Source organism: Protomyctophum bolini (genome assembly GCF_963924005.1).
Source record: "Protomyctophum bolini genome assembly, chromosome: 5".
NCBI classification, from domain to species: domain Eukaryota; kingdom Metazoa; phylum Chordata; class Actinopteri; order Myctophiformes; family Myctophidae; genus Protomyctophum; species Protomyctophum bolini.
Window position 1 is genome coordinate 25,646,045 of NC_137866.1, and position 142,332 is coordinate 25,788,376.

Here is a 142,332-nt window from a genome sequence, read left to right on the forward strand (position 1 = left end):
AAGAAAGGGGACATAGCCAAACAGTGAGCTCAGTCTTCTCCCTCCAGTCCACACCCCAGCCCTCCCAGTTCGACCGCCCTATACTGTGTACACCTCCCATATACTGTGTACACCTCCCATACCTCTTTCCCCGTCACTGAATACCATCCACCTTATGTCCTTTGTACCAACCACACTGTAACACATACTGTACCAGAGGTCTCTATGGTTGCCACAAGAACATGGCTTTGGCTTTGAAAGTTCAACTAGCCTGAAATATAAACTGGTGCAACCAACAAGCTTCTCCTTCGAAGTCTCATCAATGATCATCGATGGACGCACCCCCCCCCCCCGGCCCCATTAACATTAGTAGTATCGGATTCAATGGACTATGTTAGCGAATTGAATAGATGTGTTCCATCCTTTTCTGTCCAAGACATGGGCTGAACCTGGATGTATGTGAATGATATGAAGGTGATTGTTAGTATCAGATATGGTAATGACACGTTTGATTTATAGTAATTTTTAGAAGCTAATCGATTGGAAGCTTGTAGCAGATGTACTGTTCTCGCATGCTTCTGGTATTATCAAAGTTGTCACTTTTGCCATTGGGAAAATGTAATTGCATTTACATTATTTTCCCTCACCAGCCACAGTTACCCATATACAGAGAATGGAAGTCTAAATCTACAAAACATATATATATATATTCAAAGGTGGCATATTGGTTGACATATTAAACAGCTTACCACTTGAATCAACTAAAGCATAGACAGCATCCCAATGTCCAGTAATAGAATTTACTTTAGTAATGAGGTATTTGTACTAAGCTTATAGCAGAAAATTCTACATTGTTTCATGTTATTGCCAGAAATGAAGACCATGTAAGAAAATACATCCTAATACTGTGTTATGAATTAATTTGTATATTTCTGGCCCATCTATTATATTTTTTTCATGTTGTTGAACACATCAATATCTTATTTGAAATCCTACACAGATCATGTAGTAATACAAGTTGAAATGTAGTCATTGTTTAATTATCAGTGGGCAAAAGACATCCACTGTTATAATTGCATATTTTTCTATGTATGTCCTAAATGTCCAACATTATATTATATTATATTATTATGACATTGCCATCTTGATTATTGTGAATGTTGTGAGCTTGTGCAACAGGTCTCATGGGTGTACTATTCACTTGGGGCCCTGAGAGAGGAATTACATAATACTATATGAACTCAATATGAACATGCAAGGTTTCTATTTTTAATAGTTGATTTTATTTAATGAAGCAAGTGTACAGAAAAACACCATGTAGTCGATGCTTCTCATCTGCATTCTGCACACTGAAGACTGTGTCAACTGTAAAGGTATAGAAACGACATCAGTTTGGACTGTGTCCTATTTCGGGCCTTGTCCTACTAACCTAGGGGCTAAATGTTTGATGAGCAGATTTCCTTACGGACTGAAAAGAGTGATATATAAATGATGATGATCACATATAAATGATGTGTGCATTTACAGCGGAGAGAGTTCCAGAATGAGATATTCACAATGACACAGACTGTACTTTAACAATATGTTGCTGTCCTGAAAACCATACACATTACTGTTTAAGAAGTGCTTTATCTAAGACTTTTGCTTTCCAAAACTCTCAAAATCATCTTTGTCTTTGGGATATTGACTGAAAATAAGTTCAGGTGGAAATATATATTACAAAATGGATAAACTGCATTTTATAATGAAACCAGAGTATCACACTTTGTAATTCATGAATGCAACATGGGTAGAGCTTTGGAAAAGAAAATGTGTTTGTGACAAAATCCACATATGCACTACTATAAAACAGATACTTTTATTAACCGTTTGGCTGTGTGATTTCCCTCCAAATGCAGATTTTCAACAATGCCTTCCTTGGTTTCAAACAAATCTTTAATTTTCATATAATCTCCATATAATCGCCGGGGATGTGTATGTATGGACATTATTTTTCACACACATTATGGTCTTTGTAGAGCATAAATTATAAATTATTATAGTCTATTATCTCTAGATTTATTAGAACTCAGGATTGTGCCGGATGTGTCTTTCTGAATGTATTTCAATGCATGTTGGAAGATAATTGTCAAAATGTACAATTATTTGTTTACTTCATTTATGTTGGAAGCAGTATAGGTATCTATATACACAGTAGCTGTGGTGTACACATCCTACTGTCATCTTGAAAACGACATGGCCCTTGTTGAGCAATCATTTGGAAATATTCTGATTAACTTTCATTGGATGCCATATTGATGTTTGAAATTTAGAACAATGTAAACATAATTTGCCATTTGATTTTCTATAAACTCTGTATATAGTAACCCTCAATACTTTGTTGTGTCATTGTTTAAAAACTTTTAACTGATTTCACTCTCGCTTAGATAGAATAAGAAATAAGAATGTTGGTTTATTAGCCTGCCTAATGTATAAAGCTATATTTTCAGGATGACAAAGGTTAAATAAATAAATCTTTAATCATGTCTGAACTGCTTTTAATTCGTACCTGGTATGTTAAATTACAATCCATATAAATGTATAGGGGCATGATTGTTGTGAACCAAATTGCAGTGTATGATTCTGGACACCAGAGGACGCCCTTGGGTTGTCAAAGGTAGTTAAATGACAACGTCTGGAGGTCAATCATAAAACTGATGGAGGAAACTCAGCTAACATTATATATAGTTATATGCTACGTATATAACCTTGATTGATGTATTTAGTAACAGTTTGCAGAATTACAGTACATTTCAAGCACAACTCAATACAATAAAACTGTTAACTGTGTGAGTGGACTAGTGGTCCACTACTACTAGTCCACTCACACAGTGAGTGTAGTGCTTTATTGTGTCGTCCGACCCAATAAAGCACTACACTTGTTCACAAGAGGGTCCACCTTGTTCAATTCATCACAATATAACATACAGTTACGGTATATATAGTCACCTGTAGTAAATAGTGGGCTACGTTTGACTTGTTGACTTGTCACCACTTTGACACACACTCACCAGTGCTGGAAAGTAGGCTAACTGCTAACTATTACTCAAGGACATTTACACAGGACTTTCACTTGTTGTAGGAAGGGTATTTCCAGTTCCACACCGACACTGCAGTGCAATAGATACTTTTACAAATGTAAATAGTTTTTCCACCACTGCTTGTTATTATGTTGATTGTCTCGCCTCACCTGTAGTGACGTAGCGCAGAGATTAGCCGGGGGGCCAGTGCAAAGTGAGGAGGAAGTGAGTGAGTAAGAAAATAATATGACACAGCGGAGAGTGCAGGAGTCCCTCAAACACAACAACTCGACCAAGATTTCAGGACAACCTCACTGACTTGGCATTTCAAGAAGCGTTTTTTCCCGGAACAACGTCGTGGACAGGTAAGAGAGACAGGCAGCTTGCTGTTATGTGTGTTGTGCACCCTGCACTGAACATACTTGTGAAAAGAAAAAGGGGAAAAAAGGGTGTCACTTCGTTGTTGTGAACCATGGGAATTCAAGGCAGACATTTTTCCCTTTCCTAATCCGTCTTGATCTGAGACAAATTGTTGAAAGACTTTAGGAGTGCTGCTGCGGCATAAATCTTATCAGGTATGAAGAACTTTATTAGCTGTTAATAATGAAATAGCCTATGTCACTATTATAGCCTAGTTAAAGAAAGGTGCGCGCTGTCGTGTAATGATTACTAGTACTGTGTGTATGTCACATGCATATGTCACATAATATGGGAGCTAGCCTGTAAATTGTACAGCATAGTTGTCATTTATGACAATAACAAGGTTGTCGTTGTCGCCCACTTTAGACTCAAAATGCCATGCATATTAAACAAGTGAGACAGACAATGTGTGGGTGTAGGATGGAAATGGGTACTTTGAATTAATTCTGTACAGCGCACAGGTTAGGGCTGGAACAGGTCTCTCTCTGGTGTGTTTGTGTGTGGGTACAGTGTGAATGTAGGACTGGAGTGTGTGGTGAGTCACGGGTTGATTGCCATGTTAAGCGTTTGGCAACTAACACGACTGACTGGTTCTGGTTGGACTCACTGCGTTGGAAACTTACACTTAAATCACGATATCACATGGCCCCTTTCCCATTTCCGTTTGTATTTGGGATGATGTATTTGGCATGTCATCCCAAATGGCAATTAATTTGGGAGGGATGTCATCCTAAATACATCCCAAATACAAAAGGCATAGGCTACATACAGGGTTCCGAAAAGGGCTAGAGATATCATATAGCCAAGTAAAAAGAAGATGAATGGTTCACATCATGCTGAGCCTGAGCCCACACGTTCCCCTCTGCTGTTTGATCCTTTATGTCATTCAAGATCGAGGATAGCCTTCTCTTGAGCCTTTGAAACATGAGGTTTAGATTATGACATGTTTCCTCTAAATGCCATAAGTGTTGCTTATGAGTGTCCATGCAGCTGCTGTTGAATGCCAGGCTCTTCATCCCTGTTATACATGTATATTTGCTCATTCTAGAAACGGCTACTAAATGTACAGAGATAACAAATATACTAGCCTATGTACAAATGTATATATATTATATACCTTCTGTCATGTACCATATATAGTATACCATGTATAAGTGCACTGACATTAAGAGATGATGACACAGATGATGATGATGATGACACAGTACAAATCTGATACTATTGTAGAAAGTGAGCCTTCCTATTGTATTTCTTGTATTTTCTGTTTGGATGAATGGACTGTCAATGGCTGGTGTTGCAACTCTAGATTCAACCCATTATTTAAAAAATCTAGTGATGCAAATTGCGGCTATAAGTGATCAGAAGATTCTTACAAAGAGTGTGTGTCTTCTCCCATTGCACACCTGCTAGCCATCACAGTACACACTAGCCATAGTAACCACCCATCTCTGACTGATTGACATGACATATCATCATTATTTAGCAAGCACTGACCATTCATTTAAACAAACAAAACAAAACAAAAATAAAACAGGAAAGCAATTTGGCTCCAACAAAGAGAAAGTAATGTGTACTGTACTCATTTTTACCCCTTCCCCCCCCATTCTACAGATGCTAAGGAGCTGAGTTGATCAGGCAGAGGAGATAGGTGGGCGGCAGCACCATGTCCCACACACGGTCCGAGTCGGACGGTTCCACAGGCGACCAGGAGCCTCTCATCCTGGAGCGCCGCTTCTGTTCTGAAGTCCAGATAACCGTCACAGACAATCACTGCAGCCCGTCAGAAGATTCGCCCGTGTCCCACACGGATACCTCACCGGCCCAGAAAGACGTGGAGGGCGAGATGATGTTAGCACCACCCGCACAGGTGTTGCTGAGCACCAAAAGCCCTGCAGCGCTGAAGATGGGCACTGAGCAGCTCATCCCCAGGAGCCTGGCGGCGGCGAGCAGACCCAGGACCACTAGGCACCACACTACAGTGGTGACCTTCCCCGTGGGACTGGAGGACTCTCGCAGCGGCTCCAGTAGCATCACCAGGAACCGTCACTCGACCCAGGGGCCCGACGTGTCCTGGGAGGATTATGACAGCGATGGGGACGGCTTTGCCTTGAGGAGGAACCGCAGGAACAAGTCCTACAGGGCTGCTGTGACCAGCCTCAACATAGAGGCTATGGTGGCGAGGGGGCAAGGTGGGGGTGAGAGAACTCAACTCAAGCCTGTCAGAGAGGACAGGGCGGTAAGCCCTGGACCAGCACGCAGCCCCGGACGTAAGGTAGGAGGGAAGGAAGTGCTGGGAAGTTACTATAAAAATGTTATGTTGCATAATATTACTAGGTACTTGTTACAATACAATATTACTTTATGTGCCAAGTAATGCGTTATATTATTTATGATGGAACCCTGAAAAACTATAAATAATAGTTTGACAAGTTACTTACTTACGCCTATAGCCCAACTTTGGGCATAGGCCACGAACAAGAGCTCTCCAGACATCACGGTCCTGGGCCCTAGTTTGACAAGTAATGCACCGAATTGTTTTATTAGTCTTATTTATTGCTCACTATGTACAATATATTAACGCCAACACTGCCCGCCCGGCCCTTGAGTACTTTCAGAATCGAAATTGGTTAATTCCCCAAGTAGACATACATTCACAGGACTTGTACTACATTTCCTGATGCAAGATCCTCTCTGGAAACAGGAAGGGTTCAAAGGAGTTCATTACAATTTAGGCATATTGCTCTTAATTCAGAGCGATTTGAGATAAGAGAACAAGGTAAATATGAGGTACATCAAATGCATAGAAATAGTAATCTAGGATGATAGGCAAACCAAGAACCTATCATTAGTAAAGTGGTAGGTACAGCACATAATAATTGAAAGGGGAGGGAGTCCATGAGACGCTGAAAATCAAGTGGTGAGGGGAACATATCGACGCTCAAATAGAGGCATGAGTGTGAGTACATACTGACACAGGACAACAGGACCTCACATTCATCCCGCAAATGGACAATGCAGCACACACAGACTCTTCATATCTGTTAACATTCTGCATTCCTTCAGAATCACAATGTGCAGTCAGACGGTGTAGCATTCAGACATACTACTGTTTTGAGGTTCGGTGGATGGACAACGCTAAAATATAATGGATTTATAACTTTACTCCCAAAAAGCTGTATTCAAGGAATGGATTTTTATTTATCTCTTAACGTTGTATCTATGGTAAGTCTTATTGTTATGCATTTTTTGGGGTGTGTGTGTATATATATATATATATATATCAATTTGTATTATTTGCTTTCTCAAGAAAGCAATGCCATGTATGTTAAGCGGGTATATGGACAGAAGCTAGTTATTATCTAAATATTTATTTTGGGGTTTTTATAATTAGGATCGTAGGCTGACAGGAAATGGGGAGAGAGGTGGGGAGTGACACTTGGCAAAGGCCGTCGGGACTCGAACCTGCAACGTCAGGCCTAGGTGCCAAGACTGCTACTCCAGCAGTCCGGGCATGCTAGTTATGATCTTCAAATGAAAACCCACTTCACACAAGCTGTGTAATATTTGTCTCTCACATAGTATAGTCATGGTGCTGTCCATAGCCAAATTATTCTTTGGTAATGGTGACAGTGGTATCCAAGATGCATTTCTATCTCACACACTGATGAGAGTTTAAAATAAAGACACCTGTCACAGATGTAAACCTGTGACATGCATAAAATCAATAAATACATTTAGCAGTTCTATTGCAACATCTATCTTGTACAGTAAAACATGCAATGACCAACTTAAGCAAAACTAATTGACTAAATGCACAAAAACACAAAAACGTGGGACAGATACACAGAGATTCAGGTCAATAGAAGTTGACTGATGGAGAGAAACGGAGCTAAAAGAGTGAGATCATATTAATGCCAGAGTATCTGTCCATAGAGGCCTATACATTCCTAACAGTTGGCCTCATGCTGTGCTCCTGTCTTCTTTACAGCGTACCCTGGGCAGAAAGAGGAACCAGAGACATGGGGGATCCTTCAAAGATGGTAGGCTATATATTCTCTATGAGTCGTTGCTTCCACTTCCCTGTTCAACATTGATTCCACAATTTAGATGTCCAACACAAAACATTATTCTAAAATGAAAATAAATTATGCTGTCCCTGTTGCCAGGGACGAGTCGTAGAAATGATGCCTTGAGGGTAGCATCAGAGGACATAACAGGAAATCATTCACTGAATTCTCTCAGCGGGTCCCATTACCGCATCCTGCATTCTGATGTATTGTCGTCTTGTATATTTACATGTCCATGTTATGTGTAGTGTGACACAAGCTTGTTTAACTGCTTGTCAGTGTCACTAATGATTTACAATCGCATCATTAGTCTGTATTAAGATCAACATTATTACTTCAGCAGGGCATGGGTGTTATGGACACATACACATGTGTTCACTTCTCAGTTATGGTGCACAGCATCTTTACTACTACACCACATGGATAATCATAATGCTTCAATGAGAGCCATACTTTTAAACCCAAGTGAATCTCAGCAACTGACTCTGTTTTGAATAATCTGATCTCCCACGCTTTAATTTCCAACACATGTGACCCAGTCCCGTACAAGGATTCTGACAGATTACACAATGCTTCTGTCCTGACATTGGTTATGCTAGCAACATGCCCATATGGGACCTTTCTCTCACCTTTAAGAAACTAGCCATGAAACTGATGAAAGAGCCTCACATTTTAAGAATAACAGAATTACTCATACGCCCTGTAGCAAAACATATGGCTCTGCGTATGAGTCCTGTATCATTCTGGAATCTGTACCCTGTGTGAATCCAAAAACTAAACAGAAGAAGATTTTAAGGGGGGAAAAAAACTCCCAGTAACACACATGCTTTTGTAACACATTTTCAAAAATCTTGTCAGCTGAAGATGTAGATATGTATACTTAATGTATTGATCAACGAAAAGGGTTGTAATGTACATGTATCTACCATATGTATAAATCAATCACATGTGTTATTGATGTTTGTCTACCGGTATGTCAATGTGTTCCAGCTACACCACTCCTCTATCAGGAGATCCGTGAGCGAGGGCTGCAAAACCAAGACGAACTGCTAGATGACTTTGTAGTGATACATCCCCCTGAGGAGGACCAGGGCATTGTGGTAAAGTACAGGCCAGCCCAGCTGACCTGGAGCCAGCTTCCACAGGTACGAGTGGAGTGACAGACAGTGTTGTTGTTCTTATGCATGTTTTTGAAGTACGTGGGACATGGAAGTTAAAGAACATTCAGACATTTTCAGCCTATTTTCGTATATTGGTCCTCACTATAATGCTTATGATTTATGATATATTTTTTTGTACAATGTCTTGCTGTATTAGCTGTCGCAGAATTTACTTTTTGATATAGCATGTGGATTAAGAAAGTGCTTTGACATGGTGGGATGGTGCACATCTGGTAGCAATCAATGCCTGATATGATTTTGTATTGGATGATGACCAAACAGTGACCAGAATGTGATAGGTGGACTGGAGCCATTAACATTCAATTGATAGTTTTACTCGACTCCCAAATTAGTTCTGTATCGAGAGCAAAATATTATTCGACAACCTGACTTTGATTTCCAATTTTACGTTTTTTTGCACAGGTAAAGGACACAGGCATTCTAAAACTGATCACACCTGAGGAAAGGAAGAGACAAGAGGTAAGTGTGTGTGTGTGTGTGTGTGTGTGTGTGTGCGTGTGTGAGAGAGAGAGAGACTGGGAAAGACAATCTGAAATGTCTTTACGAGCAGTCTGACAGGAGTTCCTGTGTAAATATCAAAGGTCTACTACTTTGTATGCTCTCTACAAGCCTGAATACAACCGCACCCTGCCCATTGTAATCAACCTCAGTCCCTCTCCTACAGTCTGAGCTTGTCTAACCCTTTGTGTCAAAAGCTGGATCATAGGTCTAATTCGCTAGTGTTCATTATGTATTGCTGTCTTTCAAGCATCAATTACTTTTTCTTTTAAAGGGCGGTCCATAGGAGTTAAAAGGACAGTAAAAACTATTTGTTCTCTCTATATATTTGTTGTAGGGCTAACAAATATTGTATATGTGTCTATACAACCCTTACTTCATGGTTTTAACTGCTACCCCTGTTTATGAGAGGAAAAATAGTGATCATCGTGACTTATCATAATCCGGTTGATGTAATGGTGGCCATATACCTTATGGGTGTGCCAGGCTGATGCTTGCCCGCATGCTTTTTGATTGATTGAATTATTTATTAACAGTTTGCATAATTACAGTACATTCAAGCATAAAAAACTGTTAGCTGTGAGTGAATGACCCCATAAAGCATTACACTTGTTTACAAGAGGGTCCACCGTTTTCAATTCACCATAACATTTAGAGACGTACAAATATACACTTCTATATAGACTGCATTATGAGAACTGTAGGAACACTGAGAATGGACATGAGAAGATAGACAGAAAGGGGGTTTAGGTCATTTAGATTTTAAGGTTATATCAGAAATATTGTTTCTGTGCACTGTAATAACCAGTAATGTAATGAAATACACAAAACAGCATGATAGTGTTGCTTTAAACTGAAACATATCGATCCTGTCATATGTAAGTTGGGTATTTGATATTCATCAGGCCATCTTTGAGATCATCACATCAGAACATTCGTACCTGCACAGTCTGCGCATCCTGGTGCATCACTTCAAGAACAGTGACGTTCTGAAGAGAACCATGACGACCACAGAACACCACCATCTCTTCTCCAACATTGCTGTCATCCACGATGTTAGTAAAAGGTAGTTCACCCTCATACCGCACTGACACTGCTTTCGTATGAATGAGCAATTCATGAGTTTCAAATGTAGTCCTACACCTGCCATGTTGGGGACCAACAGGTGGTAAGCAAACAAATGAATTAGTTCTGTGCCAATCAGACAAATTGAAACACCTGTGTAGTCACTTGAGTGGCAGCGATGCAACATGCCTTCAGCACTTCCGCTTGACTTCCTCCTCCCGCTGGAGACAGGTTGCTCCAACCAACTGCAGCATCTATATTTTTTAATATCTATGGGTGTAGGATTACATTTGAAACTCATGAATAGAGAGACGGCAAACACAGTTCCTAAAGTAGTTCAAAGGATGGTTTTGTACACAACTTCAACTCTATCAACTAGGAATCAATGTTGCGAGTGAAATTAGAAGGCAATACTCATGCCAGCATGGGGCAGAAATACCGTAATCTTATTTTGGCTAAATAAAAACATTGTTCATTCCTTTTGTGGCTATGGGAGAAGGGAAGGGAGTGGCCTAAAGTGGGAATGGGTTTCTAGGTTTCAGAGAGACCACACCGTACTATGTATGGGGTGTCTTGTCGGCTCCATGAACGTGTTAAAACATGCTGGCCAAACTGGTTCTACTGCCTTGTTGCTGTTAATGGAATCCACTACCTTTTGAAATGATAATACTCCTGAGAACTGCTGCTGTTTTGAATGCCATGTGCCAGCAATTGTAGAGGTGTCCACACATCTGGTGTCTGCATGTTTTACATTCATTTATAAAGCAATGACTTGATGTGTCAGAGTGTCATTTTACTGTTTTTTGGAAATTAAGAGGAGTTGTTAAACTTGTTTACAGTGACAAATATACTGTACATTTTAAAGGTTGAGAGATGTAACAAGTCTAGTAAAAATAGACCGGTCTATTGTGAAGTAAGTAAGTAACAGAAACAGCGCCCTCTCTCCCTGCCTAATGTACCTCCAGGTTTTTCGAAGACCTTGAGCGGCGTCACCAAGAGAACCCGGTGATCCGGGACATCAGTGACATTGTGCAGAACCATGCAGCCCACCACTTTGAACCCTACATCGTCTATTGCTCCAACGAGACTTTCCAGCAGAGGACACTACAGAAGCTGTTGTACGTTCCCTCTTGTTTGTGTTAATGTTTATTAATAATTGCAGTATTGTAATGCTACAATCTATGTTATACTAGTATTTGTTTGTTTCTTTCAGGGCCAGTAACACTGCCTTCAAGGAGGTTCTGAAGCAGATTGAAGGGAGCAGTGAATGTGGCGGCCTCCCCATGATATCATTCCTCATTCTTCCCATGCAGAGAGTCACCAGACTACCGCTGCTACTGGATGTTAGTATCAACTTCATTCTCTTGTATGTGTCAATGCCAACCTCTTCGGATTCGTGAGGTGTAGTTCAGCATTTGATCTCCAGAATGTCTCAATGCCACCAACTTCACCCATTCAATCATTAATTCAATCATTAATCATTAATCACGTTCAATCATTAATGAACAGTACGGGACACTACAGTTCAGTTTGTTTGGTCAATTCAGATGGAAGTTCTTTAAAGTTGACACCTGGGCAGGGAAATTATTCAAGTTAAAATAAATCGAAAGACTCATCCGTTTTTATTTTCTCCTCACAGACTATCAGCCAAAAGACACCAGATAAGACTGCTGAATACTTTGCTGCTGTCTGGTCGCTACATGCCATCAGCAAGGTAGGCATACATACCGGTACACAAGGAACACAACCCTCTGTGCTATTAGTTGGATCAAACACTCTCACTGACTCAGGCCTGATGTCAAGCCAAAATGAAAAGTTTGTTCTGATCTATGTGATAGCACACCAATACTGATGCTGTTATCAGATCCCAATCCAAAGTGGAGAGTTAGCCTATGTTTTAACAGCGGCAACTCTGGCGATAAAATAATCTAGTGGGTGTTCCTGCTGTCATTACCGTATGTAATGTAAATGTATCACCGTTCTGCGTGGAGGATAAACAAAGCAACATGTGAATTTGATTGGCTATTGCCGGACGATGTCATCCAAAAGTTTTTTAAATGTTTTTGAACGACGTTCCACTTTTCAACTATCGCCTCTTCATCTGCTATCGGCAGTAGTTGCCTGGTCCCATAGACAAATGACGCACTTCCGGAAAATACGCCAGGCTGTTGCCCGCTGTTAAAATGTACTGTCATGTTTGATAGATTGTAAGTGGTGGAAAAGCATAGTCCAGTGAATGTGTGTTGCCAGTGCCAGTGCCAAATCAACCCAGTGCTTAGCCTACTGCATGTAGTGTTATCTATTTAATCAGTACTCGTTGTACAGGTCCTCACCAATGCACTTGGCTGTAACACTTCAAAACTCCCTTAGCTTATCAGGGTCAGTATTGTGTGTGTGTGTGTGTGTGGGCCTCGCCTGTTTCGTAGCGTCTCTAACGCATACGTTCGTCTCCTTTGGCAGCGTATCTGACGCTCTGCTATCTTTGCTTTCAGTAGCAGTTTAGTTTATTGGTTGACAGTGGAAATGTGGACCAAAGTTGAACATTAATCCATGGAACAGGAGGAAAGGTCATAAAATCTGTGCTTTGTCATGGACCCATCCCAAACAGTCCTGCCTTCTCATCATCCTCTAAGCTTTTAATCCATCATTCTCATCTCGCCACTCGGGATAGCCCACTTTACTTGGTGGGTTAAAGTTTCACATTCACAAATCACTAAAGTAATGTCATGTGTTTTTGCGAACCTCATTGTTATTACTTCAATAGTTGGTGAATAGCTGCAACGATGGAGCGAGGCGAATGGAGAGGACAGAGCAGATGTACACCATTCAAAAGCAGATGGACTTTGGTAAAATCAAGGTAAGATGGTCACATCATTAAATTAGTCTTATTGGTATGAAACTCGCCGCTCCACGTTTGTTGTCAAAGCTTAGCCTTATCGGGTCCGCAGGAAACCGACACTCAACAATTAACTCCCTATAGTTCTAGGAGAAGAAAATAAATCCTATCACTGGTTGGCAGATGTTTTCTCGGGGACCACAACTGATGTACTGCATGTTTTGAGAATTTCATATAATCGCAAGGTTATACAGTATGTATCTGTGTTATGTAATGTTTATTCTATATTGTAACACATATTTTGACACCATTGTGTACCATTTCCTATTTTCTGTTATTTTCTGTTATATGACTATAATGGAAGGGTTCCAGGTACATCTCTGGACAGGAAGGTTTGTTGAGTTAGTTGATCTTGTATCGTATATCCTTAACAGCTGACAGTGGAGGTTTCCCATCATCTTCCAAATATAAAACAAGGTCGTGGAGTAGGGTACTGTATGTGATATTAGTTTGACTGCAAGCCTCCATTGCTAACACTCGTATGCCTTAGCCTTTCCCTTTGGTGTCCTCATCGCGGTGGCTGAGGAAGCGCGGAGAGCTGGCTGTATCCACTGAAGAGCTCAGTATCTGGAGGGCTTTCAGCACCAGGAGCTACTACCTCTTCCTCTTCAATGACGTCCTCATTGTCACCAAGAAAAAGAGGCAAGTGGCACTCTACTGAACTCTGTACTACTGCTATCACATAGCGAAAATACACAATGTAATATGCAATCTACAAACTCACAACAACGCACCAAGTCCCTATGTGGGGACTTGAGCAGGGCCAGGTGGTGACTGTCAGGGAACATGTGAACTGGAGGTGGGGAGGAAAGAGGGAGGTGGGAGAGGGGGAGTTGTATGGTGCATACTTGAGATTCTTCAATCTCTCATTCAACATGTCAACTCAGCAGAGTGGAGCTTGTGTGTGTGTTTGAATGTGGGTGCATGTTTTGTTTGAATTAGAGCAAAGGTAAGCTTTCATATTGTCCCCATGACCAAGCTGTCTTTGTGCAGTAACTGGTGGTAGGTTTTGACAGTTGGCATCGATTATATTTAGTATACGTTATATGAAGACTTTCTGACTGAACTGCAGTACCCTGTGTTGCTACAATTTAACAAGAATGTGTCACTCTGATTTGAGTCACTCATTTTCCGCATCACCATTTCTGCTGTTCTTGTTGTAAACAGAGACGATGCACTAGTGTGACCTTTGGTGGAGAAGTCTTGTTTGTTTGTTTGTTTGTCATGTTTATTTCGAATATGCCAATATACAGCAACAATTCCTTGCATTTTACCAGGAAAAACTAAAAATTAGTAACAAAAAACAAAAAATAGCAAGAAAAATTAATAAAAGGAAAATAAATAATAAATAAATAAATCTAAGCATATCCGAAAAGGAGTGAGAAGAAGTAAAAACTTATAAACTCCCACCCCTCTATAACTGAAATTACTCGCTGGATTCTGTGCCAGTTAACGACGCTATGGATATAACTTCTAGACCTGGTACCCCAATCAGCCTTAGGGCAATGTTTTAATTTGTGTCATATGAGGAAAATGGCTTTAGAAACTCCTTTTAAACCATTCTGGGCGGGAACCCAAGGTGTTTCAAGCATTGTGTTATACTTTAGCTATTGAAAAATAGCAGATCTCATCTCAAGCTTATACGAGCTTGTAGGTCTGCTATTTTTGAAAAATCGTGAAAATGTGGCACAAATCTTTGAATATATTCTTTCAGAGCGAGCATTTTTAACTAAAATCTTTGCTTCTGGGGAGTCCCTGGAACAACATATTTTCAGATGGGGGTTGGCGGCCAATTACATATCTTTGGGGGTCCTTGACAATTAAATAGTTTGAGAACCACTGACATAGAAACATAGGGTTTTTCAGAAAACTGTCAGGTTTTAGAAGGCATTTGTAGAATCGTCCTCAGGTCTTAATGTGTCTGTCTGTCTGTCTGTCCAGTGAGGAGAGCTTTGTGGTGATGGATTACGCCACTCTGGAGAATGTGGAGGTTGAGTTTGCAGAGGATGCAGAGGGAGGGGCGTCTCCGCCTTCCAAGGGCGGCTCCAGCAATCCCCTCTCTCTTAGACTGCTAATGAGCAAGAACAGTGATGGGAGAGCAGAACAGATATCCCTGGTGGCCGAGTCCAGGTACTGCACGTGTGTGACACTTTTACAAATACAAACCGGTTAATTTCACAAAATTACACAAACATGGGCTGACTTTGTTTAAGAGCTAGGTGTCCTTTACAGTGAATTTGGTGTCGGATTGCAGTGTTTGAATAAACGGATGAAATAAAGTGGGACAATACAAAAGTACTGAGCATAAAAGACAAACAAAAAATGGTTTCAGACAAAGCAAAGACATAATGCTACTACTAAATAAAAATGAAAATAGTAACTTTAGTAGAACTGTATTAAAGGAATTAATTCACCCCAAAATATGTTGTTCATGGACATCTGGGCGCATTCCTTTACAGTGAAGAAAGAAAACGGTGTCATTAATAATCTGTTAATAAACAAGATATATTAAAATAAAATAAGGATTAAAAAATAGTTTGACCCTCTATAAAACACTGTTTAAACACAATTTAAAACACTATTGTAAATGGTCTCATGCACGAACGAGGAATGTGCCTGGGCGTGCGCAATGTGCATGGAGTAGTTCAACATGAATCACGTTAACATGCATGTACTTGTTCAGCACACAGTGTGTTCATCCAGGAAGTGTTTTAAATGGTCAAGTTTGAGCAGAAATATTGTGTTTTGTAAGTTCTGAGGATATGCCTGAATACAGGAAATACAGGGAAAAAAACATATGTTTTAAAAAGACAAAAAAGTGTCCGCACACACTGATAGGCCAAAGTGCCCATTATTTATTAGGACGCAGAGTAAGAACCCAACGTTTCGGCAGATGCAACTGCCTTCTTCAGGGTATAACCTGAGGAACTAATAAATAATCGGCTCTTTGCTAGTATCAGTGTGTGCGGACACTTTTTTGTCTTTAAGACTTATCTTTTTAGATGTTTCTGGCGTGAGCTGGCACCACTAAGACTGGTGTGTATAGCATCCTTCTGCACAGTGAATACAGGACTCTTGCATAGCATTATGGGCTACTGTAAGAGTTGTGAGTTTATCTTTTTTTGTTTTTGGATTCTTCATCATAGAGGAGGGGTGAAGTAATTCTTTAACATGCAATTTGGTTTTAATTATGTCACAGATATACTGTATTATGTTCATGCATAGTAATTGTAGTGAGGATTTTTGACTTGCATAAAACAATAATCAAATTGAACACAACCCACTATAACAAATTTGATGTCTAGTGCCCCCTACTGACAATGTTTTTGCTTCATGCATCATGTAGTGCTGTAAGTCAATCTACCCAGGAGAAATTGCAATAGTATTGTGTCATCGTATTAACTGGTCCTAATACCCTCCTCCATAATATATTAAGTTAACCTTCATGGATTTAGTGGAACTACTTTTTGGTGCAGTCAGTGTAGTCCAGATAAAACACGTATGTTGAGACACGAAGGGCCCCAAATTTGTATAATAATAAACTTTTAATTATAGGGATCACATAAAATCTTGAATTATCACTATTGCTTGGGTCAAACCATATCTTGACTGGACTGTTGCATCCATAGCATTGTTTGGGACATAACTTGTGTTAGATTTGAGCCTGGGGTTTATGCACACATCTAAGTGTATTCTGTTAATTATCCAGGGTTGACCGTGCTCGTTGGGTAAGTGCTCTTAGAGAGCACAAGCGGACTGTCGACGCTAGTAAAGAAGGTAAGGAAACCTTTAAAACATTTATTCTCCCTTCATGTCAATTTGAAACATTTTTTCCAACATGAAGATGTAATATTGTAAATCTTCAACTAAAAGGTAGTTTCACACACACCTGACAAAGATCCTATTTATTAGAATTGTGACGAATTGATGAAAAATAAGGCTGAGCAGTGCATTTTGTGATTCTTTGGATTGTATTAACACCATCGTAAATCAAAGGTTATTGTGAAAACGTGTTTAAGGTCTACCACAATATGAGGCTACCAAATCTTACATGCCCAAGGAGACAGATGATTTGGGGCTTCAACAGGCAGAGGTTGTCCTTGTCATACAAAAAGAAGATGGTAAGCCTCCTTATGTGTGATTTTAATAATGTTGAGTGGCTGGCTGGGCCTTATCAGATCTTCAAAATAAAATGTATAAAAACCTGTAATTGATGACACCCATTTTATACACTTGCTATATAATGCTATATTCCTCTGAAATATGCAAAACGTTTGAAAATGAAATCTGTTCTCTCCCAAGACTGGTGCCATGGAGAAAGAATGCGTGATGGAGAGAGAGGTTGGTTCCCTGCCAGCTGTGCCACAGAGATCACCAACCCTACCACCATGGAAAACAATGTGCAACGCATGAAGCGTCTACGCAAAGAAACCAATGTTTGAGTAATATGGACATACGTTGGTTGATACATGTGCAATCACAAGTCAATCCCATGGATGTTGGTTGATACATGTGCAACAGTCAAAAAGGATTGTACTGTTGAAATCATAATGGTGACTCAATTGCACAGCTTTGTTCTGTTTGAAGAATGTGTATTAGCTATAATACAATGGAGGGTTTTACCCTCAAAGTGGTATTTATACACAATCCAAGTTTAGGACCATTGTCTATATTCAGTCCTCTCTTGAACTCATACTGAGGAACTATATCATTAGGGAAACAAGGTTGTGCGAGTAAGCTCACCATATTAACTCTCAATTGAATAGTATTTCAAATTGGCTAAGTCACATTTAAAGTTGGACATGTCTGCAACATGACATCAACCCTTCAGGGCAGGAACCCCCTTTGGTGTTTTAAGCATTTTGCAAGCGTTATGCTTTAGCTATTGAAAAATAGCAAATCTACAAGCTTACAGCGCGTCACCGAGTGCTGTACTACGAGCTTGTAGATCTATTTTTCAATATTGAAAATGTGGCGCAAATCTTTATGTATTTTCTTTCGGAACTCATCTTTGCTTCCGAGGAGTCCCTGGAACAACCTTTTCAGATGGGGGTCGGTGGCCATTTACATATTTGGGGGTCCTTGACATGAAAATGTTTGAGAACGACTGACATAGAAAAACAGGCTTTTCAGAAACGGTCAGGAATTAGAAGACATTTTTAAAGTCAGGCCTAAATGGTCCATTTAGATTGTAGGAGAAACCATCTGTAATGTTGCCATGTATATAGCAACATGATTTTTTTTTTCCTGGGAAGGATTTAGAAGGCATTTTTAAATGTCATTAGATTTCAACATGGTTAATAGCCAGCCATTTCTAGCTGTAACAGGGCACATTTGGAACCTGTACAGTCATACCTTGTAATATCTAGTTTCTCAGTTGCAACTAATTTTAAATATACTACTGCAATGGTCACATTTTAGTGATCTACTGGAAATAAAGTTAGAATACTTTTCCCCTTACAATGAGTTAGTACTGTAATGGACAACAAATCAACATTTCTATAAATATGTACATTTTACAGCAAAATAAAAGGAAACACTTGGGACAGTTCTCCTTTGACTTTTATTTGAGCTTGCATTTTGTTAAAATGTTTGAATACATAAAAAGTTATTTAAAAATGTCAAACTGACCAGATATCAAATTTCATTTCTTTAAAAACCATTTGGTGTAAAAACTTAGGACCGATTTAGAAAAACATCTGCTGTTTCCCCAAAACTTTTTGTAGCTGTCACATAAAAATAATGGAACAAAACAGGTCTGCATAGATTCTGCAGGCAATCGGTGGTAATCTGGTCAAATGCATGGTGCAAGCTTGTGACGATCGTCAAGTCAATTCTGTTTCTTATTGCTCAGATCTTTGATGTTTCTTGTTGACAAAAAAACTGAAAGACAAGAGTGAGGAGAAAAAAAAAAAGATGAATAAATGTAGCACAATCAGCTCAATGAATGACAGGGTTTAATTACAGTAATGTGACATACTGTACTGAATTGAGTGCATCTTAAGAGTGTCATAAGCGATATCTGAGAGTAGGCCTATCACCAACATCACATATGGTGGCGAAACGATCAATGGCTGCAGGCTGCCAGACAGTTTGCTTTATCAAATCCATTGCAATCCATTCAGCTCATGCTTTGGATTATCCATAATGGGGGGGGGGGGGGGGGGGGGGGGCTAAGCAGACACTTTTGCCCAAAGAATTTCCATTATAAAAGCCATGGTTGTTCCAATCAAATTACAGTCGTCAGCATCCAATACCAATGGCTGCCTTTAGATATGAATTTACAATAGATGTCAAGACAGTCCAGCTAAAGTGCTACATAATGTTAATAATTCACCCTACTCCAGGGTATTCTTTTTGAAATTGTACACTACATTTGCACATACTGTCCTCTACGCATTTAACCCACTTGGGAAGAAGTAGCTTAAATGTCTTGCTCAGCCAACACTTCTACAACTGTGATTACCAATAGGCTACGAGCACTCACCCGGACGATGGTAAAAGATGGTGGGTGCCGGTTGGCGGGTTCTTTCCTACTCAGCCCCGCCCTGCTGGGCCTCGGGAGCGGACGTTTTCTCAACGGATGGGCCGCCTCCTGTCTTGGCCTTGCCCTCCTGGCCCTCCTGGCCCTCCTGGCCAGGCTTGCCGCCAGCCTGTGGGCGTCTGCGGCGGTAGTTGAAGTTGCGGCGGTAGCGACGCTGGGGGCGTTCTTGGTTCGGGCCACCCTCGCCGCCCTGGTTCTCTTTGTCCTCCTCTCCGTCCCGCACCGGTCTGGGACGAGGTGGACCTCTGGGTCGACAGACCAAAAAGAATGGGGTTGTGACTTGCCATTTTTTTTTAAATCTAAAGGATCCCCGTTTAATAAGCCACATAATACATTATAATTGTCCTCTAACTAAACCTTAAATATTTTAGAAATAGTTGTCCAGCGGATCCTGAATCGAATAAATAGTAGAGTGAAAGACAAACAAAAATAAAAATGTGTTTTTAATTTGAGTTATATAGGGCAAGTATAATGTATTAAGAGCTATATAAATATTATTAGCCAGGGATCCTTCTAAGATTATCGCAAACACTTGACAAAACAGTAGTTTTCAAATGCCAACACACAGTGCAAAGTTATCTACACGGTCAACCTGAAGTGCATAGTCTTCATGTTGCATTTGATTAGGATACAGTGTATTGACGATATTCGGACTGCTGCCATCTTGCCAGCAAGGTGCTAACTAGGTGCAACTTCCCATAGACGGCACATTCATCCGATCAGATAAGTACAAATCTGATTGTATTAAACGTCAAACTCACCAACATTGCAGCTGTGCAAAAAGCTTGAATTTCATAAAAATCCACGTAGACTTGTTATGAGCTACTTCCTGTCAAGAAATTCCTTGCAGGTGTTTTTTTCCAAGTATTGGCGTTTGGAAGCACTAGTTTTTTGTAAAGCTGCCTCCTGCATTATTAAAAACGGGTGGTATGCAGGTCTGTTGAGTGATATCCAACGAGCACTCCCAAACTCTGACAGTTGGGAAAAAATAACCTGCACAGAATTTTTAAACAAAAACTTTACAGATTGAAAGAGGATAATTCAAGCTTTCTGTACAACTGCAATGTTGGTGAGTTTGACGTTGTTTAATATAATTAGAGGACTTTTCTGTTTGGATGAAGTGGCTGTCTGATTATTAAGCATAAACTGGGAAAGTAACAATTTATCCAAAGAAAATAAAAGGCCACCTTTAAATTGACTAGAATAGGAACTGTACTTCCAGTTTTTCAGAAGGTGACATACCATTTCCAGTTCATTTTCCCAGAGCTTTGTTTGGCTCAACATCAGATTTGAGTTGGAAACACATATAGACATCATCTGTGTTTCCAGTTCAAACCTATGGGAAAATTAACTGAACAGGATATGGGTATGCCATCTTCTGAAAACCTGGCAATGAACAGAGAATATTCTCAGGCTTAGAAATGACCCAACGACTAACAGCAGTCGCCCGGCGCACAGACACAGCACATGGCGCTGTGTCATGCATGTTGCACTGGACTTCTTCAGTTCTTACATCAAACAAACTAGACTAAAACTGCACAAACTTTATGGAATGTCATGATTTATAGAACATGACATGCTTCAGTGGAGACCATGATTTCCTGCCGGGTAGTAGTTAGTTTTACAACACTACTTCCAGGTACCACGGCAGAATTAATTTACATTTTCCAAATATTGAGCGACCTCCCTGAAAGGCATTATATTTGGAACCGTTTTTATATTATGAAAATCTTCATTGCCCAGGGGTGTGGTTTTAAAGTCAGACTTCGATACTCCATTGAGTAACTGCCGCCAAAGCGGCATGCATATAAACAGACAAACAACTCTTTACAAATTTCGCAATCACGTCACGGCTCAAATTATCTCAAGATTTCTTTTACCATAAGACCCAGTATTTACTCAGTTACTGGTTTATGGTCATGCAAATGATACACGGGTCATCCACTGGAACAAATTTCAAAGAGATTATTGACAGAGTGCCCACAGAATAACCACATACACGACAAAAAAAAACTGTTTTATAAGTTGCTGCCATTCCAGTTTAGGCTGCAATAAAAGGAGACTACAGCGTCCCTGAACAGGTTGAGCAATTTAAGATCAGTTTCAATATCACTTGACTATCCGGCAAATGTCCAATTAGTGCATACCGGTAGATAAGAATTCAGATTGCTTTCATGCTGTTCTCCAATTGTTGCAGCCTTACGTCAATGAAGCCAACATGCAAACCCTGGTCTGAACCTTGGTCGGAAGCCTCTGTAGTAGTTCTGCCTCATTGGTTTGTTGCCTTGGTCTGGACCGCCCTGATTCTCATCACCTTCACCTCCCTGAAAGCAAACAGACGAGTCAAACAACAACTGGCACGAGAGCTCCCTACATCATGTTCAGTAGGCAGAGTTTTTCCAATCAGGTTCTAAAGGAATCACATTTTTTATGATTTGAATGGACATAAGTTTGTCCATAACAAGATTTGTCTTGCTGTGCCATACTGAACATCTTTCATTGTAGGGGTTTGGTGTGAGCCTAAAAATGCCAGCACACCATGCTGCTCCCAAAAACAGGGGCAAAAAGCTGGGGTCAATTTGCAGTATATCAGCTAGGCCCCCGATACACCAAGATTTGTTTGTCCAAACCACGTTGATTGTTGTCAAAGGAGTGTTGAGAGTTGCGTATGACTTCACTGGAATGGGGGAGCCCAACTTTGATGTGGGCTACCCCCAGGTGCCTGCTTCAGAAGAGTTAGCCCTCTGACGGCATACCTCAGTCATCTCTCCTCGTGGTGCGTTGGTGTACGGGGGCCGGCGGCCATAGGGTCTACGTACAAAGTAAGGCGGGTAACGCCGTCTGCCGGGGTAGGTGGGCCTGCGTTGTTGTGGCTGCATCTCTCCCTCTGGGGCACTCTCTGCACCCTCACGGCTGCTCTTGTCACGACCTTCACGAGGTTCACGAGGTTCACGTCCTTCACGTGGTTCACGACCTCCACTGCCGGATTCGCCCTCACCGTCGCTCTGGTAGTTATCTGGATATTCTCCGCCGCGAGGTGGTCCCCTCCTGCGGGGGTAGCGTCTGTAGCGATTCCTATCAGCGGCGTATTTGCTGCCTTGGACTGGAACACCTCCTGGGCCGGTGACATTGGCCGCTTCTGCTCCCTGTGCAATTGACATTTTATTTTTTAGGATAGAACAACGTTGCTCATTAGCCTTTGTCCGAACTCACCAGACACCCATTATGATATTTGAATTAACGGAAACCTTTCCATTGTGGGTACATGATTAAATCACAACAACTTTTCTCAAGTTGAGCATCTCATTCTTAAATTGGGTGATGTTTATTGAAATCGGGTTGAAACAATCAGCAATCAAATTGGCGTATTAAAATTTAAGTCAAGTCGCTATCAAGAGCTTGAATGGCCCCTGCTGTTTCATGTGAAGCATGCAGACTGCATATGGCAGAAAACGTACTAAAACAGCCTGAAATTTTCTCCCCTGCAAAAATTCACCAGGATTAGATTTGTCCTTTGACAATTTAAATGCGATCAAAAGTCAAATCGAATAGACACCTGAATTCTTAAAGCACGTCTGTGGCTTACCTTCTCCCCTTCAACCACATCAAATTCCACAGTTTCTCCATCTCCAACACTGCGAAGGTATTTCCTTGGGTTGTTCTTTTTTATGGCAGTCTATAAAAAAAATATTACATTTCAAAACCAAGTTTTCACACAACTTCAATGTTTTAAGTACAAACTTCATGTGGACATTTCTTTTTACCTGGTGTACAAAAACGTCCTCTTTTGTGTCGTTCCTAGCAAAGGGGGGGAAAGGTATCAGTTGCAGTAAGAGTAGTATGAGTACAATCAGATTCCAAAACTATTTACAGACTCAACCAGCAAGTGTATGGATTAATGAAGCACTACAGCGCATAAGAGCATGGCAGCAGGCAGATAAATCGTCTGGCCAGCTTTGCAAGCAAATCAAAGCCATAATAGGATTGGGAATGTTCTCTCGCTGCAAAGGATCATATTAGTGTCTTTAAGAGACAGATAGGGTTTACTCACCTGTTGATGAAACCATATCCATTCCTGACATTAAACCATTTCACTGTACCCAAGACTTTTGTTGCTGTAATGAAAAAAAACAAAGAAAAAAGTATAAACCTCGGTCTACAGCTTCACACAACAAAAAACACAAACACCCCCTTTAATGAAACATAGAAAACATCTTAATGGTAGGACAGATGTAAAATAAAATAAATATTCGTAAACAGAAGTTATATTTAAGCTCCAACTGTCAATCTTTTTATAGATGCTGATGCCCATGAGTGTTCTCCACCAGCTGCACTAAGCGCCAAGCATGATCCAAATGAATTATTATTAGCTACTCATTACTACACTTGTCCTGTATAGTGTGTAAACAATATTAAGCCGGTCAGCTCCAATTCAGTTGGGTCAGATATAGAGGCAGCAATAATGTGGGGCTATTTAAGGGCAATAACAGACATAAATGCATGTCAACAACGTAACGTTATACACATGTGTAGATTGATACAAGTCCTAGAGACCCACTGTCCCATTTACCCCACACTACTTAAGCACACGAGCGTTTACACGTGGTGCTGCCTGTCGCGCCCTAAGATGCTAGCGAGGCGGAAGCTTTAGCCAGCCTATTAGCATAGCCAAGTGGCTAACTGGGTCTCTACCATGTGGTTGGATTAGAGCCAACGCGAGGAAACACGAATATGTGAAATACCAACACTTGAACCCAACAACAACATTCCGAAGTTGGATACTAAGGGGTACACCAGTAACCACAACGGTGCTCGGTTTCAACACAACGACGGTACAACAGAAATCCTTACATTATCCCGGCGGACATTTTGGGGGCCCCGTTAGCCACAGAAATGGCAAGCTACCGCTACACTACTATGGTTAGCTAGCCAACGGGCTAACATTGCTGCATAGTAAGTCAGCCATGGTAGCGGAAGAAGCTAGTTAGCCATTTGCAAGTTAAACAAAAATCGATTTGTTGACAGTCGGGTGTTTGTCATTCGGACGGCATAACGTGATCTTGTTGGTTTGGCAGAGGGCTCTAGCTGGTTCTATTACGGTTGATTTTTTACATCTAAAATTGTTGCAACTCTCAACCAAACACAATCCCATGAACAAAGAGATGTCTGGAGGCTAACAGCTAACGTTGGAATGCATTTAGTCGCGCGAGTCATTCGCTCGACAAAAATGTCATTTTTCAACCGAGAGGGTTGTTGGGTGCAGCTTTCATTTTAAATCACGACATAAATATATATATATATAAACATTATTTTTGTCGACAGAAAATCTCATGCGGATAATAATAAAATGTGCTTTTAATTATAGCTGGCTACCGAACGCGAATAACCAAAATGTTTTAATGTGTGCCAATATTATTTTAATTACGATGTAACCAATAGTAATAATCAATGTGAAACCAACATCGACACTGATGCGACAGTAGTGACTCTTTAACAAGCCGGCCGGCTGGAAGGCCCGCGATGAACCGGCTAAATAAAACAATAGATTGAGCAGTCACATTAGTGTCTTCAGAAATTAATCCCAATGCACATATTCATTGGGCTAGATCATAGTCACTGCACTCAACCGCTGACAAAAAGTGTATGTGGTGCTAACGTCTGCTGTCCATTTCCTGCGGGCATGTAAGACACATTTATGTGGCAAACCGGCTCAACGTGAATCAAGTTCAACGGCATTTCTACGGAAGACATTAATTTAACGTTGCCGTGGACTGCCGCCATTGCGAAAAATTTGGTCCAGAAAAAAATTAATAAATCTGTTATATAGTTGTAATATCATGTTTGCCAACCATATAGGTGGTCAGGTTTGTATTCCACCGGCACCTCGCGTGCGAGTTACCAAGGTTACCAGGGGAGATGTATGTTAACATTAGTTAGCATAACCGTCCCAACGATTAACATCAGCTAGTTCATGTTAGCCAACGAGCTACAGCCGCATCGCCTCGACCGGCGGTGTCTGCTGGAGCCTGCATTAGCTCAACGCTAGCCCATCTAGGCTAGTTGCGGCAATCTTACCGATGACCTTCTTATCCGACGCGGAAGCTTCGGCTGCCGGGCTGGATGGGCGCTCCGCATCCTCAGCGGGCTGCGGTGGTTGTTGCGTGTCGGCCTCGCTGCTCATGCTTACTGGTTGGTAATGGCTTGCCTTGTGCCGGCGGTGGCTCAGTCTCTAGTATGTTTCCCGGTGCTAGATGGTAACCTGGGCCGGCGGTGGTGGGGGCTGCTGCCTTCGGGCTCTCTGCTTTCCTCTATCCGCTCCCGTTGCCGATCGAACTGGGCAGAATTAGAAATTGTGCCAGAGACTATTCCCGACCACGCGCCCGCCCAGAACGGTTCTAATTGGCTCAAATCTTCAACGCAACTAATAACGGGTTGCTATTGGTCAATGAAGCGGCCATTTTTTGTGTATGGGGAATTAGCTAAAGATGATTGGCTAAAGCCAATACTGTACCTGCACACAGTCCACGCCCATAGAGATGCGAAATCCAGACGAGACAGATACAACCGCGACACTTTTTATGGGGCAGGGGCACTGGCACATATTACCTACATATTCATTTATGGGACTGTGGGACAGATACCGATGCTTGCATGCATGTTCTTTCATGGGTCCCATACCCATTTGACAATGACCTAGCCTACTACAAGCTTCAAAATAGACTTAATTGCGTTTTTTATGATATGAAATGTGATTTAAATGATTTTTATGGCGGAAGCTTTAAGTAAGCTAGGCTAATTACACTTTTACCTTTCACTTCTCAGTGCTCAGTAGTCCGTAAACACATTTAGAATGAGCAGATGCGATTATAATTAAGTTTTTCTTAGACACTGGAGCGCTATCGCTATTTTCCTTCAAAGTGCTAGACTGACTTTATCAGACACTCTACAGATTAGCCCTGCCCATCTGTTAAGTGTGAAACCATGCATGTGGATTGTGGAAATCTACAGCGGGATAAATGACCTATATTGAGAGGCGGTTAGTCAGCCACTGTCTTTCGTTTACACTAGTCGCACTATGTGGGCTGGGCCAGTGGGCCATACACTGTTGTAATGCCTCCAAAGATCGATTTGGAGTGTAGGCTAGTTGCTGTTGCTGACCCAGTCCACCCGCAACCTGGTTGAAGAAAACAAACAGCCTGGTCTGGTGGTCTACACATAAAGAATGTGGCGCTTTGTTCGTGAAATATGGAAAGACATTCGGAATTTCGGATGCATTTAATGCTGTCCTATACCGACAGTTTATGCACGAAGACTGCAACCCAAATCACTGGAACTCTACTGACAGTACAATTGTCAGTGTCCCACTGCCTATATACTGTATCAGCTTGTTCCTCATGTGATCCATATGGGAATTGAAGTAGCCTTCAAGACTAATACTGGCTGTCATTATCATTTGGCTTTTATTTAAACGATTGCATTTTTTTGTTTGACCCCACACACACACACACACAACCTCCCCAGACAGACAGAGGGGAGACCACCCCCACCCATTGTCATGTTAATGCCCCCACTGGCACTGTTTATGAGTGCTGGTTGATGTGTGAGGAGCTTGTTGTTTATGGACGAGCCCAGCTCTCTCTCACACACAAAGATGGGCTTTAGCATTGACCCCAGAAAGCCTTCAACACGAAGTAGGCCTAAAAAACAGCCCCCCCCCCCCACCAAACCTTCCTAAGAGAACTCTTCCTGCTTCCATAAGAGAGCCTCCATCTGAAAGGATTCTTTTGTGTCGGGGAACGGGGTCCAAGCAGACTAGAGAGGGAGAGTGCAAGCTGGGGGAGGGGGTTTTAGTAGGTTGGGGCTGTATGTGGGGCTGGGATAAGAGGTAGCTCATAAGTTCAACAGAGGACTTGCTTGGCAAAACTGCCTCTGCTCTGAGGAGTCTTGTGCCTTTCAACTACTCTCACACATAGACTTCTATGCTTTTTAATGACATCTAGGCCAAGTAAGTCACTGTAGTCAATTATTAAATGCAATCTTGCAGTTTGAAATTGGAAGACTTTGTCTGCATATTGAAAGCATCAAAATTCATTATTATACACAAGGTAGAATATAGTTTTCATTCTTTACACCCGTTTACATTTGTCACAGCATCATGAATGTATGAACTCCACAACCTCCATGTGGAGATTGTAGTCTGAGCAAGTACGGAAATAAGATACCGTAGACACATATGTGCCTTTTAACTTGATATCAATATTGCTACTGTGGTGTAGTTGGACAATTTGTATTATATAATATCGCAATATACTTTTAAAGGGTTAGTTCAGTTAGTTCAACTTAACTTTCTTTTGCAACCTGCCTGCTGGAGAATATGGCAGGTATTGTTAAAAGGTTAAATCACTATATTCTGATAGTACTCATTCCCATAGTGTTTGTTCAGTAAAATGAGTCTCCTCATCTCTCCAGCTCTTTAATAATCAGAAAATACATTTTGGTGACAAAATGTCAGCCTATCATTTTAACTTTAAAATTTATCATTTTAACTTTTTATTCCAGTTCCAATTTTGTCTGCTTATTTCTATATCATCACTTACAATCCCACAATTTGAATATGAAGAAATTAAATGTTCAAACATTCTTTTAAATTTAAAGTACCATGCCATCATACAATTCATTTTCAGAATCAAGTGAGAAATCATGTTGCTTTTTTTTAATTTTTTTATGTAAAATGTATTAGTCACAAAGTTGGTTCAAAGAATTAATTAATTAAATGTTTGAATTACAAATGGAGAAATGTTTACAATCCAACTCTCCTTCCAGCTTTAATTTCCCTTTTTCTCAATTGTATTTCTTGAGAGAACAAACAGGCTTAAATCTGGACATCGCTCATAGATTTGAACAGCTTCCATTACCTCTTTTACAACCCAGTAATAACTCCCTGACAACTGTCAATAGGCCAGACATAATCCACAAAATAGGCCTATGTGAATCATGTACTGATCTGTAATTCTGTACATTAGATTTTAGGTGCATCAAATCAGATTACGCTAATCTATCAATGCATGAAGCCTTTCAGTTCAAGATGTTCTTTATCCAGCCAACATGTCTTATTACTGGGTCTTATTACTGGCTGATGTATGAAAACAAAGAAGGTGGTTCATTGGTTCCCTGCAGAAAACGGATGGTCTTGTGGGTCTGCGCCTGCAGCTCTTGCAAGTAGAGCCATATCACATCTCTCCACATTGGGCAATGACGATAGGGAGCTTGGGTTTGTTGTTGGGACCAGTAGGAACATTCTGTTGGGATTTGTGAGAACATTTATGTTATTAAATGTCATTGCCAAGTTATCAAAACTTGGTTCCCTTCATTTGTCTGTTGCTGCCAATCAATTGTGACAGCACTTGGTACCGGTCATTTAAATTAGCTTCCTTTCAAAATTCCCAAGTGAAAGCGCAATGACACTTTGGTAGAGGTTTCAATTATATACAACTAGCTGTGATGCAACTCCAAATATTGGCAAGATATCTTCCTCAGTTGCTCCATTGATCCATAGAAATGGATAATCCTCAATGGCTTACATTGCACAGTGAAACAGGTGACCTGGAAACTCATTTGTATACAGAAGAAGATCCAGACAGACTAGACCCACAGATCTGGATCTTCAAAGAGTAAAATCATCAGCAAGTTGAATATTTTCTTTAAAATAAATGTCATATTGTATATTGAAATAATCAGTTTTGTTTGTTTATGTGTGAGTGACTTTAGAGCCATTTAATTGTGCAATGTAACTCAATGAGGACACCATTTTTAGAATATTAATTTCTAATTTCTCGTCAATATTTGAAGTTACATCATCATGGCAAGTTAACTAGTTAGTTAGTTAGTTAGTTTATTTTGTTAAAAACAATACAGTTGATAGGCATACAGTAGCCTACAACTTAGTCAACAAGGTGACTAGGTAACTACACAACAGAATCCTCTACAAAAGTATTATTGCACATTAACATGATCCCTGAAAGTAATAAACAATGACCATCCCTGCTTTCAATTCAAAGTAAAATGTGTTGTCCAATGTCCATGTATCATGATCGTTAATAGTTGTGGGGGGAGCATAATGCTGGAAAAACGTACATAGCGTTCTTGGCCAGCAGAGGGGAGACACAGGCAATGGAAAGCAGGTCATGTAGGGATACTGTCGCAGTGTGACCACAATTATTTTTACAGCAAAGTGTACACTATACTACCAGATAAATTACACATGTTTTTTTTTGTCCTTACATCAGAAACAGCTGCGTTTACATGAAAAATATTACTTCAACCAAATTGAAACGATTCTTGACTTCCAACATGTTTACATGGATGCTAAATGAAGTGATCAGCTGTACACGCCTTTAAGTATTTAATCAGATAGTAGTAAAATCGTGAAATAATAGGAATATTAGTGGAATATTAGAGTCCATGTTAAATTAGGTGTGAGCCCCAAAAGGGTAAAACAAAAGGAGGAGGGGGGGGGTAGCTATTAGAACACTGGAACATTTTGTACTCATCAAATATTCAGGTAATTTAATACATTAAAACTTCTAACTCAATATGACAATATTAGACTTTTTCATTACCTCAATTTTCCTCATGACCAGCAAGCCATCAACAATTTTTCCTAAAATCACATATAAGATGTTATGAAAAAAGACGGATTAGTCAACCAAAATTTAGCTCCAACATGAATAAATTCCAATAGATTGATAAAACACCATACCAAAAACGACATGCTTCCCATCTAACCAGTCACACTTTGTACATGTGATGAAAAACTGACATCCATTTGTTCCAGGACCACTATTTGCCTGAAGAAGAGAATATTAATGAGTGTGCAGAAGATCTGCAGTACAGTATATCATTATGAAGGACTAGAGCTCTGAAAATATATCTATATCAGGGATTATTTACCTTTTAATTTAACCAATGCAATATTTGAAATGCAACTACTATTGTTTTTATATATAATGGATGGGGAGTGTAATCTTTTACACACCATAGACAGAAGACCAGGGGCAGAATGCTTCATTCGGAAGTTTTCGTCTGCAAATGGACCTCTGTAGATGCTGCAAATGCCAGTTCCATCGCCCTGCACAAAAGGCACATCAGGATAGCTTAGGATGGCTCTAGGACACAAAAGCTAAAGTGTATTGCACAACATGTCCACTAGAGGGTGAGAGATGGCTAGCCTTTTTCACCTGTACCCATCATTGATTGTATATATTTTATATTGATAGACTATATTCATGACATTCAATGCTTAAATCAAGAGCAAGGACAAAGTCAATACAATGTTGTTGTAAATCACAACAAAAGGTTACACAGTACACATGGGCAATAAGGGGGGGTATGACTTGGATTTTCCTAACATCGAACCTGCTTCTGTGCTTTGATGCACTAGTGCAAACACAGTGCATCATGAGACATATCAATGTCTCAGAGAAATATACATAAATCATGTGCAATATCACATATAAGAACTCTGAAAAGAAAAAAAGGTTTAACTACTAGACAAGTATTAGTCTGAAACAGACTGATGTAGTGGAAAAACATCCCATATACTGATGGTGCTTGTAATGTGTCATCAGAGAACAATCATTAACTAAAATGCATTGAAGTGTGTGTACTCACATTTACAAAGTCTCCACCCTGGATCATGAAGTCTTTGATTACCCTACCAATAAGCAATAAAAAAAATGTTAGGGCAGTCAAACTGGCAAACTGGCACATGTCAATGGTTTCATTGACTTTGTATAAAAAACAAGAGGCATTTTTCCATTTGCATTATATCATTCTGTTTCTAAAGGCTTCACATTTAAATGTGCTTTATTACTGTACAAATAAATGAACAAAAAGCAACTCTCCGGGTTATATTATTTCTTTATTCCGCATTCAAAAATATGCTTTTCAGCACATACTAACAGTATTAGGGACATTTCTAATATCAGTAGCAATAGCGGTATGTGTGTCATCAATCATGTTTCCTTCCAGTACAAGTGCACTTACCTGTGGAATGTGCAGCCTTTAAACCCAATAGGGACTCCATCTTTTCTGAGGGTGAGAATTTTCAAAGAGGAGATGAAGACAAACACATGACTGCAAGTCTGCAAATTGTGCAAGACAGCACTGCACATATACAGACTGTAGATGCCAGACTGTTACATTAACAACTGTCTGTAACTACTGTTACGTGTGCCTACCTGTCATACTACTTTGGCAGGTAAACAACTTGAACTATTTAGAGGTTGTTCCGTTCTGGCAAATGAGTTAACACAGTAGGAATTACCAGTCATTGTGACCTCATTTTCCTACTTTATACTGTACCCTTACCAAACCTGTATAAATATCATGACACAAATGAGAGTACAATTACCACCCCCCAAGTAACAAATATTCCAGAGGCAAGGAAGCAACCAGGTGCTCAGGAGGTGTGCAGGTGTATAAAATGTAAAAATAGTAAAAAGGTGCTCCTGGGATCAATCGGGATAACACATCTGGGGCGGCGGTGGCTCAGGGGTAGAGTGCCTGGATGGGAACCGCAAGGTTGCCAGTTCGAACCCGGGCTCCCCCAGAGTTACTGTCGAAGTGTCCTTGAGCAAGACACTGAACCCCTAATTGCTCCCGATGTGCTAGCTGGTGCCTTGCATGGTTTCCGTTGCCATCGGTGTATGAATGGGTGAATGTAATGCACAATCTATGTAAAGCGCCTTGGATAAAGGCGCTATATAAATGCACCATTTACCATTTACCATTTTACATCTAAAAGTGGAGATCCGGGCACACTTAAAGGACAACTTTTTTTTCAACCAAGGTTCATGTTTTAGATTGTTATTACTTACTAATAGTCCTACTAGACCACAAGAAATTACATCTGGCCACAAAAGATCACAGGATCTACTGAATGTACCTTCACATTAAGTACTAGTGGGGGGAAGCCACACTGTGTGTCATCATAGGCTCAATATGTTAGTTTCACACATTCAGTAGATCCTGTGATCTTTTGTGGTCAAATATAGGTCTAGTAGGACTATAGTAAATAATAAAAAAAGAAATCGCTATAAAGATTTGTAAAAAAAATACATTTAGCCCCATGTTCGAATGCACTCATCTTTTACTTTCTCTAATAACAACCTAAAACATGAACCTTGGTTGAAAAAAACTGTCCTTTAATACCGTAGTTAAAAAGGAGGAAAACTTTATTCAACAAATATTCCAACTCTTCCATCCCCATTATTTTGCATCCTGGTGGAGGACACACTATAGCTGTTGTGCCATTTGATGGCAGGCAGATAGCTGGGCGGATAGAATTATGAACACTTTTGGACCGGCTTATGTTTGATATGTTTTGTTTCATAAATGGACAACTAAAGCAATAATGGTTGAAATATATAAAGGGAGATTAAACAAGCATAATGTAAAGAACATCAGCGTACGTTACATTTCGCTGGATAACGCAAAAAAAATCGACAGATGATGTACAAATATGAACAAAAATTGCCCCCGTAATTGTCCAAAGTAACACAGTAAACTCTCTCTCTCTCTCACACACACACACACACACACACACACACACACACACACCTTACATAAACAACTGTATACTGATATCAGTCACCACTCACCAGATGGTGACTCAATACTCACTGCTATGGTAACCATATCACTTTAACCAATTACTGTACCGTGCATATGAAGCCATGATTTCACACCTGCTTCTATTTTATATGATTTACCTGATGCTATATTTTTATCCATGTCACTTTAACCATGCACATGACACTGATTTTATATACCTGCTGCTTTTATATGGTGGATATGTTTTCCACCTGCCCAACAATTGCACCATGAGCACAGAGCACCGTAAAAGCATGATAAAATAAAATAAAAAATATATATTTTCCTAAGTCTCAGTCTAAGGAGTTTTACTTCTTTTTCTATACGGTGAGCGAGTCTTTTCCTGTCAAAGTTTCCCACCTGCACAAGAAGCATTTCTGCCTTCCATGGTGCCATCTATCCATTGCTAAAATTATTCATGCACCTTATGTACACTGGACTTTGACTGTGCTTTACTGCCTTCCTGTTATTCCTGTTCTACATTCTCTCTTCCCTATTGTAACTCTTCCCGTAACTGCAAATGTTGAGAGCTTGCACAAAAATAATTTCACCCACTATATTAGGATACAAAGTATTGTCATGAAGGGACATTTGTTATGGACAAATGCAGAATCTGCTGTTAAAAAAACAATATTACGATGATAATAAAGTTGATTATGTGATCCAGCAGTCCATATAAAAAAGGATAGAAAATTGACAAAATAATTATCCAGAGTAAAAGTAAGTGCAAAGGAATACATTTATATAAAATATTTATCTATGTCACTAAATGGGAAAATGCAAAGACCAATTTAGTGTAATAGAAGTGTAATAATCCATGAAGTGCTGCTTGGGCAAAATTATTGGCAATGTCTAATGCATGTTTTAGAAGAGGGGTTGGTGGGCAGAATCAATGCCTAATTTAGGACCTGGACCTTATAACACATCGCACATGTGATACCAGCATCACTTGCTTACCTGAACTCTCCAGTGCAAAACTGCCTGCAAAGAGAGGAACAAGACATCTTTCACATTCATAAATGATTCATAGTGTAAAATATAATTGTAGATCACCTTTCACAGACATTGATGGTCACGACACAAAGTGCTTCAAAAGTATATCAAAAGAATCGCCACATAACAATCAACCAAATCCCAAAATGTACATTGTGGTGTGTGGGTAGTGTCAAACTCTGGGCTGGGTGTGTGAGTACACAGCTGTTGTGCAACTTGGCCTGAGTCAAACTAATTAGACATTTCTGGGTGTGAATATTTAGTACTTAATCAGAATTTTTGAGGGTCCTTACTTTGATTGGATACCTCAAAAAATGCATTTTGCCTAGGTTTATTCCTAATTGTTATTGGGACCTGATTCCTCTCAAAACATATCTTAAAAACCTCGAAATGACATGATATTGCCACACTTACGTTGGTGTACTCACTTAGATTTCGTAATTTAGGTACATTGTGCCATAATCCATACTGTATGTAAATCCCATATGCATGTACATTACATGCATGGCAGGGATTAGCCTATGGCACAATGCAGAATGTATTACAAAAGCCAAGGCTTTGTTCAGATTGCAGGCAAATCCTGTTTGTTTCTCTCTTTAGGACTAACTGTCCATACTGTTGCAATAACAGTATTCAGACATTGTCAATGTCAACCCTTTTGCATTGGTTGCTGTGGTAACAACATAGGCGTAGGTAAGACTACAATACACACAGTACAGACAACAAAACAGCAACCAATCCAAGTATGGATGGAGATGGGTCATCCATCTACAGTAGCCACTATCTATCTAGTCGCATCGCAGAACTCCTCCGTCGGTTGTATTTTAACCGCTTACAGTTAGCTAAAAAAGAGACACATCTTGAGAAGTCTGAATTTTAATCACATTTCAAACTACTTAAGTGTGGTTTAAATCCAATTTTGCTGGTCAGATTTGTGTGTGCGATTAAATCTGGATATGCAAACAAATCGGATTTGGGCATCAAATGTTGATAAACTATGGTAACTTTGGGTCTCTCTAGGGGTGCAGGAGTCAGAAATGCTGCAAAAATGTTAATGTGTGGATAGATGTGATATCTTATGCTTATTGTCATGTGTGCTTGGGGGATGGTATGCTGTACTTTGTAGAATATATAATATCTGTATGTAATGTGCTACAGCACACATTCACTTTACATTACAGTGACAGTGCAGAGTATTCTGCAGGCCTGTTCCCTACCTGAAATTCTCTGCCGTCTTCGGAACCACATCAGCAAACAGCTCAACCTTCATACGTCCAACTTCCTGAAAAACAGTTGAGCACATTTTATCACAGCAGCTGACCACAAACAACCAGATAAAAACAACTGTTAGCAATATAGCTCAACTTGCTCTTTCGCCTTGGGCAAACGGGTTATGAATACATAAACATACCATTGTGTTCCTAAGGCAGTGATATACAAGATTGGCAGCATAACATAATCTTGACAGACCAGTTCCTAACTTCCTACCTGAATTTTGCTTAAGGATATACTATCAGTATCAGTATGTAACACTAAACTGTATAGAGTACCATTAATTAGTTTGTCCCAAGGCTTGTGATTTTTGTTTCTCTACTGATAACAGTATGTATCATGTAACTAATGGCAAATTATACACACAGATCAGATGCCTCTAATCTTAATTATGCCTTTTAGTTCCAAATTGAGGAGGCGGCCAAGTGAGCAAGTAAACTACTTTGCATCTACAGTACTCTGGGATGATGGGGAACGTCATTTCAGCCCATTCCTTGTAACGGCAATCGTCACTAGCATATTGGGTTGTAAATTAAGAGTTTTCCAATAAATGTATGCAATACATGAATGGGTTCCAAGCATCCTCTGTGTAGGCCCTGCTCATCTATTATTCCATGGATTCTGAGTGAGTGTGGTTCTGAGTGAGTGTAGCCACTGTGGGGGGATGCCGGAGCATCCGCCAACACAGGCCTCCCACAAACTACTGGGGAACTGGAGGACAGTAGAGGAGATTGAAGCACACACTGTGTGGTGTGTGGGCTAGTGTGCGCATAAGTGAAAAGAAACAATTTATGCGTATGAAAAGAGTAGTTTGTCCCCACCAACCACGAAGCTTTCCCCACACTGCTTGGCGACAGCCCGCAGTTAAAACAGACTGTCAGTGGAATCCTGTTATATTGTGCTGTATATTACATTCTCTAGGGTAGTAATAATAGGGTAAAATCAATGTCATGTTATCATGTCAATGTCATTGGAAAAGGAAACTGGTCACAAGAGCAAAGGACTAGTTTGCTATAAGCTTGTGTGGAACAGACAAGCTATGTTAATCTATTCTTGATACTAGGTAAGCTAAATTTACAGTATTAATCATGCTTGTCAACAGTTTGTGTGTTTTAAAAGCGTATTAATCCAGATCATATTTTGTTCAACAGGTCTACCCATTTCATACAATTCTATGTCATTTTTAACTTATTTCTTTCATTTTTATTACTAAGCTCTTAAAGCTGCACTTCATAACCCGTTTTATTTATCTTGGTTTTGAACAAGTGCTGAGATACCACAGAGATAATAGTCTGCCTGCTTGCTCTGGGAACGTTGGGAAGACATTTTATTTACCTTTGTGTCGGGTCCAACCTACTAGACACAGGATCTAAATGTCTCAATAGTAGATAAGAGCAGATACCAAAAACAATTGTTGTATACATTATATTGTATTATACTATAAATATACTTTACCATACAGATTGGACAAAATTAATTTTTATTCAGTAAAATAAATTATCATTTTGTATGTTAAACGCATCAGCTTCAAGTGACTTCAGACAACACAAAAATCAGAGTACCTGAAATTGGTTAGGAATGCAAATGTTCTGGTCTTGATTGATTGAATACTTTATTAGTCAGAAATGTACAGCACATAGTACAGTATCCTTTTAGCCTTATCTAAAAGGATAATACAAAAGTCCTTGGGGACTTGTTTCCATTGTGGCCATACAGTATGGCTCAGTCTGGCACCACCTCTGTGTCAGTCTTGACTCAGTCTCACCCCCTCTTTGGTCTCAGCTAGTGATGCACCGAATATTTGGCCGCGGAAAATATTCGGCAGAAAATGGCTAAAAATGCATTTTCGGCCTATTCGGTTTCGGCCTGAATAGGCAGAAAATATATCACCGAATAGTGTATGCTATTAATGCATTCAAAAGCGCTGAATAAATGTTTTATGGACCCATAATAGTGATTTAAAGTTTTGCCATAACCATTTATTTTGCCATAAATCAGGTAGCTTTAAGGTACGGCCATGACAGCAATGGTAGGAAAAAAGATATATAATATAATCATATTCGGATATTCGGCCAACTGTTTCCAATATTCGGTATTCGGTTTCGGCCAAGAATTTCCCTTTTGGTGCATCCCTACTCTCAGCACTACAAACTATCATTCTTCAGTAGAATGAGAGGAACTATAAATACAACTGAACTGAAACATAGCTGCATTCACCACACCTGCTCTTTGTGTCCCTTTTCAGACCACTACCTGGGGCCAAACTGGCCATGTCATAGAAACCGCAACATTTACACTGAATAAGCACTGTTGTAGGCATATCATCTAACAATATACTGCTCATATATTGTGTTATGGAAGAGTAGACCGGTGTACAAATAGTAAGAAGTAGGTTATAACAAGTGCTTCCACAATGTTTTACTAGGAAACAGTTTGGCAGAAAGATGGCTATATAGTTAAGCTTTAAACTATCAAAATGGGAGCACTGAATAAATGGCCAAGACGCCAAGTGGTCCAGGCGCATGCCACATATAGGCTTTGGCCTGACAGCGTGCTGCGTGTTCGAGTTCCGTTCATGACGAGCTTTGCTGCATGTCTCTCCCCTTCTTTCCTGTCAGTCATCACTTGATACTATCAATAAAGGCAGAAAAGAAAAAACTATCAAAATGGAGAATAAATTGGGCATGATGAAGCATTTTAATAAAAAAAACGTAAACTACGTTTACTATTGGTTGTCCCTGCCAGGGCAATCCGTGCCTGCCAACATCCTTGACACCTACCATTTTCATACTGGTTTCACTGGGTCTCTACAGTAAAATATCATATGGACAAAGCTTAGCTACATACATCTATTGTGAAAGGGTGGGTCCATCATCCAGCCAGTTTACCCAACATGCAAAACAGCATGAGAGTCATCTGTCACCTGTGGGGGAGGGTCAAAACAGACCGGTCTGTTTAAAGACTGTGTGTTTTTTCTACAAGTTGTTCTCAGCAGGGTGACGGAGGAGGAAGAAGCTGGATGTGGTTGAACTTGTACACTATCTCATATGTGGACCTTGACTGGAGAGTGAGCAGATTCTGCTTTTTTGCTAGCTTTTTCCACTCGGAAGAGGCCTTGATGCAGTCAGCCGCTGGCTCGACACGGAAACACACGCGACTTGGACAACAGGTAACAGGGCAGGCACACTTGTCATTCTCTGTGGAATGAACGGAATATACTATTCTTTCTTTACTCTGGCAAAAGATAACCTTTAACAATTTTGTGTTGACAGAATTGACAGTTAAAGGTTCCACAGTTCACTGCTCTTAATGATCATTCCTTTCCAAAGCTATTTAAATATAATAATACTGGTGTTACTAATATTTAATAGTTATACTTACATTTTTAAAGGTAAATAGCCATCAGTTTGGTTGGTTACTTGCACTTTTGTAAATGTAGTTGTTTTGTTGCAATTATTAAACCACTATTAAAAGTGGTGAGTGATGATTGAACGAAGAACAAGATGATAACAGGCAGTATCACATGACAACTGAAGTTTATGAAACACAGAGAATATATAGAATTATATTGTAGGTCACATTACATGACCAGAATATAATATGAGTCATCATAACAGATACAGAAAGGAGTATAATATGAATAAGACCTTCTACAATGAATGGAAAGGAGTTGTACTTCAACAGTTGCATCCTGTATTATTGGACATACAGTATCCAGATTAAGCACAATAAGCAGTGACCATGGCGTCCCAAGCATATCTAAATTCTTATGCAGATGAGACTGAATCAGTACCAGTCAATCAGATCTAGGTCAAACCGAAGGTCAAACATGCAATATTAACTATGACAAATTATCAGCAGGAATGGTGCTCTGCAATGCAGGGTTCCCTAAGAATCCCTATGGAAGTTAAATTTAGGTATTAGCACTAACAGTCACTCGAGCGACTTACAAAGTGCAAGATCGGAGTATGGACTCAATTAACAACATAAGCAGTAATTAGTTGAAAGTAAACAAGCAAGCTAAAGTGCTACAAAGTAACTGATAGCAGGTACAGTGGGCCAGTCAGACTTGAAATGCCTGCCTAGTACCTACACCACTGAAGAGATTAATAACATTGTTTTGACATCTAACTATCAGCACAGCTGAGCTGATACAGAACAAAGGCTCAGTCTTCTGTTTCCCAGATGACCTCAGACTAAGATCTAAGCATGAATAGGAGTTTCAACACGACTGGTCCTGCAGAGTATTAAAAAAACAAGAAAAACACTGTTTATTTTACTATTGTAAAATGCATTTGATTGCCATACCCTGGATAATATGTATTTTTGCTGTATTTAGTTAGGAAAACTTAAGGGCAGATATGGAGGTTGGTTGATTTCTGATTGTTAAAACAGGGGAAAAAACTGCTAATTCTGCTACTGCATGAGTTCGTTTCTAAGTAACTACCAACCCATGTTACTGTAGCTACTTCTAGCTACTTTTCAAGTCACTCAAATGCAAAATGCCCACATTTCCCCTGACAAAACAAATGTGACTGTGTGAGTGAGTGACTGTGTGTACTGTGTGTGTGTGTGTGTGTGTGTGTGTGTGTGTGTGTGTGTGTGTGTGTGTGTGTGTGTGTGTGTGTGTGTGTGTGTGTGTGTGTGTGTGTGTGTGTGCAGTGCACGCGCTTCCCCATCTCCCTGCTAAACATGTACCGGATGTCCTCCATCAACTGTCTGTTTGTCAGATCTGACGCGTAGATCGACAGATGGATCAGTTGGAGGGATCGTTCTGACTGGAACTACAGGAAGCACAGACTGTAGTCCAGGAAGAACTGAGATTATGAAGTCTGTATGTCACAGATTTGGAAATAATGTTAAAATTCAAAATAGATCAAAAGATTATTAAAAAAAAAGTCCCCCCCTAATAGCCTAGAACTTGGGGTCATGTGATTGCTGACATCACACCGGTGTACTCAGCAGGCCAAAGCGTACGCCAGCCAAAAAAGTAGTATGTGGTTGTGAATTCAATACCAGGAGGTGTGGGTTAGCCAGGAGTCTAATGACTAGAGATGGCTGCCGAGCTGGATGGCACAATGGGCTTTTCTGGCTGAGTTAGAATGTGAGAAAGCCTCCCTTGCCCCACTACTTCCTACAACTAGTAGTAGACAATGAGACATGAGAATAAACTTGACCTTGACCATCAGCTCCCACACTCTGCGAAAAAGGTAGTCCCAAAAAAGAAACAACACACACTCCAAATGTGTGCATATCAAATCTGTATAACAGAATGCTGAATCTGCTGTATTTTATTTATTGGTTTTGTGTGTGTTGTTCTAACCACTATTATTCTTGTCTTCAACAGCTTTTTCTGAAGCACCCAGCCTGGAGGGAACTGTGATAATGCCGACATTTCTGGGAAACAGCACTGTCAAAATGCTCGCAATTATAGAGTACTGGGAGCAGAAGGATCGTTGTCATTTAAACAACACCGGACAATACGTGTTCCTCTTGCTGTGCAAGTTGGGCCTGGGCATGGTTGTTTTGCACCTATGCCAGCATAAATGGCGTAACTCCTTTCTAAGCATATGTGCACTGTCCTTCATTGTGGCTGATGCCCTCCTGGCATTCTCCATGGTGACACTGTGGTTTCTTGGGCCCATAAGATCTCCTGTGTCCGTTTGCTTTATCTTGGGACATGCCTCTGCAGTATATGCAGCACTACCAGTTCCTACAATAGGCCTGGGCCTGCTGGACTATGCATTAGGGGATATGCTCACAAGCAGGTGGAGCTGTAAATCCCTTTGTAAATCCCTATGTAATGTGGTCTTGGTCTTACTGATGTGGACAAAGGCTGTGTTCTACAACACCGGATCAGTGACAACAGACATGATGGAAATCGAGGAGTTGGGAGGAACTACGGCACTGGTGTGTGAAGTACATGAGTCAAGAATAGTCAGCTACACTGTTTTATGTCTTTTCATCTACGTCCTTTTAACTTTGCTGCCTCAATACACCAGGCTATACAAGTGGTTTGAAGAAGCCGAAAAGTTTAATCAACAGAGGAATGCACCTCCCCAGAACCTGAGGAGCGATTTACAGTTCAGATCTGTGGCAATGAAAGACACCAAGAGTGGTGAGAATAATTTCCTGATAGAACCTCAAGTCATGCATCGTCCATCTCTGTGTGTCAGTTTAACTCTGGGCTTCGCTTCAGTATGGATGCCTTATCTGGTGATATCTGTGATGTGTTTGTGGTTGGGCTTTGGAATACCTGCTTATGTTATCGTCAACCTTCTTTGGCTGGAATGCATTAACAGTGTATTGACGGGTGTGGTGTTCTGGTTAAAGAGCGACATAGTAGGGCCATACAATAAACTGCCGGATGACATGTCTTTATGCCGTGGGTACTGGCACCTGAGCAAAGGAACCCATCAGCACAAACTTCCTACAACTGTCTGAATAGAATGAATGCCGTTTTCTATTACTGTATTGGTCCATGTGAAAGTAAATCAAGACATTGCTCGATAGATACAGTATTGACATCAGTAGCTGGAGAGCTACACTGACAATATAACAATTGCATCATCATTTTTCTTCTAGAAGACAGGATGATCACAAACGGCAAACACACAATTGTATGCTAGCATGAATAAAGGTTATTAAAAAATGAAATAAAGAAAAACAAAAAATCTTGTAAAAGTGGTTATGTGTTTAACAGCTTTTTATTTATACATTGAGATAGTGAATATAAAGTTTGTATATTGTTTATAAGCATTTGACTCTGCAACTCTGTTTTTCCAAAGTAATGTAAAGAAGGGAAGATATATCATAGTGGCGGCTGTGGCGCATTAGTGAATATGTAGTGCACCAGTTTAAAAAAAAACTGGGAATCTAAAATATACTAATATGTAATGCAACTTGCAAGTACAATGATTTAAATCATGCACCTCTGTTTTTCTGTCTCTGAAGTACTTTACTTTGAGAATGGTATGTAATATAATTACTGTAAATGGTCTGCATTTCTATAGCTGGTCTTAGGAAGAATCTGTGTTGCTCAATGTCATTTAATTTAATAAACTCCTGTAAATGGGAATTATATGTGCATTTCTTTCTGCTCTATTATGGTATGATTTTATTCAGCACTCAATGTATTACACATTGGGGTGCAGCAGTGTCATGTCTTTTTAGATTTTTTAGCAATTTCTATAGTGCCTTTATCCAAAGAACTTTAAAGTTGGTAGGTACTTACAATAAAACAAAAAAACTAAATCACACTAGTGTACTGTGAACTGAGGGGCGCAAGAAGATGCATTTAATTTGTATTGACTCACATGTCACAAGGCCCTTGAAAACAAACCAATATTCCATAGACTTGGCTGCCATATGAGGTGATTTCAAAAGCCAGATGTTGGACAAAAACAATACAGACTTGTTGCTCGTCAGAAACAGTAAGGGGGCCAGCATGATGCCAGCAACCAGGAACCTTCTTTTCCCCAGATGACATCCTCTACCTCCCAATTCAGTACTGCTGCAGCAGCAGTGCCCAGAAAATGGCATGTATGAAATAGTTTTCATTAAAAAACAAGAAATCAAGAAAAAACTTTTTTGTTCCAGCCATTAGACCCTCATCAGGTTATCTTGATCTAAATTAGATAACCTAACAACTGAAACGATTACAAAATAAAATGCATCTGGAGACAATGTGCAGGAGTATTTCCAAGCAAAAATTGTATGGTAAGTGGCAACTCCATCTAGTGGTCAAATTAAACTTCTCATGATTCCAAAGTTGTAAATTGATATACCTATTACCGGTAGCTATTTTTTTCTTCTATATGGGCATTCTGTGTTGTGTTCATAACAGACCGGGTCTGGTCTAAAACTGTACACCATTTACTTCTGCGTATTAATTAGTGTGGTTGCCCTAACGGGGCAACCAGACTATTGTTATTGTAAATGAGCGATACTTTGCCGCACTACTCCTCCCACAGTTTCTGCCGCACACACTCGAGCCATATGTCAAATTGACCGGCTTCATCGGGAATCGTGTGCTTGTATTTTGATTGATATAAATGAATTCGTTCTCCATAGACTTATAATGGGGAAATCGAAGACTAAATGTAAGTATTTTTTTCCATTGGAGAGTGGAGACTGTAAGCGCCATATTTACAAGACTTGGGAGGGGGGTTCATAATAATTATGAAAATTTATTGAAAAGGAATTACATCAGTCGGCCTCATGGTGGCGCTATAACAGCCCACTTTACGTTTTTCCCTATAACTCTTGAATCGTAAGTCGTACAATCAAATTTTCTTTTTCCATGGATTCCTTTGGTCATGATGCATTTCCACATATAGGCCACGGCCATTTTCGTCAGTAAAGAAATTCCTGCAAATTTGAATTTTCTCCAAATCACACTTTTGGCTCCTCCTCCTACAGATTTTGTAAATGTTTTGGAAATTGGAGTCAAGTAAAGTACAAATACCTCAAAATTGTACTTAAGTACAGTATTTGAGTAAATGTACTTATTTACTTTCCACCACTGGGTTAACGGCAGGAGGATGAGTCCGTCTGATGACAAAAAAAGATTACAAAAGAAAGGAGAGAGAAGTATGACTAAAGCCCATCGCACACCGTCTGCGGCGCGTTGCCGTGCGGCGCCGCCTGGAAAATAGAACTGTGTTCTATCGGCGCGCCGTGCGGCGCGGCGGACGCAGCCGGTGTGTGGTGGGCTTCAGACACAGAAGTGGTCAATGTTATCCTCAACTTCATATTGACATCTGTTGTCCAGATCATATCTCGTTGCAGGGCTGAATCATTCAGGCCGCGGTAGTCAAGTCATACACCCAGCCAGGCCACCCTATCCCTTTACCCACACACGTGTACGTTTGGATTACAACAGAGCCATAGAGTATAGACAGAGTCTGCTATTTTTGAAAAATCGTGAAAATGTGTTGCAAATCTTTGAATATATATTCTGTCAGAGCGATCGTTTTTAACTCAATCTTTGCTTCATGGGGGGTCCCTGGAACAACATATTTTCAGATGGGGGTCGGCGGCCAATTACATATATTTTTGGGGTCCTTGACATGAAAAACTTTAAGAATGACTGACATAGAAACATAGGGTTTTCAGAAAACTGACATTTGCAGAAATGTCTTCAGGTCTAAATGGGACTGGACCACATCTCCATGATATGATCTACTGCACCACGGATATGTCAACATGAAGTTGAAATAGTTCTCTCTTTTTGTATCTTTTTGTCATCAGTTTCCTCCTTTAAGTGAAAGAAAAGTAGTGTCAAAATATCTTTTGTATATTCGGTTTCAAAACAGGCCGTATAGTAGCTTTTCGTGCTGGGGCCCTTTACCGTTTTACCGTTTGTCGCAAAAACATGATTTTTGGAAGATAAATATCCTCCGAAGTAGTTATGCATGATCACAGGGGTGACGTGACATTGTAATTGGCTGGCAATATTAGTGGGAGGGGCCTATGTAAGCGACTGTGGCAACCACACTTTGCAATTTTGAAAAATTGCGACCTTTCTAGTTCCCTGTCTACTTCAGTTCCACCATTGCACAATGACGTGATACCACATTCATCTGCCTGATTTAAGACTGAATTCCCAAATCTGATCTTCCTCTAGCAATTGTGACCAGACGAAATGAAAGCCTGGGTATCGATGCTACAGTATTGTAACTAAAGACAAGTGAACCAAGCAGCCATCCACCAAAAATAGTTATCAAGATTCAAGAACATCAACCGATTCTTCCAATGAGCAGTCATTCATTTAATAAGCACTGAAGCAGCTAGCCCTGATACATGACTGCCATGATGATTAATACGAGAGTCATGAATCATGGCTATGAAGCAGCATTCCTCAAAATCATTGCACAGCACACCCTCACAATTTATAAACGTAAACAATCAACCAACTGTAAAATTAAATATACTAGGCTACATAACAATGGCAGTCAAATGTACTTTTAAACTTACTACGTTTTATTGTCACATAACTATAGTCCGAGTTTAGTTTTTCAAGACACGAAAGCAATGGTCAGACATCTCCGAGTATACAGCATCTGGGCACCTTTGGCTATTTGGTCAAAATGTTACAATTACAAATAAAATATTTGACTAAAGTTTTTAAGTAGGCTATAAATGTAAAATATACATGTGTGAAGTAAGTTGTGAACATGTACTGTACATCAGACTTAATTCAAATGATTGTTTATGCCCAAAAATATTGGACCTTTATTGTCGAATGTTTAAGCATGTTCTAACTTCTAATCATGTATTAAAACAGTTTCGAAATATTTTATCATTTAACATTTTTGGGAAAAAATAAACGAATTTAACAGTAACATCGAGTAGCTCACATATCCTGTTACCATAGGATAGTTGATCTAGCGAAGGTAAAAGGGCGCCTTACTGAATTATAACCAAACGACTAATGAGGTTCAAACGATCAAACCCGCTATGCGGGTACTAAATCAATGAGTACTATAAACCAGTCAACTTTAAGAGTGTGGTATGATATAACTCACGCTATCCCTAGTGTTTTAGTACATGCTAAGTTAGCTAGTTGCGTTAGCTGGGAGCTGCATGCGACTCATGGCTTTCACACCAGTCAGTGTTGTTTTGTTCTTTCTTTACTCACCTGTCCTCCGATGGTGACATCAAAGAAAACTATCGGATTGTTGGGATTTGATGGCTGGACTTGTGTAACGTTCATATTTTTTCCTTCCTGGCCAATTATTAGACTATTAACGTTGCTCAACAAAACATGCGACCGGTTTGAAAAACGGTGTATTTACCATACGGTGGCCCCCATTGGACATACTACGGCAGTAGTAGTACGGCTCAGGCTGACGGACATTATACCATAGCACCAAAAACGCGAAAATAGTGGTTCTCAAACCTTCCCATATTTGCAAACTATTCCACTCCACTGTTCCACATTATTAGAACTTGTTTAAAAGTGGCCCCACATTGAGAAACATTGCTTCAGAGCCATCAGTCACCTCACCATCCACAAAACAATTTTTTTATGAAAATGGACAAACATATTCAGGCTTTACTTTAAGGATTTATTCTTCACAATAAACAATGTAATTACACAAACCACACAATGCAAATTAAGTTCTACAAAAAAAAAGGCAAAATGACTGTGAGCACTCATCAAAGGCTGTACTAAAGCACCATGCTGGAAAATGTTCTTGCAAAAGGTGTCAACAAGCTCTACTGGGTCACAAAGGACATAGAAATAAGAGAAGCTGAAAAAACTTCTTGGACAATACATGGCTATGTGAAGTAATAAGGTTTCTTCACATTGACACCGTATTCTGCAAGGGCGGGTTGTAGATCCTCCATGGTCAAGGTGTACTTCTTATCCTGTAGTTTAGAGACAACACAATAAGATGGGAATGCTTAAACTTCTCGCTCTCATTTAACCAGTCCTCTGCAAACACGGCACATTATCATCAAACAGCTTATGAAATACCTACGTATAAATACATACCTTTGTCTTGCTCCTAGAGCTACCTGAGGCAGTACCCTTCATTTTACAATACTGCAGTGCGTCGTTGGCAATGTCTGAAATGAACTTCTGAGAGGCGAGGGAGATCAGACGGATTCTACAAACATAAAACGCATGTAATTAGATTTGTTGCTTTGCTGCCCTCTGCTGAAAACAAAATCACCTGGCTGCCATTAAACAATAGAAATATTTGGATGCAGTAGGCCACTGATTCTCAACATGTGTAAACGCACACAAACACACAATAGCATATTAACTACAATGTTCCTAGCAAGCTTGCTCCCTGGCTGTCTTCTGCCCTCCCCCCCCATGGAACAAGGTTGTCTTATCAAACCATGTGACTCCCATCGAAAATGAATTGCGAGCTTGGAAAACACAGAAGATACCGAGGAGACAGCTGTCTGCGGCCCCTCATGCCTCTAAAAACACACTACTAGGAGTGAGACAACATTGATTTTCAATAGTCTGAGTTCCTACGGCATCGCAGAACTTCTACGATACCTTTCGGAACTTGCCCGCACCACACAGGCATGCATTAATGATGATAAAGCACACCCTCTTGTGTAATATTGCTTAATTGGCCTCAGGCATGCACACACTGGAACAGCTGACCGCACTCACTGAATGAGGCCACTTTAATTTGCACTTACATTCTCGGGTCAGCCGCCTCAAAGCCAGCCCGGTTGAGGTAGTAGCCCGTCACTGCATCAGGGATCTGAAGAACAAAAAAGCAAATCAACTTTTATAATTATGCAAGATTCGGAAAAAAAAGAATCAAGTCAAATTAGTCCTAGTTTAACTGCTATTGTGGCTTGATATTGGTGAAGTGGCCTGTAAATCAAGTGTTAGGTTAGGTAAATCACAAACCACCTGAGGTGATATATATATATATATACAGTGCATCCGGAAAATATTCACACCCCTTCACTTTTACCACATTTTGTTTTGTTACAGCCTCATTTCAAAATGGATTAAATTCGGTTTTTTTCCTCATCAATCTACACACAATACCCCATAATGATGAAGTGAAAAAAGTTCTCAAATTTTGTTAATTTATAAAATAAAAATAAGAAGCTGGAAAAACACATGTACATAAGTATTCACACTCTTGACTTAGTACTAAGTTGAGGCACCTTTGGCAGCAATTACAGCCTTAAGACTTTTTGGGAATGATCCTACAAGCTTGGCAGGCACACTTGAATTTGGGGTATTTTCCCCCTTTTTCTCTGCAGATCCTCTCAAGCTCTGTCAGGTTAGACGGGGAGCGTCGCTGCACAGCTATTTTCAGATCCTTCCAGAGATGCTCAATGGGGTTCAAGTCTGGGCTCTGGCTGGGCCACTCAAGGACTTTCATAGCCCCTCTCGGAACCCTCCGAAAGCTTTTATGATTGGACTTAGCTTTGCGTAGGGTTCCTGGACATTACAACATTTTCTAATGCGATTGTTGGAATGCGGACATAAACAAACTCGGCATTTAGTCGATCTGCGGACTCTGACGATTTTCTTTTTTGTGATGGCTTCTGAATGTGCGAACTATAAGTACCTATACATACCTCTGAGAATATCTCGTGTGTCGCGGAAGCCGTTAAGTATTTTTAATCCATGTTTGATTAAAAATGTCGCTTTGATTCTTCTTGTTTATTTACCGTTTTATTGTACCGCCTCCCGATATGCGGTTGGCTTTGCGGGCTACGTCCCTGCCTCTGATCTGCTCCGTCATAGCTATAGCGCCACTAGCTAGCCAGATAGGCGGTACAATGAGGTGTCAATAAACAAGGTAGGAAGAAGCGACATTTTTAATCAAACATAGATAAAAAATACTTAACGGCTTCCGCGGCACAGGAGAATTCGCAGCGGTATTTATAGGTACTTATAGTTCACACATTCAGAAGCCTTCACATGAAAAATCCGCAGCGGGGGGACATTCGCTGCGATGCGAAAAAGCGATGGTCCGACATGCGCTGCTCCCGTGCTTGCGGTTAGGGTTAGGTTAGGATTGAGGTTTCGGATCAATATGCTGTCGTAAAAAAGACCTGCACCCGAATCGTTGACCAAGTCGGAGGTCCTGAGCGCTCTGGAGCAGGTTTTCATCCAGGATGTCTGTACACTGTTTCATTCATCTTTCCCTATATCCTGACAAGTCTCCCAGTTCCTGCCGTTGAAAAACATCCCCACAGCATGATGCTGCCACCACCATGCTTCACCGTAGGGATGGTATTTGCCAGGTGATGAGCGGTGCCTGGTTTCCTCCAGACCAAAGCCTCTCCTCAATAAAAGGCACATGACAGCCGGGTGTCACAGCGCGCTTGGAGTTTGCCAAAAGGCACCTAAACGACTCTCAGACCATTATTAACAAGATTCTCTGGTCTGATGAAACCAAAATAGAGCTTTTTGGCCTGAATGCCAAGCGTTACATCTGGAGGAAACAAGGCACTGCTCATCACCTGGCAAATACCATCCCTACGGTGAAGCATGGTGGTGGCAGCATCATGCTGTGGGGATGTTTTTCAACAGCAGGAACTGGGAGACTTGTCATGATAGAGGGAAAGATGAATGGAGCAGTGTACAGAGACATCCTGGATGAAAACCTGCTCCAGAGCGCTCAGGAACTCCGACTTGGTCAACAATTCACCTTCCAACAGGACAACGACCCCAAGCACACAGCTAAGATAACGAAGGATTGGTTTAAGGACAACTCTGTGAAAGTCCTTGAGTGGCTCAGCCAGAGCCCAGACTTGAACCCATCTCTGGAAAGGACCTGAAAATAGCTGTGCAGCGACGCTCCCCGTCTAACCTGACAGAGCTGGAGAGGATCTGCAGAGAAAAAGGGGTAAAATACCCCAAATTCAAGTGTGCCAAGCTTGGCACACTTGAATTTAGGATCATTCCCAAAAAGTCTTAAGGCTGTAATTGCTGCCAAAGGTGCCTCAACTTAGTACTAAGTCAAGAGTGTGAATACTTCTGTACATGCGTTTTTCCAGCTTCTTATTTTTTTTATAAATTAACAAAATATTTGAAAAAACTTTTTTCACTTCATCATTATGGGTATTGTGTGTAGATTGATGAGGAAAAAACAAATTTAATCCATTTTGAAATGAGGCTGTAACAAAACAAAATGTGGTAAAAGTGAAGGGGTGTGAATACTTTCCGGATGCACTGTATATCCTAGTGTGCCCTGTCATAAAGAGTTTGGGAACCAATGAACTCAGATTGCAAGCATAAGCATCTTGTGTTGCTCAGTGTGATAGGGACTGCCGTCTACACAGCATCGTAGGCTCCCATGGAGTTTTGCCATTGTTGGAATGTTTGGGCCATACTAATTTAGTGGAACTGGTGTTATGATAATAACGCAAGACCATTATATAACAGCTTCCACATTAAAAGGTCAGTGTTTATATTAACAGAATCTGTGAACTTACTGGAAAAATTACAAGTTTTATGAGTTCAGAGAATCAGTTACTATTTGTTAGTCTTGCATTAAGTTTGGTGAAAAATGGCTGGAAATATCCCTTCCTATGGAAAATCTTTTACCCATGTCCTCTTTTGCCATATCAACATCGGGAGCAAATTCTCTCTTTCCTTTTCTTGAGTAGTTTTATTTTTGGAGGCAAAACACTGACTTAGCATATATCTACTATTACTAATGTAGGTCATAGTCATTTTTTTTTAAATCCCAAGATTTTGTAACCCATTTTTCAATCATCTAATGTGATCCTGGGCTCTACACACCCTCCACCAACCTAGTCCCCATATAGGGGACAAGGGGAGAGCAACAGACTTGAACTCATGCTTCCTTCATGCCCGAGTGTCCAAGTTGCTCCTTTACACCTGACGGGGGGGAGTTTCCCTGGTTGGACGTAGCGCGTGGAAGGAACACGTTATTCCAACCAGTTCCTTTCCCCTCCATCAGGCGCCCCGGCTGGCCAGGGGGAGGCAGTTTAGTGACCAGGATTACTGCATGTTTTTTGTGAGGGTACCTACCCTAGGGGACACGGGGAGAACATGCAAACTCCACACAGAAAGGCCCTTTCACCAACCCCGCCTTCGGGTATGGGCACTGATGACGCGGAGGAGGAAACACACCGCCAGCACCCACAGCGTCCCGAGCGGGAATCGAACCCAGGACCTTCTAGCTGTGAGGCGACAGCAGTCACAGCACTACCAACTGTGCCACCGTGCCCCCTATGTAGGGCATAGTCTTTGTGCACAATCTGTCAAGTTGATTCAAATCACAGTGTGACATGGTTGGATAATCATGAATGTATATTTTCCCCCTTCTCAGTGTATAAGGTATGATGGCAAATATTGTGCAGTCTGCGGGAACATTTAATGATGGCCATTAATCTTTGACAGTTAATTTTGAATGAGATGACAGATATAACAACACTTACTGTGGGAGTGTAATCTTCCAGCTGCATGAGAAAATCAGCAAGGGGTGTTGTGGTGACAACTGGTTTAACATCTCCATTTGCGATGCCACCAGGAACATACACGCCATTGGATACAGATGTGTCTGTTGAAGGGGTCGCTATGGCAGCAGAGGTTGAGGCTGTAACAGGAGAATGAAATGAAGAGAGAAATCAGAAAAACATTTGCAAACTGGCTGAAATACCTAAACTATAAAATAATATGACTTTAGGCTATGCATTTCATAAAGTTTGTCCTGACGTTACATACAAAAGCATTTTCCATGGTGAAGATAATACTCAGAGTTTACCCCTATATATATATATAAGTAGTCAAATATATATATATATATATATATATATATATATATATATATATATATATAAAATCCTTAAAGCTACGATCCACAACTAAAAACGAACAGTCTTTTTAATCTGGAGTTTAAATTTAGAAAATAACTCTACGAGAGTCTAAATATTGGGCTACTGTGGTGTGTTGGTAGTTAAGGCTTGTAAACAAACATAGAATGCATTAAAAAGCCACGTTACAGTAAAGGATGAACATCCTGCAAACGGATAAAAGTTAACAGGGTGCATGTTGGCCCATTATGTTCGTTCTACGAATCGATCCACTAAAAAAGAAGACTATTTTCCATGTACGGCTAACGTTAACTAACAGTAACTTAACTTATGCAGTAAGTCATGTCGGTAGCTCGGTACATACCATTTGTCGTGACCGCAGGGATACTGCTGACATTGGCCGTCGTGCTATTGTTTGCGATACAGTTGCTGGACGTTGAAGAGGTGGTCAGGGTGGCTCCTGTGGTCACAGACTGATTATCCATGTTGTTGTTCATCGCCACAAACCAGCTTGTTTTCCTTCCTTGGGCTTTAGCTATGCGTTAGCTAGCGCGCCAGCGAACAGGCTAGCACAGAGAAATATTAAGAGGCTAGTTTACACGTTACTTGTTTTGAGTGAAAACAATAAATAACAATATGTTGTGCCAACCTTCTGAAACAAATGTGTCGGCGTCGGCGTAACTTTAAATAGTAAATATACAACCAGTAGCGTGTTTAGCTAATGTTTGCAGTAAGGGTCCATACTCTAGTCTGCACTCTGCTCTGCTCAGTCTGCTGCAGTGCTACTGCTAGCTACTGCTGCAGTGCTCATGGTGTCGTCATGTGACCCAAGTCACCCAACCACGGGGGGTGTAGCCGAAGGGATGACCTTTTTCGCAGAGCCTGGGAGTCGATGGTCACTGAGGGCCGTGAGGGGGCGCTTGTTTTACAGGCGACCGGATGGGTCCGTTAAAACGAACGGATGGTTGGTGAGGGCCGAGGGGTCCGTTTTCCGTTAAAACGACCGGATTAAGGTTGGTGAGGGATGCGCAGTGTGCTGCTCCGTGCTTGCGGTTATGGTTATAGGTTAGGATAGGGTTTGAGCCGAGGTACGTTCACTACGTTGTCGTTCGGGGCGGGCTATGTCGGAAAGCATGCGCCCACACACCGCCCTACTAGTAGTAGCCGGCGCTGTAAAACAAGCGTCCCATCAGCGACCATCGAAACCATAACTGAGGCTCTGCGTAAAAGGTCCCGAATTTGCATCTCGTTTCATAGAAATAAAGTATTGATTGTATTATTATGTATTATGCTTTATGGTGTCGTCCACTCACAGTTAACAGTTTTTGTATTGAGTTGTACTTGAAATGTACTGTAATTCTGCAAACTGTTAATAAATCATGGGCAAAAAAGGGAACATTTGCGCAAAAGAAACGGTAGATGGCGATGTGCTCCTATGATGTTGGTTTGCCATCGACCATTATGCTCGACTCAAACTCAAGGAAGTCTGGACCATCTGGACTGTCCTTAGGGGACTGTCTGGTTGCTGCTGACTGTCAGGTGAGCACTGACAACATATCCGAGTGAGTGGGATTTTGGGATACTCTTATGGGACAAAACTGCAGGTACTAATTTGAACATATGCCTACTTAGTTGACTTTATATTATCGTTTAAAAGAACAAAATAAACGAGTCGTTGGCGGCGGGATTCGTATTCTTTCTCTTCTGTTTATAGAACGTTATTACAACAAAATCGGTGTACCGGCTCTTGAAAGGTGATTGACACCCCCAGTCCAGTGGCCAGTATGAAAAAGAAAAACATGAAAATGGAGGACAAGATCTTCAAATATATAGTTTATAATAACAGTAGGCCTACAGCACGTTTTGCTATTTTGTTTGCTTGAATTTGATTAAATTGGACAGGTAGAGAAAAATGTTGCTTTTGAGGAATTTGAATGATTGTATACCAATACTCAACCCATGTTTTATCAAGCCTGGTTTTGTGTCATCATATAGTTCTCGTGGTACAACGTTAACCATGCCGTCCCCTGTCGATGTCATTGTGGTGGGAGCTGGCAGTCGTGGAGAGATCTACTCACATTTTGCATCCATCCACCCTCAACGAATGAAGGTTAGGATACAATATTACAATAACATCACATATCACATGATATCATACAATATGTTGCATGAGAATGGGAAAACAGAATTTTCGGGAATCCTTCACATGACTTTCTTTAAAAACAACTGAGATAATCAGAGAAAACTTGCAATGGCAGTCCAGCAACAACATTTGGGTGTAGTGGAGCACTTCACCCATTTCATTATAATATTAGTCCTCACACAATGACATTATCAATGGGGATTCCAAGCTATAGAAACATGATGAATATTTGACAAACTGTATATTTCTATTTCAGTATTTCTCCAGTTAGAAGTTGAATGATATGGTTACTAAAGCTTATAGTCCGGGAGCCGTGGGGCTGAACGTGGTTTCGTTAGATAAAGTTTCTTTCTCAACTGATTCTTGTAGCTTGGGGTCACCACTCATGAATTCAAGAGGGTGCCCAGTGATATCCCTTGGGCAAATGTAGTTATTAACCCCTTAATGCCTGAAATACTAACAAATCCCTGAAAATAAAGTTTTATGGTATTTCATGCGAATTACTTGGTCTAAATGCATCAAATTTGCTTTCTACATGCGTGTAGAGTGTTTATCCATGATATATTTAGATATTAACCCCGTCATGCTTAACACAGCAAAAGCCCATAAAATAGGCCTACAATAATCAATGCTAAAGCTACACATTTGCATTCCAAAATAAATGCTTATTTGGAAGTGTCTACCACACCTCCTTTCCTATGAATTAACTTGATCACTTATTACTTTATTACACTTATTACTGCTGGTCTTTAGGTAGATTGGTAGGGCTCAGTGGCCTGATAGATCTGTCTTTTTACATCCAAACTACTGCTCTCGGTCTCATGCTGGTGTAAGATCGTATGCCCATCAACATTTTGCCACAAAGATGTTTAAAAGTGGGGGATCTATACATTCTCAATGAATCAGCTGGTTTGAAGTACATGCATGACCTTTCCCATTCTTTTCTCCCGGACTAGTAGTCTAGTTTCCTCCATAGTTTCCTTAACGGAACAGGACCTGAAGGTCCAGATGGCACTTGCTGGAATGCCATTGCCTATAGCGCAAGATGAGTGTGGAGTGTGGAAATCAGACCTCAAAAGGCGGCTGTTTGTAGCTACAGGAGATATATCATGATAGGACATGGTATTTCTAGCTGACCCCCGTCTCCCTGGCATCTCTGCTGAGTGCTGACTGACCTGATATTGTAATCACAGTAGACATATATCTCGAAGATTAGGTAGACGTAGACATCACTGTCAGACAGGTATTGGTTGACATCAGCTGAATGGTCCAAAGGTCTGATCCATCAATGACAGTGACATCTGCATCAGCAGCATGGACGTGGATCAATCACTTCTTTCAATGTATTTAAAGAATCGATTTCCACTCATCTTCTAACACCGTGCTCATGCTTCTAATCTTAAAAAAAAAAAACTTTCTACAACAAACAAAGTTATTATTACTGTTCATCTGTGTTGAGGACCCCCTCTAAAATGAGATGATGCATCTCAAGGGGCTTATCCTTTCAATAAAGGTATACATTTGCATTCCATCCTCTGTGAACATGGCAGTTAAGACTGGTGCCAGCTCATAGGCAAGGGCGTCCTCCACATGAACATCACAGTCACTACACAGGAGTATGAAGACCATTGAATATATATAATTTAGGTCATACACTTTGGAGTGTATCATTTGAATTGGATTTGGCTGTTGTTGCCACCATCTTCACTTTAGATGGGATGGTCTTGTAAAATACCTTTAACCAGGTCTTTTTAAAATCTTGCAAGATTGTGCCTACATTGACAACTGGTGTGATATCCTGCACATACATCTGGGAGAAAGTAATGAAATCTCATAATCCTATTTTTGGGAGAAATGTTTGGTGCAAGATGCTCAAGATAGATGATCTGAAAGGGTTAATATGCAACCACCTGAAAAGAAATATGCTACAGTTTCACTAATACAGATGGTAGAAAGCAGATTTGATACATTTGACTTGATTATTGTGCATACAATCTCATTCTCAAAAGATATATTTTATGGCATGTTGGGGTTTTCAGGCATGAAGGGGTTAATAATATGCATTAATAAATAATGCATTCATCATAAATGTTAAACATTTATACAATGTGGATTGCATATCCACATTCATAAACACTGTATAAATCAAAGTTGATGCATTTAGACCAAGTATTTTGCATGAAATACCATTAAACTCTATTTTGGATGGATTCTTTTGTGTTTCGGGCATTAAGGGGCTAAAGGGTGCCCAAGGGATATCACTGGGCACCCTCTTGAATTATTAAGAGGTGACTCCAAGCTACAAGAATCAGTTGACAAAAAAACTTTATCTGACGAAACCACGTTCAGCCAAAAATCACCCTTCGGTTCCCGAACTATTACGCTGAGAGTGAAACATTGTACAACAGTGTTTGCCCTATAACACTGATTTCATGTTGAATTTTCCAAGCCATTTTCTTAGCCGCGTTTTTAGCTCTTGTACATTCATTTTCGTGCTCATTTCAGGTTGTTGGAGTTGCTGACCCCAGGGAGTTTGCTCGTAATCAACTTAAGCAGCTGCACAGAATAGCAGATGACAATATATTTGAAGGTGGGCTTTTTAAGATGAATGGTTGCCTCATGGTCAGTGTTAAATATGTATCCATATTTACTATTAGTTTAGAGTAGACTACTTTCAGTCTTTTACGAGATAGGATTAGTTTTAATATGGGGGTTTTACATTTAGCCTATTGTACAAGAGCAGGAGCTACTTTTGTTTCAATGGTGGATATTCAATTTTGAAATGAAATGCTTCAATTATTTTCCATTTCCTATTTAATTCCCAATATATTTTTTCTTAATTAGATTGGCACTGTTTAGTAGAGAGGGAAAAGTTTGCAGATGCTGTGTTGATTTGCACTCCTGACCGTCTCCACAAGGTAATAATCACCACAAAATGATTTAATCTGCATCCTCAATTCTTAATTTCAAATAATTATCATTGTTGTATAGTTTATCTACAGACCAATATTAATCTAACTATTCTTTCCCAGGAGCCTGCAGTGGCATTTGCAAAGAAGGGGTACAATATTCTACTGGAAAAACCTATGGCAGTGAGTATTCTTTTTAAGCATTAAAGTCATCATTTCACCCATAACATTTCACACTTTTCTTTACCTCTTCCTTGGGTGTAATTTATTTTTTCACCACATTCATTTCACAATTGTATTGAGATAGATATTAAAGGAGAATTCCATGCTAGAATGCTTTCTTATCTTTCTTACCTTTCTTTGTAGTTGTTACATCCCCACCAAAGAGGTCCAGGTGTTTTTTTGTGCAAAAACTCCTTATTGGCTATTTTCCCTACCATAAGCCCTCAATGAATTGCATTGCATTGAATGGGAATTGTATGGGGCTATGGGGTGTTATGCTAATTCGCTTATTTCCATCGAAAGAAGTAGTAAAGTGTGCCGGATATTATTTACATTATGAAGAGAGGATATATACAAAGAAATTATAATTTTGAGCGATGGAAATAAGCGAATTAGCACAACACCCCATAGCCCCATTCAATTCCCATTCAATTCAATGCAATTCATGTAGGGCTTATGGTAGGGGAAATAGCCAATAAGGAGCTTTTGCACAAAATAACACCTGGACCTCTTTGGTGGGGACGTAACAACTACAAAGAAAGGTAAGAAAGCCTTTTAGTATGGAATTCTCCTTTAACTTGTAGTGATTTTATTGTAGGCCTACTTAATCTAAACTAGAAAGGTTCATGTACATACTTCCTGGTGGAGATACTGTGCTAAGTGGAGTGCATATCTCTATCAGGACCTGTGGTCAGTAAGTTATCTATGATATCATATGCTGTCATCTATGCCTTCATAGACAGGTAATATATTAATGGTGGGCGTGGCCAGACGATGGCATCACAAAGATCACGTCAAGTCCATTTTGGTTATATTTATACACTCTTCAGAGTTTAACTAACTCAGCACTTTGATGTGTTGTTAGTTCACAGTTATAAGTTTCTCTGATGAAGAACAAGCCTAGATTGTAAATGTAATATCATTTTCAATTTAAGAACTTCCTCCATGAAACATTTCTTTTGTTTATAAAATAGAACTTGAGAGATAAGCTACTTCAGGAGTGGAGTTAAAAAGAGGTGGAGATTTTGCTAGTTTTGAGTTGTGTTGATTTATTTGCTGTTGAAGAGCTAGGGAGCACTCCTTTCTATAGTCTAAACAACAACACTGTTGCGGAAAAGGTAATGTACGTTGTTGTCATTTTGCAATGGTCCGGGTAAAACAATACATGGGCGAGATCAATGGTTAACTTGTAGTGTCCATCACAGAGAAACTTCTAATATTTTAAACCCTAAATCAGCCCATTCACCCAGTCAGACAGAGCAGATATGGTACGTGCATATGAATGGCATACGATGTATGACACCAGTGAATAAAATATTCAATATCTAAAACTGCAATGTTTCCAACTGTGGGATGTGAGTTGTATAAAGCTTCTACTGTAATAGTTTAAATTAGAAAAATGTGTCAGGAAAACATGCACAGTATATATTTAATATAATTTCAGACAACTGCCAAGGATTGTACTGAGATTGTGCAGGCTTGCACTCAGAGTGGTGTGATGCTAACCGTATGTCATGTGCTCCGATATGACCCGACCATCCACAAGATAAAAGTAAGTGGCAATATGTGCTTGGCATCACATGTAAACATAATCCATTATTTAAGCTTTAGTGCATCTTTAAATTAAATTATGTTTTTCTTCACGATCATTACATAAAATGTAATTTGTAAAAATTGAATTAAAGTGAACTTACAGTATCTCTTAGGTGTTGATAGATGCTGGAGCCATAGGAGATGTGATCCATATTCAGCACCTAGAGCCGGTAAGAAGGCACTATTGGAAATGAAGGAAATCATTATATTGTACATTTGAAGGTTCGAAATGTACTACACAATGACCTGAACACCATCTGCACTTGCAATATGAACACCTTTATTATAATTTTATATTATATTATAAGTGGGAGTGAACTGCAATGCAGAGTGCTCCAAATTTGGTGACGTCAGTGTTGTCAGCGGTTTTCTACCAGGGAGGGGGGCGGGGGCAGGCGCTCAGATCGGTGAATCTTATCATTCTAATGCATTGATCCCTGCGGCACCCACCTCTCTATACCAGAAATCACGGTGGTTGGATCAGGCTACAGCACTGATAATAACAAAAAATAGCAAGGACACTTAACAATATCCATTATATCCAAATTAAGAATGAATTCTATCCTAAAGAGTGATGTTGATTAACAGACTTATCCTACTCAAATGTTCTTTATGCAGAAAACAATATAACATTGAAATACTACACACTGCCATAGAACAAATAATAACCAAATAATAACCAGTAAGACGCCCTGAGGTTGCATGCACGGCTGCAACATATGGAATTAATTATGTACTGGCCATATATGGAGGGTTTGGTGAGGTCTGATCAACATATGGAATGTCAGAATAGGTCAGCTCCATATATGGAGATCTAAGGATGGCAGCGGGGCAATGTCTTGAGTACACATGCAGTGTTTGATGAGGTCTGGCCATATATGGAGCGTGTCTTGAGTGTACATGGTTTGATGAGGACAGATCAACATATGGAATATCAGAACAGGTCAGCTCCATATATGGAGATCTAAGGGTGGCAACAGGGGCAGTGTCTTGAGTGTACAGGGTTTACGTTAAATCATTTTGGTTGGATCTGCACTAATGCTGTATCTGCACTAATGCCGTATCTTACTCTCAACCTTGTTGAGGTTTCCATAATATTATTATATTTCACTTTTCAACTGATCAGTAACATAATTCTCTCCTCCAGGTTGGATACTACCATTTCGCCCATTCCTTTGTTCGTGGGAATTGGAGGAACGAAGCAGAGAGCTCTTTTGCTCTCTTGGCCAAATCCTGCCATGACATTGACCTGATACACCACTGGGCTGGTGGACGCAGGTAAACAACATAGTCAATGATCGACTCCAAGCTCATGGTTAATGGTAGAATAAGGTGTCCAAACACTTGTTATGTGACCGTGGCTGGTCACTCAGCACTGTTTGTTCCTTTGTTCAAAATCCCTTACAAGAACTGTGAATATACAAGGGTTAGAAGGTTGACCTCTGTGTGGCCTGAACAAGACTACACAAAACATTACATACAGTAGAAACAACAAAGAAAACAAAAGATAACAGACAGAACTGTTGTCCCGTCCTATTATGTACAGATAATACAATTAGTGCCAGGTAATAATACATTTAATTTACCAATACGTTGATATTATATACTGTATCATTGAATATCATTGATATTGATAAGTGAGGGCATTTAGAGGAATATTGACATTTGTTACACAAATACTACATACTGTAAAGTTATTAGTTTCAAGTCATTTCTTTAATGAAACACGCTCTCTGATAGGCTAAGGATAGGCTAAGGCAATAAGGCACAATGAAGCAGCAGTGTACTGTGTTAGGAGAGTAGATCGGTAGAAATATAAATTTGGCCCAAAATTATGCTATGAGGCTAACAACATATTGTCCAGTACTAAAGCAATTTTGAAGACATAAGGCTGTTGTTGCATTCGTGTTCTGCGTTTATTGGGATTAATGATTAACTATGCCACTTTTATTGGCAGGTGTGTCAAAGTGTCGTCATTTGGAGCTCTTAGTCACTTCAAAAAAGAAAACAAGGTGAGTACTAGGCTGTCCATGCTGTCCCCATAGAAATAAATTATCTCTCCATTACAAAGTAGATGTATGATTACATCTAGTTTAATAAATGATGGCCTTATGCAAACCTCGGCTGTGGCTTGCTTTTGTTTAACTGACTGGCAGTGGCAGGTCTAACTTCACACCACCTGATGCCATCCTGACGCTGGAGGAAGAGGTGGAGGAGGTGGTTATTATTTTAAAAATAAAAATAATCTAATGCACACTGTGCACACAGTGTGACCGATCTGTTCTGTGTCACAACAGATCGGTCACAAAGACCGTTTTCAGGAAACTACTGAGTCTTCTTCAAGAGATGACCTAGAAATTAGCTACCTCGTCCATACTTTCCTTCTGTTTTGAAATTATGGTTAATAGGGAAGTTTAATTCTACCAATGCGGGCGGATTTTGCCAATGTTTTTCAATGGGAACGTTTTTTTTTTGCTGAAATCTGTGAATGGCCAAAAAACACTCCATTCCCATTGAAAAGCATTGGCAGAATCCGCCCACATACTGTAGGTAGAATCTAAGTTGGTGTGATTACATCCTAACCCAGTTTAATCACTGTATACTGCTGTTCCGTTCATCTACTAACTACAGTATTGTTGCTCCTCTGGTTCCATCTAGTGGACATTATGTAAATAATATACAATACTTTGAAGCTTGAATGATTAATACTTATTAATAATTAGTGTTATTCAGTACAAACTAATAATATAATTTATGTAAAAGTCGATGAATTTGTTGTTTTATTATCCTGGTTTGTTCCAATCCATGCAGCATTGAAAGGAAGCTATGTGGCAATTTAAACACATAGCTTAACTTCACATCACTCATCTTAGCCAATAGGTGCAGGAGACCGCTGTTTGGAGTGTGCTGTAGAAAGAGACTGTCCATACTCTGCCCGGAAAATCTACTTAGACAGCGTAAAAAAGGTTATTATCACTTGCTTTCTATTGTCAACAATTACATTTAGTTAGTTGGTGGCCAAAATATAACTTTGCTAAAGTAAGTGTGTGTGTGTGTGTGTGTGTGTGTGTGTGTGTGTGTGTGTGTGTGTGTGTGTGTGTGTGTGTGTGTGTGTGTGTGTGTGTGCGTTTGTGTATTTAAGGGTCATGTTGGTTGGCCAGTGTCAGTTATATGTCCCAGCTCAGTTCCGGACATCGAGTCAGTTACAGAGGCACTGAAAATTGGACCCTACGGCCGCTGTGTGTACGAGTGTGACAATGATGTTTGTACTAACCAGGTCTGACAATATCAAGTGGAAATCATTCAAGTGTCCATTGATGCATAAGTATATGCTGTGTGTATATAACTTAATAACTTGTTGGTTACTGTTTTACACTGTGTAGCATTAGTTTCATAGTAATGTATTGCACTCATCCATCAGTATGGACACCAGGCATGTTTCCGTTTATGTTCTACATGTCCAGGTTGTTAACATGGAGTTTGAAGGAGGCCTCACAGCTGCCTTTTCCATGGTGGCATTTACTGAGCAGATGTGCAAGCGAAAGACAGTCATCAGTGGCAGTAAGGTAAGGTTTTTGCTGACTGCAACGGAACAAAAAGGTTACAAGCCCAAAACACGATGACGAGGGGCAGGCGATGCAAAGAGCAGAAGAAGTGAGAAGTGATTTTTCCAAGTGTATTGGAGAGAAATGCGTCCAATATTTATTTTCAAAATCTTTTTATTGTAATTTCAATAATATAAATCTTCAAAGATCTCAGGGCAGACAAATAATGAAAAGACTATGTTGTTGCACAAAACATGCCCCTCCAAGACAAATCCCAATTTAGTGAAGCCAATTCCCCAGCCTCTCTACGAGTACCGGTACTCCATCTCTGCTAAGCCCCACAATACGTCAATGGGAGGGTGAAGATAGCCTCGGGTCTCCTCCGATACCCGGGCCGTCAAGCCACCATCTTCTTTCTACCTGACAGTGATGGGTCTCACTAGGGGGGCATACCACATGTGGAGGTACACGCTACCCCCCCCCCCCCCCCCCCCTACGTCCTCCCCCCTGAACAGGCGCCCTAACCGTTTGTGGGGATCGTCAATGCAGCGACAAAGATAAGACCTCCCCATTCGGCTTCCCACCCACGAACACGGCCAATTGTGTCTGTTGGAGCGCCCGGCCAAGCCGAATGCACCATGAAGACGAACTTTAACCTGTGCAGTGTCCAATATAACATGACATCTGATCTGGAGGACAGATATAGGCAAGCAGGCAGAGATTTGAGTATCGGAATTAGGCATTTAATTCCAATCTGCTCGATTCCTCCGGACTCACATCTAATTCTCGCATCCTCGCTCAAGGTGGGAGAGGAGGTCGAGGACGCATTATATGGAAATTAGTATTGGAATTTGGCTTATGTATCTGCACGGGTTGAGCTGTCCAAAAATAGTGGTGAAAAGTAAACTCTTTTCGCAGTATAGTTTCCAAAAACAGAACCGAGATACAGATGCCACAGAAGCTCTTCTCAGAGCTAAAGCATAGATATGAGGTTCCAAAAGGAGCTATTGCAAGTCTAATGTCAAAAGTGTCCGACCGTCATTAATGATGTCAGTACTGTGTAGTCGGTCATCCCCATATTTGAGTAAGGCTTCAGCTCGATCACCATTGACTTCCATTATATAAAATTATATATTTAAAAAAAAAAGAACGTGGAAGCATGCACAAGGAATTTGGCGCTGATCTGCACGGTGGCTTGCACAATTAGCCACAGACTCACAGACCTTCTAGAATATGGCTCAACATTGTGTACATAAAAAGACATGAGATCTGTTGATCATATTCACACATTAACCATTTTCTGTTGCATCATTGTCATGGAGGCCCCCACCACATACTATGACGTAACAGCAACATGGCCACGTTGTGAATATGCTCAGTTGTTTACTTGTTTCAGATGCTCAGTATTATATAACAGACAACTGGCTGCTTGCACAACCATCTGAATATAACCAACCAATGCTGGGTTGTCTTAGGGGGAGCTGTCATATGATGGCGATGAGATTCGCGTGTTTGACTTCCTGACCCAGAAAATCACCAAGCACACAGCGCCAAACAATTCCCCTGCACACTCCAGGATGAGCGGGCATGGTGGTGCTGACTATCACCTTATTGATGCCTTCATTTCTGCAGTGGCGGTGAGAAGTAATTCTTATATTGGGTTTGGTGGTATTTCTTCATTCAACTTAATCATAATATGTGATTCAGGATTCATGGGGTGTAGTAGTGCAGGTAAACTGTTGCCAACTAACACACACTAACACACTCTGTGTGTGTGTGTGTGTGTGTGTGTGTGTGTGTGTGTGTGTGTGTGTGTGTGTGTGTGTGTGTGTGTGTGTGTGTGTGTGTGTGTGTGTGTGACTGTGTGTGTGTGTGTGTGTGTGTGTGTGTGTGTGGGGTGCGTGGCGTGCGTGCGTGAATGCGTGCGTGCGTACGTAGACAAATGATCCATCCTTGATCCGTTCGGGCCCCGAAGAAACTCTGCTGAGTCACAAACTGGTGTTTGAAGCAGAGCAATCTCGACTGGAGGGCAGGGTGGTGCACTGTGGAGCCATTGACCAGAGCGACATGACAGAACAACACTGACAATTTAAAAGAAAGAATGCACCGCCAACAACAATAATTGGATAACAGTACAGGTGTAACAGATAATAATCCAAAATAAATGGGTGTAAGCAAGTTGTTGATTTAGCTCATTTTGCTCAGGGATGTTAATTAATGTACTGTATGTGTGTATGAGAGAGCGCATTTTGTTGTTTTTATAATTTGAAGGTAGGGTAAATGGTACTTTTTAGTGAAAACAAAAAGTATTTTGTTAAAAAGGTTAAATCACTATATTCTGGTAGTAATCATTGCTATAGAGTGTTTGTTCAGTAACAGGGATCTCCCTGTCTCTCCAGCTCTTTAAAACAGAAAATATCTATTTATTAAATAGATTAAACTTGTACTGGTCCTGAGATGTTTCCAACCAATTTGTATGTTATAAATTTGTTATCCACCTAGTGTTTGTAATTACAGATATTGACCACAAGGTGTCAGACATACAAAAAAAAGAAAACATTTAGTGAAAATAATTGACAGACATTTTTCGAAGAGTGAATGAGTATTGATTATTGGATAAAATTGCCTAAATTGAAGAACTGGATATTTATAATTGATAGACGAGGTCCCTGGTGCAAATAATATATAGCCTATAATGATCTATGCAAGGATTTTTGTGAATGATCCAAAGACTACAATAGAAACATCTGAAATAACTTTAATAACTATTATTATTCAGGTTGAGTTGGTTCACTTGTCAATATTTATTATTTTTGTTGTTTCTTTTTATTCTGATTTTTCCAACTTGTCTCTCTCTCACTATATGACTATCAGAAATAAAGCAGAAATACAAAAAGAAGGGGTCATTATCTCTGTAAGAGAAGGTGGAGAGAGTGATGTCTCTTAATCGCACTGAGACTTTCATCTGGCCTCAACCAAAAAGGTCATCACTGTCAGAATTTGGAATTGTGTTTTGTGGACATGAAACTTGAAAACAGTGAATAAGAAATAGAGGTAATGGGTTTTCTCAGTGGAGAAATCCAGTATACATATAAAAAATACTCAAGTTTACACACCAATAAATGAACACTTACGCACTTCGGCTTCATCAGAGCATTCTTGAAAATAGTGATTGCACACTACACTGTACACCCCCCCAGGCCACCACACACACACGCACACAAAAACAAACAAATAATTTAAGATTATGTTAAGAATGTTTATAATTGTTTAATCTATAAACTGACTAAAATTAACAACATATAGTATAGTGTAAATACTGGTATGTGTAATTAATAATGTAGACTTGTAGTTAATATCATCACTGTGCTGCGCTGTGCGTGTGCGTATGCGTGTGCGTGTGTGTGTGTGTGTGTGTGTTTTGTGTGACATGGACAGGGGACATGGCCTTGAAATCTGCCCACGCCATTCCCAGCCCCTGCGTAATGTCATTATCTGTGTGTGTTTAGTTAGTACAGGGCACAAGTGATCCCCTCTGTGCCAACAGTAAACTAACTTTTAGAGAGAATGCTCCACTATTATACACCATACAGACTAATCTTACATCTCATGTCTCATGAATTATTGTATACACAGACCAACAATACACCTTCTTTAATCAATCCTGTAATTGTGCGTGTGTTTGTGTGTGTGTGTGTGTGTGTGTGTGTGTGTGTGTGTGTGTGTGTGCCAGTGTTACTCTTAAGTAGGACTGATAAACTTAGTGCCATAGGAGATAAATAAATATTAGATAAATATTTGTTAAATATGAAAATTACTTTGAGCCAAAAGAAGGAAGGCCCCAACTAGCCAATGGAAAACAGTGACCTGTAATAAACACATTTGTTATGATTATACTAATGTATAATACTTCCCAAGTGAACTTAACCTGGTATTGCTTACTGTACAACAGCAACTCCAATGTAATTTCGACATATCGTTACTTTAGACATCTTATGAGGGTCTTCTTGTACTAAGTTAGCTTATAAGTGAAGAAATTATGTATAAGCGGCAAAGCCCTGTAAGGTTTTGTGGCATGTATACTGTATATTGCAAAACATATGCATTGTGTAAAGTCTGTTATGTCTGAATCATGCAAATGTTATGTTTATTGTTATTATGATGGTTGATGGCATCAAATTGTATTTGCTTTAGGCAGATTTAATGATTACAATCTACAACAGCGGCTCTGGAATAATGCCAAGGCCTGTACACAATCACAGTCCCTGTAAAGAGTCGGTATGAATGTGAACATGTAAAATGACAGAATTGGAGTCCTCATAAGCATGTTAGAAACAATTGGGATATTTGCTAAATTTAAAACATCTTGAAATAATGTTAATGTTGCATAATAATGCAAAAGGAAAGTCTCATTCTCAATCAGATAAAGTGGGCACAGTTACCGTATAGCCAAGAGTCGATATTCACATCCTACTCATCCGTGAACTGCTCTTGCCCAATATTCACTATTATTATCAGTAGTGGCACACCATTAAAGGCACTTGCAACACATTCATCATCATGATGACTAACCCTGGAGTATGTCTCAGAGTCCATAACAGCACATGGACCACATTGTGGTGATCTTGGAACTGACAGAATGACAGTAGAACTGTGGAAATATGGGTGCGTACTAGTGTAAATAGATTAAATTACTTTGAGGTGATGGAATCGAAAGTGCAATGTTGACCTGGCATTACTTATACCGGGATTACATCAGTTTTATGAAAGCTGCTTTTCCCCCCATCCTGAGTTTGTTTGGCTATAGTGTAGGGAATTCTCAAAACTTATTTTTTCAGTTCAAACCGGGACCAATCACTATAGCCTTTTAAGCCTAATAGAATTGTAATTCTAAACTTAAACACAAAGGTATCCCCTTTTGAAAATGTGGTCTCAACAATATTTGTCCTCATTTGGGTAGATGTATTCTTTAACACACGCATGCACGCGCACACACACACACACACACACACACACACACACACACACACACACACACACACACACACACACACACACACACAATACACACACACACACACACAATTGGAAGGCGAGCTTGTAACTGTGAGTCAGCTGAGCTCTAAAATGAGTCAACCAATCTGCTACTGGGCTCCTTTCCTTTCTCAAAGCCCTGCATCATTTCTCCCTCCCTCACTCGCTCACATACAGACATGTATCTTTTCATTGAAATGGGGCCTCACCTCATCATTCGCGTAATTTCCTCTCTCTGCCAGTTTAATCAGCAACGACCATTATGTCAATATTGTGCCAACAGTAATACATTTGTGTGAGAGGAAACTTGATATTGAAGAGGTCATTATCATTGTTTACGTGATATCAGGTGATCAGGAAACATGCCTTCAGCTACAATGAGGTTTGGTGAGGTGTTTTGGGGTCAAATAGGTTTTTGTTTATCTGAAAAGGTTTGCATTTGTGTTTAAGTGTTTTTGAATTACTGTCTCCCATTTCAGTTATTGAAACCTCAAACAAAAGATCTTCTTTGTTCAGAATAGTGTGCTTTTATTACACAGTGAAGCACTTTAAGCTGCCTCACAAGGTGCTATATCAATTACGATTATTATTGTAAGTTTTATCATTGATGAATGATGTATGATGATGACATGTTATGGAGAGCAACATGCTTTATAATCTTCTAATAATAGTCTTGTACAAGTCTTCTACAAGTCTTGTGACAATACAAGTCACACAAGTCTTGTATAAATTACGATTCCACATTGCTTGGGAGAGATGCCATTGAGCTTTCCCACATCTGCTTTGAGTTTCCAGGACTCTACCTGACTTCAATGTAGTCAGTCCCCTGCAAGACGGCGGTAATGTCACACATAATGATTCTCTCCCATATGAGACTCTGGCGTACGTGCATGAGGACGTAGAAGTACAGAGAGGTACAAAGAGGGAGGCAGTAAAACTGTAAAACACGGCCCTCTCCTAGTCCGTCACCGTGACTCAACAGGAAATGATGGAGCACGAGTTGGGTGAGGGAAAGAGAGTGATGGAAAGGAGGGAGGACTGTGGGAGCGGGGGGGGGGGGGGGGGGTTGGGGGGTAGGACAAAGAAATGAAGGCTTTGACTCTGTCATGCCTCAGGATTCCAAAACATGTTCCTAGCCCAGAGAGGGAGAGAGAGAGAGAGAGAGAGAGGGGGGGGGGGGGGGGGGGGGGGTGTCCAGACAGCAGTAGTTTTCTGGGGAAAACTGTGGGCAGTGAAACACACATATGGTCTAGTCATTTTTTCCTCCTTCAACATTGCAAGCTGGAATCATCACACACGTACACACACACACGCGTGCGCACACACACACACACACACACACACACACACACACACACACACACACACACGCACACGCACACGCACACACACACACACACACACACACACACACACACACACACACACACACACACACACACACAATTTTGAGGTACTTTTAGTATTTCCATACTTTATACGTTCTTACTTTATACTTCTTGACATCTCAGAGGAAAATGTACTTTTTACTTTTAGTTGTCAGATTCAGACATTGCAAGACATTACCGCCCTATACTTTGGCTATTCAGAAATAGCTATACAACTACAGTATCTCACAACGTATTGCATCATGATGCATTGTGATGTTGTACATCTGTTGTAGATTTTCAAAACGTTTTCTGAAATGGGACATTCTGCATAAGTATAGTTGCATGTAAATACTTTTGTAAATACTTTTGTACATTTAAGTTTTTGCTCAGACTTGACTGATTTCCTATTATTGAATCATCCGCCATTACGCATAATAATCCATATGGAATCAATAAAGCATTCGACCCTGTGAATGTGGTGATTCAAAGGTCTTTGAACCCGACAAAGCTGAATGTAGCCACAGAAAAAAGGAAATATTTGTGTCTGTCCTGTCGATTTCCCAAAAATGATGGTGGAGGTTCCCTGTAGTTCTGTTGCTTAATAAGCCTTATGAATTAGAGGAAGTTAAGTCTTGTGCTGAAATATTATTTCACAATGAAGTTATGGTGCTTTTTGAAGTGCATTCAAACTACCAAAGTAAATACATTTGTGTTTGGGAAAAAGGGAATCTGAAAATAAATAAATCCTGTCTCCATTCCAATACAGTTAACATAGACTGTAATACAGAATAAAAACATAATGCTGAATGAACTGCAGCATGCCCCACAATCCCCCCCTTCCTATTTCAATTACAACTAACTTTAATGAACTGGCTCTCATCTTTATGTGGCTGCCTGCGGAAGGCCTCCTGCTGGGCCCCTCAAGCCTTGCTGCTCTAGCTGAGGACAGGAGCACGGGTTTAGGGAAGCTGGCCAGTCCTCCGATGCTGTGTCCTGGGCAAATAAAGAATCACTCCTTTCATGATGGAAGTTGGAACCCCCATGCGTTTCATTGTTTCTGTCACCATGAAATCAGTTATCACACTGGCTTTAAATCACTTTAATCCCTGCCATTTCCTCACTCCCCTCTTTCACCCACTTGGCATTCTGGGGGAAAAGGTTTTCTGCAGAGGGGCCTCAGTAAGACTGCACATAATTAGCTCTGTGTGTGCACTGTGCAGATGCTTCTGTACATCTATGCATTTATTTTTGCCATAAACTGTGTTCACTAGATCTGCGAAGTTTCACAAAACATAAAACTATACCTAAATACCAGTCTACTAACTTTCTATGTTTGTTAAATTATTTTTTGTTCTTAATAGAGTTCCATGTGCGGGCTAACAAGCAAGGGCAATATAAATCTCTTCCTCCCATCCTCCTCTTCCTCCCAGTGGATTATGGGTCTTTGATAACAGAGCTTTTTTTTCGCCCCTGGACAAGGTCAAAGGCTGTGGTGGGTAGCCCACTCAGATATTTGAGGAGTCCACTTCCTTCCTTACGCCTCCATCTTGTCATGGCTCAACCAGAGACCCACAGTTAATAAATTGAAAGACTGTGATTCTTCAGGTGGTGTGTTTTTCAAATCACACTTCTATCTTGTGTGGACTGTATTTCAAAGTACAACCGAAAAAACAGTATTTTATCAGATAACAATGTTACATTATCCTATATAATTATTTATATTATGTATTTATATGTTAGTTATATTGCTTAATTAAAGACCACATAACATTAAGCCAGAACAAATACAGTATATTTGGCAGGCTTCAGAGGATGAACCAGTTGCATGAATGTTTCATGTCAAGCATAACCTAAACAAGGAAACGGTGGGTGGAAAAACTGAGGTGAATTGATACTGTATGTATTCCTACATTGTTAACTCTATATATTGTATTGACATGGTACAATAAAAAACACAGAAGAAATGCGCTAAATTTAGTGTTACTAATATATTGTATTGACATGGAACAATAAAAAACACAGAAGAAATGAATTTAATATGCATGGATCTAATTGCTATTTCATGTTTATACACAGCTGGTTATTCTATAAGGGTATTCCCCCTGACACAATGTCATCAGCTGAAGCCTACACAAATGTATTTACCATACAACTTGTATGTTATCACCTACTTCATCATCTACTTAATCTACTATGAGTGATTGCTTTTCAACAAGGAATTAATTTTATTCCTGTGTATATAATTCACAGATACAGTCTCAACTCTCAACTAAATTATATAGTTGGTTTAACACATCACAAAGAAACATGGGTTTTATAAAACAAAACACAAAACCAAATACTAAGGATAATCATTCCCCAAGAACTAGATAAAGAACTTATTTTGGACTAAGAGTTCAATGGTAACTGTCTGATAAATTTATATAGCGCTTTTATCCAAAGCGCTTTACATAGTTAGACATCGAATGATCTAGGGCTAGGCCTATATCAATTGCATTTTAGGTCCCAAGCTATTTTAAGAATTATCTTATATACAAGTGAAAAGGTGTACCCATACTCATTCTTCATGCTCTATCTCCGACCGAACCACACTTTTACCACACATCTCTATATGCAAAATAAATTCGCCACCCTCCCCGAACTGACATAGCCTATTTTTTAGCCGTTCAAGTTTCTTATTTACTCTGCAAATATTACTTTTATGAAAATCACGATCGAGCCAGCAGATAAACGGGTGCCACAACACGCCGAGAAACAAGGAATTTAACCACGCTACTTGCATACACTGCAACTCGCTTACAATTCGCAAACCTGGCAACACTGCCTGCCTCTTACGTCACCAGCTCTGCTCCTCCTGGCCTCCGTAGTCCGTCGCGCTCACAATCTGTCGCAGCCATCTTGCTTTTCTTTTGGATGGGCGAGTGGACATTTAATGCTAATAAATTAATTATAGGTCCAGCAAGCAAATCATGATGGTCTGATTGTGCTCAATAGGTCACAATAACATTCCGAAATTAGGTGTTGTGTTTTGTATGGCATTTTCCCCAGTAGTAGTTGCATATCTATCTCAGCTTTTGCCTGATAGCACACATGCTAACGTCAGCAGCCATAGCAACATACAGTGTGCGCAGACATAACATGAGTTGTTTACAACACAAACACACGGCCTTTTCACCACGCAATACACACAACAGCTCGGGAGTTATTAAACCGAACGTGGACGCTGTTTCAGTGTTACATTTGCTGCGCATATCGGAATAATTGTAACGGCATGCATGATAAATGTAACAACGCTAAAAAACACCATTAAACATATCGTTTTCACCTTAAAGCTATTACATTTCATTGAAGCAACTCCTTAGCATTGTTTTCATACCATGGATGTGATAAGATAATGTATCAAACATAAGGGAAATATTAAATAGGATCGGGTGTACCAGTTTGGCCATTTCTTTTTTTTCAATGGGGCAATACATTGATTAAACAAACGTTTGATTGATTGAGTTGTACAACGTTATACAACCCTAAACTAATTTTAGAATACACTACACAATACAATACAATTTTAGAACATATTTTGCACGTTCCATTTTTTTACTCAGAGATCCCTTTAGCTACACATGTAATATTTCCAGGCAACGGACCTACACATGTCAGCTACCATAAACCACTTCAAGTTATTAGGACGAAATAACTGACAGGAGTGACGGTGCTGTGCTGTGAGTAAACTAATAGGGGAGAGCCGCCAAGGATGTAACATTTTGCACGTTTCATTCTTTTACTCAGAGATCCGTTTAGCTACACATGTAATATTTTCAGGCAACGGACCTACACATGTCAGCTACCATAAACCACTTCAAGTTATTTTTTTGATAAAACAGGTCGGGAGTTATTCAACCGAACGTGGACGCTGTTTCAGTGTTACATTTGCTGCGCATATCGGATCAATTGTAACGGCATGCATGATAAATGTAACAACGCTAAAAAACACCATTAAACATATCGTTCTCAGCTTAAAGCAATTACATTTCATTGAAGCAACTCCTTAGCATTGTTTTTATACCATGGATGTGATAAGAAAATGTATCAAACATAAGGGAAATATTAAATAGTATCGGGTGTACCAGTACCAGTTTGGCCATTTCTTTTTTTTCAATGGGGCAATACATTGATTAAACAAACGTTTGATTGATTGAGTTGTACAACGTTATACAACCCTAAACTAATTTCAGAATACACTACACGATACAATACCATTTCAGAACATATAATATTGGCCAATATGTCAAATATGTAAATATTACATATAATGGCATTGAATGGAAGCGGACCATTTGTAACACATGTTACAAATGACCCGCTTTTGCAAGTTTTCTTTGCAGTTGCTTACAGACCAGAATGAACGTGAATTCCGTCTAAACACGATGCAAACTAATGAAGAACATAAGCATGAACACATCCATGTGGATTTTTATTCACCAACACCAAAGACAAAAATTGTACCACACATATACTCCAGGTGTAAAATTAGACGCATTTTGAAGGTAAACACTTCAAACTTCAAACTCCTGGCCACGTAGAGTACGTTGCTGTACACATACTGACGCGATGGCGTCATGGTGGCGTTGACCAATCAAGATATAACGTCCATGTTACAACCGTGAAGCGTTACAACCTTGGCGGCTCTCCCCTACATTTGTTACTAACATTAGGTTGTGGCGAAGTAGACACGTGGCCAGCAGATACTGTGTTTTGGACAAACAGGCTAGGTATTGGTGTTGATTTGGGTCAACTGGACAAACAGCGTGGTGTTGTTTTGTGTCTGTGTTTGTGTTGGAGCGCCTCAGTGTGGCCGTACAGGTCATGTGCAACCTCTTCCACAGAGAGATGGAGACACTAAATCTCAGCTGGACAAACATGTTTGCATGCATGCATCGCTGCCTTGCATGCTGTGTGCTACTGTTGAGTCTGTCACTTACTTTGACTGATTTATGGCATTGTCTTTCTGTTAAAATCCAACTATGTTAATTTAAGAACTCTGGGCATATAGGTCATTGTTTATTCACTGTGCACACGTGTAGCCTATTGTATGTCAGACTGTATGTCTGTCCCACAGTCACAATCCTTTAGTACTTAGGCTGTGGAAATATTCAGGACAAAACAATGGTACATTTCCAATAACCCATTCGTTACTACATGTGGAGTCAACTCCCGCCATTTATTTCTTCCCATAGTGCGTGGCAAAGTCGCTCTGGGATGAGTGCGCGCGTAGCGCGCACGAAATTCTAGTAATTAAACATTTGATTAGTTCCACAATCACAAGTGTTGTTTTTTATCAGAGGACATGAGGCTAGCTCCCCTTAAAGCAGCAGCTAGAACATTTGTATGTACTTGCTTTGTTGTTGTTTTAATGTAACTTTGTATTTGTTGCAAAATTACTTTGATTTATTTAATTGTATTGCAAAGCACTTTCTAACATTGTTAATAATAATAAATAATGTGTATTTTTATTAATACATCTCTTCTTAAGAAAGAAAGAAAGAAAGAAAGAAAGAAAGAAAGAAAGAAAGAAAGAAAGAAAGAAAGAATGGGGTACAGATGTGGGAGGGAAGGTTTCTGACTGCCATGACAGCTGTGAGGGACAGAGGTCTCAAAGCAGGAAACGACTCGACCTCCCCTGTGGGAGACTGGCCCACCCCGGCAACAACCCCCATAGCTCCTAGCACCATGGGTCACTGTTAGCGCCTACAGAGGCCCACAGAGCAACAGCAGAGCAGAAAACCTGTCAGCTCAGGTGGTAAAAACATCACACTCGTGTGAAGTGAGGGACACTCTTATCATCATACATCACATTCCGTGGTCAGCCAAGCGTCTTGCAGGCGCCTTCACTTTTCTACCCTCACTTTTTACCCACTTTTATCCTCAATATGTACTTTGCTCAGCCAATCAAATCATCGCTATGGGGTGATCAGCCAATCATCAGCCAAAATACTTACCTAAAAAATACTTGATTTATTGGGTTCTAACTGGAAAACAGATGTCCCTGAAACTAGTAATAATTTTATTGGGGCACTAGGAATTAATTAATACACACTTTAGAAGACTGTTCATAATATGCTTATGCTATATGGTTGCACTTTGTGCATAATACACTCCCCCCCTGTCTTATATGCAATTAAACTATATAGTCTACTTGCCAGCCAATAGAGCCGCATTGTGAACCCAGACATGTTGAGTACACCAAGGTTTTATGTTGAGTATGGGTCCCCAGTATGTAGAAACTGCCAGATGCTAACTTGCAATTTTCATAATTGGCATAATATGTGACAACCTATAGAAGGCAAAAAATTCAAAATTGCATCATGCTTTATGTGACATGTCAAACTAGGGGGTTTGCATGATGCTGAATCCATTCCAAGCATTAGTTTTGATTAAAAAAAATACTCATTGGGCTAAAAACGCCATAGCATAGTTTTTAGGAGTGTTTTTTGTGCAAAACTAATGCTTGGAATGGATTCAGCATTATGAAAACCCCCTAGTTTGACACTGCACATGCTACTTAAAGCATGATGACATTTTGAGTTAGCATCCGGCGGTTTCTACATACTGGGGACCCATACTCAACATTTCTATCATAAAATGTTGGTGTACTCAACATGCCTGGGTTCACATTCTGGCATCCATACCCTGGATGTAATGTGTTTTTGTTTTGCTGTACAAAGAATTGATAAACAGCTATTTTACCTGTGTGTGTTCTCTATTTATTATGCCCTTATGCACCGCTCAAAAAGTGTGCTCCTCAGAGCACAGGTCTCTGCCAGGCCGGGTTGCCTACCCAGGGCCTGCAAACTTAAACATCTTGATCACATGACCCCAGAGATAATGTGTAGTGTTGCACTGCACAGTTTGACGCCTATTCAGAGACCGATTTGCCTCACTAATCCTGCCCGCCTATATGAGCACTCATCCTGGGCATAGAAGCCACCGAAAAAAGCAGATCTACAAACACACCATAGTGTGGCCCATAATATGGTTGCATATCAGGGACGGCTCCAGGGGGGGCAAGGGGGGGCCTTAGCACACTCTGGTGGAGGCTTAGCCCCCCTATGAATTAAAATATTAAGTAACTGTGGAATATAACTTTAATTGATGAAGACAAGGAATTCATGATCATCAATGTATGACGAATGCATGCATCATAAATTCAGTTAAGTTAATTAAGTTAATTAAAGTGAATTACATGTTAGGTTAGGGTGGTGAACGTGATGACAAACGTGGATAGTAAGGTCACAGCTTTCAAAACAACATCATGAGCCTTCCTCCACCATGACTGGAGCTGCCAATCTTGAACTTGTTGTGCTCAATATATTGTACTCGTGCCAAAACCCACCCACGTACTTTTACTCCCACACATTCCCTTGAGTTTACACACGTCCTCTTCCAATATTGTTTACAGCTCTAGCTACTGAGAACATATGCATTGATTTTGCTGCAGGCCTATACTTGGAAAATACAATTAACTTAAATTGTGATCCTTTGAAAACAGATCAAAGTGATCTATGGCCATTGCAAAACAAGACTCGATTGTATTCAGAATTGATAGGTCGAAGTCTGTCTGTCTGTCTGTCAAAAAAGTGCAATCTCTGATTAGACCCGATTTATGCAATTTTGTAGACAGTAGCACTCCAGGTAAATGTCTGTGTGCATATACACAGAGAGATTGGGGTAATTTATTTGAATGCAAAATGATTTTCAACATGCCTGTTAATTTGCTTGCTCTGCAGACTGCAACTATATGGTCCTGAGAAAGGATAAATATCGGTGTCTCATTCTCATGTACTTGCAAAGGCTTCATGTCAGGAATTGGTGAGTAAAGGTATAATGCTGTGACTTGCTGTCAATGATTGAACGGCCCAAGAGGAATGAATAACGTACATTCTGTTTTATGGTGGATTCTCCTTTTAAGGGGTGGGGGGATGGGCGGAGTTCTATTCAAGTGCTGGATACATTAGAGGGGGCATGGAAACGTCACTGGGAGAATTTCACAAGCCAGTGTTGACAGAGAAGAACATTACACGTGGTTCACTTCAGTTTCGACAGTTGAAGCATCGCTCGCGCGCCCAGCAAGGATATTCCATGATCGGCCAATCCATATACTGTAGCCTGCTGTATCAGAGGGGATAAGATACTATTACTAGATCTCCTGCTGCCTGTATTTCATGGTAAGTTGCTCAATTCGTTGGTCTAGCGAGAAATGTTGTCATTAAAATTCGACAAAACCACTTACGATAAAGTAACCTAGAGTATATGATTGAGAATGATCTAATACCAAGTGAACGTCGAAGCTATCTTTAATTTATTACATGCTGGGTTTTAAACTGCTTTACTAGATTAAAGCTAGGGTCCATGTTTGTCACATTTGCGGGGCGAAACAACCAGCTAGGGAGACGGTGTCTGTGTTGACTCGTATAGCCAACTTTTATATACCCAACTTTTAGTCAATCGCAATCGTGTTTGTGTGTGCGGCTACCACCCAATGACCAAACATTTCGCATTTGGAAAGAATCTGCAGTCTAGATGGGTCAGTTGGTGGTCACTGGTCAACACTGGTCGGAGCAGGACCGAGAATATGCGCTCTCTCAGTCTCGTTGCCTGCAGGACATCCCGTCTGCGTGTGCCAAGTCCCAGGCAGGCTGAGGCAGCGATTGCGTCGCATATCTTACAGTATAGTCGCATGTGGGCATGTCAAGTTCTATTAAATCCTTGCTGAAATTTGCATTTTGCAAGACTAATAAACGGTATAACCTCCTCCATGTAATATATAAATCACTCCTCCTCCTCCATATATCACATAAAGCATAAATCCCGTAAGCCAAGGTATTGACTTAAAACAAAGCCGAATTTAAGGCCTATGCGGCAGCCAATCTGGGAATCCATGGTAATATATATAAAATCGTATTTTGTTTTTGCACAACCTACTTTTTGGCCCATTTCTTAGCCCACTTCCTCATGGGTGTTTCTGTGTTTATTCTAATAACACTAAAATATATTTAGGGTAGTGGTGCTGTTTGAAAAGCTTTGGAAATTCAACCTCGGTAGGTTTCAGGACAGGTTGCACAGCTGATGTGATCATTTGATAGAGTGGATGCGCTTTACTTTCTATCCGTGTCAATAAATATGCCTATGTATATTGAAGTAGGCCTAGCCTAAGATTTAGACTCTCGTAGATGTATTTAATATTTATCGATTCTGACAGATGATGTTAGAATTGATAAGCCTAATTACTTTGGTTAAAAGCTAGAACATCAACCCAAACTGGACTGCAGCACAATTGAAGCCCATACCTTATGGCCATCTCTGCATGTCACCAACTCACCATGGCATGTCTTCAGCTCTGACCTCATGGGAGAGTTCTCGAGGATTTTCAGGCTCTCCGCGGAGCGAACACACACTTTACAAAGGCCCATTCAGGCCAGAGTGGCCCCATTCATGCAGGCTGAGTAATTGCCGGTAGAATTCACAATTGTTCAGCTTCTTCCATCGCCGATGTTCACTGGCGGAAGTGACGCCAGAAACAGTTGTTTTAAGAATTACATAAATATTCAAACAGGTGCATAGGTCAGTTTCTCGTTTGTAGTGATTTGCGGTTGTATTATGCATGCTCTGCGTGTTTGCGGCCCACATTGGATGTACAACTAAGCCCCATGTATTAGTTAGTGTAACAATACAAGATCAGATTGTGACTGCAAGGGAGTGGATGGGTTGAATCATGATTACACTTATAATTGAGTCCCCCAGCGTCCCTCGCGATGGGGGTGGAAGTTACTGAAATTAAATCTGCAGCGCTTCATTGTTTAGTGCAATTTTATGGCCTTTCAGAAGCAGTCATTAGAGGGGAAGCGCCGCCCTTAATTAGGCTACCTTTATTAATAGACTGTGTAGGTCGGATTTAGTTTCCATGCAGGCAAGTTGGCCAATCCAGTGCAAAGTATCCAAATCACATTAAAATAGGATTTTTGTGAGACATCGATATCCATATAATTTTCCTATGACATTTGTTTTTCATTTTTGTCTTCATTAGTGATGAAATATTCAGATGACAGGAGGGTGACCCATGCAGTAGCCTAATTACAAAAAGTCACAGATTAAAGCCCCTGAAAAAAAAGCTGTATGTGTTCATCAATAGGCTATATTATAGGCTATGTGTCCTTCCATTTATCTAGACTAGTCTGTACAATTGTTTTAGGCTACCTCTAATCTATAATCATTCAATAGGACAGAACAAGACAGGGCAAAAAACTATACTATATATATGTTAGTGGAGTCTGTCATTGTACCATCATAGAAACATTGCACAATTACTCTGTTCAAATGGCAGACAGCGCTTCCACACTGTGGGCTGTATAGCATTAATTACTACAGAGGATGCCTGGCACAGCTACAAAAAGGAGGGAGGGATGAAAGGAGTGCTCTGGCCTTCCCACTTCTGACCCTGAGGTTGCTTAATACCCCATTCATCAGACAAATGGCTTTAAGTTGGAACTACAAAAGAGAGCACACACAGCGCAGTTAGCCAAGCTACAGTATGCTGCCCTCTAAAATCATAGAGCAAGAAGTATTTGAGTAGTGAAACTTGACTTTTACTTAAAAATGTATCGCCTGGCTTGTTATCAGTAAAGAAAGGGTTAGTGTATCAGCATGTATGAAAATAAATAATATTTGCTTCATATAGGATTTAACTGCAAACATTCTTCTTCTGAAACTTCCAGAGCTAAACTATACCACAGGACTTTAGTTCAAGTCCTAGTTGTGTTGTTGTGTTATTTAACTTTTTGAATTGCACATAATGTAATTCTTGATGTTGGTCTTTGTAAGCCTACTATGGAGGTTGGAATATGTTGGGTTTTTGTGTTGTATACTGTGTCTCGTTTCTGTGGGGTATGTATACTGTAGTAGTAGTAGTTGTTTCAATGCAATTCAACATGCCTGGCATTTTATCCATACATATAATATATTATACATATTTATTATTTATACTTATTACTTGTTTTTGTCTTGTCCTGTATTCTCCCTGTAGCTTGCAAGTCATCACAATGAAGGCATAACTTTAACTGAGCTGAGTGTAATGGGACATTTGACCAGCACGTCACAGATCCTGATGACTTATAACAATACAACGTCCGGATCTGTTACAACATGGATGGGAACCTCTCGCACTACTGGGGACAGCATGACATGAGGTAAGCACACGCCATACTGAAATAGATTTGTACAAGAAATGTACATCACTTTAGCAGACAGGAGAGTACAGTCCCATAATCACACAAATGCATCTTTTATGTTCTCTATATCAAGAATATATCACGATAAGAAACATGTAATTATTGTTCTTGTGGACCAAAAAAGTTTCATATGCATTGGCACAAAAAGTGAGTGAGTGGGGGCTGTGATTAACCAAGGGGGTCAAATCTTTTCTGGGTTATGTAGTGGAATTGTCATCTTGTTTCACATGGTGTGGAGTTGTTTTTAGCAGTTCTGATAACAAAGGGCCCAAGGGAAGCATTATTTAAATCCCAAGCCCAAAGCACCATGGCCATTTTATGCATTAGCCTATGTCATGCTTGTTATTTCACTTATAACTTACTTGTGACAGGTTATGTACAGGAATCATTTACATACAGCCCCGTATGGATTTCTCAATCTCTCTTGTTTTTCAGCTTGTGCTTTGGCCTGGGTAATGATATGGAACACAATCGGACACGGTTTCAGCAACAGCAGGTGTCCAAGGAATTTGAAAGTGAGTAAATTAAACAAAAAAAAACAGAACAAAAGAAAATTTGTTTTTGCATCAATGGCATATAATGCCTTAAAGCGGAGGTTGGTATAAAAGACAACTCAGAAGCACAGGAAGGAAGGCAGGAAGAGAGACTATCACTGTCTGGTCACCAGCTGTTCTTGAGGTCGGATGTTTTTCCGGAACCTCAGCAGAAGGTTACGGGAAGCTTTTATTGAGATTGCCGTTTGTCTTTCTGATAAAAACGATTATTCTCACTCACTGCAATCAGAGTGTTGTGACTGATGTTTGACAAAGAGGGTGATAGGTTAAGCGGCTGTATGACCCCATTTCCTTCATGTTGAGTAAAACAGAGTGTTGCTTCTACTGAAGAAAATACTAAACAAAAAATACCACTTAACTCTTTGTGATAGCAGAGCTTTCCAATACAAAAAGCTTTCAGCTTTACAAGTAAAGATGCAATTCAGGATGTGCAGAATAGCACATCTTTGATGCATAATAATAATAATAGTTCTTCCCTTCTCCAGGCAAGTTCCCCTTCACAGAGTCTTCAATCTACGTGGAACATTCAACGCCACATCATAACTTGCCACGGCCCCACGAGGGAGACCAAGTAGTTCCTTCATTCCAAAGACTGACGGTGCTCGAGGGCCAACACCGAAATCCCAAGCCCCTTCCGCCTCCTCCTGACCCTGAGGAGCTAATGTCAGACGAGGCAGCTGACAGCGAGGTGGAGTTTTTCACCAGCGACCGCCGTCGCCTTCTGCCTAAAGGCTACTCTAATAAGGCCCCTTGCTATGGATCTCCCACTCGGAGCAGCTTTAAGGACTTCGGCCAGGTTAACTATGGCCAGATTAACTATGCCTACCAGGAAAGCTCCTCGGCGAGTAGTAGTGGTGGGGCTGACTGTAAAGCTAATTTCTGGGCCAGCACAGATGATTCGCCAGCAGCCAGGGGATGTGTAGCTGACTCTGGGACAAGTGTAGGAGTTAATAGCTGGACAATAGGTGGGGTTAACTACAGAAGCCAAGGACAGCAATGTCAGAAAGAACATGACAGTGAACAAATGATGACAGCAGTCAGAGAAATCACCTGCAGGAAACTGCCTGACTGTCTGCAGCCTTCCAGACGACGTTTCTCCTATTCAGGCCCTACACACCATCATCACCCTCAGAGCCTCTCCACACCTTGTGCCACTGATAAGCCTGAAGTCCCCCCTCGTATCCCCATTCGCCCAAAGCCTTCCACTTTATCAAAGACTATTGCGGATGAATGGTCTCTTAGCAACGAGCAAGACAAGCCTCCAAAAATTCCTCCAAGGGTTCCATTGGTTCCAGTCTGCCCTCCACGCACCCCAAGTCCCAAGAGTCTTCCCCTTTATGTGAATGGTGTGATGCCTGCTACACAAAGTTTTGCTCCTAACCCAAAATACGTTAGCAAAGCCCAGCAGAGACAGCAAAGTGAAAGGGTGCCCCCTGCAGACCAGTGTTCTCCCTGCATCATTCCCATCATGAAGGATGGTAGGCAAGCCAGTTCCACACACTACTTCCTCCTCCCAGGCCGACCAGCCTACATGGGCAGATTAGAAAGGCTCCTCAGTGAACCAGACAGGAAGGACAACACCGGTATGTGCGGTACAGAGTGGAGTTGCCAGAACAGATAGAAGCCTCTTTCGTGTATTCCTAGCTGCTGAAAACCATAAAGCCTGATATACTGTATGCTTCAGCGATAAAGTGTTTTGCAGAGCAATATATCACACAGCACTTTGTTGTTGAAACATATATCTAGATATAATCCTAAACGTAAATAATATCCCTACAATGCTGTGTAGTGGAGCCTACACTGTTGGAAAACAAATTCAACATGCTACCTGATAATTACAATGTGCTAATAATTAAAAACTATGCTTAAGCACAAATATTGGACGCTCGCACACTGATGGCTCCCAACAGACAGATGCTTTATTGCATTGGTTCCCAACCTTTTAATACCGAGTTACCACATGTACCACCAGCTGGGAACCTCTGCTTTATTGCACCAAAATGATCTGACGTTTCGAGCACACGGCTCTTCTTCAGACTGTCTGAAGAAAAGCCTTGTGCTTGAAATGACACAGAACATTTTGGTATCACAGAATGCCTAACAGAATGGTATTAAGTTTTACAAACATGACAAATAGTTGGCTGTAGGTATAAGCTGGGCTTGTACTCAGCTAATCTTCTCACATATATTCTTCTCTTGAAAAAATGCCTGGCTGATTTTCTTTTTTTACCATAAACTATTGAATTAGTAATAATGTTAAATCGATTTGAAATCAATCTGTATTTTTTAACTATTAAGAATCTTGTTTCTACATATATTTAGACATTTTGGTATTGCGATACATAACTTTTCCTTTACATAGACTGAAACCGTTCTAATAGTTTGATTAGTCACTCAATTTGGCTTGTGAATATTGGGACTCAATGACATTTGATTAATCACCTTGTATTTTCTTATCTTTCTCTGAACAAGCCTTTTTGGTGTTTCCACATCTGAGCAAGTGTGTTGAAAAACATTTCCACAAAAAGACCATTAAGAATCAAGTATTGAGAAGTACGTGCCAGTCTATTTTTAAGTATCCAAACATATGGGTTATTTGCCAGCTGTGATGAAGAATCGACTCACGTTTATAAAAGTATTTATGTTCATGTAAAGGCTGCATTACATTTTATACTGATATGCAGACCCGAGTTTACAAAGTTTGTTACATTGACGGGTTTTCATTCTCTTGAAGGATTATTGACTTGGTAAAAACTAATTATAATTCATAATGTCAAGTGTTAATTTTGTCAGGCTTGTGAAATTGTGTATTTTTAATATATTTATAGAAATAAATAACTTATTCATGTTTTCAAAAAAAGTTGTCTTTTATTTATCTGGTACAATAATTATTTAGGTACAATTCGCCTGCATTACAACATACCTCTTTAAAAACAAGTAAGGCTAGTGTTTATTTGTGTCTCTTAAAAGATGATACAAAAGCTGTTCTGAAGCCACAGATTTTAATGGGGTACCAGAGCAGCAGACAAAAATAACTTAAGCCGTTTTTCTTCCCCACAAGGATTCAATTCCAAAATCATCCGTTTTAGAAAGATGCAAGCTGCCTAACACGGTAACTTGGTGTAATTTCAAAACCATAGCTACACAGTAAAAGTTAAATTAAATTAAATTAATTTCAATTACAGAGTATGATTGACAAATATGGCTGTGATCTTTACCTTTCTTCAAAAAGTCATTACATTTTAGAATTCTTCACATACAGGCTCAGGTTTTTTCCATTTCAACATTAATAACAGCATGTCTGAAACTTTGTTGGGACAGTCGTCAGTTATGCTCATTTATCAAATATTCTGACAATAAAAAAGCTTGTGTTTCTTAATCATCAAACCTAGTGGCATTGTGGCTTCTTAGAGGCTCAATAGGTTAAGGTGCACTGCACACCATGCAACATTATAAGTGCAGCTTACAACCTTAGTTGCACGACACATCTGTTCTCTTCCCCTCCTTGTTTCCCGTCAAACTCCAGTGTTACAGTTTAATAAATCAGAAATTCTCTATATCTCAACGCAATTGCATCAGGGTGTCTTTAATTAAATTATCTAATTTTCTTATGTACAAGAATCTATGAATTCCAAAGTTAAAACACTAAATGTCACACCCACAAAATATTATTCTAACTATAACTAGTCCTTGAAAAATAAGTTAGAAACAAATAAACATACAAACAATCCTCCCAACCCTCATGGTTCCAAAAAGTTCTCATCGTACTTAAGATTTGTTCTACAGCAGTGATCCTCAACTCTGTTCCTCAGGTCCCCTGGTACAGTTGCTTTTTCATCCTACCAGGTCCAAGTCAAATTTAGTCCCTGAATAGGGTACGGTCACACTTGTGCAAATGAAACGGTAGCGTCCATTTAACTTCCATTCTACACCAGCGAAGGGTTCCCTACTTAGGGCATGTCATAGTAGGCAAACAGTCAGAGAAAATAGTCCATCTACAAGCTCATAACACATTACATTTGTGAGCTTGCACAGTAGATCAGGTATTTGCGGCAAAGACATTTGGTACAAAGGGAAAAGAGGAGGGGACCAGGTTTATAACCCTGGTACCATGGTCAACTAAGTATATAGGATTTAAGTGGTTAATATTTAGTTGCACTCAGGTGTAAGTCTAACTCAGGCTTTAGACAGCCATTATTACAAGACACCAGGTGAATACAATAAATGTGCTGGCAGGATGGAAATTAAGCAACTCTACCAGGGTGGGGAACTACTGATATTCAGAAACGATGAGTTCAGCCTCTGTTTGCTTCACCTTTACAGAGTGAGGCTAATCATGCATTCACATTAGTAGAATCATCAAGATCTCCAGGTACTGTAATTTACTCTATTTTACCGCCAGGCACGGTTGAGCAATTTAACTTCCGCTAGGCGTTTGCTGATCATGGTGGCAAAGAAAAGGGCGAAGAGGACGCTACTGATCAGCATGTAGTCATAGTCGTCCTTCAGCACGTCAAACTGTTTGGACGGGTAGACGCGGGTTTGATAGATGTCCAGACCATACGCCACAACCTGGAGGGGGGAGGGGGCAATTGTTGGACAAGATAAGTACAATACTAGGACAATACACAATTTAGGCCTTCACTCGGTAGACCAGTCAAAAGAAAAATAAGACATTTTGGTTGTCGAAACACAGAAATTAGGAACCTATTCAAAAGCCAGCATATCTCACCAGACAAGTAGACTCCAGGCCAGAGGGGGCAGTGTAAATTCCACGTACTCTTGACACAGTCTGATTGTAATTTATAAACCACTCTGTGCGGATTGGCATCTCGGGAGCATAAGGTATCAGATTCTCTTCACTGCGGATTGAACAAAAAGGTATGTTGGATATTATATTAAGAGTGAGGGGTGGGGGGGCTGTCAAATTAATGGTTTACATTGAAATTAACTGATGTACCAACCGGCTTTGGTCAGAGATGATCTCTGGCCTTCGTGGATCAAGGAACATCTTGGGTAAGGACAAAATTGCCCCTGAAGGCAGGCCAACTAAGAGAGAAGAAATGTTGTGAGGATTGCCGAAAATACATTCATGGTTTATGAAACAGGACAGACTGCTGCTCTCACACACATTTTACCTATTCAATTCAAGATCCAAGACAGTATGGGTCACGTACTATATCTAGCCACATTGTATAACACCAGAGTTATACTTGGTTACGTGCCGGTGTCGACGTGTCGCTCACTGGGAATAGCAGATTGGCTATTTTCGTGGCGCGACGCGGGCATGCAACCAAATACAACCAAGGCTTGAGAGGTTTGATCGACCTGATCCAAGACAATACTTACTGAGCAAGTGGCGACTGGTAATGCCTTTCTCAGTGAGCGTTGCCTCCAAAGTAGAAATAGAGGAGGGGAAGATGTAAGACTGCTGCAGCACCTGAGGGAGGTGGGGTCGGTCGAGTGAGCTGAACACGGTGCTGTTGTAGAGCTCCATTCCTTCGTAGAGTTCAATCACAGAGAACTCGTTCCTCCGTGACTTGGTGCTCCAGTATTCATACTGTCACATAAAACAGAGAGAAAGAAATTGCTGCACGTTATCAGGAAGTGCAAAATATTTTTTTAACACGTCATCTAAAAAGGTAATCAGTTATATTTTTTATAGAAATACGGGTATCTCACAGACACAAGATTCCGGGCAATGACCGTGTCCCCTTTTCAAAGTTAGTCTATTCTCATTTACTGGCAGACTTGTTAATAGCTGACATGTTAAATGCCCAGTTATGGGTGATTTATTTATTTATGGGTGAAGTTATTTTTGTCATGTTTACATTTCGCAATAATCTTACTTTGGTTATTTTAAATCAGACATTAATATTCTTTGATAAAGCTGTTTATTGGTTGCTTAACACAATTCCATTAATATTCCCATTCACATGATACAGAAGATAGCCGGAACAACTGAAGACGCCCCCTCCACAGCAACAGCAGCTATTTTTAACATCTTCCAGTGATTGCTAACTGGTTCAAACAACCTTCTTCCTTCATTCAGTCAGCAACAGTTACAGCCTCGCCCCTATGACCTCAGCCCATACATGATGTGATGACATTTATTTCTGATCTGCCATTTCTTTCTCTCATCAAGTAGTTGGAATTTTGGATTATAGTCCTTAATCTAGAGTGGCCGTAATTTAGCAGGCAGAACAAGTAAACAGAACGTCACTAGTTCACCTCCCTGTCCCGGTCTGTGTGTCCCTGAGCAACATACTTAACTCCCCCTGAGCGCACATCATGACAAGATTATAAACTATATACTATACAAAATCCATAAATACAAATAATTCTTTCTGTTATAATTGAATACTGCAGTCCATGTAAACATAGTCATAGATGCATATCTATCGTAACCCAACCTAATGAGACAGGGAGATGTTGTGAACACTACTCACCACCACCCAGTTTTCAGAGTGCACTAAATGCACCGGTCCTCTGGTCTTTCTCTGAACAGCCTCATGGATGATCCGTCCAGTCACACCATCAATCAGGAGGATTCCCACAAAGCTACGCTCCGGGTGCATGTCTGTGCTTTCCGTCACCACAGCCAGTAGGTTGGGGTTCAAGTACTATGAGAATGCATTGCAAAGTTACATATTATAATCAGCGTTATTTATTTCTACAGGAGGTTCTTCTGTCAAATCCAAATTCAATCCGAAATCATAAATCATCAGTCAGCATACATTTTGTTAGTAGAAATACCTTATAGAGGACACTACGGTCTCCCATCACTCTGCCCTGAGAGTGCACATGCTCATTGGGCCTCTTCCCCTTGACAGTAACGATCTTCTGCACCTCAGTTGGGATGAACACCTCCCAGATCAGCTCAGTAGACAGGTCCTGAAGACACAGTTGTTAGCAAATTAGTTAATCAACGTCAACAAACGGGTACTATTCTGGGGGAAAGAAAGCACACTTTATGAGTGATAAATAAGGCATTTCTTATTCATTGGGATTGTAAAAGGTAAGAGTGGCAGGAATGTGACACTCAAACCCAGGACATTGTGTTACTGTGGTTGATGACCAGCAATTACATATTCTATCAAATAAAGTATTCAAAGCAATCAATGAACAGAAACAATCCATAATTTTGTTCAAAATAAAAGTGTATATTATGAGCATTTGGCAGATAGTGAGTTAGTCACAAAACGGAACAATAAAACTTGCCGTGCGTAGCCTGTAGCCTGAAAGCCTTCCTTGACTATTGTCAACAAGGTAAAAGAATATGGAGGTGGACATTTCTTGGAGCTGCTGTAGTACATTCTTCGAGGAGGGAAAAGCAGACACCTAGGACGAGAGAGAGAAAAATAATACTAATGAAAATACTTCTCAGAAAACAACCAGTGAAAGCATAGCCCTGGGTTGTCAACTGAAGGCAGAAGAAGGTATAGTACACTTTATGTGTACTACCGGTATACACATAATAATTGTGTGTAATCTGCACCGATTAAATTAGGTAGGCATACTACATAGCTTGACACAACCCAGGCTACCTAATGTAGGTTAGTCTAGTCTAGTTTTGGTATCAATCTACATTGCCAAGAACACCAGCTCCGATTGCACGCCACGCCACAGACATCCCCAGTATTCCTAGATAACATAAAGCTAAGGTAGCCAGTCTGGGGAAATGGACAATTAAATTACAGAGGCTGTAAAAATTCCATAAAATGTCAGTGATGGGGAAACATCTCTGAAGTAGTTCTCCACTTGCCTCAGAAGTAAGGTAGTTATGTGCGAGGAGCAGTTGCATCACGTTCCTCTTTGTGTCTCCATCCATGCGTAATGGATCGATTGGACACACGGGTGCTTTAAGTGATTAGCATGCTGCTTGTGCTGCTGTTGTTTGAGAACCATTTCACAAAGTAATTGTCTTGCTTTGTGAAATGGTCCCTACCAGACATTGTGCATTTCATTTTCACTCTAGCTCTTAATCTCTCTCTGAACCAAGAACCTACCGGTGCGCAAATGCATATTATGCAAATTAACTAATTGGCCGATAAGCATGTGTTGATATATTTTAACATTTATTTTATAAACGACTAACAAAATAACCCTAGGTGCTACTGTCTAGTACTGTGTTTTGCTGCAGCTTGGTCAGGTGATTTGTGGATCTCTGACAGACATGCACACAAACCCTGATTAACATGAAAATATGACCATTTCCACGAACCTTGTACTGGTCATCAACCAGAAGCAATACTTTAGCATAGTCCTGATCAATGAGAGGCAGCATGAGTGACTGAAGAATAGGTTGAGGCAAAGTAGGCGGGGTGATGTGACTCTTCTTTCCAAAGATGGGATTAAACACATGCAGGGTAGCAAAGCCTGTGTCCTGCACCAAGACAAGGACAAAGGTAGTGAGTAACATATCAGAATAATTGTATAGGATGTCAGGAATTATATAAACCCATTTAGACCTGAGGACGATTCTAAAAATGTTTTCTGAATATGTCAAGGACTCCCAAAAGAATATTATGTAATTGGCCACCGACCCCCATCTGAAAATATGTTGTTCCAGGGACCCCCCCAGAAGCAAAGATTTTAGTTGAAAACGTTCGCTCTGAAAGATTATATATTAAAAGATTTGTGCCGCATTCTCACGATTAAAAAAAAATAGCAGACTTACAAGCTCGTAGCGCGGCACTCGGTGCCACCCTATGAGCTTGTAGATGTGCTATTTTTCAATAGGTTTAAGTATAACATACTGATAAACACCAAATGGGTTCCCGTCTAGAACGGGTCAAAAAAGTTATAAGAAACACATCCCTACTTTAATGTCTCACCTTGTCTTTGATGAGCAGTGTACACTGAGGTGGATGAGGGAAGTGGGCTGTAGTTCGTTGCACCATCAGCATGAAGGCTGCATTCGACGGGACACTGTCTAGATAGTGCTTCCATACAATTGTGCCGGTCTTGCTGTCAATCCCAAAGAGCTTAACACACAAAATTCAACATAATTATAGTATGGAACAGATTTCCAAAATGTATATAAATTATATTTTAACTGCGACTGAGCTGACCCAGGTTGGGTAGATCAAAATTACGTCAGGCTGTGCTTCGGTCTAAAGGGTCAGGTGGAAGTCAGGTGCAGGACCAACAATGGATAAGGCCAGGCAATATAAACAAATCACACTTGTGTGAAGTGAGGGGTGGTCATATACATCACCACATTCCGTGCTCAGCAAATCAAATCATCACATTCCGTGGTACACACAGACATACTAGTCTGCACACTAAGTTTGTAAAGCTTCCAGTCGAGGCTATAAATAAATGTTGATAGTTTTTTATCAGAATGAGAATTTGTTTGCATCATACCTTGCCTGAAGCGGTAACCATAACCATCATCTTCTGCAAATTGAACTCATCTCTGGAAAGGTTCTCGATGGACACTTCATTCTTGACCTGGCTGCGGGGTTTCCGTGCATCATAGAACAGTTTCCACAGATGGCCGATCCATGACTGGAGCAGAATGAGCTGTGAGGAAAGCCTCTTCAACACCATGGACATCAAACCATCTATTATACATAATTAAAGAAAGGGGCGAATATTTTAGAAGTGAACATCAATGGATATCTTTCATTTAAAAGAAGGAGAGTTGGCAGTCTATTCTTTTTTTCTTTTATAAAGGCCGACAGAATGAAAACGAGGAAAGATACAGTGGAGAGGAAGCACATGTGGGTTTCAACCCTATGTCAGATTAGGGTATGTGAGGACTGAAGCTGGAGGTTTTAAAGGCACGTAACCAGCAACAATTAAAATACCAAAACAAAAAACTTGAACTAAGCTTCTTTATCCATGGGTCAACATTTAAAGAATGCATAATTCCATCGATCTATCTAATGAGGTGTAAACAGTGAGAAAATAAGATAAAAGCTTGCAAATTGGCCAGTTTATCATTGATAGAGCAGTGCGAGAATCAACAAAACAGAACTAAGAATACAGAAGAGAATAAAGGTGGAGCTGAAAATGATCTGAAAACAATAAAAACTAAATCAAGACAGAGAAGCTACGCTTGACAGAAACATTGATAGTGATTGGATGAAATGTTGTGAATAGATCAATTCATTGTGATCTGAATGTATGAAATGAGCAACAGTGGAGTGTTTCAGCAAGAGGCATGAGAGAGCATGGCCTGCTGGTATGGAGGTGTGGCTTCCTTAGTTTGTACCCTTGTACAACAGCGATAAGGGAGCACAGCAGAGGTATTCATGAACAGAGAGAATATGGAGAGTGTGAATCAGTGGGACTTTAAAGATCTATATCAGACGCATGCCAACATGAAGAGCAGAGAAGCTTGTTACCTTGAATAGCTGAATCCGAGAGCAGCAATTAAAAAAAAAAAAGGAAGAGGAAAGTGCTAGCATTATATGAAAAATTCCTGAACCAAGTTAACATCGCAGAGGAACACTTTGCCAGCTGATCATTGCTCCTTTTGGAATTTACCAATAAAAATGCCTTAAAATAACTCTCCAAACATTTGAGTCAATAAAGTGCATTCTACTGCTATGTGAAATAGCCTACCAGCTGTTTATTCATAAACATTGATAAATAAATTAACTGATGAGACACAGAAACAGTAAAAGCTATGATTAAGATTGGAATTTGAGATAAATTCCCTATAATTGAGCTTGCAAAGACACAAAATGTACTTATCATTTTCATAAAATGTTCAAATACTGAACAGAGCATTAACAACTTTTTCAGCTGTAGGCATCAGGCTTCTGTGTATTTTTTGTGGAATTACAAAAAAAAGCAAGAGCATTCATGCATTATATTTAAAAAAAAAATTTAGTTTGTTTTACCAGCTTTTTTGCCAAACTCTCCCTCGAGCTCTGCCTGGGCCCCTGTAAGAGGCAGATCGACCATTTCCATTGTTACCACATCTGATAGGGCCTCTTCTCTTGTCCACACCACACGACCTGGGAAAAAAACAAGACTTATTAAAGCTGCACTACGAAACTTTCCTCTTTGACCCCGGATCTTAACTCCGTTTCCTGCGTAAGTCGAGATTTATTGCTCAGGGGATTAATTGAATATTGACCATCAGGGTAAAATTCATGTCAAATCCTGTGTTTGGGCGAGACACGATCTAAATGTCTCAATAGAAGAGCAAGGAGACAAAATACAACCACACCAATTGTATAAGTTATATTGTATAAATATACTCTACAATACAGATTGGACAAAAATAAATGTATTCATTAAAAGAATTACATTGTGCTGCTGCCGCTTTAATATTGTAATACTTTTATATTTTATTAATATTTTGTCACTTTTTAATCTGTTTTTAATGTGGCATGAAACTGTAAGTATACCTGGTTGTTGTACGAAAGTAAGTGTGTGGTCCTCAGTCTGCACCATAGCCCTGTAGCCGACAGAGTCATCTTTCTTCAGAAACGCCTGTACGTACAGCTGAAAGGCATTGAAATAAGCTGTTTTAATTTTGTATATGGGCAACAATATCAAGATTGGATAATTAATTGTCAAATACGGCATGGATCATCCTATTTCAGGAAAAACATTAATCCTCACCTTCTCTGGTTTGCCACCATTGGGGTCCGTGTTAAAGATGAGTGTTGTGTCAAGCAGTCTGCGTCCGGAGTCTGCACTAAAGAGGTTCACACTACAAGCCTAGGGAAACAAAACAATTGAACAAATGAATAAAACAGACATAATTAATATACCATTGACAGCATATGTGAGTGTGTGAATTTGAAGTAACTCACAGTTAAATTCTTGGGTGTCATGACAGCAGCAATAGTCTTCTCCCCAGCGGTCGCGAATGAAACCAGCAAAGCCTATGAATTGAAATAACCTTTTAATGATCATCAATAATAATTCCTCCATAAACACATGTCTTAACAACAGTATCTGAAAGATCCATGACCAATTAATTATGTACTCAAGAATAAGTCACTTTTACAGAAGATATTTCCATTTAGCATTATAACTACACACCACAACACACAGAATCATCAAGAAACATTGTTTCAATTCACATCTTCAGTGCATTAAGTGAATTAAATTTCAAATCAATTATTTAGAAGGAGAAAAAAAAGGCCATGCATTTTTTTCTTCTTCAATCTGTACTGTATGTTTGCCTTAAGAATTCATTATTGTGGTGAAGAAAATAAGAGTAACTTACAGGCTTGAAATCCCTCAGTGTAACTATTTCACCATCATTAAGCTTCAGCAGAAGATGATGGTCTGGCCCAAGTTGGAGGAAGAACTCGGAATTGGGAGGTCGTGCTGGGTTGGGCTGAGTTGACACCAGCACTGGCTTGAAGTCTGGGGCAATGTCAAGACCAAGTGACTAGCAAAAGAGATAAAGAGACTACTTTGTAAGTAAAATACATCACTCTGGTGCACTTTGAGAGCAAAAATACCAAGATAGACCTATGTATAACTTGATGGATGATCATCATTTTACATCTTGAAATGTTCATATATCATGTTAACTATTTACGCTACCAGCTCATATCAGTATCCTTGTGGTTAGTGTCCGCCCTGAGATTGTAAGGTCAGGGTTCAAACCACGGCCGAGTCATACCAAAGACTACGATGGGACAAATTAAACTATGGCAGACCAACAGGGTTACAGGTACCAGGGGTACTTACTAAGGGGATTATTGGCAAAATTAAACTAAATAAAAGAATGCAAGCACATTGAAGGTGGTGAAAGGCGTCTATATTGGTGCGTGGTGCCAGAGCACAGATCAATGTTGCGCGAGAGGCGTGAAGGCGCGTCGTCGCGTGTGGAGATATAACTGGTAGAATGCAAAGGGGAAGCCAGTGACATAATGAGGACCAGGCAGAAAGCACAGTCGGGAACGGCAGTTTCGCCTGTCGGTCTATGACTTGGCGACCTGAACTGGTGCACATTCTTTTCAAGGTTCAAGGGTTCAAGGTTATACTTTATTGTTACATCTAGTCTACAGGTACATAAGAGTAAAACTTATTTTTGTTTCCTTACAGACAATGCAGCAGCATAGATAGCATAACATTCAAAACAACAAAGAATAAAGAGTACTTCTGCCCATCTCAAATGTATATACCGGTATAGATGGTCTTAAACATTTAGACATTTTCATTACACTGCATTGGGAAAATAACATCATACAGAAGTAAAGGGTTACCAACTAATAACCCCAAAGAAAGCCTTCAAGTAATTTCTGAATTGTGTTTGGTGTTGATGGGTACCTGTAAAGAGATCTGGGTCATCTGTGACTGTGTTCTGACATCAAGCATGTACAAGGACGAAGTTGTAGTATCTGCACACATCAGCACCCCCTGATCAACCATTACACAGCTGGCTTGTATGTTGGAGAGCCATGGAGCTTCCACAGACACCTGAGGAGAACAGAAACACACGTCAGATGTGGTAGTTTGAATGATCATCTTATTTTTAAGATGCGTTGGTTTAAAATAAATTATCTTCATTTTTAACCTATTAAGACCTGAGGGAGGCAGATTCTACAAATATCTTCTAAATAAATAAATAAAAAGTTTTCTGAAAAACGTATGTTGCTATATCAGTGGTGCTCAAAACTTTTTCATATCAAGGACCCCCAAAATTATATGTATTTTGCCACCGACCCACATCTAAATATTTTGTTCCATTCCATTTGTCTAGAAAATATATCCTTTTTGGGGGGTTTAAGTAAGCGGAAATATTGGATTCATTTTAAGTGGCGAGAACAGCTGCAGAAAGTGCTAAAATTACCCATTCGGTCACTCTGATCTGATGCTTGTTTGTTACCTGCTTTGTAATCTCCCCATCGTCCACACTATAAGCCACGATAGCAAGATGGGAATGGGGAACCACTCCCAGAGCATACACTTCCCCATCTCCACCCGAGTACACAGACTGGTACTGTACTGTATCACTGTAGGCAAAAAGACAATATACCTTAGCTGATATGTTTGTATATTTTATTCATCACACTAGGTCAGAGGAGCTCCCTCTAGTGTTGTGCCCATGGGCGTCTCTCACTCTAAAAACAACCGGCTACTTACCTTTCTGGAAGATTCTCTATCCATTTCTGATGACCATTGGAAAGGTAATGCACAGAAATGGCTGCTTTCTTTAGAACAGCAACATATTTCACAGTGTCGTGCTGTCCAACAAAACAAGTCGACTGGAAACTGAGGAGTACAACAAAAATACATTAGGTTATTATTATGTTTGGTTGATACACAAATGGTCTAAATGTGCCGTCAGTGTACTAATCACCTGCCATGGTCAAGAACAATCTCCCAGTTCAAACCACCAATATTTACATCCCAGGAACGAAGCAGACGGCCATCACCTCCAACAAGTACAGCATCTAAAAAGGACAAAATGAGGTTGTTAAGTTATTATCTCCTATTAATTAACAAGCCTAACATCCATGAATGTAACGGTCAATACAAAACTCACCTTGTCCATGCATCAGGAGAGAGTCAATGTTTCCCTCTGGCCCTACCATGTCCACATGTCTCCAGTCTGTAACAAATACAGGTAATATATAGATTCCACTTTTCTTAATTTAAAGTAGGTTACATAATACAGTATACATTGGCCAGGAATAGGCAAGGAGAAGTACATTTTTATCAACTCTGGGGCCCACCATCTTGGGACTGCATCTGCATCCCTGGTAACCAATATATTATACTCACGGAGTTCTCCAGTCCTGGTATTAATTGATGCAAAGACATTCTCCTCTGTGGCCAAGATCACCTTTTTGGATGCTTGCATGTGCATATCAAAATGGGCAAAGCGAACCTTGCCCACATATTGTTGCCTCCTGCAAAGAACACGACATGAATTAGTTTATAATGGATGTTTATTACCCATGAGTAAAAACCTTGTGCACAACACCTTCAAACCCCTTAAGCTCTAGGGTCTAGATGACTCTATGCCAATGGTCTCTTCTGTTCTCTTGCTTAGCTTGATTTGGCCCCCATCTGTGACCTCCCCCATTGCTGTATCTTGATGGGGGAGGTCACAATTTCATTACTCATTGATTAAGGCATATTTATCAAAAGCCCCTCTGCAGGGTTGGGGTCCGGTTAGCCCCGCAAGCAGAACCCGAATGTAGTAAAGTGTCTGACACTTTTATGACTTTACTGCATTGGGTCCTGCTTCAAGTGGGGCTGTCGCCAGTTACGCACAAACAAATACAATGTAACACGCCATGAGACGGACTTCTGCGCGCTTTGACCATGGTTATTCATGTATTGACTTACGAATGTGCGAACTATAAGTACCTTACATACCATACCGACACATCTCCTGTGTCGCGGAAGCCGTTAAGTATTTTTAATCCATGATTGATTAAAAATGTTGCTTCTTCCTACCTTGTTTATTGACACCTCATTGTACCGCCTATCTGGCTAGCTAGTGGTGCTACAGCTATGACGGAGCAGATCAAAGGCAGGGACATAGCCCGCAAAGCCAACCGCACATCGGGAGGCGGTACAATAAACGGTAAATAAACAAGAAGAAATCAAAGCGACATTTTTAATCAAACATGGATTAAAAATACTTAACGGCTTCCGCGACACAGGAGATTTTATCAGAGGTATGTAAGGTACTTATAGTTCGCACATCCGTAAACAAACACAATAAAAAGCGTCCTAATTCCGCGCCGATGGACTAAACGATGAGTGTGTGTATATCCGCGTCCCAACAATCGCATTGAAAAATCTTAGCTTGACCAGGAACCCTACGGGTCAGCCCGGTTCGGTTCGGATTGGGCTGACCCAGGGGGTTCCGAGAGGGGCTAGGGTCCGGTCAATGGGGATGTTAATATTCAGAATTTCACAACACAACTGCAGAGATATTATTCCAAAGCCGTGGATGCATGATGTACCAAATCATATTGTGTAGATGAGGAAGTCCTGCACTTCTATGGACAATGCATTAGCGTTAGCATCTCAAAATTAAAAAACAAAAACGCAGCAAAATGAACGTGGCATTTTAGAAAATTCGGTTTATCTTACCAGTCAAATTTCCCAACCTGATCTTCAAAGACAGCTGCGACGCAGCTGTACAATACAAGGAAATGTACACATATTATTGTTAGCTTTGCCATTCTAAAAGCAGCCAGGGGGTGCTGAGCTGCGGCGGAAAGGGAAACGGGAAGTGGTCTGGTTGGTTGAAGGTTCATCTCCAGTGTTGCCAGATTCTGTGACAGAATAAGCGACCAGTTCTATGAAAACAAGCACAAAAGAAGCGACTAGGTTTTTTTTGTTTTTTTTAATAGCAGAATCTACAAGCTTGTGAGCGTTAAAGAACAAGATTCCTATACAGGATCTCCTCAGTGAGGAGTCCTCACTGGTCATGGTCAACAAAAACACCTTGAAGACCCAACAGGAGCCCTACAATTGGTTTCTTCGACTATGCGTACACCTCTTAATTGGTACCACAGGCCCTTAAAGGGGGAGTGTCAAAGCCCGAGATTAACATTGCTGATAAGGTACATCACGTGGTCTGAATGAAAACAGTTTCAAACGACACGTGACTATATCTCAGGCTCTGACGTGACCTAGCATCTAGCCGAGCTGAGTGGCTAGCGCAGTAAAGGCTAGTGGTTTTGAGGTAACCTTTTGCGTCATACTAGGTGAAAATATCATTAAAAAATTATTTTATTGCTTTTATTTATTCCTTACAATGACATTGAGTTGACGTGTACGTTTTAGGGTAAACTGTTACATAATCGCAATTTCGCGTGACTAGTCCGTCTGAGCCCCCTCTCAGGCTCTCACCGCCGGGTTCGTGCAGGCTGCACAAGCACACACGGGGGACGCCTCTCTCTCTCTCTCTCTCTCTCTCTCTCTCTCACACACACACACACACACACACACACACACACACACGCAGACACACACACACACACACACACACACACACACACAACATTGTTTGAACATGTGAAATGTTTGTTTATGCATAATGAATTCATGAGAATCGCGGGCCGCGGTAAGCCTTGAACTCTGGCCGGGACACAAGGCACTTCAGAACGGGGAGATTGCGAGAGGAGGTGGGGGTGTTTTTTTTTTTTTTTCTCCCTCCGTATATCTCTCTCTCTCTCTCTCTCTTTAGGGTCTCAGAGGGAGACAACTCACCGAGTCCGAAAACTGTATTAAATTAATAGTTTGTACTTTGTAGAACTGTAACAAGCACAAAAACTATTCAATACAGTATTAAAATGTCTGCTTTGTTCTGCAGCAAGGGGCGATATAATGCTGTGATTCATTCCACTTTACTGACCGTTTCATTGCCTATATTATGTCAGATTGTCCGTCATGAGTGACTACTCGTCGCCATAATATAAATATGAAATGGGAATATTTAGGTCAAATTGCTGATTGATTTTGAACATGCATTAACAATAGCCCCGAGAAGATAAGAACACAAGACAACATGCATTTATTTATTCCAATTACTGCTGCTCTGTCCAATTTATTCATTATAGTCGAGCCGATCGCTCTCTGCCCTGTCCTTGGAATTGACGTAGGCAAGACTGTCTACAGAATTCACGAGTGAAAAACATTGTATGGGTAATCCGTAATTGGGTATTATGAGTCACTGTAAGTAACCGTGTCGGCCCCAATTCATGATGATTACGGATCCCCATGTCCCATTCATGCAGGTATGCATATGTCCCATATGTGCCCTCTCCCTCCGCTCATTCTGTAGCAGAGGGAGAGGGCGCATTATGGGGCTAGCAGGCTAGTCTGCCGTACCAGAACAGCGGTTGTTTTTTAATGGTATAGTCACCCGCGGTCACAGTCTTAAAAATAAAAATATTTTCTCTAAAACTGCTTGGTACAGGGCTATAGCTGGGAAAGCCTCCACTTCATTCAGTAGAGCATTAGACGTAACGAGCTGTCACTCATTCATTCATGCAGCCCCATGTTGCAAACACAAGGAAGGAAGGAACCTTCACTGCCTGCCCTGCAGCAGGCCAGCTATAGTCTCTCTCTCTCTCTCTCTCTCTCTCTCACACACACACACCGCGTCTCGCCGTCTTGCAGTTGCAATGGATGACGGATAGAGCCGATGCTCTTCTTGGTAAATAATAAACACAACTCTTCGCGTTCACAACAGCTATACACACAGGCTAAAACATACCGATAGAATCAACTTGGTGTGTGTGTGTGTGAGAGAGAGAGAGAGAGACCGCCCCTATATCGGTGTGTGTGTGTGTGTGTGTGAGAGAGAGAGAGAGAGAGAGAGAGAGTGAGAGAGTGTGTGTGTGTGTGTGTGTGTGTGTGTGTGTGTGTGTGTGTGTGTGAGAGAGAGAGAGAGAGAGAGAGGTGGAGAGGCCGGCGCAGTTTTGCTAGAGTAGTCACAGCCTGGCAGTGGTAACGTTACGTGAAGCTCCAGGGCTCCGTGAGCCCTGTTCAGCACTTAGCCGGCTGAGGGCGTGTCAGCGGGGGGGAGACAGATAGACAAGATGGGTACGATGGAGCCCGTCGCGCGGAATTGCGATTATGCAACAGTTTTCCCTAAAACTTGGACGTCAACTCGGTGTCATTCTGGCGAGTTTTTTGTAGCAAAAAAGTAATTTTTCCACCAAACTTTTACCCAGCTATGAGGCTGAAGGTGGCCTCAAAACCACTAGCATGAGTTGATAGCCACCAGGAACGCTAACTCGCAGAGCCCAGAGCCGCTCTGACATTTAGACCAGATACAAGATCAATTTTATTGGTCAAATTGAGCTGGCCCGTAAGTACGTCACAATCTAGATGCTAGCGTTAATAGCCTTAATAGCTTCCCGAGGGGCGTGTCATCCCCGCTTTAAAGGCCTTTAAAAAATCACACCCGTGTGAACTGAGTGGTGCAACTCCCCTCTCTCTACCTGAAATTACCTACCTAGGTTCCATCCTGGAGGCAAATCTTTCCGGTGATAAAATGGCCACCAACGTAATCAAAAAAGTCAACCAAGAACAAGATTCCTATACAGGATCTCCTCACTGGTCAACAAAAACACCTTGAAGACCCTAACAGGAGCCCAGCTAGTACAAGGTTTCTACGACTATGCATGCAACTCTTGGTACCTCAGCACCTCAAAGGCCCTTAAGACAAGGCTCCAGACTTACTATACTTGGCCTCACTCCTCGAACCCACCTCACCCCTGCCCATTTTAACAGACTGTAATGGCTTAGGGTTGACGACATCTTGCAATGGGTCTGGTCCACAAGATTCGATACAGCACCAAGATAGTGATACCCATGTACCTTAATGTCAGTCCACACCATACACAACACCAGAGGGAGTTCAACAAACCATGTGCAACCCAGATTCGGCACAAACAGGGGACTAAAATTTATTTTCGCTCCTATGCCACCAAAATGTGGAACGCCCTACCAACGGTCATTACGACGCGATGTGAATCCCTTGACTCCTTCAAAACCGCTCTCAAAGGGCACCTACGGACGGCTACAATTCGAAATTGGCCCAAAGCAAAGCAAAGTTACCATATTTACCCAGGGTAACTGGACTAAGCTCAAGAACTTGTTTACAGCCAGGCCCTGCCCCCGTAAAACCTGACTCCCCCACCCACTCTTCGAAAACATATATATATATGTTTATGTATATATGTTTGTTTTACTTTTTTTTATGTCAAAATCCCTTAAATGTTTTAACAACAAGCTGGCATGGGGTCCCGTGGCACAAAATATGTTTTGACGATGTTCTAGGGTCCTTGGACAAATACATTAATCTGGGGGTCCTTGACATGGGAATGTCTCTGGGTGAGAACCTGATAATCACTGGTTTAAACAGCATTTGGAAACAAGCCCAAATAAGCCACTACACTTTAGAAACAACTACAAATATTTACAACTTTATAGAAAAACAAGGTCGCTTATAATAAGCAGACATGGCAACACTGTTCATCTCCTTTCTTTCCACCCCTGCTGCTAGCGCCACCAACAGGCCAGGGTGTCATGTGCGCAGGCCGAGCAAGTGAAGCAGCGTTTTAAAAAAAAAAAGAAAATCCAACCATGATTTCAACTTGAACTTGGTGTGCGATTATTATTGCGATCACTCAGCCACCATATATTGGAAATCAGACCATTTAACCAATGTCTTCTCCAATAACCTTAAAATGACATGTTCCGATGTTTTCTATTCAAATCAAGCCCAAGGTCATGTTTTTTTATTTTGTGTAAAATAAATATTCAATATGCAAATATCTCTAATAATAAGGTGGATGTATTTGGGAATACGTACATGAAATATAATATAAAATAAAATTTGAACTCTCGTAGATGTACAAATGTCAGAATATTCTCTTTGGATTATTAATTATTATATAGGCCTATCCAAAATTCATTGCACATACTGAAAATAGTCAACAACACTGTGTATTTCTTTTTTTTGTGCAATGTTGATTGATTTATTGTATTGTTAAACAAGATTGTTAACAGTACACATAGTAAAGTAAAAAGAGTCCGTGAGCGCCCCTTATGGTTCACATTCGGTTGCAATGTTTTTTCTTCCTGTAGCTCAGTTTTTTGTTTTTTTTTCTACAGAATTTCAAGATGGCGTCAAGCGGAGGAGACGGAGAACACGAATGGACAGCGGCTGTCCGACCGCTTTTATCTGCTTCGTATACGGCTTTTGAAACGAAAGAGCTACCTCAGCTTATTGGATCTATAATAAACAGGTATTCTATTACATGTCAGTAAAATACGGGCCGCTGTTTACTTGGATATCAGCTGTACGCACCTGCAGTCAGCTGGCTAGCTACCTTGCTAGCCAACTTGGATGACTAACATTGGGTAGCTGCTGTTTGACTGGCAGTGGTATACTGACGTTAGCTACTGTGCTAGCTAACTAACTTATAAGGCTTATAACGCCTATACTCTCTGGTAACTCACAAGCTAATTACGAACAAGACACGGTCAACATTTGGCTGAGACTGAAGTTCCATTTAAATGCCGTGGCAAATGTTCACTTAGGTTTGTAAGAACGAAAAATTGCTTTATCATTAGCAAGCTAACACAAACAAGCAGCTAGCTAATGGGCCTTTGAACCAGCTGCCCAACGTTAGGTAAGTTCCCAAGGCCCAGGAACAACAACACAGTTACATTAACAACGTCACTTTTAGAGTATTTAACCCGGTTAGCATACCGAGACAGCCATATGGATTGTTGTTGGCCTAATATTGTTATGTTGCATTGCAAATAAATCATTAGGGTGTTGGCGAGTCAGTTGACGGTCATCAGGTGTGTGGGTGGTTTTGGTTGGACGGAAAATGTAGGCGTAGACCAGGGTTCTCGGATATTGGAATCTCTATGATTGGAATACGACGAAATGATTAACTTTACATTGGCGCTGTTAAGAGAATGGATCACATTATAGAGTGGATGTTAGGAAGTTTTGTATGCGGATACTGCTTATTGGTAAAATGGGTGGTGCAACACTAGTGTCAAACTCGTGAGAACGTGGTTGATTATTATTGTCAATGTCAACAGCAGGGATTAGGTTCAGTGATCTAGTCCTGAATTTTGCCTGTGAACTCTTTGTACAACCATTGTGTACTGTATTGTGTAAGCTGCAGTGCTGTCTGTCTGCTTAGCAAACGCATGTACACTGTGTGCACGTGTCAATTCAGACAGGTCACTTAGGTCCAGTGGGTTGTCATTTGACACCCCGACTCAGAAAGTTAATCATGAACTGGGTGTACTGAGGGGATTCAATTAGCCTAGGGTGCTGTGATGCTATTGCTTGTTTTGATGCAACAGACAAACTGCAAAGAGAACGTGCAACTCTATACGTTCATTGTAGCCTGGTTGCTATGCATTATAGATTGTGAGGAATACATTAGTTCCTGAATTGTAACCTTTTCAAGCATTAGGCCATTTGCCCATGAAACTAAACTTGTATTTGAGCAATAGACAAAAACGCTTTGAAAATTTGTCATCTAGTCTCCCGAACCAGACTATTGCCTGCCACAATTTTCGAACGCTTCCTTCATACAGTCTGGAGCACAGAAGCTCTGAAAACGATCCAAGGGTAAAGTCGATGTGATATCTCCTCCCAACTTCTATTTTGTCTTTCGCACCAATTTGTCTTAATATAAATCAAAATACTCAAACACTATATAGCTTGCTGCATATCAGAAATGGAAATTCAACAATCAAATGTGGAGTGAAGATATTTAAATCTTAGACTGGCACACTTTTTGGGCACCAGCCTACTCGGGACCAATGCAAGTTAATTGATGTACCGGTAGTCGTTTGAAATGTTGACATATTATATTGGCGAAGCAGACTACAAACGTGACTCAAAGCTCAGCCTAATAATCACCCATAGTCATATAATTACTTATCACCAGTCACCACTTAAGGTGACTACTTAGTTAATCCGAACAGCCTTTTTTTTGGGGTGGGTAGGCTATAATTTCAAAAGGATGTAATTCAGAACTTCGGCAGGGCCTCTCTGAACTTATTTCAGCTGTTCTTGCACCTAATGCATGTTACTTATGACATACATACATACATACATACGGTACATACATACATACATACATGGTATACATACATACAGAAAAATATAAATGCCTGCTTATTAGTTATTATTAGACCTGAAATCAGTAGCATAATTATTACCCTTGTGCCAGGCACACAAGCACAGACAAAAAAAGGGGAAACGTTCTTTAAGTGTGCAAGTGCTGTGTGACTAAAAGTATTGTTTCATACATGATTGTCAAATCGCTGTCAAATATGATATGACACACACAGGGGTTGACAATAAGGTCTCAGAGGCACTTGGCCATCATTACTTGCGCAAAGGTCATACCCACTTGCCTGAAAAGTAAATTGTGCTTGTAGAAAATATTAGTGCGTCACTCCCTGTCACACATGACATGTGTCACACATGACGTGTGACATGACCTGTGATCTGATACATGTTTTCAGCCTTGGAGTACTATGGACAGAGATTACTCCTGGCATGCTGTTTAAACTAATATATAGATTTTCTTTTGATGAAAATATCCATAATATATTTATAAAACCACTTCAAACTACTAAAACCTATATGGTAATTATTTATTAATTATATATGCTAATAGACATTTAACAGTACAAACAATGTGTTCTAATTGTCATTTGCAGCGAATCTGAGATTCTTCATCATGACAAACAATATGAGCCTTTCTACTCATCATTCGTGGCACTATCTGCACATTACATCACCACAGTATGTGGACAAAGTAAGTATCTTTCAGATTTTCATTTCCTCATTGGCATTCTGTTTTCTCACTTTTCATTTTTAATGTGAAACGTGGGGAGGCCTGAGTGGTGTAGGGGTAAATGTCGTGGAGACTGGGGGTGAATCCTAAACAAAATCCTCCCAACAAGTGGCTGTGTTTGTGTTCATGGGTGGGAGGAACCCAACCCAGGGCAAGGGGGGGGGGGGGGGGGGGGCGATCTTTCACTGCCTGCATTAGCTACTCCAGGTTAGTTTGGGTGCTTGTTCAGCATGGAATGGAACTGTGGGAACGCATGCAGAGTGTTCCTCTGCATGCGTAAATGCGCTCAGTGAAATTGTCACTCTGTCGGTTGAAAAGGAGCGGGGGGTAGTAGTGTCACCGTGTAATGGGCGAGATGTAGTTGTCTGCACCCTCCCCAAAACAGAACGGTAGGGTTAGCACTTAGCAGTGGGATTTGTGGTTGGTTTTGTTACCTATCCACTTTGTGCCTTGAAGGCTTTAACATTTGGGGTGGTATCATGACTAAATTGGATGGAAAATAGGGAAAAAGACGACTACAAATATTACCATCTGTATGATAAAAGTATTCATTTGTGCTCATATAAATACTATATAAATACTACTATAAAAACGGAACATTGTTTTGTGAAATGTATAATTCATTTGTGACTTTTTTTTTCTTTCCAGAATTCATAATGGCTATACATATTTATTCCATTAAACAAATCAAATTAACCTATGTTAATTAGGCCAATCTATCTATTCTGTTCACTTAATATTCTGTTTATTATTGTAGTTCCCAGGAATCAGTTGCTGTCGGTAGCTGCAGCATGCAAAGTACTGATAGAATTCTCCCTGCTGAGGTTGGAGAACCCAGACGAAGCATGTGCTGTGTCACAGGTAAGACAAATGTACCCCAAATAAACCCCTAACCAAATCTGGCTAATGGAGGATAGTGCTGTGGCTGTATTGATGCTAGAAGAGTACCTACATGAGCCCTAGCATCCCTATTCTGGACATACTGTATCATAATGGGTGAACGGAAAAAGTGGGGGAACAATAATAGAAGGTATTACAAAGTAAGCAACAACAATCTAATGGTGGGGTGTGCAGGTGAGATAAAAAAAACAACAACCTGTGCGGTGAATTAGGTCAATCTCACCTCAATCTGAGTTCTACATGCTCGCAATGCTCTGTGAGCTGTTTTGAGCTTGTAGATGGGCTAGTATTTTTGCAATTTGACATACAATGATGTTGATGTATGTAGAATGTAACTGTTGAACTTGACAGATGATACAGGATTTACCCTTGCTCTGCCTGCAGTGTCTGCACGCTTTTATATCAATGTTATTTCCCATATATTTACATGTTGACATGCTGAATACAAATAAATGCAATATTCTGAGTTAAATCAAACTCTTGTTTATAAAGCACATTTACAAAGACCAAAGGTCAACCAAAGTGCTGTACAAGGTCATATAAAAGAAAAAGCAAACATACAGAGAACAAGAAAAATAAAATGGCATAGTATAACAACACAACAAAAGACAGCAATTACACAGTTTAATTCACGCACATAAACCAAAATGCAATCCATGATCAGTTAAATGGTAAACTGTTATAATTAGCCTTTCTTTAATTTAAAGTTGAATGAATTTAAACTATTTATGTTGTTCCTTCCTCCCTTAAGAAACACCTGATCCTTTTGATAAAAGGACTTTGCACTGGCTGCAGCAGACTAGACCGCACAGAGATCATTACCTTCACTGCTATGATGAAGTCCGCCAAGTTGCCTCAAACTGTCAAGACGCTTTCAGATGGTAAGTCTGCTTTAAAATGATTTGCAAAGGTTAAAAAGCTACACTGGTCTACAGATGCAAAGAGCGATAACATGCCAGAGGTTATGGCAAACTGTGGTAGTCACAACAAATTAAAATATACGAGTATAGCAGCACACCTGCCCATGACAACAGTTTCTTGTGGACACAGACTGTACTTTTCTCAGACTAGGTGCTCAGGTAGTTGGTTGGCTTTATAGGGCAGTATACTGTGTATTGTCAGAACATAACTGGCAATGTAGTAATTTTTTAGTTCATAATTATGTTAGAGCAAACGAGCAAATTATTCTGAAGTAGAAAAGATAACCCACACTGCAATTTTTTAAATTTGGGTCTACAGTAGTACAGTATGCACAAAGCTCGGGGCCACAGTCTTTGCTGTTGCTAAAGTCATGCCAGTAAGGGTTTTGTCTTCTTTTTAATATAACAGTGGAAGACCAGAAGGAGCTGCCCAGTGCTGTGAACCCAGAGCTCCGACAGAAGGAAGTGCAAATGAACTTCTTCAATCAGCTGACTTCGGTTTTTAACCCTGACCTTACCACCATCTTGGCCTCTCCGTCAGCAGCTCACATGCAGGTTTGTATAATCAATGCATGAATCAGCTGCTCATTGCAATTAATTTAGCCTCCATAGTGAACCAAAGTTCACCGCTAGTCTTGTCATAGTGTTTTCAGCTCTGTTTCACTTGTCAGCAAACTCAGCTTTAATCTCTCTCATAGCTTGACCAAGTAATTCTTTACTGAAGTTGCAGTAATCCATTTTATTGTCCGTTACCTTTAACATAATCCCTTTTTCCCCTTTTGTGCTAACCTCACTACATGTAGGCTGAGAGCGATTGCGATGACCAAACGACAACAGATCAGGCCATTCAGGCCAAGATGAAAAATGCCTTTGTCTCTCAGAATGTGTCAAGCTTACAGGAACTAGGTGAATAGAATCTTTGAGTTTAATTTACTATTCAATTTTTTAATTTACGATGTTATAACAACTAATAACTTTGAGGACAACTTGTTGTGCAATGCTTGTCATTTTTGAATTCCTAGGCAGTGCAGTATTGCATTGTATTAGATACAAGACATATAAGTATATATTTATTTGAATTTTTAAATATATCGGTACTAAATGAACAGTGAATTATTGTCATGTTAATGGTTAATGGTACACGCCCCAGCTAGCACCTAGTGAAAGTACTCCCATTTTTGTTCATTTTTAAAATTCTGTTCATTCCTTATGTGTTCAGGTGGGTCTGAGAAGTTGCTACGAGTGTGCCTCAACCTGCCCTACTTTCTTCGCTATATCAACCGTTTCCAGGATGCTGTATCAGCCAACTCATTCTTCATCATGCCTGCAACTGTGGCTGATGCCACTGCAGTCCGGAATGGGTACGTCAAGCAAATTCGTCATGTCTTTGTTTGCTGTTCCCTCTGTCCTGATAATTCATTAAGTTCTTAGTTGGGAAAAATTAAATAAAAAATTACATACCAAAGGGAAGGTACCAATGTCCTTAATTGTACTTGACTTGTTTAAATCTGTGTTCAGGTTCCATTCACTGGTGATTGATGTGACTATGGCTTTGGATACACTGTCCCTACCGGTCCTGGAGCCCCTGACACCAGGCAGACTACTAGATATGACCGTATTGGCTCTGAGCTGTCTCTATGCTGGTATGTACTGTAGTAGTAACTGGATTTAAGCATAACAATCACTATCTTTTAATGAAAACTACTAAGGTTGTCGGTCTAATGACATTTGGGCCCAATAGTATGTCTAAACTAAAGCCTGTAATTTGACCTGTATTGTCAGAGTTTCTGTTGTATAGTTGTATTAACTATATTTTACCTTTTCTTCAGGTGTCAGCGTGGCTACTTGCATGGCCATTTTGCAGGTAGGAAGTGGCGTGCAGCTTCGCTCTGCCTCCACAGGGACAAAGGAGGAAGATTATGAAAATGATGCAGCCACCATCGTCCAGAAATGTGTGAGTATTACCGATTTCCACAACAGATTTATGGCATTGTTTACTGGTTCAACCAAAAGAACACAGATTAGCCTGCTAATTCAGATTGCATTGATCATATTGGCCAATGCAGTGTGTTTTTGCATGGTAGAAGACATGAAAAAAAATAAGTTCAAAATTTGTGTTTGTGAACAGCTGGAAATCTATGAGATGATTGGACAAGCCATCAGTAACTCTCGTAGAGCGGGCGGTGAGGTGAGTACTGTACCATAAAGCGCAGTGCATGCAGATGATCAGAAAATGTTAATTTACCATACTGTATCAACAATTGATTGCAGTCATCTGTCAAAACATGATTTCAAATTTTCCTTTTAAGCCCTGAACAATTCTATTAATGGTGGTGGTAGTAGTAGTTTAGTTACACGCTATTTTCCTTTTTTGTTTTCAACAGCACTATCAGAATTTCCAGTTGCTGGGAGCCTGGTGCCTGTTAAACAGTCTGTACCTGATCCTCAACCTAAGCCCCACTGCCCTGGCCGATAAAGGTAAAGAGAAGGATCCTCTGGCTGCACTGCGTGTTCGGGACATCGCTGCACGCACCAAAGATGGAGCTGGGTCCCCTAAACTTGGCCCTGGGAAAGGGTGAGAGTTGATATATACTCCCATGAATGAAATTATATGAATACATTAGTCAGACCACACCTGTCATGTCAGAGTTTGGGGAGTCATTATGCTAGGTATGCTAACATGAGAAATGGTTCTCACATCACTTCTTTACTTATGAGAGTATCCCTTGCTCTGCTTACATAAACCATGTAGACATACTAAGGGCCGATTCATACTCCTATTTTACCGCTGCTTCGGCGCTGTAGTGCCGAAATGATTTCGGCTCGTCAGAAATTTTCAGTATCACCGAAGAGACGAACTTTAGGACGGTACCCGCCCCCCCGAACCTCAAATGACGTCACATTGTAGGCTCTACAGAGCCCAACCGACTTTTATTCGGCTCTAAAATAGGAGTATGAATCCATCTGGGAAGCGCAGTGCTAAAACAGCTCTTAACTATGCAGACATGGCCCCAAATTGCAAATTGTTAGTTTTTTCACTGTGTTGAAGCCAAATATATTGTTTTTTGTAAGTAAGTAGCACTTATCCCCAATCCAAACCTTGATGCTGAGAGAAAAGCATTGGTATAATTTTTATAGTCTGCTACACAGAGTGGCTCAGTGGCTCACAAGTCATAACCTCAGCCTGATGGCCTAAAAATCGATTCGAATTAGACAATTCCCGAACGATTCAAAATAAAAATTATATTAAATATAGTTTAGCAGTGGCTCACAAGTCACAACCTGGTGGTTAAGATGTTGGCTTTCCACGCGGGAGACCCGCGTTCGATTCTCGGGTGTTACACCAGCCTGAGATTGATCATCATTGATGACCATTTCTTTTTTTCAAAGACACCAAGGCTTTGGAGTTCTGTCTGTAATCCTGGCTAACCACTCCATCAAACTCCTGACATCGCTTTTCCAGGACCTTCAGGTAGAGGCCCTGCACCGGGTAAGCAACAATCAAGTGAGTTGAAGTGTAGTCTCGCAGGAGCCAGGTAATAAAATGGATATCTAACGTCTGATGCATATTATTGGTGGGCCTGACCACCTGTGATTTACTGAAATGAAGTCTGAAATTAATTTATAAATTAAAGGATAATTCTGGATTGGCTGTTTTCTTACCTTAATCTGACTGTTATAAGCCAATGACAAGTGGCACAGGTGAAAAAATAAATGACATAACATCCACAGAGCAGCTCTGACCGTGCATGCTGGGACTTGGGGCTAAATCGTTTTTTCTTTATTGCTCAACAACACATCTGTCTTTCATAATGAACAAAGTAGTTGCACAGTGTTTTGTCCCAAAAGGGCTTCTGTAACAATCCATAATTCTCTTTTAAAGTTTTTTCGGTGGTGTCGCTTACCAAAAACAGCCATACAGTTTGTAGATTAGCTATTTTTGGTGTGCAAAACCATCATTCAACAGAGTATAAGTTAAGCATTGATGTTAGGCCCACCCAAAAACGTTACAATGTTACAAAAATCACAACTAACCATTTGGGTTTCCTTTTTATCCTCCCTTCCCAACAGGGCTGGGCCAGTGATGGACCCCCAGCTGAGCTCAACATCATGGCTCAAAGCACCTCCATCCAGAGAGTCCAAAGGCTCATAGACTCTGTACCACTGACCAACCTGCTCTTCACCCTGCTGTCTACGTCATACAAGAAGGTAGTAATTGACAAAGACTAGAACATATAATTATCTCCGGACATTGTGTCCGGTAAAAAAAAAAATGTCAGAGGGCAGGCCTACAGTCATCATGCTGTCCTCATGTCCTTCGTCCATCAGGCATGTGTCCTCCAGCGCCAGAGGAAGGGTTCAGTCAGCAGTGATGCCAGTGCCTCCACTGACTCAAACACCTACTATGAAGACGACTTCAGCAGTACGGAGGAGGATAGCAGTCAAGGTAATGAGCATTATTCTGTATGATAATCTGATGCATGAACACTGTAGCAGGCAGCCATCCATACTGGAGAAGGATGTGAGGTTCATGCTACTAGTCTCCGCACTTGGCTAATTGTGAAGGACTTTGGATAAAAGCATTCATCAAATGTTAAACAAAGACAATGGACTTGATACATTTCCCCCCGTTGTTGTTCATCACCATACTGATAATGTATTCAATGCAAACAATCATAATCTGATCTATATACAGTACACCTTAAAATACAATTCTGAATGTGTTACTTGCTGAAAATATCTGTTCTACGGCGGATTATTATGGCGTGAAAATATCAAGGCATTTATTTGATGCTCTTATCCAGGGTAACTTGCAATCAGTGGCCAGTTATGGTCTCAGCGACTCAAGGACAAGCTGTTCATCAATTGTATGACCTAAAGTTTAAGTGGTGCCCGAGCCGAGATTAGCTGCTCACAGACGGTCAGACACATGTATGCCCTTCATCTGTCCTATCTAAGACTAAAATGCATATAACATGGCCTTATGTTCCTAATAACACGGTGTGTGTCTAAACCTGTGCTGAAAGTACTTTCAGTCTTCTCCTGTGTTCTGATATGAGCGCAGTGTTAGGGCTGAGATGCATCAAGGATGCTTTGAATAGCTTAGGCTGTGTAGGACAGGCTATATGAAGGCTGTGGGAAAGTGAGTAATTGACTGAGTCAGGCCACCTGGTGGCAGCCTATAGAAAGGTCAGTACATTCATGTCAGTCTGAGGGTCATGTGAAGACTTTTGTTCCAACGTTTTTGAGTTGACTAAAACAGACAGACAGAGACACACACACACACGCACGCACGCACGCGCACACACGCGCACACACAAAGAAAGTCATCACTAAAACAGTTTTCAAATTAGCGGTCTTGATGGTAGCTGTTTGACTCGGCAGAAAAAATGTTTGATTTTGTCACAGTAATCAATGGGGTCTGCAAAATTGGAGGTCTTGATCACTAGAGAATAATTGGCACAGTTCTGTGGACTCATTCTGTAATAATAATAATATTAACAAAGTACTTGTAATGTTGGTAATGATGTTATAAATTTCACCTCCATGATGATGTTGTAAATTTCACCTCCCGCAATTGGTTGTATAGCATTTTGGAATAAAACTCATTCATGTGTCTAAAGAAATGCACACACACTCACACACACATGCACGCACGCACGCACGCACGCACTCACTCACTCGCTCACTCACTCACTCACTCACTCACTCACTCACTCACACACACACACACACACACACACACACGTGTGTGTGGGCAACAAATGCATACAATGGGACACCACACAAGTAGTCATACATACAACAACACTGACCCATATTGTTGTTGTTGTCACTCCATTGCACAATGCCAGTGTAGTTGACAGTGTCTACTATCTCAGCAGAAAGAAGAGAGGAGAAGACAAGTGCAGCTTGTGTCTCAGGTCAGCAGTTTTCTGTCCTCAGGTCAAAGACTTGGTGTTCACCTCACTTTCCTAGATTGATCTGTTTTTCTTTTATTTATTTATTTTGGTCTATGTCTCACAATTGAATCTGTGGCCATGTTTAGTTTAGGAACAGAACTACAGATGAGAAGGCTTTAGCAAGATGTCTCTCACGCAGTGTTGTCTTGTATACCTCTCTGGCTTGGAGTAGTACTGTGAATAGTTACCAGTATGTGTGTAGGTACTCCTTCTTGGCTTGATAGGAATACTTCATCACACTATTTTCCACAGTCTTCTGTAGCCAATTCATACTGATTTGCCACTGCAATTGACTTCCAGTATCCATTTACATTATTATAAAATAACTTAATCTCCCAGTTATATTTTCTCTGGAATGTTTTCCTCCATCAAACATATACAGAGTAGAGTGAGAAGGGACCTTTCTTCTTTATTCCTTCAACCCTTTTCTGTGCCTTACTTGTATGTTTACGTTTATTAGATAAGGTTTTCCAGTTTAAAAATCAATTATTTTCAGTATTACAAAGAATTAATTTAATATTTTTACATGCTGACTTTTGGGGAGCAGAATAGTGCCGCCTGAAGAGTTCATTCCTATCAAAGCAAGAATGAGCATAAGCGACCCTTCAACATAACATCTCCCGGCTGTGCTTTGAGCCATAGGCTAAACATTGATTATATTTCACGTGATGCTGTTTTCTTTATGATGCAAGTAAATGTGAATATTCTTTATGAACTAAATCACTGTTGATGATTAATGGCTACTACAAATAAGGGGATTGTCCCAAGTGATGCATCTGGTGTATCAATCAAGTATTATATTTTGCTTGTGATGATCCAGATGGGAGTTAAGGATTAACTTGCTTTCAGATCATAAATAGAGGCTTTATCAAAACCCGGTATTTACAATATAACCACATACTGTACCCTGGATGGCTTCAGAATGCATATGATAAGCTGTAAGTCATTACGCATCGCATTGTTTAAAATGGAGGAATTGGATTATTGATATTTGCAATGTCTGTTTATGGAAAACGAGTTGAACAGAGTTGGTTGCAGCTCATTTGTGTATTGCATTGTGTAGCCAATGCACAATTGTGGAAGGGAATTGGGCCATAGATGCTAGTGTAATTTCTTATTTAATCACATTTGACCTGTACAGTACAATGGCCCGAAATGTAATAATGCCATTGAAATCTTAATACATTTATGTATTTGGACAGCATCAAATACAGGTCACAGAACATGTCAGAGCTAGAAGCTAGATTGTAAAGCATTAGTGATGTGTTGTTTCTATGTTGCTAGATAATTTTTACACTAAATTAAGTAGAAGAGCCAAATATTTTTTTCTGAGCAATATGAGCATGTCTGCTGTATCCAAACATCTAACATAGAGGGTATGCGTGTGACATCATCATCCTACCCGGAAGTTATGCGGGAATGCCTGAGTGGCAAAAAACTGCTTTCTGGCCTTGACAGCCCATACATCTAAACAGAAAAGTCTGATTGCATTAAATGTTAAACCCACTTTGCCACTCGATTTGCCACTCACTTTATGCATGCGCATACCCTCTATTCTGATAGGCACTCACTGTGCTCACTTCTTTTGCCCTTTAAGTGGATATTACCCAATTAAATGTCAGTCACAGCCCTTAAGCTAATAGCAGACTTTGGCACTTTGGTCTACCTGCCGCACTGCATTGTTGGTGTCACAATCAACATTGTGTCATTAATGTTTGAGCATATACATTTATGTTAGGGAATGCATTTTAATGATCTGCGTGTCCTTTCAGATGATGACAGTGAGCCTATCTTGGGTCTTTGGTTTGAAGAGACTATCTCTCCAACCAAAGACAAAGTGGCTCCACCACCACCTCCACCACCGCCACCCCTGGAGACATCCCCTAGACTGAAGAGCCCCAGCAAGCAGAATACAAGTGAGAACGGCAACATCTTGGCTGGCCGTAAGGACCCAGAGCTGGTGAGTCATTGAACACTACATTTATTTTTAAATGTATTCTTTTTTATTGAGTACAATGTACAACATGCTTCTTGACAATTCAAAACCCTAGACATAGTCATCAAACAAAAATCAAAGCGGGACAAAGGATTGGTTTCTCAATACGTTAGGCATTTTATTTAGGTTTTAGCAGTGACATTGTAACTCTTCCCACACAAAGTTTTATCTTTTTTCCTTCACAGCATCCTCATACATGCATACTCATTCGTGCATAGACTCTCCCTTACACGCACAGGTTACCTATACCACGAACACTGGCAAAACAATAAAATACAAACCTTGTTTACATTTTACTATAAAACTAACATTATAATTACTCAAATGCTGAATAGTTGGATATTGATGGGTAATAGCATTTTGTATAATAAAAATTAGAAATCCTTTCATAATGTTCATTTCTGTTGTCAAGGCACAAGCTTTTTTCCGTTTCCTGTTCTAAACTCTGAATACCTCTACAATTCATTGTTTATTTTCCTGTTAGTTCCTGAGTCTGGCATCCAGCATTCTGAACTTCATCACCACTTCCATGCTGAAGTCTCGGAACAACTTCATTCGCAACTACCTGAGCGTGTCTCTTACCGAACAGCACATGGCTACATTGGCCAGCATCATCAAAGACGTAGACAAAGATGTCAAAGGGTCCTCAGATGAAGTGTTTTCCCTGGCGCTTTATCACTTCAACCACACCCTGGTGACATCAGACCTCCCATCCCCAGCCTTGCAGGTAAGAAATTGGTTAGTAGTAGAATGGTAGTAGTAGGTTAACCTTTGTCTACAGTACACCGAGGCTTTGTCTTAAGTTGACAACAGTACTTTAAGAATACAGCACGGGATATATAACGTTTTATAACACATCAAGTAATAATAATTTGATGTTGTTAATCAATAATACCTCTCAAAGCACAACATTAAGGTGAAACTGCAACCAATCATCCTCATTATTCAACAAGAGCTAAAGAGAAGATGAGTTCGGATTGGCTTACAGCCGTATTGTTGTTGTCCCTTTCAGACCACCCTTCTTCAGCAGCTGGGAGTTGCCCCCTTTTCAGAGGGTCCATGGCCTCTCTACATCCACCCTCAGTCCCTCTCAGTGCTCTCAAGACTTCTGCTTATATGGCAGCATAAAGCCAGCCTGCAAGGAGAACCTGATGTGCCCGAGTGCACGAAGGTTTGGGAAAGGTATGCTATGGAAACCAGTACTCGCTCGTATAAGTCACTCAAGTCAATGATGTACCACAAGTTTGCCCTTTCTGACCTGTATTTCATGAATATGCATCTCCAAAAGTACAAGGTTGATTCACTTGGCTTGGTTCATGGCACTTCCGTCAAGTATTGTATGTACATACTCTGACTATGAGATGCTTAGAACTAGAGATGCACAGTATTGAAATTATGACTGATATCCGATCTCCAATTATTTGCAGGGTTCAAATCGATACGATTCCAATACCGATATATTATATTATATTTATTATATCATTTTTATGGGGGTAAACCCCCCTCCCGACTAACAAGAGACTGACTGCTCTGCAAGTACAAAGCCATTGACGGTCACATTATTATTGCATCATCAATATCTTGAGATTATGTTTGCGAAAACCACGACACTGATCAACAGCTAGTGCAGATATTTTTTACATTTTGGAAATTCATAATCACAGACCCCCCGTCCTGCCGGTCCCACTGAACCACCGTTGACGTTCAGTCTTGCCCAAATAAGGAGCAGGGATTTCATTGTCATATTAATTATATCGGAGATCTTATGGCGGAGATATGTGTTGCCCTGAGCGCCGTTTTCTAGTTTACTGTTCCTTTCACACCGCCCAATGCTATCTCACAGGTTTCTGGGAACACTGAAGCAGCACGCCATCCAAGGCTCCGTTCACGCTGATGAGGACCTCAACGTGGAACACCTGCAGCTCTTGTTGCTGCTCTTCCACAACCTGTGCGAGCGGGGCCGGCGCACTGTTCTCACATTAGTCACCCAGGCTGTACAAGAAGTGGCCCAGAACAAGGACACCCAGTTGAAGGCTGTACCCCTCAACCTGGCGCGCCTGCTTTTGGTGTTGGATTACCTGCTGCACCACTTCTCCAAGGCACCCATGTACCTGTATGAACAGGTTTGAGTCCTATTGTTTTTTTTTTATTCCTTTATTCTCTCCGCCAGGTCGAAGGCAGGGGGGAGATTATGTTTTCACCCCTGTGTCTATCTGTCCATGGCCAGTCTCACAAAACATTGAATTCATAATCTCAGATCTGGATGCACACACAGATTAGACACCAACAGACCGACATGCGGAAACAACGGTCAGACAATATGGACATGCATTCGAACATGCACTGCTCCCATGCTTGCGGTTAGGGTTTGAGGCAGGTTGTCGGTCAAATGACAGTCGGACCAATAGTATGTCTAAACGAAAGCCTGTACACCGATTTTTGTTACTCAAACAATTTGTCAAATGTAATTGTGATAAGGTCTGCAATGTTAACTTCCCATTTATTTTATTCACCCATTTGTTGGCTTGGTTGTTTTATTACATAACCAATTCCAGCACTGCAGTTCACAGAAACTACTTGTAATTGATCTAATCCAAGTTGTGATTTCCAGGTACAGTACAATCTTCTCACCCCACCGTCCTCTGGGCCGAGTTCTGTTCAGGATGGAGGCAAGCGGAACAGTCTCCCACTCTACTATGGTTTTAAGGAGGTTGAGGACAACTGGGCCAAGCACTGCTCAGCAGGTAGGACCAGTGTAGGACAAAAATGTTTGTCGTTCTGTTAGAGTTCAGGTTTACTTTTAACTAGGGATGCACCGAAAATTCGGCCACCGAAAATATTCGGCTAAAAATGGCTAAAAATGTATTTTCGGCCTATTCGGTTTCGGCTCAAATAAGCCGAAAAATATCACCGAATAGTAGTAGTGGTCCTAAAGTTGTGAATCTATATAATTCAACTAAACTGCGGGAAAAACACAGATGTACAAGCCCAAAGCGCTGTGCATTGCGACGGGTAGATAACTTGTAGATCTGCTACTTCCAGCGCAGGAAGGGCGCATGCTTATGACGCTCTTTAAGACAGTCACTCACAACACACGAGCAGCAGTCAGCAGACGGAATGCACAGACAGATCCGAGTCCGACACAACTTTATTGTTGCACACATCTGTGCTTTCATCCGCGCTTCCATAGCCTTTTAAATCTTATTTCCCATCCACGGGCACAAGCAACGTGATATCAGCAGCTGCCTTCCACCCGATCTGGATGGTGGTGGTGTTGTCTGACGAGGGTAGCTACTAGCTAGCATGGGAGCTAACATTACTTTAGCTCTGGTCCATATCGTTAGAAGGAGTCCTCCTTAATAACACTATAGTACTTTCCATCCGTTCCCCAACTAAACACCTCACACTCGATGCTGCGTTTACACCAGGTTTACACGGGCAGACACAAAGACGAATGGGAATATCATTTGGAGCAGCTACACGTCTTTGCATCAACATGTTGCTGGTTTCCATTATAAAATGAATGATAGACTATCCTTGCATCTGCCCGTGTTTAGTTTCACTGTCCAGTGTCCACAGCAGGAAGACCTGTCGAAACTATGCACTTCTCAGAGACATGCTAAACCCACCTCTAGAATATTACTTTCCCCAGCTATCTCATTCCACTTTCATTTATTTTATTCCATAGTCTTAGTTTTTCCCTAATAAAGTTGTTTTTTATTAGTTCTCATGTTCCCCTTGAAAAGCATCTTTAAGTACTCAGAGAAGCATTATATAAATAATATTATTATCACTATTATTATTACTACTTGTTTTATTGCCTATGCTTATGTAGAAAAAAAAGCTCACTGCTCAGGTCAAATAGGCCTATTGATATGCGATTAAAATGTGATTATTTGACATTAATTAATCACAAAGCCTCCAATTAATTAGATGTTTTTTTAATGGACCCATAAGTGTTTAGGTTTTGCCATAATCATGTCTTTTTCCATAATCAGGTAGCTTTACAACAAAGATGTATTCGGCTATTCGGTATTCGGTTTTCGGCCAACTGTTTCCTATATTCGGTATTCGGTTTCGGCCAAGAATTTCCCTTTCGGTGCATCCCTACTTTTAACGCAACCAAAACTAATCCTGATTGAACAGTATTAAAGTCTTGCATATTCAAACACCAACCATTTTGAACTTGCATCATGTTTATATTGTTATCGAGCCTCATTGTTGGTGAATATAGCTAGTCTTGGAGCTGCTAGTAGTGAAGCTGATCGGTAATTTCCCTCCTGTAGATTCCACCACACAGCCTAAGTTCTACTGCGTACTGTCCCCCGAGGTATCTGAAGACGACATTAGCAGACTAGACAGCAAGGTGAGACTCCATCTGTCATTTTATCCTGCATAACATTGTTTTTATTCATATGTTGAATGAAATAGGAAAATATTTATAATGCTATGATGAAAAGGTATATTTACTTCCCTGCAACATATCCATCCATATCCTTTAATTTCTGTGTGTAGGCATTTGAACACTGTCCTTAAAGGTTTTGATTTTCTTCCAGGTATTTCCCAAGCTATTTAACGGTGCAGTGACATATGATGGACTTTACTCGTGGCTCATTTCGCTCCTGGCAGCGGGGTCTCAGTTTGACACAGCAAGGAGACAAGAAAACAAACCAATCACTCCTATGGTGAGAACACAATATGGTTACAATTATTAACCATCACTATTACCTTAATTTGTTGACGTGTATATAATATTTATTTTTAACATAATTTTCACTAGTAGTAGTTTGTGTACCGGTACTTGTGTGGCTAAGAGATGTCAAAACAACATTATTTGTGTTGAGTAACAAATGTCATCTGTAATCTACTGCCCAAACCCATTCTGTGTGGGAACCCCTTTTGGTGTTTTAAGCATTATGTTATACTTTAGCTATTGAAAAATAAATAGCAGATCTACAAGCTCATAGCACGGCAGCGACTGCCGCGCTACAAGCTTGTAGATCTGCTATTTTTGAGAGATCGTGAAAATGTGGCGCAAATCTTTGAATATATTTTCTTTCAGAGCGAACGTTAACTCTAATCTTTGCTTCCGGGGGGGGGGTCCCTGGAACAACACATGCAGATGGGGGTCAGCGGGCAATTACATGTATTTTTGGGGTCCTTGACATGAAATAGTTTGAGAACCACTGACAGAAACATGTTTCTTTCAGAAAACCCATGGATTTAGAAGGCATTTATAGAATCGTCCTCAGGTCTACATGGGTTAACAAGTTGGGGTATTTCTCTACTGCAGGAGGCCTGCTCCCTTCAGTACTACTTCCTGGTGCTGTGGAGGATTCTGGGAGTCCTGCCGCCCTCCAAAGCCTACATGGAACTGCTGAAGACTGGCTGCAGTGACCCAAGTGAGAGTGACATCCTCCACACCTTACGGTGGTCCTCTCGTCTGCGTGTTCCCACCTATGTGAACTGGATCAAGGTTTGGACATTTAGCTTCTTGACAGCTTTGTGGCAAATGGCTCGAGAAGATACATTTTAACAGTAAAATCCTTTGTGCTATTTAATTCAGAACAATGTGCAAATAAAATAGAGTTTTATTGGGGACATAAGTTTTGACTATTTCATGGTTGCATATTACCGGTTTGGGGACCCAGATTTTAATTGTATTCATCACTTCACCAGCAAAGCTTTCAGTGCTACTGTAAATCATTGCTTTGTGATGGTCCTCTTTTATGTTTTACTAATGCTATGTTATTAATTCACAGGAAAACCTGGTCAAGCAGGGGATGAAAGCAGACCAGGCTGCCTCTCTGGTTGAGACAACAGCAGCCAAATGCAGCACTGTGAAGTACGATGTAGAGCTAGCAGAGGAATACATCGCCCGGCAGGTAAGGACTATCACAATGTTGGTGACAAACCAGGTATTCACTCTTATTGTTTCCTAATTCAAGCACACATTTCTTCCTGTGACTTCCTAATTTTGCAGATTTCGTCATTTTCCGCCGTGGACCCAAGTGTGATCTTGCCACTTCATCAGGTGCCCTCCCTACAAGCTATCTATACACTGGATGCGGTCATTTCCAAGGTGCAAGTGTCTCTAGATGAGCATCTGTCCAAGGTGGCCATAGAGGCGGACACCCTGAAAGCCTCTGAGATCACCAAAAACCTGCTGCCTGCTACGCTGCAGTTGATTGATGTATACACTGCCTTCACAAGGTCTTACCTGCTAATGAGTCTTCCAGAAGAAGGAGAGAACAAGCTGACAGATGCCAAACTCCAAGGCTATGCAGCAGTTCTCTCCATCGGCTCCACGCGCTGCAAGGCCAACACGCTTGGTACGTACAGCAATGACTGGGTCATACTGGGTGAAACAGCCTGGTTCACACTGTTAAAATATACTTTTGCTGATCAGTAGAGCAGCACATCTACAGCTAAAGTTATCTCAGTTTGTGAGTTATTTGACCAGATATAATAATGAGGCATTCCCCCCAAAACCAATTGTAAAACAAATACATTTTAATTGTGAATTTTATAATTGTCACTAAACCCCATTATTTGTGCCTATTTGTGAAAAATTTAGCTTCTGAAAATCTTCACACACCATTTTAACATGAGCTTCATTTCTGATACATTGTCACAGGTCATAGTGTGATGCAGAACTTGCCTTCAGCTGTGCAGACGTTGTGTGAGACTTGGAATAACATCCACACCAATGAGTTCCCCAACATTGGATCATGGGTATGTGCAGAAATACATATTTGCGAATGCAGTGAGCACTTACTATGAGACCTAGCAGATCATGTCTGTGTGTGTGTCTGTCTGTCCGTGTGTCTGTCCGTGTGTCTGTCCCGCTATCCAAATATGGAGTGTGTTGCATCAGCAATCACTCAGCTCCATATATGGGCACAAAAGGGGCCAGGTACCCCAGCTCCATATATGGGCACAAAAGGGGCCAGTGATTTGTTTGTTGTGGACCTGGCCCCTTTTGTGCCCATATATGGAGCTGAGCGTTCGCGCGTCTTACTCGTATATCTTTATGTGTTTTTGTTTTTTTATTGATATTTTCAAGTGAAGATTGACAGGAAAGAGAGAGAGAGAAGGGGAGAGACATGAGGCAAAGGTCGTCATGTACGGGACACGAACACGCAACGTGCTGTCAGGCCAGAGCCATGCGCCTGGACCACTAAGGCCACCAGGCGCCCCAAATAGTCCCTGCTTTAACTGGGCTGTTGTCCCTGTTGATAGTCATTTTGGACCATTACACAGCACCTGCTGGAGATCCTGGATCTCTGGATTTATTTAGTTGAATAAACCTCAACCTGTGTGCTGGGCCCCACTGCTGTGCATTGAGGGTATTGCAAGTGGGCCCTCAACTAATTGGCAAAACGCTAAGATTGTAATGATAATATCACAACATTAACATTAAAATAATGTATGTTTAAAAAAAATAGAAAGGAGTTTTTATTGTGATACCAATAAATAGGAACTAAAATTATTAAAATACTACATCTGTTCTACATAAAAATGTGGGCAACGCAGACGTTCTCAACAAGACCACAAACCACATCAATCAGCACGATGGCAGACTAAAGGTAGGCAGTTGACCCTTCTGGTTGATATTACTCCTCCATATTCGGTCCAAATCTGGAGGAGTCATGGGCTCAAGACGGATCTGTCCGATATTTCATATTCCATCCTAATTGGCTAACATTGGCTTCCAAAGTTTGCGGAATTGGCCCGTGTTGAACCAAAAGCCTCAAATCATGAACGCAGCGTGCAATTTACGTGAAATCTTTCACACACTTTACTTCTGAGGAATAAATCCCACCCTTTTCACATTGTCCTGTTATAGCGTCACCAACAAGGCGTAAGAAGAAATGGCACCCTTTTCACATTGGCCTATTATAGCGCCACCAGGAGGCCTGACCTGGCCTAGTGGAGACCTATGCTCCAAGGGGCACTTTTTCTAGTTAGCCAAATAGCCACTCTGCAGTTCTGAAATTAGTATCAGTCATCTTGACATTATTAAGATGCTTGTCTCCTGTTTCCTCCTCAGCGTAATGCATTTGCCAACGACACCATTCCATCAGAGAGCTACATCAGTGCCATTCAGGCTGCTCACCTGGGCACATTGAGCTGCCAGTCGCTGGCCCTGGCCTCCTCTCTCAAACACATCCTCCTCTCGCTGGTTCGTCTCACTGGGGACCTTATTGTGTAAGTGTCTGTTCAGCATCTTGTCCAAACCTATACTAAACCTATACTGTATGTTGAATGTTGATAAACATCTACTGTACATTATTGAAAATGTATGGAATAAGAATAACAAGTTGGTATTTTGGCTACAAGGTTGTCATGGTGATTTTTCTTTTTTTTAATCTTGGATAATATTTGTCCATCACCTCAGCACTGAGGAGTTGACCCCCTCGCAGGTGGTGCGCACACTGCTGCCTCTTCTCCTGGAGAGCAGCACGGAGAGTGTAGCTGAGATCAGCAGCACGTCACTGGAGCGCATCCTGGGTCCTGCAGAATCGGACGCCTTCCTGGCCCGCATCTACGAACGCCTGGTCACCGGCTGTTACAACATCATCGCCAACCACTCGGACCCCAATAGGTAATGACCTGGATTTTTTGCCCATCAGACCTCAGAAAGGTGTTCCCAATCTTATATTGGTATTGTCAAGTCATAGCCATAGTCAAAAATAGAGTAAGAGTGATATGGTCCTCTCTGGTTTGAGAACAGCGTATCACCCACAGGTTTATGAACCCCAATGAAATATTTTCAGTCAATTTGGCTGTATAGTCAAAATACAGTCCATTTAGAATATAGGCAGGCAAATGCAGGACATTGAGGAAGGTATATATAATTTCTCTAAGGGGAATTGTGTTAATGCACAACATTTTTATCAGACCAATACACCGGTCATTTAATCAAAAATCTTTATATAGTGGCCATACAATTCCTATCTTTCTTATTTCAGTGGTTTGGATGAATCGGTGTTGGAGGAATGTCTACAATATCTTGAAAAGCAGCTTGAAAGCAGTCTCGCCCGCAAGGCTATGGAGGAATTCTTCTCATTCAGGTAACTACCGTATTTAGACCACACAGCACTGTGCATTTAACATTTAATTGGTTTCTGATCGTTATCGATCAATTGTGAGAAATATTCCTCACATGTTTAACACTCATGTCATTATAAAATACATTGTTCACATTACATTATAGTTTGATTCAACTGCTTCATATACATTTATTTTTGTTTCTTTCCAGTGGTGAGCTGGTCCAAATTATGATGGCAACAGCCAATGAGAACCTATCTGCAAAGTTCTGCAATAGGGTTCTGAAATTCTTCACCAAACTTTTCCAACTCGGTAAGCTTACTCTTATTGAAAATCACACCTGTGTGAACTGCCCCTCTCTCTCTCTCTCTCTCTCTCTCTCTCTCTCTCTCTCTCTGTGTGTAATTAGCAGGCAACAGTGCAACACTATCTCGCTCTCTCTTTCTGGCACAACAGCGCCACTTTTGCCCCTACTGCTACTCATAGTCACATAGGTGAGGACATACTCTAAGGATGGACATTGCTGTTCCTTGGAGTGGTTGCACCACTCAAAAACTGTACATTTGTGGGAAATTCTAATCCTAGAATGTAATACTGTGATGTGGTGCTCAACAAAAACAAAATGTGACAAAACTTGATTCAGTAGAAAAGTGCATCATACATGCCGAGTGATGCTTTTCTTAGGGGTTGTGCAAACTATAAGTTGGTTACTAAAAATATATAATATGGTGCATCAAGCAAGTAACCTCTCACCGTGATGTATTTGCTGTCGTCCCCAGCGGAGAAGAGTCCAAATCCCAGCCTGCTCTGCCTATGCGGATCCCTGGCTCAGCTGGCGTGCGTGGAGCCATCACGCCTCCAGGCTTGGCTCACACGCATGACCGCCACCCCGCCCAAAGACTCAGAGCAGCTGGAGATTGTTCAGGAAAACCGACAGCTCCTGCAGGTGCTCACCACCCATATTGTGCGTGACAACAGCCAGGTGGGAGAGGGAGTGTGCACGGTCCTCCTCAGCACACTCATACCCATGGCAACAGACATGCTTGCCAATGGTGACGGAACAGGCTTTCCTGAGCTCATGGTCATCATGGCCACTCTGGCCAGTGCTGGCCAAGGGGCCGGTCACCTGCAGCTGCACAGGGCTGCTATTGATTGGCTGACTAGATGGTAAGCAGTCAGAAATGGTGCAAATTTTAGTGTGGCAGATTTGAAGAATATTGTTGGAAAATACTGTAGAGGAGATCTTGAATAAACAAGACGGTGGCCGCACACACCAATAGCTAGAGTACCAATATTTATTCGGACAGCAGGTAAGACAGAAATATCCAACGTTTCGGCGGTTAAGCCTTCATCAGGGAATACAGGGCATATGAAAATACAACACTAAATTAATACAAATTCAAAAGAAAATATAGATAAAATAAGGGATATATGCAATATGTAGGTGATTTATTTTACCACACTTGATCTTAGCCGAAAGAAAGAAGCGATTGGTGATTTATTTTTTCATAACTAGATTCATCATGCAGGTGTGTAAAAGTGCAACATTGGGTATATTCTATAAATATAGGTCCAGTTTCTATACACATGCTTTAGCAGAATACGTTTGTCAGCTGTATTTGCACAACAATGTTTTCACCTACTAACTTAATTGAAGCATCAAATATTTAGACTGTTAAGGTGTATAACCAAGATCTAACTTTTGCAGCAAGAAGTATTTGACCCAGAAGAATGTTGTGGAGAAAGTGAGTGCAAATTTGACCCAGGGCAAGGTAGGTAGTCCAGCACTACACTGTAATCTTTTACAATACTTCTAATGGTTCAATCAATTCCCATATATTATGTTTTTTGTTTAATTCTCCAAACAACATCTCAAGTTTGTTTCTATTCTGCGTTGATGTTCAGCATGCCAGCATACTGGAGTGTTCGTGCCACATCATCTCCTACCTGGCTGATGTGATGAACGCCCTGAGGCAGAGCAGTGGCCAGGGCTCCTCTGCACTCCTGGTGGAGGGAGAGGAGAAGGCCATGGAGGTGGACTCGGACTGGGTAGAGGAGCTCGCTGTGGAGGAGGACGATTCTCAGGCTGAAGACTCTGTAAGAATCGCTGAACTCAATTTGTCTTGTCTGCCTGCATTGGCAGAGTCATAAAATAACATGATTAAAATATTTTGAAATTGTGTACGAAAAAACATTCTAATGTTTAAAAGTAACATGTAAATGAATGTGGAACATGTTTGTGTTGCTTTGATAGGATGAAGACTCCTTGTGTAATAAACTTTGCACCTTCACCATCACTCAGAAGGAGTTCATGAACCAGCATTGGTAAAACACATGATTGAGATCAGATCCTTTTTCTCCTTTAAGTGTGTTTATATGTGTGTTTTTCTCAGCATTTCTGTAGTTCTGCAACTGAAACAGTTATTCTTTTACCTGTTCTGAACAATTTTTCCAACACAGATTGTAGTATCCTCATAATAACTCTACTCTTTTCTTTCTTGTCCATTTATTTACATACAAGGCTGTGTAAGGAAACAAATCAATGAAGATGTAAGGTGTTCTGTCTTGGCTTATCATGCAGACCCTTCACCCGGTGAATGATTTAGCTTAGTTTGGAGTCCTAGCCAACCACGGGCGCCCAGCTCAGTCTTCTACCTTGCTCCTCTTGTTCCACAGGTACCACTGTCACACCTGTAAGATGGTGGATGGGGTAGGTGTGTGCACAGTGTGCGCCAAGGTCTGTCACAAAGACCATGAGATCTCCTATGCCAAATACGGCTCTTTCTTCTGCGACTGCGGTGCCAAGGAGGATGGCAGCTGCCAGGTGAGACCGAATACCTCAGGTCACCATGGGAAGAGAACGACAGCGGTAACTTTGGCTTGCAAATCATTCCCCCATTCATTGATTTCCATCACAGTCCCATTTCATTTGATCAGGGTCCTAGCTAGTGTCACATGTTAAGGTCAGAACTCATTCAGATAAATTCTTACTAGAGTGTTAGTCCTTTCTGTGTTCATAATTTTTTGCACATGTGTTTGCTCTGCTTAGTGTACAAAGTTGTAAATTACATAAAATAGACACTACAATGTTTAAATTCATGGCCATGGCATTCTGGAGATCTCTCCGTCTCCTTGTGCCTTTTAAAATAAATGACATCTGTTTTGACTTGATGGTTGGTTGCCTTAATTCCCAATAATAGCTGTCATTTCTTGTGTAAAAAGTCTGATAATTCATTATCTTATTTATCATAGTTTGAATTGTAGTTTGAATTGCCATCTAGCACATCCTCACACACCATCCAGTTGACCTGCATTTTTACCTGGTTAATCAGAAATGTTTAAATATAGTCAAAAGGCAGCAAAACAGAGATGCTAACGTAACTATCCATGTATGAAAAGCTTGTTTGACACAACAAAATGTGTATATGCATTTCTTTCTACCATATTCCTCTCGTGACTGGCCCCTTGCCTTCTTGGTCTCGTCATCCCTACAGGCCTTGGTCAAACGCAGCCCAAGCAGTGGAATGGGATCCACCCTCAAAGAGTCGTCTGCGTTCCAGAGCGAGCTGCGAATGCCCGAGAGCGCCATACGCCACCAGAATGCCTCGCCCTCCGACAAGGGAAAAGTCACCATCTGTGACGGCAAATCTGGTGATGAGGATAGGCCGAAGAAAAGCAGTGTGTGCAAGAGCATCGAGGGCTGCCAGGAAGAGCTTCTGACACAAGTGGTGAGGGGCATGGTCCTTGTATATCAGTCCGAGTCGTGCAAGATTTCTGTGCATGTGTGTGTGTGTGTGTGCGCGCGTGATTTCTTTCTTTCACTGTCACTCTGTGCAGCTTCTCTCTGTTAGTTATTAATCACCGTCTCTCTGCTTTTCTTTGGTGACTGAAAATATTGTCCAGGCTGTTATAGATACTGTAGAATATATTGCTAATCATGATCAGTAATTGGTCCCCAACCACGTTGTTCGCATGAGTCCAGTCTTTTGGCTCTCTTTGACAAGTCCTCTTCTTCCTACATTGCAGCTGGGGTCGTCCACTGCAGCAGTCGTTCTGGAGATGATCATCTTCCTGATGGATGCCATCCAGACAAACTTCCAGCAGGCGTCCGCTGTGGGAAGCAGCAGTCGTGCCCAGCAGGCCCTCAATGAACTGCACACCCAGGACAAGTCTGTGGAGATGACCGACCAGTTAATGGTATGATGACATAATGGGTATTGTTTGGGCTTTCTTTTGATTCCATGTCATTTGTCAAATCATTGTAATTCTTGTAGTATTATGAAGTTTGTTTGATATTTACACCAAAATCCATAATCGTTCCACCCCTAACCATGGATGATGTTGAAGACTAGATTACAAAGGGAGCACATTAAACGAATTGGTCTCCTTAGTGAAATGTCCTGTTATTTCCCTAAGGTGCCCACACTGGGCTCCCAGGAAGGAGCCTTTGAGAACGTGCGTATGAACTACAGCGGTGACCAGGGCCAGACCATCCGGCAGCTCATCAGTGCCCATGTCCTGCGCCGTGTGGCCATGTGTGTCCTGTCATCCCCCCACGGCCGTCGCCAGCACCTCGCTGTCAGCCATGAGAAGGGCAAGGTGTGTGTGACTGAAATCAGTTGTAAATCATTGTTAACCCATTAAAAGGACACTTCACCCTATTTGCAAAAAAATATTTGTTAATGACGTTTAGAAGCTTTAGATCACTTTCCTGGGGGTATTTATGTGTGTAATATGTGGTTTTAGATATTTTAGATTGTAGCAGTGAGCCTGTTGTCTCTGATGTCATGGACACTGGTCTCACTACCTTCCTGGACTACAATTCCCATAATTATTTGGTGCACTGCTCCTCCTTGTGGATAGGGGGGAGAGCTGTCTTACTGAGACAACATGTAGTCCAGGAAGGAAGTGAGCCCACTGTCCATGACATCAGAGACAACAGGCTCACTGCTACAATCTAAAATATCTAAAACCCATATTACACACATAAAGACCCCCAGGAAAGTGTTCTAAAGCTTCTAAACGTCATTAACATATATTTTTTTGCAAAAAGGGTGAAGTGTCCCTTTAAGACATGAGGCTGATTCTAAGCCAAAAAAAGAAGTTTCTATATCAGTGGTTCTCAAACTATTTCATGTCAAGGACCCCTAGAATTGTATATATTTGGCCACCGACCCCCAACTGAAAATGTTGTTTCAGGGACCCCCAGAAGCAAAGATTTTAGTTAAAAATGAAAGAATATATATTCAAAGATTTGCACCACATTTTTTTCACGATTTTTCAAAAATAGCAGATTAGCAATCGGTGCTTGTAGATCTGCTATTTTTCAATGGCTTAAAACACCAAAAGGGTTCCCATCCTGAATGGGTTAAGAAGACATGAGGCCGATTCTACAAATGCCGTCTAAATCAAGACTTTTCAAAAATGTTGCAGATGTATAAGCTTGTGTATCTGCTATTTTTGAATAGCAACACAAAAGACTAAAATTCAAACAAAAAGAAAAACACGGATGCTTTACCGGTTTTAATGGGTTAAAAATTACAAATGAATCTGTAATCTAAATCTGTCAGTGGTCTTCATGGATCTCTAAGAAGCACTAAAGAGGATATATTCAAAAATGTAACTGCTCTTCAGTTACACTGAGAATATGCTATGGATTCATTCAACTTGATTGCATTTCAGGGTTATTTCACCTTTGAGTTTATTTCAAAGCTTAGACTCATTAGCCTGCAATCCAGCCCATAGACCCCACCCACACCATGAGTGAAGCTTCAGTCTGATAGGCCATAGACACACATTACTTTCATAAAAGTACATATAGCGAGCTCCTTAACCTAGTGTTCGGTCTGATATCCCCTTAAATCCTCCTGTTTTTCCTCTACTTGACAGATAACGGTTCTGCAGCTGTCTGCCCTCCTGAAGCAGGCTGACTCCAGCAAGAGAAAGCTGACACTGACCCGCCTGGCCTCGGCACCCGTCCCTTTCACCGTCCTAAGCCTGACAGGAAACCCCTGTAATGAGGACTACCTGGCCGTGTGTGGTCTCAAGGTCAGCTTTTACTCATTGATTAATCTAGATTGATTTAGATGTTGTTCCCCCGACCTCACTTTCTCTGCATCAATCTCCTCTCCACTCACAGGACTGTCATGTTCTGACGTTCAGCAGTACAGGCTCCGTGTCAGACCACCTGGTGTTGCATCCACAGCTAGCCACTGGCAACTTTATCATCAAAGCTATCTGGTTGCCTGGCTCTCAGACTGAACTCGCCATCATCACAGCTGACTTTGTTAAGGTATGTAGGATTTAGTGTACCTTTAGCCTTACTAGCAGCAGAGCTTCCTAAGTACTATATTGGTCTTCTACTGGCTGGATTGCCATGGAATTCAACATTTCAAATTTGTAACATGCCGATTATCTTTGTTTCCTAATCCTTTCTGATCAGATCTATGACCTGTCTGTGGACGCCCTCAGTCCCATGTACTACTTTCTGCTCCCGAGCTCCAAGATCCGGGACGCTACGTTCCTCTTCAATGAAGAGGGGAAGAACATCATCGTCATCATGTCCTCGGCAGGCTACATGTACACCCAGGTCATGGACGAGTCTAGCAGTGCCCAACACGGCCCATTCTACGTCACCAATGTGTTGGAGATCACACATGAAGACCTAAAGGTTATTTAACACTAGTTTCACACCAACTCTAATAACTAACAACTCCCATAACTAATGTGTTGATTTGGGTCAAGTTCCTTTTTTAGAAGCATTGGTAATAGAATGCAAAAATAGAGATTGAACTTGAATTTCTGGAATTTTTGGCCAAAAGTAGCTGAGAAAAATCACTTTCATGCATCCTGTGCGTAGGTTAATTTAATTTCACACTGGAAAATATTGTGTAAAAAAAACTTGTATGGAGGACAGACAAGAAACACACATTGTCATTTTAAAATGCTGATTGCCACAAAACATTCTTCCTCTATTTTCTATGCACGTGACTGCAGGATAGCAACGGTCAGGTAGCTGGAGGCGGCGTGTCAGTCTACTACTCCCATGTGCTCCAGATGCTGTTCTTCAGCTACAGCCAGGGCAAGTCCTTTGCCGCCACCATCAGCCGTAGCACCACCGATGTCCAGAGACTCTTCACCATTAACATCAAAGGGTAACTGAAGTCAATCATAACCATTTTATGTATAAGTGATTTCAATACTAGAATGAGATCTGGTATAAACCACTGAGCCTAAATACTTCATTGATCCCCTTAGCCTGGCCCAGCCGGCGTGCTTTCTGGTCTAGAGGGGTGGGCGCGCTTGGAGCAAGAGCTGGAGAAATCGCTCACACTCCTAGACCAGGAAATGTCTCCGGTTCTCCCAGGCTTTTATTTTCGTTCGCTACGACTCAAAAATTGAAAGCCTGGGAGAACGTGAGACACCGGGGCCCCCTGGTGCCCCCCCTAGTTTTTACAGAATGTTCACCTATTATGACATGCCCAAAATACGGACGCTAGCTAGGGTTCAAGTGATTTATGGTTGGTTACCAGAGTACAATAGACATACTGGCCAGTGGCCACAACCACTCATTCTGGTTCTCTCCACTACGTCCCTCTCTTCACAGCTCAAATGGCGGCAGCAGTAAAATGTCTCCTGCTCTGTGTCAGTGGTCTGAGGTAATGAACCACCCAGGGCTGGTGTGCTGTGTGCAGCAGACAACGGGCATTCCTCTGGTCATCATGGTCAAACCAGACACCTTCCTGATCCAGGAGATCAAGACATTGCCTGCCAAGGCTAAGGTGAGGGTCAGATCAGTGCCTGATATGGAACACTGAGCATAGTTGTGAGAAGAACAAATATATTAACATGATTTTAGTAGTAGTGTATAGTTGTAAACGTACAAGATATACATTTTACACACTTATTTTTCTAAAGATGAGCATTTGGTTTTCACACAATATGACACATAAAACTAATCATGGAAACCATGTATGAATTTGCATGTCGAGTTTTATTATGGATTGGACTCATTGCAGTGTCATTTCTTAGAATTAATATACCACTTTTCTCCCTTATCCTCAGATTCAAGACATGGTGGCTATCCGCCATACTGCCAGCAATGAGCAACAGCGAACCACCATGATTCTGCTCTGTGAGGATGGTAGCCTGCGTATTTACATGGCCAATGTAGACAACACGTCTTACTGGCTCCAGCCCTCACTGCAGCCCAGCTGTGGTATCAGCATCATGAAGCCAGTACGCAAGCGCAAGGCAGCTGCTACCAGTGAGTTAACAGGACAAGATGATGCTTTCCTATGTTCTCATATAGATCCACTACTTTAACTGTTTACCAGAGACAGTCAAAGTAGAACAGACCCAGTGGTTCGATGCCAATGCTCACCTTCAGAATGCAGAATAGCCAAAGTTAAATGACTGGTATCTCGTAGTTATCCGTTAATATGCAGTGTCCCGTCTATATAAAGAAATAAAGTAAAGTAAAGTTAGTGACCGTTCGTTAACCCAGTCCTAAATCTTAGAAATTCCTAACCGTTGAAGGTAGATTAACCCTCTGTAATTTTACATATTTGTTGCTATGAAGAATAATCCTCGTCTAATGCAGTATTTCCCTGTACAATTGCACTCAAAGTCTAAAAAGTTAAATGTCTGGCCTGGCTGCCCAATGACTGACAATATTTCCATCACTGAATACATTTGTACATTCATTAAATCTTTCAGTGCGTTCAACTATTCTGTCTTTTGACTGCAGCCACACGGACCTCCAGTCAGGTGACCTTCCCTGTGGATTTCTTTGAGCACAATCAGCAACTGACAGAGGTGGAGTTTGGTGGCAATGACCTACTGCAGGTCTACAACGGACAGCAGATCAAACACAGACTCAATTCCACTGGGATGTATGTCGCCAACACCAAGGTATGAGCACTGACACATGCTTAGTGCGTGTTTTGTATGCAATCATGCTCAACAATCTTTTAAATATATTAAACACTAACTACATCAAGCTATGGAAAGCCAGTTTAAGAATGTACTCGCCTAGCATTTCATATTTTCCACATGGTTAAATTGCTAATGAATGGCTTGTCATTAGAAGGGGATTCACAGTATATGACTCTTCACATCTCCTAGGGTGGATGTTTGTTGTCAGAAAACCATTAATTCTGTCTTCATCATGTTCTTGCTGTGCAGCCCGGCGGGTTCACCATAGAAGCGGTCAACAACAACAGCTCCATGGTGATGACAGGGATGCGGGTACAGGTTGGCACTCAGGCCATCGAACGGGCTCCGTCCTACCTGGAGCTTTTTGGTCGCACCATGCAGATCAACCTGACTCGTGCCCGCTGGTTCGACTTGCCCTTCACTAGAGAGGAAGCCCTGCAGGCTGACAAGAAGCTCTCCATTTTTGGTAAGAAAGGCAGAGACCTCATACCGGTATACCTCATATATATAAGACATTTAAACGTGTCGTGAGACTTGAAAAGTATGTACGATCTTCTATTTCTTTCGTTCTTCCCTCAAAGTTGGAGCGTCCGTTGACCCGGCTGGAGTGACCATGCTGGACTCCATCAAGATTTACGGTAAGACCAAGGAGCAGTTTGGCTGGCCTGAGGAACCGCCCGAGGACTTCTCCTCCGCCTCTGTCAACAACGTCTGCAGCCCCAACCTCAACCAGGGCAACGGCTCATCGGATGGCGACGTAGCCACGCCCACTACCACCAGTGGCAGCGTACTAGAGAGGTAAGGGGAGGCATGTTTTAGGACCAAACATGGTTGGCATCCAGGAATCCCTTTTGCGACTCAGTTTATGCTGATAATCATAATAAAAACTATTTTAATTTGTTGTGTATATTTATAGTGTAAACGTATATATATAACGTATATCTAAATGGAGATTTTTGCAGGCTTTTACTAAAGACAAATTGTAGCTTGCTGCAGCGAATCTGTTTATGTTACATTATTATTACGAGTGTCCAATGCATGGCTACTGACCACGATGTCATCTTTTCTCGCATGCCTCTCTTCTGTTAAACAGAGTCATTTATTCTTTCACATGTGTATTTCTTTCTGTGAACCTCACACTTTTTTGTTCTTTTGTGTTTTTTTTTTCTTTTGCCCTCCAATTTACAATAAAAAAGTTGTGAAACTGAGTCCTTATCCACCCTGGACCGGTTAGTAACTTGCCCTTTCTCTGCTTGTGTGTCTGGTTTGTGCATGGTTGCCAGTTTTGTGTGTCCATGCTTGTTAATGTGAACATGTCATATGTCATCAAAAGGTTTGATCTTTTAAAATGAAGAGGGTGACATTTTATTTTTTACAATGATGTTTATTGTGTTAACTAGTATTGCTAAAATTATTCAAATTTGGCTTAAGCACTTCTCCTTTACTGTCCTTTGTATTTTAATACCAATTATTGTGCACTTCTATACATCTTTGTATATTAATTAATATACACATTTTAAGAAGGATATTTTAAAATAAAGTGTCTCCCATACGTTTGAGCTTTTTCTGGTAATGCAAACATTGTTGACTGAAATTTGTTAGTCAAAATTACTTTTCTTTTAAAAATTTACAGCACTTGCACAGATTGCATCAGGCTGTGATTTTATTTGTTTTACACTAAATTTGTTTCTGCAGTGGAGGCAGATTTTGACCATTTGTCTATTGCAGATTGGTGGTCAGCTCCCTTGAAGCTCTGGAAAGCTGCTTTGCCGTGTGTTCCTCCAGTGAAAAGGTAAGCGGAGATTTTGGCTGAAATTTGACATTTTACCGTACTTAGTTTAGTACGTATTAGATTAGCAATATTCACTCATGCTCATCATTTCATTTAAGAAACTACTCAAATCTGTAGGGAGAGTGATCTGTGGGACTGTGTCTGTTACTTACTAACTGTCGGTAGGCCTCTTTTCCACCGGGGTTGAAATTGAACCGGTTTGGTTATTTTTTCCCCACCTAATATGGAACCAGTTCAGAGTGTTTAATTGGTTCAGAACCCTAAAAGTTGGTTAGGAACTGGAACAAAATTATTTTGGTGGGAAAGGGGCCTATACAGTGACTTTGTGGCTCTCTTTATCTCCATCTCTCTTTTTTTGTACAGGAAAAAAACAAGTCTGCAGCACTAGAGCTGGCTACCCTGCTCCTCTCCATGCCAACCCCAGCTGGTGTACAGCAGCAGACCAAAGGACTTCTGGCCAGCTTGCATACCAGCCGCACAGCCTACCACAACCACAAGGTACAAACTGCAATAATAAAACAACGTTGGTCAGAGTTGGCTAAAGACAAAGTCATTGATTGTATTTACTCCAGAAGAAATCATCTGGAGTAAATACAGATGATTTAACGGAGAAGATGTCCACAACCAATGAAGACCATAACATCCTAAACCAATTTCAACTGAATAATTCCAACTGGTATGGGGTAACAGCCCCAGGGCTAATGCTACAAGCATAGATCACAGACCCCATATCGGAAACCCTAAACAATAATCTGTATATTATTTTGAGACCTTTCCGATACCGATATGGCCAATTCCGATTATGCTACCGATTAATCGTGCATCCCTACTATGGCCGTTTCCCTTCTTTAGGACCAGTCTTTGCTGGGTAATGCCGTGCAGTGTCTGAACAGTTGCAGCCGTGAGGGCAGAGAGCTGGACCCCGATGTCTTCCAGAGGCTGGTGATTACGGCTCGTTCCATCGCCATCATGAGACCCAACAACCTGGTCCACTTCACAGAGAGCAAGCCACCACTTCTTGACTCTGGTAGGAGACTATTTGAATCATCTCCAAGAGTGCTCTATTAATGTTTATATTTATCAAGAGGTAAAATGTAAGTGGAAAACCAATGATCGCTCCTGAACATTTCCATTCTTAACTTTGTATAATTGTTAACCAGACATGGAGGATGGCCCAAAGCCAGGGGAGATCGACACCTGTAACTTCATCATGCAGCTGATGAATAACTTCTGGAAACTCCACGCCCTCAAACCAAAGAACGCCTTCCTGGCTCCTGCCTGTCTGCCAGGTAAATGAAGACTCTGCTTGATGGTTAGCTTGTCTGCTCACGTACTGTGAGAGCAACAGATGGATGTCTGAACTGAAGAACTAATGTGTGTCAAATTAAAATCATAGTTGCTTTGCAAGGTACAGCATTATGGTTATTGATAATTATTTATGATTTGTATTAGAATAATTATTTTAGAATTAAATAATGACATAATTCAATGTATACATTTATTTATTTAAGATGTATTACTGCCGTGAACTGTCTAAAATATATGAACAGAAATATATTTTAGGCACACTTATCGATACCATGATCAAGTGGTTGTTCACTCTCTGAAATTGTTAATCTATAGATTTAAATGAAAAAAAGACAATGTTTTGCTCTTCCAGGTCTGACCCATGTAGAAGCAACAGTAAATGCCCTGGTGGACATTATCCATGGATACTGCACCTGTGAACTGGACTACATCAATGTAGCCTCCAAGATATACATGCAAATGTTGCTGTGCCCAGTAAGTATTTGTAATGGTCACATCCCCTGGAATTAGAGGACATGAGTTATTAAAATGTGTCCAGGGGTTGACTTGACACTAAGGTCTCAGAGACACTCGCTCGTCTGGCAAGTACAGGCCAATTTCTACTTGCCCAAAGTCATGCCAACTTGCCTGAAAAGTAAATAAAATGTATGTTAAGTGGCACAGTCACTTTAAAAACAACCTGAAAGCAAACTCCACATTTTATTTACTTGCCACGGGCAGTCAGGCAACCGTTGGTGTCAACCCCTGGACTGTCTATCTAAGATATGATATGTTGTATAGACAAAGAGAAGGAAACTTTTGTGAATAACGTATTTAGAATAGGTCATCCAAATGATAGCTGGTTGTCTGCCATAATCGCTGGTACACAAATAAACGCAATATATGCATGATTCTGAGAAACACTTACTTTTGTTGTAAACACATTTTTTTCTTTCTTTTTCAACCAAGGATACTTCTGTGAGCTTTGCCTGTAAGCAGGCACTGATTAGAGTGCTTCGACCAAGAAACAAACGGCGCCATGTGACCCTTCCCTCTCCACCACGCTCCAACACTCCCATGGGTAAGCACTAAGCATTATACATACTCTCTGCTTCTTTTGACATCCTGTAAAATGCCATAGCTTGATTTATTCTTTATTGCTGTAATGCATTGTAAGCTTACAGAAATGTTATGTTCAGCGCATGACACCAGCATAAAATGTATACGTATGCAAAGTATATTTCAAGCATAAACCAGTACATGGATGATGGCAATACATTGAGTTTTATTCTTGATTCATTAATCTTTTCAGGAGACAAAGATGACGACGATGATGATGATGCCGATGACAAGATGCAGTCTTCAGTGCTGACCGTGGATGAGCACAGAGGGGAGAGTCAGGACCACAATGAAGTGGACCATGGAGACTTTGAGATGGTGGTGAGTAAATCTTCTTCAACTGAGTTTGGATGCCGCAGTCCATCTGTGGCAACAAATACATTTTAGAGACATTGCTTTTGTGGCACCGCAAGGTGGTGTTTGCATGTTTTATAGGACAGGCATAATTTCATGTAACTTTTGATTATTTGAGGTATGCTTAAGACCAGTGAATGTGCAGTAGATATTAGATTGATATTTCTTTCTTCACCTCCATCACGGCCTAATCTCAGTGACTAGCTGCTTCCCATCTACCATCGTAAAAACATTTGTTCATTGTTGTTTTTTTGTTTTGTTTTTTCAGTCTGAGTCCATGGTGCTGGAAACGGCAGAGAATGTGAACAACGGTAACCCATCCCCGCTAGAGGCTCTGCTGGCAGGCGCAGAGGGCTTCCCTCCTATGCTGGACATTCCTCCCGATGCAGACGATGAAACCATGGTGGAGCTGGCCATCGCTCTCAGCCTGCAGCAGGATCAACAAGGTCGACTCTGTTCCTTACCGTGCTTTTTGGGGGGATTTATGCCTTTTCTTAGGTCAGTAGGCTGACAGGAAATGGGGTGAGAGATGGGGACTCAAACCTGCAACGTGATGTCGGGCTACATTGTAGATGGACAGGAAAGATGGAGGCAGAGATGGGGAGAGACATGCGGCAAACGTTGTCATGAACGGTACTCGAACAGGCCAGAGCCTGTATATGTCATGCGCCTGGACCACTAGGCCAGCGGGCGCCCTGTAGCCGTGCTTTTAATCATGTCTTGTTTATGTACGCAGTATAAATTGTATGAGTTGGGGAATGTGGAATTGTGTGACTCAATTTCATGCAAAGAGTAACTTTGCATATATTGTCATTTTCAGGCAGTAGCAGCAGCGCCCTTGGGCTCCAGAGCCTTGGTCTGTCGGGTCAGGCCCCCAGCTCCTCCTCCCTCGATGCTGGAACACTCTCCGACACCACAGCTTCAGGTAGTGAGACATTTCATCACACACCATGCATGGCCTTGTGCTCTCCAGCCCCTTCCATTGATCAAGGTTTTGCTAATCATTCCATCCATTGTTTTGATTCCTGGAGGAATAATCTTTTTCTTTCTTAAAAAAAACAAACAAAAAACCTTCCTCCTTTATCATATAATAACATATAATATTTCAATGCAAAAGTTTGAAGTTGCCATCAATTTGAGGCTTGTTTTTGTTTTTACCTTTTCATGAGCTACTTTTTTCATCTCAACTGCACCAATTAAAAATATCTCTTGCATCGCTTCATCATACACAAAGTAACCTGTAATATCCTGACCAGATGAAGAGGCTAAGGTGTATTTACTGTTACAGCTGTTGCTATCATTTCAGCCCCGGCATCAGATGACGAGGGCAGTACTGCAGCCACAGACGGCTCCACACTGCGGACATCTCCAGCGGAACACGGTGGCAGTGTGGGCTCGGAGAGTGGAGGATCTGCCATCGATTCTGTAGCAGGGGAACACAGCGGTGTGTGTGCGGTCGCATCCAGTGGTTTTGAATGAGAACTCTTGTCATGCTGAAAAAATTGCAAATTTCCCATTTCAGATAACGTTTGTGATTCTAATAAAGTTTGCTTGTGTGTTTGTGTACGTGTACCTGTGCCCATGCATGCTGCAGTGTCAGGACGTAGCAGTGCATACGGGGACACGACGGTGGAGGGCCACCCTGCAGGTCCAGGCAGCGTGAGCTCCAGTACCGGGGCCATCAGCACCACCACAGCCCAGCAGGAGGGAGACGGCTCAGAGGGAGAGGGGGAGAACGAGGGAGATATCCACACCAGCAACAGGTCAGCAGTTCTTCCACACTAAACACTAAGGTTTCTTTTTAGGCCCCTTTTTTGACGAGAACGGTGTTCATAGAAAACGGTAAAATAATCGTTTGCTGGGGTCACTTTAGACGAGAACAGCCTTTTCGGGTGGTGAAAACGCAACAAAGTGAAAACACCTTCCAGAGTGGAAATCTTTGAAAACGCCCTATCCTCCCGTGTCCATGTAAACGGGGGGAAAAACGATGAATCCGCAAAACGTGTGACATCATGGCTCACGTGGGCTCACAACGCATATGTTTATTACATTGATGCACAGCCATCTCGGCGATATTTGGAGTTCCTAGAATGAGCAAGTATTCCCTCGCCCTGCTCATCCTACAAATACAAATGTAGTGACTAGCCATGGTGAATGTAAACCATGATGTAAACAAGCCTTGATAATAAATCGAACTGAACGGTGGTTCTTGTACATGGGTGACTGGTCTATCTGGCAGTCTATCACCACCATCTAGCAACCTTGAATGCCCATTACAGCGTTTTCATTAAATGGTCGCCTTCGTGTAAAGTCTCAGTAAATAATGAGAACGCAACGGGACTTCATCGTTTTTTCTGGCGACCGTTCGCGTGTAAAGGTGGTCTTAATGTGGTCTTCCTTCAGAACCTGTAGACTTTCATTAGGTTAGGTAAGGTTCAGTTTAGTTTTATTTACAGATCATTTGAGATTATTTGCATATAACGTAAACGCACCATAGTAAAGCGATAGCAAAGCAATACAACGGACAAAAGAGCCCAAATTAAGAAGAATAACCAACACTGTGCACAGGTTTTCTTTCTGTTTACAGGGTGATTAAAAACAAAACTATAATTGCTAAAGAAATGCGATGAAAGAGTGCGGACTAACCAACACCAACTCCCAAATTGCTGCCCTCCACACTCTCCTGTCTAGCATCAGCTAAGCTGTTCGCTCCAATATAGTGTTCAGTGGGCTCTATGCACACACGCCATTTTGGAAAGAACTTGGGGCCCCTTCACAGGTGTTACCGCTGATACTAACGAAGGCTCTGTTCCGTTCTGGTCAAACAGAGTCAGGGTGCTGCTATTGTATGTATGTTGGCTCACTGGAGACACTCTGCAGCCCGGAAGAGTTATGTGTGCATATTGCCCATTATTATCTGTCTGTGTTTTATTATTTTTATGCGACTCTGGACAGGCTGCACATGGTGCGTCTGATGCTCCTGGAGCGCCTGCTGCAACATCTGCCGCAGCTGCACAACGTGGGTGGAGTCCACGCCATCCCGTACATGCAGGTCATCCTCATGTTGACCTCTGACCTGGACGGAGAGGACGACAAGGACAAGGGTGCCCTGGATGACCTCCTGGCACAGCTAATTGCTGAGCTTGGCATGCACAAAAAGGTGTGAACTGGAGTGTGTCTGCCTTGTCTTTCATTGTGTAATGTTCAACTGTGAATCGAAAAGGTCCATTTCCTCATTTGTTGACCATAGATATTATATTATACAATATTTCACGCCATAACTTAGTAAATGAGTTTGTGCTTATGCTCCAGAACTGATCAACTGGAACAGATCCCTTGTTCTCGTGTCATTTAGCTAATTGAGAGCACAATATGCTCACAATGTATTATATTGTGTTGGACAAACTGGGTGCATTCTCTTTTGAGATAGTCTGGTCTGAAACTGGAACATGTGTATGTGTGATTAACTTGTTGTCTGATCATTGCTCTAACCACCTGGGTCTCATTTGGCAGGACGTGTCCAAAAAGAACGAGCGTAGCGCCATCAACGAAGTCCACTTGGTCATCATGAGGCTGCTCAGCGTCTTCATGTCTAGAACAAAGTCTGGCTCCAAATCCTCCTCTGAGGTATGTCCTCTCCTGCCCCTGCAGTGTGTATCTCGGAGAGATATCATGCTCTCAAAGACTTCAAAGTTTCTATTAAAGTACCATGGCGATAGCATTACCTTGACGATACATGGCTGAAGTACTCAGCCATGTAGCCAAGTAGTGCTGTGGTATTGCTGAAAGACACATGGGGCAAAATTCCGTTCTAGCACAGAGGTATTTGGTGATACTTGTCTGGGTGTGGTCTATTGGTGTAGACTCGGCAGAAAAGCCACCAACTAGTAGCTCCAATGCTAATGCTTTTGCACAATTTGAGAGTCTTTCCCATGTCAAATCCATGTCTCTTTTCCTTTTTACAGTCATCCTCTTTGATTTCCAACGCCACAGCAACAGCCCTGCTCAGCTTGGGTTCCATCGACTACTGTCTCCATGTGCTAAAGTCCCTGTTGGAGTACTGGAAGAGCCAGCAGGGTGAGGAGGAGCCTGTGGCCACCAGCCAGCTCCTCCGCCCACACACCGCTGCCTCTCCACCTGACATGAGCCCCTTCTTCCTGCGCCAATACGTCAAGGTAGAGGATGGACGGTTAACATCTCCTGTCCCTCTCTGCTCCCTGCATTTCTTGGTTTAGTTTGATCAGATTCCATTTTGATCTTCTTCTTTTTTCTCTTTTTTTTACCTGACGTGTGATCTGTCAGTAATAAAGTCTGTTATCAGTCAGTTATCTTCCTCATATCACCACACTTATTATTATTATTTTGCCCCTGCAGATGTCTAAATAAAGCTTGTTTTGAGTAGAATTAAAAATAACTTGTTAAGATTTCGCCTATGGTTCACGTCAATGACAGACCAACCACTTCCGGTTTATCGCCTAGACACGGAGACGCTGATAGACAGTAGAAAGCTATTTAATTAGTCAGTTTTCAATATTTCTCAAACTCTAAATACCGAATTTATAATTGTCAAGTTTATTTCATACTTTTACTACCATTCATATATATATTCATATAATATGAATACTGAGTTACAGTGATGACTGAAGATTGTGTTTGTCTCTGCCTTAGGGTCATGCTGCTGATGTTTTTGAGGCCTACTCCCAACTTCTGACTGAGATGGTGCTCCGGCTTCCCTACCAAATCAAGAAGATCGCAGACACCAACCCACGCATCCCACCTCCTGTGTTTGACCACTCCTGGTTCTATTTCCTGTCTGAGGTAAGAAAATCACAAGGACACGTTTGGCGCTACACTCCCTGAGACTTCTCTTTCTAGCATTCATTTTCATTATGGGATCATCTCACCATGGGATAAGTGATAATCATCTCACCATGGGATAAGTGATAATCATCTCACCATGGGATAAGTGATAATCATCTAACCATGGGATAAGTGATAATCATCTCACCATGGGATAAGTCATAATCATCTCACCATGGGATAAGTCATAATCATCTCACCATGGGATAAGTAATAATCATCTCACCATGGGATAAGTGATAATCATCTCACCATGGGATAAGTAATAATCATCTCACCATGGGATAAGTAATAATCATCTCACCATGGGATAAGTGATAATCATCTCACCATGGGATAAGTGATAATCATCTCACCATGGGATAAGTAATAATCATCTCACCATGGGATAAGTAATAATCATCTCACCATGGGATAAGTGATAATCATCTCACCATGGGATAAGTCATAATCATCTCACCATGGGATAAGTAATAATCATCTCACCATGGGATAAGTCATAATCATCTCACCATGGGATAAGTCATAATCATCTCACCATGGGATAAGTGATAATCATCTCCGCCAAGCGTGAGGCTGGTTTTTGGGTGTTCGCCCTTGTCCGTGTCAGAGTTCATCTCCGGCACAGTTGAACCTGAAACTCAATCGTTTGATATTACTCCTACTCCTATATTAATTGACCTCACGCAAAACATTTCACATTATCTCTACTAGAGAGGTGCCGGTGGGGCCTCTACAGCGGTGCGGTACCCGTTGGGCACAGGCCTACGTGGAATGATGCAAGTTGGAAATGGATGCCCCACCCAGCTATTATGTCTGTGTCCCTTTTATGCCCGACGTCAGAACGATGTCAGATTTCTGCATGTGTCTCTCTGTGTCCCTTTATTCCTATATATGGAGTTCTGTATCAGCCATGCCCAAATATGGAGCGTTGGGATGTCGGAACAGGCCAGCTCTGTGTCAGGCATGCCCAAATATGGAGTGTTGTGAGGTCAGAAGTTGAACAGGCCAGCTCCATATATGGATCCTGGGCAGGGGCCCGTTCTAGAGCCCGGGCAGAGGACTTTTGGGGGCGGTTCTGGACAACCGTGGGTCCGACTCGGCGCCGGGCACTGCACTCCCTGTGGTGGTGTGCAACGCGTGTGTCAAATTTGAAGTCGGTGGGCCGAATGGTTCTCGAGTTACGTGGATTACAGACGTTCAGAGACTTGGTGCATTTATAGTTGGATTGTCATGATCAATTCATCTGTATTCACTTTCCTCCACACAGTACAACGC

At 40.9% G+C, this 142,332-nt stretch overlaps 9 protein-coding genes across 25 annotated transcripts in view; 5 read left to right on the forward strand and 4 right to left on the reverse strand.

Annotated features, from left to right (window-relative positions):
- Positions 1-5,080: 5,080 nt before the first annotated feature.
- arhgef16 (Rho guanine nucleotide exchange factor (GEF) 16) lies at positions 5,081-17,795 on the forward strand. The gene is made up of 14 exons (XM_080763557.1): positions 5,081-5,730; positions 7,447-7,498; positions 8,516-8,670; positions 9,109-9,165; positions 10,110-10,270; positions 11,235-11,387; positions 11,483-11,612; positions 11,909-11,983; positions 13,034-13,126; positions 13,656-13,811; positions 15,111-15,295; positions 16,875-16,942; positions 17,185-17,286; positions 17,468-17,795. Exons 1-14 carry the CDS (start codon positions 5,122-5,124, stop codon positions 17,605-17,607), a joined length of 2,136 nt encoding a protein of 711 aa, XP_080619683.1. The 5' UTR covers positions 5,081-5,121; the 3' UTR covers positions 17,608-17,795.
- Positions 17,796-18,709: 914 nt separating this feature from the next.
- ybx1 (Y box binding protein 1) lies at positions 18,710-26,037 on the reverse strand. The gene is made up of 8 exons (XM_080763490.1): positions 25,785-26,037; positions 23,761-23,824; positions 23,474-23,507; positions 23,296-23,385; positions 22,529-22,855; positions 21,948-22,033; positions 19,653-19,954; positions 18,710-19,048 (listed from the first exon to the last, which is right to left on the reverse strand). Exons 1-7 carry the CDS (start codon positions 25,888-25,890, stop codon positions 19,699-19,701), a joined length of 963 nt encoding a protein of 320 aa, XP_080619616.1. The 5' UTR covers positions 25,891-26,037; the 3' UTR covers positions 18,710-19,048; positions 19,653-19,698.
- A 2,251-nt stretch (positions 26,038-28,288) lies between these two features.
- ppih (peptidylprolyl isomerase H (cyclophilin H)) lies at positions 28,289-46,435 on the reverse strand. The gene is made up of 9 exons (XM_080763086.1): positions 46,270-46,435; positions 35,573-35,637; positions 34,320-34,343; positions 31,755-31,799; positions 31,380-31,422; positions 30,745-30,837; positions 30,469-30,556; positions 30,329-30,369; positions 28,289-29,008 (listed from the first exon to the last, which is right to left on the reverse strand). The coding sequence occupies exons 1-9, from the start codon at positions 46,342-46,344 to the stop codon at positions 28,940-28,942; spliced, it is 543 nt and encodes a 180-aa protein (XP_080619212.1). The 5' UTR covers positions 46,345-46,435; the 3' UTR covers positions 28,289-28,939.
- On the forward strand, positions 38,580-42,681 carry LOC308315717 (uncharacterized protein). Its single transcript, XM_080763835.1, has 2 exons — positions 38,580-38,796; positions 40,975-42,681. Exon 2 carries the CDS (start codon positions 41,013-41,015, stop codon positions 42,069-42,071), a length of 1,059 nt encoding a protein of 352 aa, XP_080619961.1. The 5' UTR covers positions 38,580-38,796; positions 40,975-41,012; the 3' UTR covers positions 42,072-42,681.
- Positions 46,436-46,634: 199 nt separating the features above from the next.
- Positions 46,635-52,791, reverse strand: taf10 (TAF10 RNA polymerase II, TATA box binding protein (TBP)-associated factor). Its single transcript, XM_080763825.1, has 5 exons — positions 52,279-52,791; positions 51,540-51,697; positions 47,799-47,863; positions 47,131-47,245; positions 46,635-47,003 (listed from the first exon to the last, which is right to left on the reverse strand). The coding sequence occupies exons 1-5, from the start codon at positions 52,409-52,411 to the stop codon at positions 46,914-46,916; spliced, it is 561 nt and encodes a 186-aa protein (XP_080619951.1). The 5' UTR covers positions 52,412-52,791; the 3' UTR covers positions 46,635-46,913.
- Positions 52,792-53,317: 526 nt separating this feature from the next.
- Positions 53,318-65,336, forward strand: LOC308315371 (putative oxidoreductase YteT). Of its 4 annotated transcripts, none has more exons than XM_080763316.1 (15): positions 53,409-53,518; positions 53,629-53,759; positions 53,910-54,024; positions 56,563-56,647; positions 56,902-56,975; positions 57,090-57,149; positions 58,633-58,740; positions 58,895-58,951; positions 59,929-60,059; positions 60,739-60,793; positions 61,655-61,747; positions 61,924-62,058; positions 62,246-62,347; positions 63,802-63,963; positions 64,265-65,336. In XM_080763316.1, exons 3-15 carry the CDS (start codon positions 53,932-53,934, stop codon positions 64,409-64,411), a joined length of 1,302 nt encoding a protein of 433 aa, XP_080619442.1. In that variant the 5' UTR covers positions 53,409-53,518; positions 53,629-53,759; positions 53,910-53,931; the 3' UTR covers positions 64,412-65,336. The 4 variants fall into 4 exon arrangements, with proteins under 4 accessions (XP_080619443.1, XP_080619442.1, XP_080619441.1 ...); XM_080763315.1 differs by having other exon boundaries at positions 53,629-53,746; XM_080763317.1 differs by lacking the exon at positions 53,629-53,759 and having other exon boundaries at positions 53,318-53,453.
- An 11,479-nt stretch (positions 65,337-76,815) lies between these two features.
- Positions 76,816-83,275, forward strand: LOC308315992 (ERBB receptor feedback inhibitor 1-like). The gene is made up of 4 exons (XM_080764299.1): positions 76,816-76,952; positions 79,808-79,970; positions 80,448-80,527; positions 81,052-83,275. The coding sequence occupies exons 2-4, from the start codon at positions 79,927-79,929 to the stop codon at positions 82,185-82,187; spliced, it is 1,260 nt and encodes a 419-aa protein (XP_080620425.1). The 5' UTR covers positions 76,816-76,952; positions 79,808-79,926; the 3' UTR covers positions 82,188-83,275.
- A 130-nt stretch (positions 83,276-83,405) lies between these two features.
- emc1 (ER membrane protein complex subunit 1) lies at positions 83,406-96,730 on the reverse strand. Its single transcript, XM_080764298.1, has 22 exons — positions 96,605-96,730; positions 95,279-95,406; positions 95,040-95,105; positions 94,854-94,947; positions 94,637-94,765; positions 94,380-94,506; positions 93,821-93,970; positions 92,766-92,933; positions 92,347-92,418; positions 92,153-92,251; positions 91,936-92,032; positions 91,423-91,539; positions 89,936-90,135; positions 89,404-89,553; positions 88,791-88,952; positions 87,788-87,907; positions 87,323-87,460; positions 87,016-87,189; positions 85,916-86,126; positions 85,531-85,615; positions 85,299-85,428; positions 83,406-85,138 (listed from the first exon to the last, which is right to left on the reverse strand). The coding sequence occupies exons 1-22, from the start codon at positions 96,694-96,696 to the stop codon at positions 84,959-84,961; spliced, it is 2,889 nt and encodes a 962-aa protein (XP_080620424.1). The 5' UTR covers positions 96,697-96,730; the 3' UTR covers positions 83,406-84,958.
- Positions 96,731-101,115: 4,385 nt separating this feature from the next.
- The window catches only part of ubr4 (ubiquitin protein ligase E3 component n-recognin 4), a 62,269-nt gene continuing 21,052 nt past the window's right edge, over positions 101,116-142,332 (forward strand). For 2 of the 14 annotated variants that reach the window (XM_080764644.1, XM_080764654.1), the window contains exons 1-63: positions 101,116-101,280; positions 103,736-103,833; positions 104,630-104,733; positions 105,524-105,653; positions 106,102-106,247; positions 106,496-106,598; positions 106,912-107,053; positions 107,211-107,335; positions 107,522-107,646; positions 107,821-107,880; positions 108,077-108,267; positions 109,083-109,197; positions 109,764-109,901; positions 110,022-110,139; positions 111,575-111,616; positions 113,428-113,615; positions 114,136-114,378; positions 114,664-114,833; positions 115,495-115,774; positions 116,263-116,395; positions 117,938-118,017; positions 118,208-118,336; positions 118,945-119,127; positions 119,414-119,536; positions 119,635-119,983; positions 120,289-120,386; positions 121,705-121,862; positions 122,053-122,259; positions 122,627-122,728; positions 122,917-123,017; positions 123,485-123,872; positions 124,414-124,477; positions 124,611-124,802; positions 124,960-125,030; positions 125,382-125,574; positions 126,200-126,433; positions 126,732-126,902; positions 127,122-127,304; positions 128,595-128,753; positions 128,845-128,997; positions 129,148-129,375; positions 129,702-129,859; positions 130,312-130,486; positions 130,770-130,971; positions 131,455-131,618; positions 131,892-132,108; positions 132,224-132,440; positions 132,839-132,871; positions 133,371-133,434; positions 133,798-133,932; positions 134,287-134,461; positions 134,595-134,723; positions 135,095-135,216; positions 135,691-135,802; positions 136,034-136,161; positions 136,463-136,640; positions 137,015-137,119; positions 137,501-137,638; positions 137,789-137,957; positions 139,150-139,354; positions 139,708-139,821; positions 140,160-140,369; positions 140,863-141,012. In XM_080764644.1, coding sequence (XP_080620770.1) covers positions 101,156-101,280; positions 103,736-103,833; positions 104,630-104,733; positions 105,524-105,653; positions 106,102-106,247; positions 106,496-106,598; positions 106,912-107,053; positions 107,211-107,335; positions 107,522-107,646; positions 107,821-107,880; positions 108,077-108,267; positions 109,083-109,197; positions 109,764-109,901; positions 110,022-110,139; positions 111,575-111,616; positions 113,428-113,615; positions 114,136-114,378; positions 114,664-114,833; positions 115,495-115,774; positions 116,263-116,395; positions 117,938-118,017; positions 118,208-118,336; positions 118,945-119,127; positions 119,414-119,536; positions 119,635-119,983; positions 120,289-120,386; positions 121,705-121,862; positions 122,053-122,259; positions 122,627-122,728; positions 122,917-123,017; positions 123,485-123,872; positions 124,414-124,477; positions 124,611-124,802; positions 124,960-125,030; positions 125,382-125,574; positions 126,200-126,433; positions 126,732-126,902; positions 127,122-127,304; positions 128,595-128,753; positions 128,845-128,997; positions 129,148-129,375; positions 129,702-129,859; positions 130,312-130,486; positions 130,770-130,971; positions 131,455-131,618; positions 131,892-132,108; positions 132,224-132,440; positions 132,839-132,871; positions 133,371-133,434; positions 133,798-133,932; positions 134,287-134,461; positions 134,595-134,723; positions 135,095-135,216; positions 135,691-135,802; positions 136,034-136,161; positions 136,463-136,640; positions 137,015-137,119; positions 137,501-137,638; positions 137,789-137,957; positions 139,150-139,354; positions 139,708-139,821; positions 140,160-140,369; positions 140,863-141,012 — 9,642 coding nt within the window. In that variant the 5' untranslated portion in view covers positions 101,116-101,155. The remainder of the gene's footprint in view (positions 101,281-103,735; positions 103,834-104,629; positions 104,734-105,523; positions 105,654-106,101; positions 106,248-106,495; positions 106,599-106,911; positions 107,054-107,210; positions 107,336-107,521; positions 107,647-107,820; positions 107,881-108,076; positions 108,268-109,082; positions 109,198-109,763; positions 109,902-110,021; positions 110,140-111,574; positions 111,617-113,427; positions 113,616-114,135; positions 114,379-114,663; positions 114,834-115,494; positions 115,775-116,262; positions 116,396-117,937; positions 118,018-118,207; positions 118,337-118,944; positions 119,128-119,413; positions 119,537-119,634; positions 119,984-120,288; positions 120,387-121,704; positions 121,863-122,052; positions 122,260-122,626; positions 122,729-122,916; positions 123,018-123,484; positions 123,873-124,413; positions 124,478-124,610; positions 124,803-124,959; positions 125,031-125,381; positions 125,575-126,199; positions 126,434-126,731; positions 126,903-127,121; positions 127,305-128,594; positions 128,754-128,844; positions 128,998-129,147; positions 129,376-129,701; positions 129,860-130,311; positions 130,487-130,769; positions 130,972-131,454; positions 131,619-131,891; positions 132,109-132,223; positions 132,441-132,838; positions 132,872-133,370; positions 133,435-133,797; positions 133,933-134,286; positions 134,462-134,594; positions 134,724-135,094; positions 135,217-135,690; positions 135,803-136,033; positions 136,162-136,462; positions 136,641-137,014; positions 137,120-137,500; positions 137,639-137,788; positions 137,958-139,149; positions 139,355-139,707; positions 139,822-140,159; positions 140,370-140,862; positions 141,013-142,332) is intronic. The other 12 variants (XM_080764653.1, XM_080764645.1, XM_080764650.1 and 9 more) reach the window with 8 other exon arrangements.

Bases quoted from the DNA above. Each gene is read 5' to 3' on its own strand.
- arhgef16 (XM_080763557.1), top strand. From the start codon at position 5,122: ATGTCCCACACACGGTCCGAGTCGGACGGTTCCACAGGCGACCAGGAG. The intron at 7,499-8,515 runs GTAGGCTATATA...AATGTGTTCCAG, and splicing joins TGGGGGATCCTTCAAAGATG to CTACACCACTCCTCTATCAG. The intron at 13,127-13,655 runs GTAAGATGGTCA...CGTATGCCTTAG, and splicing joins TGGACTTTGGTAAAATCAAG to CCTTTCCCTTTGGTGTCCTC.
- ybx1 (XM_080763490.1), bottom strand. From the start codon at position 25,890: ATGAGCAGCGAGGCCGACACGCAACAACCACCGCAGCCCGCTGAGGAT. The intron at 23,386-23,473 runs GTAAAAAGAAAT...TTTTTTTTATAG, and splicing joins AGGACGTTTTTGTACACCAG to ACTGCCATAAAAAAGAACAA. The intron at 22,856-23,295 runs GTAAGCCACAGA...TCAATTGCACAG, and splicing joins ATGTGGTTGAAGGGGAGAAG to GGAGCAGAAGCGGCCAATGT.
- LOC308315717 (XM_080763835.1), top strand. From the start codon at position 41,013: ATGCCGACATTTCTGGGAAACAGCACTGTCAAAATGCTCGCAATTATA.
- ppih (XM_080763086.1), bottom strand. From the start codon at position 46,344: ATGAACGTTACACAAGTCCAGCCATCAAATCCCAACAATCCGATAGTT. The intron at 34,344-35,572 runs GTAGGGAACAGG...CTCTCTTTGCAG, and splicing joins AAGACGGCAGAGAATTTCAG to GCAGTTTTGCACTGGAGAGT. The intron at 30,370-30,468 runs GTATGGTGTTTT...ATGTGATTTTAG, and splicing joins TGGGAAGCATGTCGTTTTTG to GAAAAATTGTTGATGGCTTG.
- taf10 (XM_080763825.1), bottom strand. From the start codon at position 52,411: ATGAACAACAACATGGATAATCAGTCTGTGACCACAGGAGCCACCCTG. The intron at 51,698-52,278 runs GTATGTACCGAG...CTCCTGTTACAG, and splicing joins CCCTGCGGTCACGACAAATG to CCTCAACCTCTGCTGCCATA. The intron at 47,864-51,539 runs GTAAGTGTTGTT...TTTGTTCTTCAG, and splicing joins TGGAAGATTACACTCCCACA to ATCCCTGATGCAGTGACGGG.
- LOC308315371 (XM_080763314.1), top strand. The intron at 57,150-58,632 runs GTGAGTATTCTT...ATATAATTTCAG, and splicing joins TACTGGAAAAACCTATGGCA to ACAACTGCCAAGGATTGTAC. The intron at 62,059-62,245 runs GTCTGACAATAT...CTACATGTCCAG, and splicing joins ATGATGTTTGTACTAACCAG to GTTGTTAACATGGAGTTTGA.
- LOC308315992 (XM_080764299.1), top strand. From the start codon at position 79,927: ATGGATGGGAACCTCTCGCACTACTGGGGACAGCATGACATGAG. The intron at 79,971-80,447 runs GTAAGCACACGC...CTTGTTTTTCAG, and splicing joins TGGGGACAGCATGACATGAG to CTTGTGCTTTGGCCTGGGTA. The intron at 80,528-81,051 runs GTGAGTAAATTA...TCCCTTCTCCAG, and splicing joins GGTGTCCAAGGAATTTGAAA to GCAAGTTCCCCTTCACAGAG.
- emc1 (XM_080764298.1), bottom strand. From the start codon at position 96,696: ATGGCAAAGCTAACAATAATATGTGTACATTTCCTTGTATTGTACAGC. The intron at 94,766-94,853 runs GTGATTAGTACA...TGTACTCCTCAG, and splicing joins ATTGTTCTTGACCATGGCAG to TTTCCAGTCGACTTGTTTTG. The intron at 92,419-92,765 runs GTAAGTTACTCT...TTCAATTCATAG, and splicing joins CACTGAGGGATTTCAAGCCT to GCTTTGCTGGTTTCATTCGC.